This window comes from Vulpes lagopus, chromosome 10, assembly GCF_018345385.1.
Source record: "Vulpes lagopus strain Blue_001 chromosome 10, ASM1834538v1, whole genome shotgun sequence".
NCBI lineage: Eukaryota > Metazoa > Chordata > Mammalia > Carnivora > Canidae > Vulpes > Vulpes lagopus.
Genome location: NC_054833.1, coordinates 79362040 through 79506218, shown reverse-complemented (window position 1 = coordinate 79506218; position 144179 = coordinate 79362040). Strand labels below are relative to the sequence as shown.

General features: G+C 45.3%; 1 protein-coding gene across 2 annotated transcripts; it reads right to left on the bottom strand.

Annotated features, from left to right (window-relative positions):
• Positions 1-51905: 51905 nt before the first annotated feature.
• PLPP3 (phospholipid phosphatase 3) lies at positions 51906-135095 on the bottom strand. 2 transcript variants are annotated; one of them, XM_041770047.1, is made up of 6 exons: positions 134454-135092; positions 92621-92778; positions 78306-78586; positions 77807-77864; positions 66907-67083; positions 51906-53827 (listed from the first exon to the last, which is right to left on the bottom strand). In XM_041770047.1, the coding sequence occupies exons 1-6, from the start codon at positions 134590-134592 to the stop codon at positions 53702-53704; spliced, it is 939 nt and encodes a 312-aa protein (XP_041625981.1). In that variant the 5' UTR covers positions 134593-135092; the 3' UTR covers positions 51906-53701. The 2 variants fall into 2 exon arrangements, with proteins under 2 accessions (XP_041625981.1, XP_041625982.1); XM_041770048.1 differs by lacking the exon at positions 66907-67083 and having other exon boundaries at positions 134454-135095.
• Positions 135096-144179: the final 9084 nt, after the last annotated feature.

The window sequence follows — 144179 nt, the reverse complement described above, 5'->3', positions numbered from 1 at the left end:
AGGAAAGCACAGGGCAAGACAGTAAAAAAGCCTATGAATTTCTGCATCAATATCTGTTGAGAGTCCACTGTTATGCCATTCAGAGTTCTAGGCTCTGAGAGGGATAGATCAGGGAACTATGTCTGTTATGGAGCTAACTTAGCTTAACAGAGGATACTGGTCCAGGCTGGAAGGGCTTCCCTGAGGAAGTGACAGCTGAGTCAAGATCTAAGGGATAAGCATTAAGAAGGCAAAAGGCAGGTAGAAAGACTAATAGTTTGCTATCATTGGCATTGGGATTAGGTTGCCTGTAGAAAAATATAAATGCCTACACACCAAAAGGCCCATAAAAAACCTGGTGGCAGAAGTTGGCAGGTCAGTCAGAATGTGTGAAGGTCAGGCTCTAGTGCCCAGAGAGACTTTGTTTTTGCCCAACATTGTCCCCATGCTAATGGAAATGGAGAAAAGTCTGCTGCCTCACAATGGCCTGCAATGAATGGTCAGAAGGACTGGAGAAACCCTTTTCTGACCCAAAGATAGGGTCCAGGAGCTAAAGTGCAAAGCATCCCCAAGAGGGGCCCCTTTGGAGGACCAGGCTCAACCTAGAATTCCCAATCAAGGGACAGCCATTTAACATAGCAAAAGTAAGAAGTGATGCCTTAAGATGCTGTGTTCACTCGACAACTACATGTAGTTTGTAGTGCCCGTTCACATAGGAGGTCCCATCTCTTCTGAGGGCAGTGGCCACACCCTAGGTTTCAGCAGGACTGGGTTCTACTCAGGTCTTCTTACTCACCTTGGGTGAGTTATTTCACCACTCTGAGTCTGAATTTCCTCATGTGTCTCTTGGGACCAATCCCTCTCCCTAGCAGGGCTATGGTTGGGATAGGGTATTACTAGTCAGCTAGGACTGACTAGTAATAACAAAAGTACCACAAGCTGGGGGGCTTAAGCAACAGAGAGCTCCACGGCTCTGGGGGCTGAAAGTCAGATATTAAGGGGTCAGCAGAGTTGTTCTTCTGAGGCCTCTTTCCTTGACTCATAGATGATTGCCTTCTCCCTGTGTCTTCACATGGTCTTCCGTTTGTGTCCTACTTTCTTCCTCTTATAAGGACACCAGTCATACTGGATTAGGGTTCACCCTAAAGACCTAATTTTAATTTAATTACTTCTCTGAAGGTCCTATCACCAAATACAATCACATCCTGATGTTCTGGGAGTTAGGATTTTGACATATACATTTCAAGAGAATACAATTCAGCCTGTAACCGTTGTAATAATGCTTGTAAATTCCTGCATGATGCCTGGCACACAGCAGGCACTGGCTAGACAGTAAGTATCATTGGCACTGGTATCCCAGGGAGCCACAGTAGGGACGATGAGCACCAGTTCTCCCTTACACACTCTAGTGGACAAATGGAGACTGGGAGATACCAAACAAGGTGCTGAGTTGTCTTGTGACCTAAATGACCTTGGCAATACATTGTGGCCTTCTCTTTGGTAACAACAAATAGGATGCACTCTGCACCCCATAATATCTATGTTCCTTTTCTTCTCACGTAGTTCCATTGTGTAAATAGTAAAAGATCAAGTTCCCAGCTCTGGCCACTCCAACAGTAAGACAGGAAGGAAGCTAAGGTTCTACCATTTTCAGAACCAGTCACACGAAGACTCACCAAGGGCTCAGCGTCCAGCTGTTGCTCTGAACATGTAGTTGACGCAACTCCAGAAAACATTCTCTTGCTTACCTTTACCCTACTGCCCTATCCAGCAATGGGAGCAGCATTTTTCTTAGAGGCAAATCAGTTATAATATTATCAAGCAAAGAAGACATAACTTAAGAAGCTGTCCTAATAAGACTCAACTGTCCCCAGGCAAGACTAATCCATCTGGCAACCTGCCCTGCCCTGCCCTGCCTTGGCATGCTCAGAACAGCTGACCCTCCAGGAGTGGGTGACAAGGCCAGAGTACCAGCTTTGAGGTAACTTCTCATATTGCCGCTTGTTTGGCGAGATGCTAAAGAGATTGTTGGGGCTTGTGGGTTTTTCTAAAGACTGTATCAGCATAGCATTTTTGCAATGTGAGACTAGGCAGTTCCTAAAGATTGGCCTTAGTCTATTGTATTTGCTTCCTCTTTGAATCCAGTCAAATCAAAATAGTGATGTCAAAAGAGATGAGTGAGCACAGGAGAGACGCTGAAATGGCACTTTGGCACAGCAGGAAAAACAAAATGGGTTTTGAAAAGGTGCTAATTGGTCTCTGGGCCAGTGAGGCCCTATTTGGGAGTTCACTGTGCTCCATTCTGAACCCCACATTTTGTGTTGACTTTCAAAATGACCAAGCTCATTGCAGAAAATTTTGAAAATAGAAAAAAAAATGTAAAGGATGTACACACTCATTTATACACACATGCACGTACACACACACACAACTCATAAGCCTATCATCTCCAGATAATTATTGAAATAATAATGCTGGGATGCATTTTATATCAGTCTTACTTTATGTTAAGTTGAAATCATACTACAGATAGTGCTTTAGATCTTGTCTGTGTGGGGTTTTTTTTAGCTTAAGTGAGGTATAACTGACATATCTTGCTGGCTTTAATTAGTATTTTATCATAAGCTTTTTTTGAAAAAAAAAAAAATTAATGTCTGCATCCCACCCCACTGAAGTGATGGTGTTCCATTGTTGTTTAGCCACTCTCCTGCTATGAATGTTTTGGTAGTTCTGTTTTCTGCTTTATAGTGGATGGCTTTTGTCATATTGGCTGGTCTGTTATAAATAATGCTATCTTGGGGCAGTGCGGGTGGCTCAGCAGTTTAGCGCTGCCTTCGGCCCAGGGCGTGATCCTGGAGACCAAGATAGAGTCCCACGTTGGGCTCCCTGCATGGAGCCTGCTTCTCCCTCTGCCTGTGTCTCTGCCTCTCTCTCTCTCTCTGTGTCTCTCATGAGTAAATAAATAAAATCTTAAAAAAAAATGCTATCTTGAATATCTACGTACTTAATCCATCTTCTTGTAAGGGGCTGTCACTTCCTTAATTTCTACACCGTATTCTCAAAACAACTTTGAGAATTAGGTAGGACTCCCATGGAGTTGATGAGGGTCCCAGAAGCTGACAAAACGCAGCCTGTAAACTGAAGCAGAACCCACTTTTCTAGACCTGGAGCCCTACGTTCGTTCTACAACTCTATGTTTTGTGTTACAAGGTGAATGTGGGGAGTATGAGCCATCTGACAGCCACATCTCACCAGGAAGAATGGGAGGGACCAAGAATTCTGCATCTGTTGGGGAGAAGACGTTGAAAGCAAAAAGTTCTTTCAGCACCTGCCAGGACAACAGATTGATACAAAAGCAAGCAAGGACATCTTTATGGAAATTAGAGATAATTTCCATTCAACATAAGGAGAAAATGTGGTGCCATGGGTTTGACAGAAGACGGACCTGAGTTTGAATTCCTGTTCCAACACTTACTGATTGTGTGACCTTGAGCAAGTCACTTGTGTTTTATGAAACTTAATCCCCACAAATTTTAACCACATATAGCTCTCCTGAGGGCTACTGTGCATTTAGCACACATTTTGGCTTATAGCACGGGCTTAAAATATAGTTGCTATTATTCCTAACACTCTGTTATAGCTGTCCAACTCTAGAATGGACCACACTGGATGTTCAAGCAGAGTTGGGATATCATATATGGTAGAAGCAGCCAGGGGCTGAGCCAGGTCATAATCTAAGTCATATTGTAGGAAAAATGTGAGCCAGAGATAGGAGCCCTGGATGCAAGACCTTGCTCCATTATTTAGCAGCCAAGCCTAAGAACAAATGATTTACCCTTTGGGGCCTCAGTTGCCTCATTTTTAAAAATGGGTATAATCACAATGGGCTACTAGGGGAGAGAGAGGAAACTGTTGATATGCAAGCATCCATTATAGCTCCAAAAATTTCCACCAAAGTCTATTAATTTCATGATTATCATTCCAACTCAGTGATGCGATGACTCTCCCGGGGCTTCACGGGGAAGATATGACTGCTGTCTTCCGGCCTCTGCTGCCCCTCACACAGTCACTATATCTTACATGGTTGTTTGAAGAGAGAGCCAGGAAGGATGAGCAGTGCATGCCTGGAGTTTGGAAGGGCTCACAGTGCTGCCTGTAGAACCGCCTTTCATCTCCCAGGAATGTGTGTGCTATTTACAGAACAGATAGATAGTGCCTCATCTCCAGGGCTGTGGCAGAGACCGTGAAGACCCTTCCCCAGACCCCTCACCTCAGGCTGTGGGACACTCACACGTTTTGGACAGCTGACCCCTTGGGCTGGAATGCGGTGAGCTAGGCCTGACACATCTTCCATCAATTTCCTTGGGAAGGAAAGATCCCAGAGAGGCAGCCTGCATTCATCCATCTGACCTCGGCCATCCCGATGTCTCTGGGGTTTTATCTGTTCACTGATCACAGCAACTAACTGGTACCCTTCACTCAAATGTCCATTACATAAGGTCAGACATTCCTGATCCTCGCTCTCTGACTTCCATCCATCACTTAGAAACAGGCAGGAACTGCATTCAGAGGAAGAAGTGGCTCATCACTTCACCCCATAAATTCTGATTGAGCGTCTTCTTAGCCAACATTAGCACTCCTTTATTGAAAATTTGGAATTTATATCAATCCCCCATCAGTCTCCTTAAAGCAGAATTGGGCAGTTGAAAGCTCTGAACACAAGTAGACCTGATCATAAATACCAGTTCTGACATTTATATGTGATGTAAGGCAAGCTGGTAGGTAAAGGAGAGAATATACGTGAGACCTTAAACCCGCTGCCTGGGCCATAGAGGACACTGCAAAAATTACCTGTTGCTTAGCTATTGTACTAGCTGCATGATCTTGGGCAATTTCTGTAGCTTCTCTGAGCTTCAGTTTCCTCATCTGGAAAAATGGATCATCTGTAAAAGGTGGTTGGGGAGAAAGCAATAGGTTTCATGCTCAGAGCAGGCAAGGTTCATTTTCTCCTTTCATTTAGCAAACTGTTTCCTTGCATGTGGTTTAAAGGCACCTCAGGCCATCAGGTTCCTTTTCTATAAAGTTGCTGGGAGACTGAGAGAGAATATCTGGAAAGTTCCTAGTGGGAGGAACAACTATGACATTATTTCTGATGTCATGGTGCCTTGGGAGAATGATTACTACTTTAATTTTGAATGGCAGCGACTTAAACTTGGCATCTGAAGCCATGGCCTTCTTCAAAGGGCAGGAGAGAATAATGGCCAGCCCATATCGTAGCACGGACACTAGAGGTGGACGCTGTGGGCACAGCTGATGGGCCACATCAATTAAATCAGAACCGGGCTCAAATGACACAGGCAGCCACTAAGTGCTTTGGTGGGGGAGATGACTACTCTCCCATCCGACCTTCCCAGTCTCATCCTGCCCCAGTTCAGGAGTGAATATTCCTCTAGTCTTGAACACATGGAACAGTCAAAATAAAACAGACTCTTGCTCCCTAGTTTTCATTCCCTCCTCAACCCCCATGTTTACCCTGGTCATTCCTCATCTAAAAGAGACTTTTGTCAGAAGACTTGCAGTTTAAAGAGCTTCAGTGAATTCCTAATATCTCCTAAATGAAGTTCGAATTCCAAGCATAAAGTTAAGGTGTGCTAGAATTTTCCACCACATATCCTGAGGTGAGCTCATGGGCTCTGGATGAGGAATCGCACACATGTAGCAAGGCTGGTCCATGCCACAGAGCGCCTCAGTCGTGTGGACAAGTTTCCCGGAAGAAACTAGAGAAACTCAGATACTACAAGAAAGGAGCTGGTGCTAGGCACTTCTGCTTTTGATTTCAGGTATCCTCACAACAGTGGCTGGGAGACAGATTATTATTGTCTCTGTTTTGCAAATGTGAGACAGAACTCAAGACCAGGCAATGCTGATAGAGGCTCTGTGCTCACTTCCTGGTGTAAAACATAGAGGCCCTAGGAGGCCTCTCCACGGGAAATATGAGGACTTTTCCCAAACATCGTGAGGGTTAGGGCTTTTGCCAGCATCACTTCGGCTTGAGTGTTGGTACCCTTTCTGGCCTCATCATTCTTTTTTCTTGATCTGTGGCTCACAAAGAAAGAAGCAGACAACTCCCACCAGGCCTCAACTAATGCAGGCCTCCCTGTTACACATTCTCAAAGTCCCACTACATTCACCTATAGCTTTAGAATTACACACAGTGGGGATATGGAAGCTGTGCAGTTCACAAGGGTAAGAATTATGTCTAATGTGCTTATCGTCATATCCTCGGTGTTGAAGGAACAGATGATCAATAGGACTGTCCTACCCAGCAGTGCTGTGTGTCCAGCATGAATTGCAACAGGAAAGAGCAGTTGAGACAAGTCACATGAGTTCACATTAATGCAACTGCTGGCCAGCGTATGTTAGGTCATAACAGTAACAAGGAGACGAAGGTGAAATGTGCTTACAAACTCCTAGGAGAGCAAAAGTTTAGCCCTCAAGGACCTAAGTTCACGTCCCACTGCTGCTCCACCTCCACTGCATGAGGGGAGGTGCCATCTCCTTCCTGAGATGAGAGGAGGTGGAGCCAGGAGATTTCACAACTTGCTTCCAAGCCTAATATTCACATTTCCCACTGGCTAATTCCTTTATCTCCAACGTCTAAGGACATTTCAAAGAGGGCTGAAATCGTGCACTTAATATTAGAATAGGAGAGGCACCACTGAGGGTACAACACATGTTGACCAACCCCCAACCTCAGAAGGCTGCAAAGATTGAGGATATAGATAACTAGATAACTCAAGAGGAAAGAGAGGCCTCAAACATTAGGGTTAGAGTTTTTTATGTGGCCAGAAGAAATTCTCAGGTTTCCCTCTCCCATGCTCTCCCACTCTTTCACACACACATACACACACACACACACACACACACACACACACACCAAGTTAATCCTACTACCCACGTGGACTAAAAAAAAGAAGATAAGGGGTAAGGGAAGGAACTGGCATATAGCATCCTATCTATTCCCTCTACTCTACATTATTTTTGTTCAAAGACTAGTATTTCAATTGAGCATAAAGCATCACCTCACCAAAATCACCTGCAGTGAGCCTCACATCTGTTCAAATGCATTACTTCTAGGCCCCAGGCAGCTATTCATTGGCCCCCTCCCCACTGCTTATGCTTACTATTAACTTCTGAGATCCACTATATAAATGCTTAGCCCTTTTCTGGGACCCTTCAAATGTGCCACTATATATATGTATACACACACACACACACACACACACACACACACACACACACACACACCGAGCTTGAACTGTATGAAAACACCAACATTCAAACATTTTCGGCCTTCAAAAGTGGCCATTTCACATGAATCAACCCAAATCACTGGCATGTGTGATTTGGACCTCAGCGCAACCCTCCAGGTAGGCATGTTATTCCTATTTCACAGCAAAGAATGGAGGCTTTGCGGGCCCCCACGTCTTGCTGAGGGATATGCCATCACTGGGAGGTGGAGGAGGATTTGAACACAGGTTTATCCGTGTTCACCACATACAACCCCGTGTCCCTGAGCTTGGCGCCACCACTCCCCAGGACTCCCGAAACATGAGACTGATGTGCACGGCTCTGGCCACAGTGTCCGAGGCTGGCGCCACCTCTGGCTCAAAACAGGCTGGGAGTGTGTCCCTCAAGGCCTGGCCTATGTGCGCAAGTTTTCAGAAAGCTTTGTTTCTTGTCAAGAACTAAACTGATGTTTTTCCTGGAATGGCTTTTGGAAGGGAGCATGATTGTCGATTAAATATGAAGTGGTCTGAAACCTCAGTGTCTCTCTGAATAACGTAATGCGTACTTCTGACGACCAGGAGGGGGGCCAAGGGGCTGTCTCCTCAGGGTTATTTACGTGTCCAGGTCTCCAGCACCCTCTCTGGAAGCTGCTACAGTGACCCTCTTTGGGTTTGACACCCCCAAGGGATCCATGTCCTCAAGTGGCCTGAGGGCTGAGAGGGGAGACTACTGTCCCCAGAGCCATCAGCTCTACTGGCTGAACCCTGTGCCTGCCGAGAGTTGGCTGCAGAGCTCTACGCCCGAAGAAGGAGGCAGAGACACACAGACACACAGTCTCCCACCATCTCAGCTTGGGGTCCGGAGTCCCTGTCCTGTGATGTGCTTGAAGGAATCCTGGAGGCGGGTGGAAGGATAAAGAGAAGCTTTGTCTAGACAGGCCTCCTATATTACATCTATCATCTCTCTGAATTCTTCAAAGAACCCTCAATATGGTGGTTCCTGTGACCATTTCATAAATAAGAAAAACTAAAACCCAGGAAAATTAATACTTTTCCCAAGTTCACAGAGGGTTTGAACCGAGGACTTATTCCAAAGCCCCTGTTCACTTCAGGAAGGAAGGGGCAGATGGGGGGAAAGGGGATTAGTTTCCTGCCACGTGCTGTGCTGGATGACTTCCTCTCCATTCTCTTCTTTATTCCTCCTACCATTCTTGTGAGGAAGATAGAATTATTCCCATTTCACCAGGTAAGAAGAATGAGAATTTCAGAGTGCTGGAGTGTTCACCCAAGGTCATACATGCAGCAAAAAGTTAGAACTGGGCTAGTCAAGGCTGGTCCTCATCTCCCTCACACTACCTCACTGACAATGAGTCCAAAGTCTGGATCTCTTCCTAACCCTACCCCGCTAACCGACATGTGATTTGGGGCAAATCGCTCACCTCTCTCAACCTCAGTTTCCCCTTCTGAATCATGAAAAGGCAGCAAGCATCTCCCAGCTTTATAAATATGAAACAATGGAGATCCATCAGAACAGTCTCTACATGTCAGAGGGACAATCTGGCTCTCAGTTGGGTTATAAATAAATATTGTTTAAGTAGCTGGCCCTTGAGCTATCTTTGTATAGAGAAAATATCTCACAAGAAACCAAAAGCATTTATGTCGGTCACTAGGGAGAGGTTGGAAGGGGCACTACTATGCAGGAGTATTTGGGACAAGCAAGAAGCTTCAAGAAATCCTTGGAAAGTCCCTGAAACAGGTCACGAAGCCACCACCTCACTCAGCCACAGCAGGAGAAGTGTAGGTGATCTGGGGCTGGTGCGATGAGATTCAAGGGTTACTGAGAAACAGGGTGATGCTTTCTGCACACCTACCTGCAGTAAATGTGCTACCAAGTCATCACCCCAATTCCCATGCCCCTGACATCTGCAGGATTCAGGGCTTGCAAACAGCCTGTTATGGGCCAGTTATAGAGTCAACCATACACAAACCCTGAGAAAGGAAAAAAAAAAACAAAAACAATTTGTTGCAAACCAAAAAATGCCGGCCTATAGTCAATAATAAAAGTAGCAAACATTGCATTTCTTTTTTTACCTAAGAAATAATAAAATAAAAAGGAAACTAAGGACAAAAGATCACAGTGGTAACAGTGACCCACATTTCCAGAGCTCATTCTCTAGGCCTATGTGCCAGTCCCTTTGCGTGTATTACGTTTGTTAAGCCTTACACAATCTGATAAAACACGTACTACGACTATGCCTGGTTCACCATTTTGGCCCCCCAAGGCTCAGAGAGGTTGAGTAATTTATACAAAATGAAACAGCAGGTAGCAGGCAGATTGGGACTCTGAACCTCTCTCTGTCTGTGACCCAAATGCTCTTGCTGCACTCCCCTGAACCATGAAGCCTCTTGGAAGAGTTTCATAAAGTTATTAACAAGTTACTTTCCCTTGTTAGCTGTGCCACCTTGGTCAAGGCACTGAACCTCTGCAAACATCACGTTCCTTATCTATAAAATAGAGCTGTGCGGAGATCGAGAACATTCAGTCCCTTCACGTATGTAACCGGCCAACTCCACGCCACCTGGGGGCTCCCCTGGTATCCTGGGCACTGAGCAGGGTTCTGGGGCTCAGGGGCTGAACGAGAGTCTCTGCCGACAAGGACAAAGGACCCGGATGCGATGAACCCAAGGCAGCATGCTAAGTGTTGTTAGGGAACTGACTGCACACCCAGCAGCACCGGAGTAGTGTTCAGGGTTCTTAGGAACCTGACATCAATTATTATGATTGCTGTTCATTGGAACATGAAAGGCTCATTTCCCTTCTGAGTCTCCCTTCCCAGGCTCTCTCTTCAGGCCCCGCATTTGTCACATGGCACTTGGGCCAACAGAACTTGTACATGCAGCTGGTTTCAGAACTTGCAACACAATGGACTCTTTTTTTTTTTTTTTTAACCCTCCAGGAGCTGATAATTTGGAAAATCCCAAAAATGACTCAGAGACTTTCAGAGAAAGTGACCACGTCTGAGGCCACTAGAGCCCCTGGACTCTATGAACCCTGCAGCTGCCCCCCCCCCCCACCTCCCAGGGCTGACCCAGCCAGAGCTAAAGCCCACAGACCTTCTCAGGCACTGCGGCAGCTATGGGAGAAGGTATGGAGCAGGGGGTTCCGCACCCAGGTTCCACTGGGCCCTCAGCTCTATCAGTTATGGGCAAGTCGCTCCCAGGTCAGTGCCCTCTTCTGTGAAGTAAATACAGAATTGCTACCCTCTCTTCCTCCTAAGGCTGCTGTAAAATCTCAAGGGGAAAGTACAGTATTATGCAATGATTCACCTATAAGAAAGAACCCATTTATCCTCCAGTTGCTGAGCATACACTCTGTGTCACAAGCTGACCCTAATACTTAAGATTTATTGGGTATTAATTCCATATATCAAATAAGTTAATAATTTGACACTAAATTTCATATCTTAAATTTGTTAGTATTTGTTATTAAAAACCTTTATTTTACATACATTGATTAATTTACTTCTCATAAGAAGCCCATAGGTAGATAGTTCCTGTATCCCCCCCTGTTACAGAGGGGGGAGCTGTTCAGAGAGAGATTGTATGACCTGCCTAAGGCTCCGGAGACACAGCTGAGGAGTGAAGTGCTGGGTTATAAACCCAGGCAGGCCAGTTCCAGAGTCTGTACCCCTAACCTTTATCCTATCTCCCTCTCCCTCCCTCTCTGGGGGCAAGATAGGGCTTCTGCCTTCAGGGGGTTCACAGTCTGGTAGGAAAAAGAGACAAGGAGGCAGTGAATGACAGTATGATTCAGCTGTGATGGGGGACATACGAGGGGCAGCCGGTGGGAGCCAGAGGAGGGGTTCTGACCAAGCCTGGGTTTATCAAGGAAAGCTTCTTGGAGGAAGTGGATATGGAGATTAACAAAGTAGGAAAGCCCTGGGATGAGAAGGAGACTGATGCATGTGAACATTGGAGGGAGCCAGGGGAGAGATCGCCTGGGGCAAATCACACAGGGAATTGGAGGCCCACGTGTCAGGCAGGGTCCCAGCGGAAGAGAGGTGGCACTCTCATCTTTCTTCAATCGTGAAGAAAGGAACTTTACACAAAGTGTGATCATGGATGCTGTGGTGCTCACAGGCTAGCAACCATCACCACCTGCAGCCCAAAGGGACAAGAGGAAGGGGGGTATAGGAAGGTGACAGGAGCTGTGGCCTTTGGTAGAGGAACCTGGCAGGAGGGATGTGAGAGGTAGTGCTCTGACCACTCTCCTCCTCACCTCCCACCTCTTGGAGCTCCATTAATTGAACCCTGCTGGAAACACTCATCCAAGTGGGCCTGTTGGTACCCTCAGTATGGGTCAGGGTCTTGAGGCACAAAGCAGGCGGAAGAAGGGAGGATGGTGGACCCACAGAGGCAGAGCCAGAAACATCCTTGTCCAGGGCTGTGTTATCATCCTGAGGGGCATGGGGAGCCACTGTAGTGACACATCACTACACTAAGTGGAGTGTCATTCTAGAAGAATGGATCACAGTGTGAAGGAGAAGGAGGGCGAGCATGTGGGACTAGAGGCAGGAAGGCCAGGTAAGAGGCCATGGCAGATGTCCCCATGGGAGGGGCATAGTCCTGGACCCCAGCAATGGTGTTTAAGGTAACGGGATTCCCATAGGTCATTAAGCAAGGTCTTCCCAAACCTCAGGAAATTGCCCCCCTTTCCTCTTCCTTCACCCCTTACAAACACACCCCCACCAGCACCAATCCACATGCCCTGGTGCTGTCACCAGCTGTATCCTCTGTTCCTCTGACTCAGATTCAACTCACACTTGTCAGGCATCCCCAGGACAGCTGACACCGTGCCGTGTGGTTTCATTCATACCCTCCACAGATCTGTGGTCTAGGCACTCTGCTTTCATTTTACAGATGAGCAACATGAAGGTCAGAAGAATCCAGAGGCTTGGTCAAGGCTCCCAAAGCAAGAAAGCATCATAGCCAGGACTGAAAGCCCCATTGGACCAGTGCCCCTCCTGCCCTGACAATACAGAGTAGACCCACCTCCTCTTCCCCTCCTTCTTTCTCTTGCCCTCTCCTTTTCCCTGCCATGACACCTCTGATTTTTTTTTTCTAAGATTTTGTGACAGAGAGAGAGCACTAGTGGAGGGAGCAGCAGAGAGACGGGGAGAAGCAGGCTCTCAGCTGAGCAGGGAGCTCGACACAGGGCTCGATCCCAGGACCCCGGGATCATGACCTGAGCAGAAGGCAGACGCTTTAACCCACTGAGCCACAGGCACCCTGTCGCATCTGATTCTTACACTTTGACCCCCAGGGGTTTCCTTGGTGAGAAGCCTCCTCTCCCACGGAGTCCTGAAGAGACAGATCTGGGCATAAAGTCATCTTCCCACTGGCACAGGAAGCCTAGTGCACTGTCGGGGGCCCCGCAGGCCTGCGATCCCAGCAGCGACACGTCTGCTCCACCCATCCTCCGAAACGGAGGGCACTGCCTGCTGTGGGATGGGTGATAATCACAGTAGCTGTTTATACTTGTAGGGCATTTACTTTGCTTTAGGCCAGGCACTGTTTGAAAGACTTTCCATATATCATCACAAAACCCCATGTGGTGTCCTCTGTGAATATTCCCATTTAACAGATGAGAAAACAGAGGCGCAGACGGTTTAAATAAACTACCTAAGAATACTAGGACAGTGAGCAGCAAGGCTGGGTCAGAACTCAGGTGGCAGGTGGCTCCTGAAACCACTCACTTAATCTCCTCATTTCATTTCTGCCTGAGCTGGAAAGCCCCAAACTACATCCCCTACTACCCCTCATTTTGAAAACGAAGACACCGAGGCCCAGGGAGTGGGAGTAGCTGGCCCCTCGAACTCTGACTCCCAGCCCAGTGCCTCTCCCACCTCTGTCACTACACCCCCTCTACTCTTCCACAGAACTCCCTCCCTGGCTGGAGAGAGGCTGGGTTTCTTGCTACCAGCTCGATTATGCTAGGGTGAGCACTCCACTCCAGGAAGCCAGTTTACGGGACATTAAAGTCTCTTGCTAATGACCTATGTTCCTCACATTCAAACTGGAGCTTGGCCAGGTGCTCCAGGCAACCCCTTGTAGGAGTCGTGAAGCTTTTGGCTGGGGAATAACCAAAGTCAAATATTTCCAGAGACAGGAAAACCCCTAGGGCCCCATTCCTCAGCTCCTCCACAGCCCACAAGGAGGTTGCTCCGAAACCAATGGAAGATACTTTCTGACATTCTCATGGATGACACCTGGTTAGCCCAGGCTCCATGACCTCCTAGTCGCTCTCACCCTGTACTTACTCTGTAGGTGAAAACCATTACGAGCTTTTGGAGAGGAGATGTTTTTATCCAAACTCCACACTGAACCCATGGGGAAACAGGCCAGCAAGGACACAGGGCCAGCTCCCACCCAACAACAACCAGAGGCAGACTGGAAAACCAACCAGTTCGCTCTGAATCCTACTTCACATCACACTGTGTAGGGTCCTCCCAGCCCTGTGCCCAGGAGTAAACACTCGCTAAAGGCATCTTATATTATCCTTAAAATCCTAAACAGCTGTAGATATCTTTTCAAAAAAATGTATTTGTAGGGACACCTGGGTGGCTCAGTGGTTGAGCGTCTGCCTTTGGCTCAGGTCATGATCCTGGGGTCCTGGGATCAAGTCCTGCATCGGGCTCCCTGCATGGAGCCTGCTTCTCCCTCTACCTGTGTCTCTGCCTCTCTCTGGGTCTCTCATGAATAAATAAATAAAACCTTTTTTAAAGATTTGTAGAAATAAAGGAAAAAGTCATTCAGGGAATAACTTGTCTCCCTCCTCCCTCACCTAATTTGTTTACTCAGGATGACTGGGCCAGTCACCAACCTGTCCCCTTCCCTCTCCTGGGGGCTTGCAGGAGGTCATGTAGGATCTACCAGTGAGTTCAATGAACTTTTGTTTGTGAGTCTTCAGCTTACACAATGTTTCACATTACATTTTCCAACAACCTTGTGAGGTAAACACAAGCCTCTTGCAAGGGACAGTAGGGCCTGTAGTGTCTCCACGGGACACCGGAGTGAGATAAGCCAAGAGCTGGAGCCCAGACCCAACACACACAAGCTGTGGGAGCTCAGCTCACTTTTTCAGCTTCTCTAAGCCTCTATTTTCCTCATTTATTAAACAGACATTATACCCACCTCACAAATGTGTGGGGGGACTGAATGAAATAAAGCACCCAAAACACAACAGCACTCACGAGATGTTAATGATGAATACCCTCACATCCTCTGTGGCCAAGGACCACATTACCAAAAAGGTAGTTAACCCCGGGGTTTGATAACCCTGGGGTTTAAGATGAGCGTCAGATGGGTCTGATGGATTCCAGTCTTAGTGGGAGCTGGATATGCTCAGGCTTGGCACATCACTCTGATTAATCTGAGTGAAGCCAGGTCTTGTGAGGGGGCTACTGGGAAGATGCACGATTTTTTTCTGTCGGATGTGAATGCAGAGAATGCAGATGTGGAGGTGCCAGCTGCCATGTTGGCACTGTATGGAAACTGAGAATGAAGCCAGCAGGGAGAAAAGAAGGCCTGGGAAGGGAATACAGGCGGGGTCCTGATGACATCCCCTGAGTCCTCCCTATACAGCAAGTTCTCCCCCAGGGCATTGAAACTGTATGAGCCCATGTATTATTTTTGGGTGGGAGAGAAGGTCTACAGATTCATCAGATCCATTCAGAGAACCCTACAGATTCACCCACTGGCCCCCAGGGTTGGTGAAAGATCAAGAGAGGCTTCAGCCTGCTGAAAGAGAAGGGCTGGATGATGCCACTGGAATGAGATACACAGGGCACTTTAGGGAACTGTGGAAAAGCTGGACTTCTTAAATTGGATAGTGAGGAGGTAGGTGTTTTTGGTGCTATTCTTTGTGCCTTCCATGTATGAAAAATCTCACCAAAAAAAATTTTTTTTGACTCTATCTAAAGAAGTATATCGTTCAGAACAACTTTTCTGGAGAGAATGTGGCAACACATACCAATTACAATGCACCAATTTACTTATCAGTTTCATTAATTACATTACCAACTCAAGATGCACAAACATTTTAGCCCCAAAATCCCTCTTCTTATCCTAAGAAGATATTAAAATGTGCACAAAGATTTATATTTATCATTTGAATAAACAAGAAATTGAAAAGAACTTCTGAGATTATTAATAAGAAACTAAGTAAATTATGGTAAATCCTTACGACAGAATATTTATGTAGTCATGAAAAAAGAGTAGAGTAGATTTTCAATGTACTGACAGAGAAAAATATCTATACTATAAAGTTAAGTGGGAGGGGTAGGAGAGAACGGTGTGTCATTGAGAAATTGCAGAAGACCTCATCATAGTAGCTTAAAATCACAGGGAATTATGCTTCTATATGAAAGAAGCCTGAAGGACAGTCCAAAGTGTATGGCTTTTCCTTTAAGTTGTCAATAACTCAGACACTTTCTTTGCTCTCCAATGTGTGGCTCCCAGCAGCAGAGTCCCCTTGAGGTCTCAGATGACTGCTGGAACTTTACCTTCACATCTGTTTTGTAGGCCAGAAGGAAGCAGGAAAAGAGCAAAGAGCCATGCCTCCCACCTGAATTAGCCTCTTTTAAGCAACCTTCTTGGTGTTACACAATCTGCCTGCTTCTCTGCTATTGGACGGAATTGGGCACATGCACACACCCTGGCTGGAACGGAGACTGGAAAATGTAGTTATTCCAGGTGACAATTTGCTCAGCTAAAATTCATAAATAAATAAACAAACAAATAAATAAATAAATCTTTTTAAAAAATTAAAATTCAAGGTTCTGTAGTAGGGGTGTGTGTGTGTGTGTCTACATGTGCATGTAGAATGCAACATACATGTTTATATGAATAGAGAATAAAGTCTGGAAACATATACATATAACAAAACATGACTATGTCTGGGAAGTCAGAGAGTATTCTTTCCCTTGCTACTTCATATCACCCTGAATTAATAAATTATTTTCAACCAACTTAAGTTTAGAATCAGAAAAAAAAAGGAAAAAAAAAAACAACGAAGATATCTCAATACCAGGAAAAAAAGAAGAAATGGTGTTAAAGTCCTATAATGTGAACTTGAGAGTGCACTATGTAATTAGCAACAATATTTTATGCCAGGATTTGAGTATATACATTTATAGTCATGCACTTATTAACCATTCTTAGATAGACCCCTTAGCTCATTGTACACCTGCTTAAGGGAAAGACCAAACAGTGTAGACATCTTAGAAAATCTCTTTTCTGAGCTAAAGAAATTAGACTCTACTGGTGATATTCTCATCATGACTGAATGAAGATTTCCTTTTATCAACATTTCATCTCCCCAGGAGATTCATTCAATGAACATTAGTTGAGTGCCTACCGGGGGTCAGGCAATTTAGCGGGCTCTTTCAACTTGTCTTACTTCATCCTTCACAAAAACTGCCGGGTAGAAACTCTTATTCCACTTTATAGATGAGAAAACCAAGCCTGAGAGAGAAGACTTGATCTTATGTGGCTCAACAATAGGTCTAGATGACCTCGAAGCTGGTCTTTTTTCTGCTCACTGGGGAGTTCCTCGGAGCTAAATCAGCCCCAGTTGCTCCCCCTAGAGACCCATGGATGACCAAGGGCAAGTAATCCTCACTGAGCTCCTCGTGTCCTACCTTAGGAGCCTCAGAGTGGGAGGCTTTCTAAAATTAGGCTGATCGCTTCCTTCCCTACCGCCAGCCAGTTTTAAATATAGGCTCTCCTATCCATCTTCCTTACTCACCAATGTTTCCTCCAAACTTCATGGACCATCAGGCCAGCAGTATTTTTCCAACTGCCCTTTTAACTTCCTCTGGCACTCTGGCTTGTTACTCATTTTGGACCCAAGTCTTGTGAACGCGTCAGTGGTCTCCCTTACCTAACTGTCAGCCCTGACACAAGTCAGAAAGAGTCTCCCTATATTAGTCACCCCTTAGGGACGGGGCTGTTCATGTCATGTAGCCCATTCCATGTCAATGTGAGTGAATTTCCTGGAGGCAGCGGGTGTGGTAGACAGAGCTTAGGCTTTGGGTCCAGAGACACCTGGGTTTGAATCTACTCTGTTCGATATTTCAGTCCTGGTTTATTTATGTATAAAAGGCAACTAGGCAATATATCATTTCCAGGCTGCATGTGAGGCCTATTTGAGCTAAGTATTTTATCACCTGGACCCTGGAAACTGCTTGATGACTTTTGTTGTTTCTCTTCCTTCCAGTTTTCTTGATTGAAAATGCCCCCAAATTCTCACTTTATAGCTAAAGAATATCAACACCAATTATAATTATGTCAATAATTATATAGCATAAAAAAATAATAATTATATAGCATAACAGTCAAAAGCACAGGCTCCAGGACAGACTGCCTGAATCTGAATCTCAGCTTCATCACCAGGTAGCGAGGTGAGTGTGGACATTTACTTAAACCATTTGTTTTAAAAATTTTTTTTAATTTTATTTATTTATGATAGGCACACAGTGAGAGAGAGAGAAGCAGAGACATAGGCAGAGGGAGAAGCAGGCTCCATGCACCGGGAGCCCGACGTGGGATTCGATCCCGGGTCTCCAGGATCGCGCCCCGGGCCAAAGGCAGGCGCCAAACCACTGCGCCACCCAGGGATCCCATACTTAAACCATTTGAACCTCAACTGCAAAATGAGTTTTATGACCAAACCTACATTAGGAGGTTAAATCGCTTAGAATAATGCCTCACCCATGTGTAAGCACTCAGTTTCCGTAAGCTATTATTGTAGTTGTCCTGCACTGAGCTCTTGCTAAATGCCAGCCTCTGTGTTCAAGCCCTATGTATTTGCTCTCATTTCGACAACACCATACATCATATCATCCCCAGCTTTGGGCTGGGAAACGAGACTCACAGGAGGAGGATGACTTCCCCTGGATCCCACGACTGGTAGGTGGCAGAGGCTGCATTCGTGTCGGGGCCCTTTTCACTGCACTATGACTTTATCTCTCTCTGACTTCCAGCTCATTCTCCAAGGAGCCCCCGTGGCTCCTTTGCAGTTTCCTCTCCTGATATCTCAGGGATTTTTCCACATTAATCTTGGTTTCCTACGTTATTTATGTTCTGTTACCTTGCCATGCTGTATCAGAAGAGTTGATTAATCAGAAATTGTGTCTCAGTGGTTATGACCCTGAAGGAAATGTTCCAGAACACCCGCCAACCCGTCACTGATCTAAGTTCATGAAGGACAGGCTGTTTATCAGAGGGCAGAAGGCAGCCTATTGTTGAGATGTAAAGGAAAGATGACCCAGTTAGAGCGTCTCATCCAAGACTTGGCCTCCAAGACCTGCTGAGTAAGCAGCTGCCCATGTGGCCCTCTGTACCCTCTGTAAACAGGATGGTGCCAGACCAAACTGCTGACATGCAGCTTGTAAATATATCACCCTGCCCCCTGCTCTATGAAGGGGATCTTCCAGGGGCACAATGCATCGACCTAACAACCTGTAGAAATTAAGACGACAGAAGCTACTTCTGATTGAGTGTTTCCCACATGCCAAAGAGGAGGTACGCATACCTCCTGGGTGTTAGCTCTCACCAGGTCCTTCCTCGCTCTTGAAGCTCCAAGAAGCCCAAGCAAGCCAGAGCTCCCTACCCACTGTCTCCCACTGCCCTCCAGGTCCCCAGCAAGCTAATTCTTGCCTCTGTGCCTTTATCCAACCATTCCTTCGTTTGACAAATACATTTTGACTCTCTACTACGTGTCTTTTGTGGGTTGAATTGTACTCACCTAAAATTGATATCTTGAAGTCCTAATCTCCAGTATCTCAGAATATGATCTTATTTGGAAATAGGGTCATTGCAACTATAACTCGTTAAGACAAGGTCACCTTGAAATAGCATGGACTCCTAATCCTATATGAACTGTACCCTTATAAAAAGGGAAAACTTGGACATAGATGCACATGGGGGTAATGTCGAACAAAGATGAAGGCAGGGGGCAGGGTGATATATTTACAAGACAAGAAACACCAAAGACTGCCCACAAACCACCAGAAACTACGGAAAAGACATGCAACTAATTCCTCCTCACAGGCCTCGAAAGAACCAGCGCTGCCTATGTCTGAATCTAAGACCACTAGCCTTCAGAAACATGAGAAAAATAAGTTTCTGCCGTTTGAGCCATCAAGTCTGTAGTATCTTGTTACAGCAGCCCAAGCAGACTAGTCTAGCATCAAGCTCAAGGCAATGGGAAACCAGGCTGAACAACACAGAGGAGGTCCCTGCCCACATCGGGCTTACATTCCAATGCAGAGTTTAGACCGTAAATCCACAAAAATACATTTCAGGTCATGACAAGTGATGTTAAGGAAACTAAAGTAGGGTAAAGGGATAGAGTGACCAAGGTGCTCAGCATTAAATGCCCGTGAGGAGGCAACATTTTGAGCATAAGCCTGGAAGAAGTGTGGGAGCAAGCCATGAGAAGTTATGAGGAAAGAACATTCCATGCAGCCCCTCTGTAGGGTGGTCCACCTCTCCTGTGCACCTCTAACATTCACAGCCAACTGACTTATCCTCCAAGGCTCCGTTCTGGTGCCATCTCCTCCAAAGTGACTCGGCTGACCTGCAGGCTAAACAGGATGTGTTCCCATTGGGGCTCCCAGGTACCTCAAGTACAGGGCTTTCCCTGAATTCCCACATGGTTTTATAATTAGAGGGTATAGTTTGTGTGTCCCTAGAAAGTTGGTGTTGTCCCTGTGCCTGCATTGAGCTTTGAGGGAGAACAGAGCCATCCATTACTCATTGCTGCCTCTCTACACTCAGCACAGAAATGGTGAAGACATTTGCTTCGACGTGGATGGAACTGGAAGGTATTATGTCGAGTGAAATAAGTCAATCGGAGAAGGACAAACATTATATGGTCTCATTCATTTGGGGAATATAAAAAATAGTGAAAGGGAATAAAGGGGAAAGGAGAAAAAATGAGTGGGAAATATCAGGGAGGGAGACAGAACGTGAGAGACTCCTAACTCTAGGAAACGAACAGGGGGTGGTGGAAGGGGAGGTGGGCGGGGGAGGGGAGTGACTGGGTGATGGGCACTGAGGGGGGCACTTGATGGGATGAGCACTGGGTGTTACTTTATATGTTGGCAAATTGAACATCAATAAAAAATAAATTTATTTTTAAAAATTAAAAAAAATAAAAAATAAAAAGAAACGGTGAAGAACAGGTGTGCAGTACAAGTTTGCTGGATGGATGAATGGATGGAAGAACAGGTGTGTGGAATCCTGTCCTTATGTCACTAGGGCCTTACAAGATAGTTACTACTATACTCGTGGAGCAGATGAGCAAATCTGGGTGTCCCTGAGGAGGGACCCTGCCTATTATTCATACCAACGGCATAGCAGGCTGCCATTCAACTGACCTGAATTGGTGAAACAGCAGCCTGGGCAAAGCCACCAGTAAGGCCCATGCTCCTTAAAAGTGCTCAGCCTTGTATAGTTTACACTTTGATAGTTGCACTTAATCCTCACAACTGCCTGAAAAGTATGCAAACCGACGGTCTTTATCTGACAGGCAGGATGGGAGATGTACAGGGTTACCCAGGGTCTCACAGCCAGTGAGTAAGGACTCCTGACCCCCTGCTCTTTCCATTCCTGGTGCAGTTTCCACAACTGACTGACCATGGAACGGTACCTTATGTGCTCAGACACAAGAGGACCTGCATCCAGTCCAGCCTCTTTGTGGATGGGGAAGATGGGGCTCCAGGCTCACCATCCTCACCCTCAGGGCCAACCTCATTCCCTTTATTCCCAATAAATACCAGGGGAACACTCTGTTCCAAGACAGCAGGAAACACCCACTCTTTAAAACAAAACATACAAAAAGCAAAACAAAGAAAGAAAAAGGAAAATCATTATCTAGGCATAACCCTAAAATCCATTTTTCCCTGAGAACCACACTTTATTCGTCAAGGCCCCTTTCCCTGGAAGACCTTAGCTCTCCTGAAGGATGGCATTGGAGGAGAGCAGACTGAGGATGGACCCACCAACTACAGCAGCCCCTTCCACCACCCCTCTCATGACAAACATGTAGAGGTGGACAGAAGTAACTGCAGGAATGGACAGAGTTTGAGAAACTCCTGGCTCTCTGACATGGATAGGGGGTTTGCCTCATGTCCCAAATGGCCCAGCATTCCCTGCAGGAGATGGCAGAGAGTGAATCGGCGAAGGTCACTAAGGTGTCTCCTCAGTCTGAAGATCACCATGACTTCAATCCTTGCTGCCCGTGTGGCTAAACAGCCCTCTGTTCTATCCTGGGCCTCTGGGCCCACATCAAGGGTGTGGTTTCCACCTGGAGAGGTCAAGGCGAGGTCCCAGAGCTTCAGTCACCTCCAGTCCCCATGTAAAAAAAAAAAATCTTGTAATCTTAAAAAGCATTTGGAGGTATAATATCTCAAAACTGGTCTAAAATTGACTGTTCTTATCACCTGCAAACTTACTTCCACTCCTGTGTGCTGAGTAAACATCAATATTTACCAATCACTAACCTAGGAAAACAACTCAGCATCTTCAATTCATCTCTGCATCATTATCATGTTCAAGTGATGAACAAAGGCAGCTGACTCTACTGGAGCATGTCTCCCCAGTGTCCCTTCCTGTCCGTTCCACATCAGGTAGAGACTTCGCTAGGCAGTTGGGTCTACGTACCCTTCTGGAGTTCAGGAAAGCACTTGTCTGGATAAGAAATATCATTTGGCAAATCACTGCAATGGGAAAGTTCCCCAGAGTGTGGTGTAGGGTGAGATAAGTAGTGGAGGAAACCTTGAGCAACACTGGCATTAAAAGGTGGGCAGAGAAAGACAACCCCATGCAAGTGACAGAGGCGGAGTTGCCAGAGAGGTAGGAGCTGCTTCTTCAGAGAGTGATATCAACCAAATCAAGGGAAGACTGCATTTCCAGAAGAGTGACATGGTTTCCCAATTCAGCAGTCATGATCACATTTCTTCAGGGATGGGCAAGGCCCTTTATAATCTTGCCTCTGCCTACATTTCCCACCTCATCCCCTCACACTGTAGATCCCAGTTTGCCTGCATGTTCTAGAATTCCCTGACCAGGGGTGCCTGGGTAGCCCAGTCAGTTAGGCATCGGCCTTTGGCCCAGGCCATGGGATGGAATCCTGCATCAGGCTTCCTGCTCAGCAACAAGTCTGCTTCTCCCTCTGCCCCTCGCCCCACTCGTGCTCTCTCCTTCTCTCTCTCAAATAAATAAAAACTTTAAATCAATCAATAAATCCACCAATCAATCCCTGACTATGTCTTGCTATTTCACCCTCCCTTACCACCACTCCCCCGTTATCTTTGCTCAATCATCCCCTCTACCTATGAGGTCCACATCTACTCACTGAAATGGTCATCAATCAAGTGCTATCTTGAGCTTTTCCTCCTGTAAAGCCTTCCCCGTGCCTGTACCAGCAGAATGAGGTCACACTCCCTTCTGTAGGCCTCCACTCTTCTGTGAACCTGGCTTTTATATATTACCTTTAATGCTATATTTTTATTCCCATGCTTGAGTTGTCTAGGGGCATGGGCTCTCTTATTGATTTCGTTAATGCCAAGACCAGGTCACGTAGTCTGGCATAAAGTGAGAAGCCCATACATTGTAGTGAATGAGAAAGAATGAAGGACTTTGCAAATCAACATCACTCAGGGAATAAATCAAGAGGAGTGCAAAAATCAAAGTATGCTTAATTAAAGGTTCTGCTTGGTTGGGATCTGGTTAACTGAGGTTTTTCTTAAGAAATACCTTAGTTAAATAGTGCACAGGATGCACTAAGTGAGTTTTGCCCTGGCCCTATATAAACTCCTGAACATTGTTGCAAATGAACCAATCTGGGTGGGAGGGAGCACCTTTGTGGGGTTATAGAGAAACATCCGTTTGTGTTGAGGCTGCCAAACTGCATTTCCCTTGCCCCAGTGCACCGAGGGTGTCTCATAAATGTTAAGTAATCATAATGACCATGCTCAAGGGGTGTCAGTGGTCATAAAATCTAACTTTTATGGATGATTCCCTGAGTCTCCTAGTGGGTGGTTAGAAATCGAGCAGGCCTGATGGCCAGAGGTCTCCATACAGGCTGCATCTGAGAGACCTATAAGCTTGGGTGGCAGGAAGGGGATCCAATCACAAGCTGGGACGCCCAACCATTGATTGATTGAGGAAGGCCACCCACATTGAGCCTTCTGGAATCCATTGGTGAGTCATGGGCCAAAGGATTATGTCTTCAATATGGGCCATTGGGCCTGATATCGAGGCATTTCCTGCTTACAGCTTAGGGGAGCTATCCTTAATGAGGGTGATGACCTGTGGGTCCAAGAAATAGCTAGATGAGAGGAAAACCCTAGTCTCACTTACCCCTCATGGGGCATAGCTTCCTAAGCTTTTTCTGATTGTATACTCTCCAGTGGACCTTAGTTTACTTTCTTTCATTCATGACACCATTATTTATCTGTTGTATTCATTCTTTCCATGGACATGAACTAAGTACCTGGGCTCGATGTTAGAAGTATAGAGATAAATAAGACATGGTTCCTGCCCTTATTGGATCAACTATAGGAGATAAGAAAGATACCAATTTTCCTGTAACGTATTCACTATATATAGCCATAGAGGTATATTCAGAGGGAACAATGGTGACCAGAGAGGGGATATTTGTAAAGGATGAACAGTGTTCCACCAGACAGGTAAAGGGGAGGAAGAAGGGGTACCAGGTATCCAGGAGGGTGGGGAGGCATTTGAAACAGAGTGAAAATAGGAAAATAGGTGTCAAAATAGGGGTCATGAGCAGGACCTCCACGTGCATAATTCCAGGTGCTACCATTCATATCAGCTCCTACAGTCATGTGGTATATGATCAGCTCCCCACACCCCAAAGCAGGAAACCTGAGTTCAATTCCTGGCTCTGCTTCTAACTAGCTATATGATACTATGAGACAGTGTTCTTCCTGCTTCTCAGTCTCTTCGAGTTCAGAATAAAGAAGCTGGACTGGATAGCTTCCAAGTATCCTCCTCCTTCTAGAGTCCTCTATGAATCTATGAGTCCAAGCAGAGCTGAAATGACTTGGGGGTTAAAGCTTGTCCTTTGGGACTGAATGAGGTATTGTCCTTGGAAATGAGACTTTAATCTTCCCCCAAGTCTTGATTTGTATATAGGTTGATTAAACACTGTTGCATAGACTATTCACACTAAATGGGAAAGTAAGGATCCCTTAACTCAAGTGGTCCCTTTTTGAAAAGGTGAGACAAAGGACCAGAGATAGCAAATGATTCACCCAGAGGTAAACAGCACATTGGATCAGGACCAAGACTCAGGTCCAGACAGAGTGTTCTCTGCACCAAGCTTGACCCTGACTCCCTCTGTAATGGAAGAGCACAGTTGATCAAACCTATAGATCTAGGGCCATAGCACACCTCCACCTGACATTTCTTTGAAATATGAGACTTCCAAATCCTTTTCCTCAGAAGTAAATTCAAATCTATGTATATATCCGAGTTACTTTAGACATGGCCAAAATCTTTCAAACACCATCCATCCCAACACTCAAACAAGAACTCAAGTGTGATCCTAGCTCCTCCCTCTCTCTCCTATAGTCTCTTGCCAGATCCAAAACATGTCCCATAACTGACCTGTTCCAGAGCCACACCCTCTCTTCCCTGAGCTACTACATTAGCTGGCTAATTAGTCTCCCACCCTCCCATGCAACTTCCTCCATGCAGCCACCATGACAGTGGTGACTCTTCTCTGCGCTGGGAAAGCCAGGGACACTCCCATACCTGCCAGATATAATCCAAACTCTGTAGCGTGGCATACCACACCTTTTGTGATTTCCCACCCCCTCCTGTCTTCATACTCCACAAGGTGCATGAATATTACTTAGGAGTCTGCAGTTATGCCATGCTTTGTCCGGTCTTTGTACTTTTCCTCAGACTGTTGCCCAGAAAGCTTCCCCCTCCTCAAATGCCCAGAAAGCTTCCCCCTCCTCAAATCCAACTGCCTGGTATATCCCTCCTATACTAGTCTGCTCCAGGTGCAAAATACCACAGACTGAGTGGTACAAAAAAACAAACTTTTATCTCCTCTCCGCTTTGAAGACTGAAATCCACGATCAAGATGTAGGCAAATTAAGTTTCTGATGAGAGCTCTCTTCTTGCTTAGGGACAGCCACCTTGTGACCTCACGTGGCCTTTCCTCTGTGTGTGCCTGGGAAGAGAGCTCCGCAGGATCTCTGCCTCTTCTTACAAGAACACCAATCCTATTGGAGTAGGGTCCTACCCTTATGAACCTCATTTAACCTAATTACCTCCCTAAAGGTCAGACCTCCAAACACAGTTGCATTTAGGGTTAGGAATTCAATATATGAGCTTAGGGGAGGAGGATCAAATTCAGTCCATAGCACCTCCTTATAGCTCTTATCTCTATGAATTAGCATGATTTATTTTAACATCTCTCTCCTCCACTGGCTTCTGAGTTCTCATGGAAACTTAGAACGGTCTCTGAATCCTTATGTCAGAGAGGACTGATCCAGGTTTTGTGAGACCTGAGGCTTATAAGATGTGATGGGCCCTCACTAAGAAAAGGAGGAAAAATTAGGTACAAAGCGAATTTAGAAAGAGCCCGTGCAAGTGAGGGACCCCAGAATTAAGCTTTATGGCTTCACAGTGTATCTGCCTCTGGGCTTATGATACAAAGCTTCACTGGGTGCTAGAAAGACCACAGGTTGGGCTGCGTTCCAACTTCTCCTTTCTTTTTGGGAAGATAGGTTCATTATCTGCACCTCGGTATTTCTGCACATCTAAAATGGGTCTGTAATACCCACTGTGTGAGGTCTTTTGAAAATGTAATTAGATAATCTGAAAGGATCTTAAATATTTATGTGCTTACTGCCTGTGTTCCCAACTGCAACATGTGCTCTGTGAAGAAGGGGACTTGCCCTGGTCACTGCTGAATCCCAGCATTCCATGATGGTGCCCTGAAACGGCTAGATGCATGACAACATTGTTGACAGCAAGAATGTGGTACTTGGTAGTCCCTAAAAGACTGGTGCCTGGTACCCACAGGTAAGTTTTCCCCATTGAGGCTATTGCTATTATTTGTGAATCTTAGTTAAATGAATAACGAAGACACAGAACATACCAGTGCTCAGAAGACAAAAATCACTCTATGCCAGACTCTGGGGAGCATTATGATTCAAAATTTTTTACTGCCTTATATGTTTTTAAAGCTAGAATAATAAAATATCCGGAAGGAAGGGAGGGGAAAAAGGAAGGGAGAGAGAAAGTGAGGGTGGGAGAGAAAGGAGAGAGACAGGCAAAACAACACAGAAAACCCTCTAGGCAGTGGGCAGAATCAAAATAGGAAAGCCCCAGAAATTTGGCATGGTTTCTCTGGAGACTAAGGGCATATTTATTCCTTGTGCAGCAGCTACCTCCGTACCCTCCAGGGAGTAGAAGGTGCTGATGGGTGCTCTCCAGTGGGTTGATGAAGTGGGGGCAGGAGCAGCCTCATCAGACAACCTCGAATCCTGCCAAGCTCCAGTCTCTTGCAGCTTGGAGCTGAAAAGCCAATCCTCCAGCTTAGCTCTGAACTCTTCACCCCAATCAATTAGGAGAAATCCCATCAAAAACCCCAAGGAAGTCTGCTTGGCCTGACCTTCAGGATTCAAGCTAAAGAGACATCCCTGCCCCTGAAGAATCTGTTGTTTTTAAATGGCTCACTCTTCCAGTTGAGGAATTCAGAGAGAGGTAGACTGAATCCCAGCACTCAAGAGCTGAGAGGGACTTAGCACTCACGGAGCACACAGCCTGTCAAGGTCACAGAGCCTCACTAGCGTTGTAGGGAGAAATCTAAAGCAATCTGGCTTCCTACACAGACCATTTAATTCTCACACTTGACCGTGTCAGTAACTCTGACTCACAGTTCAAGAACAAGAATGTGGCCTTGGCCTCACAGACCTTGTTTCATTTCTCACTCCACTTCCCAGGCACCGTGTGAATCTGAACAAGTGGCTTCACCTTTCTCGGGCTCCATTTCCATTTCACCCTCTGCAGGACGGACAACAGTATTTATCACACACTCCAGTTGTTTAGATGAAGCAGGATGGCATGTACTTAAAAGTAGGTACTTTTAGTGCTGAATCAGTGGTGATTTCTCACCTCCTATCTTCCTCCCCCTTCCCTCTACTCCTTTCCCACTTTGTTCCCAGCAGGAACCATGCTGGACATAGAGTTGGGTGCTGGGTCCTTGCTCAAAGGAGTTTCCATGTCTACAAAATGTGAAGGTGGATCACAGGGCCTCCCCAGACCCTTGCTCCCTGACCTACTTCTCAGCCAGCACATGACTGTCTGTGTAGCCAGGCCGTGGGCCACCCTGCAGGGACACCCAGATGTCCCTTCCCTGTCCTCTAGGAACTCACAGAAGACTCTAGCTGAAGACAAGGAAGAGAAAAAACCCACAGTAAGCATGAAAACACTGTAAAGAGTTCAGAAGTCATGCAGAGGCAGGGGAAACAGCCACCTCAGGGTCCCACGATGAGATGGTCCAGTGGGGGGGGAAACCCAAGAACTGCAGTTCTCCTTGTCTGACCAAAAAATACAAAAAAAAAAAAAAAATGGTAAAAGGAAGTAGAAGTTCACCAGTCAGGGTGAACTATTTCTAGGCACCACATATTCTTAAGAGAACCTGGTACATACCAACCCCAATGTGTATTTAGTCCTCTGGATCCTGGGATTATTAGGGCTGGTGGGAAGGAGAATAAAATCAAAGGAGATCAAAAAAAAAAAAAAGAAAAGAAAAAAGAAAGAAAGAGGAGAAGGAAAGAGAAAGGAAGAAAAGAAGCAAAGCTACCTTTGGTTTCACTTCTATGTACTCAGTCCCAGACCAGGTCCCTTCACTTATTCACACCATGAATGCAAGTAGAGAGGGGGATGGAGGAGGAAGAGGGAAGGGCAGACGGAAGGAAGAAACCTGTAAGGTAGATAATGTCTTCTTTGTAAACACGAGGGTAGCAAAGCCGGGAGATAAAATGTCTTGCTTAATATCACACAGCAATAAGCAGCGGAAGCAGGACTGAAAGCCAATGAAGCCTGACTCCAATGCTCCTGTTCCTGTCAGGGTGTGCTGATGCCTGGGGCAGAGTCTATCATCTCCCCACACTGAGGGCATAAATGGAAAGGGACAGTCTAAAAAGCCAGGACATCATGAGTATAGGAATATAAGGAACAGAGACAAGAGCCCTTCTATGTGCCCAAGGAATCCCACCACTACTATGACTGACTTCTCCCCTTGCTACAGAGTTAATCCTGGGCAAACTGTCTAACCTCTCTGGCCCTGTGGTTGTCTGTAAAGTCATCCGATGAAGGAGATTGGATTAGCTACACTCTTGAGTTCCCTTACAGCTTGGAGTCCTTAGAGTCTACTCACAGAATTTCATACCTAGAAAGCACTGTAGAAATTAGTTTTTCTCAAGCTTGAGAAATGGCTAGATCTGTGGCAGCAATCTCCATTTGGCCCCTTTATCTGTTTTTTGTTTTGTTTTGTTTTGTTTTTGCATAGTGAAAAAAATTTTAGGTGGCCACAAGGGATGCCCAGCTAAAGAGATTTCTTGGCCTCCCCTGAAGGTAGGGATGGACACATGACCAAATTATGGGCAGGGGATATGAAGAGAAGTGATGTGTGCAACTTCTGCCCTTAAAAGGAAATGGTAGGCCCTTGCCTTTCCTCCTTTCCTCCTTCCTGCTGTTTGGAATATATATTTGATGGCAGGAATTAGGGCTTCCATCTTGGATCAAAAAATGGAAGGCATGTGTCAAGGAATACAGAGCAACATATGGAAAAAGCGGAGGTCCTGATGCTTAAAAGCCATCATTCTAGCCCTGGGGCATCTATCTGAACTTTATAGATAAGAGAAATAAATCTCTACTTGTGCATGCTACTGTCTTCTAACAAATACATCCCTTTTTAAAGAAAAAAAATCATAGATTACCCAATTTGGGAAACACATTGCGTAGAAAGAGAAACAGGGAACATTTTAGATGTTTTTAGAGTGCCATATATGCCATATATGCCATATCATACATATAAACACCCAGGGGGCCACTGAAATCTCATGTGAATAGACAAAAAGGGGTGAGGGAGGGTTATCTAGATCATCCAGATTATGTTTATATTGAATGGAGAGAGGGTCGGCTCTTCATTTCATGTATATGTGCAATTATAAAAATGACACAAGACTTTTTAATTGCCCTCATCCCTACCTTAAGCCCAGGGACCAGAGGAGCCAATTTAGAGGGAAAATGTTCAATCCAACTGTTTCAAATGGAATTCCGCTATGACTCTGAGGCAATATCTGGTAGTGCCAGAAATCCTGAGAGAATGAGAAAGAACAAGGAACGGTTGAACCAGCAGAACTTCAGGCCCCCAAACCTGCCTCAACCATAGCACCACTGCTTTTATCTGGTTTATATATATTGGGGTTCCACAGAAGAGTTCAAAGGGCTCTGTTGTTCACATTTCAATAAGTGAAACCTTCTGGTTGATAGAGAAAGGAACTAGTATCCAGAAAGAGGAAGTGACTTGCCCACAACCACACAGTGAGGAAGAAGCCAAGTTCCCAAGCCTCGCAATCAATCTCTCTCACCTGAATCAGACCCACTGAGCAGACCACACAGCTTCTAACCTGGGGACAACCTGACAAGACCTCCTCAAGTTCCTCAGCCCACTCTTACCCCAGAGATAGAGCTTCCCATTTGTTCATAATTTTCAAGTGACTCTCTCATCTCCACTGGTATTTCAGCCAGAAGAGAGGGAGTCTTTGATCGCAGCAGGTGGTCACAGTCTGAGGATGAGTTGGTGAATTCCCATACAGACCCCAGCAAGTCACAAGTCACCCAGCCTGCTCGGTTGACCCAGAGAGAGATTTCTTTCCTGGTCAGGATGGGTGGTGACAGCAGATGGAGGAAGGTGTCACAGTTCCTGCACCATTGGTATCGTGACCAAAGGTCACTTCTGTCCCAAAAGTAGGATTAGGTAGGTGCCTGGCTGGTGTCAGGAACAGGCCTCCAAATGCTTGGGCCTGGTGTTGACCACACAGATTAAGATTAAAAGTGTTTATTCATTGAACGATCCATGAGTTCCCAGTTCTTAAATGGCTCTTACACACACTATCTCATCATATGCGATGCTAGAGGGAAGGTCCCATATGATATTGTCATAGATAACCAGAGGCCCATCAGGATCTCACTAGAATGTAAATTCCTCCAGGGCAGGGGGACTGGGTAGACCTTGTTCACTATTACTTCCCTCATGTTTAAACATTAAATTTAGAGTGACTACTCACTGATTGTTTGCTTTATGAGTGAATAAGTGGCTCTGCCAATCCTTCCAACCTAGTCTCTTCAATTTCCCTGGGGCTCCACTCACTCTCCCTTCTAGTCACACAGAACACATGCAGGTCCACAAAGTGAAGGAAGCCTTTTCCCAAGCCTGCAGCTTTTACACCTGCTCATTCCTCAGCCTGAAATGGACTCTTCCACCTTTACCTTCTACTGGACCTTTACACGTCAGTCTCAACATTCAGGGCTGCAGTGGTCAGATCTGCAACCTGTGGACAAGGCAGGAGTGACCAGCCCAGGGGGCGGCTGGAAGCACAAATATCTGCTTGGGCTGTTTACCAGGCTGTGCACTCTGGCATGGGGCTGCCATTTGCCCAGAAAAAAAAGGTGAGAGGCACTTTTTTCAAATGTTCATGAAGGTTTCATAAAGGTTGTCGTGGCCCTGTTGACACGAGTTCCTCCAGGGGGCCTTTGCCCACACCCCAGAGTAGTTTAGGGCCCACTCACAATGTCTGGTCTTGTCTGTTTTCCCCTTGAGGCTGTGAGTTCTTCCACTGTAGGGCTGTCTTGTTAGTTGTCTCATCCATTAGGACCGTGCCAGGCCCACCGTCGGGGTTCAAGAAATGTTTATTGAATGACTGAATGAATAATGACTGAGCTCTAGAGAAGGAAGCCTTTTGCAAGGTCACACAGCCAGGAATTGGCAGAGCTGGCTCAAGGCCCCCAGACCTCCTGGAATCTAGTCGAGAGCTGCCTTCCACAGTAGAAGCCCTCCTTCTAAATATCCCTTCTAGAAGCCAAGCCTTCAGAGACACCTAAGTTAGCAGTGAAGACAAGCCAGAGGAGCTAAATTAATTTTGAAAGGTCTCATGCATCTTATTCACTAGGTCAGTGAGGGTTACTCGTGAAGAGAAATACTTGGCGGGGGAGGGGGCTCATTTTTCCACCCCCAATTCATAACTCTATTCGTCACTCTTCACCCAGATTTAAGAGGTGCTAACTGAGTTCCAGCAGGCCCCATGCCTCCAGTGCAGACTGTCCTGACCGGGCTTTGCCCCTTTGATTCTTAACCTGTAAACCTAAACCAAAGTTGCTTTACCAACTTGCTTCTCTAAAGGGCCCCAGAGCTAAAAGCATCTCACACTTAGGTTTTCAGGGATAATGTGATCCAGATCCCCTGAGTACTTGCAGCAAGGAGAAAGTAAGGAGGAATGCAGAAAATTACCACATTGGCAGCCAGGACACCCAGGTCCCTGTCCTGTTTGGGCAGGAAATTCCTCATGGGAAAAGCGATATTTGACCACATAACTGGGCCAGGAATAGAGCTATTTTGCCTCCAGAGGCCCATATCCCCAAGGCAGAGAGTCAGAAAGATGTGAGTCAAGGGAAGGAGGGCTGTGATTGCCTCTCTAGCTCAGGTGGGACTGTGCTAGTTGGAGCAGAGAGACCTCAGGCCTGGTCTCCTGTGCAGGCTCCATCACCTTCTCACTCTGACCTTGGGCAAGTCACGGAACATCTCTGAGCCTCAGGCCCGCGGAACATCTCTGAGCCTCAGGCCCTCCTCTGAATAAGGGGGTGATACATATTTCTACCTTGAAAGGTTTTTGCTTGTTTTGTCATGCCTGTCTTTTCTTATCTACTTCACTTATCTCTACAGACAAGAGTAGTAAAGAACCTGGGCTCTGGGCTAAGATTTGCAGTGATTTTGGGTAAGTCACTTCTGTCTCAATTTTCTCCATTGCAAAGCAGTTGTAAAAATATTGCATTTTGCCCAAATACCTCGTGGAGTTGTTCCCAGAAATAAAAGAAACTCAGATATATAAAGTACTTATCTAGTGTGTGAGCTACTTTTTTAGGGTAAGTCTGACCATTAAGTTATTAAGAAACCTAGAGCACAGTGTAAAGGGCAGAGAACCTGCATTCTAGGCCTACTTTTGTCGCTTTTGTTCTGTGAACTTAAATAATTCCTTACCCTCTCTGGGCCTCCAGGTATTTCCTCAGTGAAATGAAAGGGTGGAGGCTCCCTAAGGATCTTCTAATCATTCCATTCTGTGGGGCCCGATATCAGGCCTTTGGAACCTGCTGCTCCCTGGGCCTAAAGCATCCTCTCTGCTGTGTAATTCCCTACTCATCCTCAATGACCAGGTTCCACTTCACTCCTCTGAGGATACTTCGCTGAGGCACAAAGAAACAATCAAGTACACAAAAATGACCCCTGGCATCTTCCCTCGCCTCTAGCATGCACCAGATAGAGTGCTTACTACTTTGCTAATCATCAGTGTCTCTCCCCTCCCCACCCAGTAGAGTTGGTACCCCCTGGAGGGCACTGGCACAGGTGCCCAGGCCATGACGGCAGACCTGCATCAACCCGAAATCTGTCCCTACCACCTAGATGATGGTGCATCACTTCAACCCTTATCTTAGAAAAAGCAGACTAATATCTAATCATAGGGTTGTGAGGACTCTCTGCAGGAACTGCTACGAGCCGGGGCACCACAGAGTCACTTCAAAGGGCTGGAAAGTTGCCTTTCCCTCCAGAAAAGTCCCCCGGGTGCAGCCTGGAAATCCAAAGTCTCCCGCCGCCACGCCTCCCCCACGGATAATCCACCGCCGCAAAGTCTTCGTGTTCAACCTCCCTCCCGAGCCCGTTCCTCTCAAAACCGAGGCCTGGCTGGAAGCGCCGGGCTGCTCCCGTGGGGCCCGTGCCTGCCCCGCCCTCCTCTGCCCCCCGGAGGTTCTGCGGAGACCGGGTCCCCCCGGCTGCACGCGGCGGTCCGCACTCGGGTCCCCGAATCCGCAAACAGCGTCCCGCGCTCGGGTCCCCGAATCCGCACACAGCGTCCCGCACTCGGGTCCCCGAATCCGCACACAGCGTCCCGCACTCAGGTCCCCGAATCCGCACACAGCGTCCCGCACTCAGGTCCCCGAATCCGCAAACAGCGTCCCGCGCTCGGGTCCCCGAATCCGCACACAGCGTCCCGCACTCAGGTCCCCGAATCCGCAAACAGCGTCCCACACTGGGGTCCCCGAATCCGCAAACAGCGTCCCGCACTCAGGTCCCCGAATCCGCAAACAGCGTCCCGCACTCAGGTCCCCGAATCCGCAAACAGCGTCCCGCGCTCGGGTCCCCGAATCCGCAAACAGCGTCCCGCACTCGGGTCCCGGAATCCGTAAACAGCGTCCCGCACTCGGGTCCCCGAATCCGCAAACAGCGTCCCACACTGGGGTCCCCGAATCCGCAAACAGCGTCCCACACTGGGGTCCCCGAATCCGCAAACAGAGTCCCGCGCTCGGGTCCCCGAATCCGCAAACAGCGTCCCGCACTCGGGTCCCCGAATCCGCAAACAGCGTCCCACACTGGGGTCCCCGAATCCGCAAACAGCGTCCCACACTGGGGTCCCCGAATCCGCAAACAGCGTCCCGCGCTCGGGTCCCCGAATCCGCAAACAGCGTCCCGCACTCGGGTCCCCGAATCCGCACACAGCGTCCCGCACTCGGGTCCCGGAATCCGTAAACAGCGTCCCGCGCTCGGGTCCCCGAATCCGCAAACAGCGTCCCACACTGGGGTCCCCGAATCCGCAAACAGCGTCCCACACTGGGGTCCCCGAATCCGCAAACAGCGTCCCACACTGGGGTCCCCGAATCCGCAAACAGCGTCCCACACTGGGGTCCCCGAATCCGCAAACAGCGTCCCGCGCTCGGGTCCCCGAATCCGCAAACAGCGTCCCGCACTCGGGTCCCCGAATCCGCAAACAGCGTCCCACACTGGGGTCCCCGAATCCGCAAACAGCGTCCCACACTGGGGTCCCCGAATCCGCAAACAGCGTCCCACACTGGGGTCCCCGAATCCGCAAACAGCGTCCCGCGCTCGGGTCCCCGAATCCGCAAACAGCGTCCCGCACTGGGGTCCCCGAATCCGCAAACAGCGTCCCGCACTGGGGTCCCCGAATCCGCAAACAGCGTCCCACACTGGGGTCCCCGAATCCGCAAACAGCGTCCCGCGCTCGGGTCCCCGAATCCGCAAACAGCGTCCCGCACTGGGGTCCCCGAATCCGCAAACAGCGTCCCGCACTGGGGTCCCCGAATCCGCAAACAGCGTCCCACACTGGGGTCCCCGAATCCGCAAACAGCGTCCCACACTGGGGTCCCCGAATCCGCAAACAGCGTCCCACACTGGGGTCCCCGAATCCGCAAACAGCGTCCCACACTGGGGTCCCCGAATCCGCAAACAGCGTCCCGCGCTCGGGTCCCCGAATCCGCAAACAGCGTCCCGCACTCGGGTCCCCGAATCCGCAAACAGCGTCCCGCACTGGGGTCCCCGAATCCGCAAACAGCGTCCCACACTGGGGTCCCCGAATCCGCAAACAGCGTCCCACACTGGGGTCCCCGAATCCGCAAACAGCGTCCCGCGCTCGGGTCCCCGAATCCGCAAACAGCGTCCCGCACTGGGGTCCCCGAATCCGTAAACAGCGTCCCGCACTGGGGTCCCCGAATCCGCAAACAGCGTCCCACACTGGGGTCCCCGAATCCGCAAACAGCGTCCCGCGCTTGGGTCCCCGAATCCGCAAACAGCGTCCCACACTGGGGTCCCCGAATCCGCAAACAGCGTCCCACACTGGGGTCCCCGAATCCGCAAACAGCGTCCCGCGCTCGGGTCCCCGAATCCGCAAACAGCGTCCCGCGCTCGGGTCCCAGAATCCGCAAACAGCGTCCCACACTCGGGTCCCCGAATCCGCAAACAGCGTCCCACACTGGGGTCCCCGAATCCGCAAACAGCGTCCCGCGCTCGGGTCCCCGAATCCGCAAACAGCGTCCCGCACTCGGGTCCCCGAATCCGCAAACAGCGTCCCACACTGGGGTCCCCGAATCCGCAAACAGCGTCCCACACTGGGGTCCCCGAATCCGCAAACAGCGTCCCACACTGGGGTCCCCGAATCCGCAAACAGCGTCCCGCGCTCGGGTCCCCGAATCCGCAAACAGCGTCCCGCACTGGGGTCCCCGAATCCGCAAACAGCGTCCCGCACTGGGGTCCCCGAATCCGCAAACAGCGTCCCACACTGGGGTCCCCGAATCCGCAAACAGCGTCCCGCGCTTGGGTCCCCGAATCCGCAAACAGCGTCCCACACTGGGGTCCCCGAATCCGCAAACAGCGTCCCACACTGGGGTCCCCGAATCCGCAAACAGCGTCCCGCGCTCGGGTCCCCGAATCCGCAAACAGCGTCCCGCGCTCGGGTCCCAGAATCCGCAAACAGCGTCCCACACTCGGGTCCCCGAATCCGCAAACAGCGTCCCACACTGGGGTCCCGAATCCGCAAACAGCGTCCCGCACTCGGGTCCCCGAATCCGCGCGCGGCGCTCCGCATCGGGTCTACACCGTGTGCGGGGCATAAAAAGCAGGGAATTGGGACCCAGCAGGCTCCGCGCCGGGTCCGGACCCCAGGGGCGGCAGGGAGCGCTGCGGAGCCCAGGCCCGGGAGGGGGGCGCGCTAGGAGCTCCCCGCGGTCCCCGCCCCCACCCCCGGGCTCCCAGTCACCGCCTCCTTCGACCTCCCACCCGCTGAGCGCGCGGTGCCCGGGGGCGCCCGGGAAAGGGGGCAGAGGAGGTCGCCCCTCTAGTGCCACTGTAATCTCTGTATGATACGTGATGTATGGTGCCACTCTCGTCCCCCCAAGTCAGAGATCCTCCACACGGGAAAACGACGGCAGGGCCTGTTCCACGAAGGAAAAGGAGAATTGGATCATCACAAAGTGCTCTTGGGTGGGAAAAAATGTATTTATATGTATATTATATAAAAGCGCATACTCCACCCTGAGAGGCCCAGTGGTGCGCTGTGGTCCTCACTCAGCCTGAGCCGCCTTGGCTCCTTCCGCAGCTCCGAGGCCGGGCTCCATCACCTTCAGGGGGCCGCCCCCCGCCCCCCCCCCCCCCCCCCCCCCCCCCCCCGCCGCAAGCCCCCGGCCACTGCCACCGCCCAGGCTGGTTAGAGCCCCCCTCCCTCCCGCCCTGACCCGCGCCGGCCCCAGGAACGCGGCTCCCGCTCGGAGCACGCGGCCTTGCTGACCCATAAGTTCCTGCCCCGAGCTGCCAGGTCCTACCACCTTTCCCGAGTGGCTGCTTCCCTCTCGCTCAGCAGCCCCGGCACGGCCTCCCGCACTCTCACAGCGGCTCTTCCAGCCCGGGCTTGACCGCGGAGGTAGACGCAGGGGGAGCCCCCCGGGGTCTGCAGGCGGCCCTGGCCCTTGCCTAGGCCTCGCCTGCTCTGGGACTCCCCGGCTCTGGTACTGTCACCCGCCCCCGCAGCTGGCCCTCACTGTCTGAATCCTTCCCGTGGGCACACACGCTTTCTCGTCTTTAGAAACAAAAGCAAACTAAAGCCAAACCAGAAATCAAAATCTTTTCAGGTTCCCTATCTTCTTCCAGCTTCCTACCCATTTCTCCACACCCTTCCCCTTTATTTAAAAAAGATGTTATTTATCCATTTGAGAGAGAGAGAGAGAGACAGAGAGAGGTAGAAGCAGAGTCCTTGCTGAGCTGGGAGCTTAATCCAAGAAACTAGAGAAAATGACCCCAGCCCAAGGCAGGTGCTTAACCATCTGAGCCCCCCAGGTGCCCCATCTGCACCCTTTACAGAGTAACTTATCAAGCACGGTCTCTGCCAGTAGTATTCAAGTTTGTTTGCTTCACCTACCCCCGAAAGAATATGAAAAAAAATTATGGAATCTAAAGCACATTTTTAAGTTAGAATCTAAAATTGTTCATTGTAGGACAGCCCGGGTGGCTCAGCGGTTTAGCGCCGCCTTCAGCCCAGGGCAGGATCCTGGAGACCTGGGATGAGTTCCACGTCGGGCTCCCTGCGTAGGGCCTGCTTCTCCCTCTGCCTGTGTGTGTGTGTGTGTGTGTGTGTGTGTGTGTGTGTGTGTGTGTGTGATGAATAAATAAAATCTTTTAAAAAATTGTCCATTGTATGTTTATGATCTCATCCACCCCTGAATCCCAGTCAGGTAGATATATGCAGGTCACTATAGTGTGTGTGTGTGTGTGTATAGATATATACATATATACACACACATATACATATATATACATATATACATATATATGTATATATACACATGTATATATATATATATAGGTATATGCCATGCATGGCGTTTAGTTTACATGAATGGCCACCAGGAATTTCCCAGCACTCTCTCAATGTCATTCGCTTTTAATTATTTTAATTAAGAGAATTCTGTAAATGCACGATAGAATCTGATGTTTATGCAGTCATATGAACTTCCTCATAAATAAATTCACAAATCTGGAAAAAATATTCATTTTAAGTTTAAATAGTTGCAGACATGGTAATTAATGGCGATTTGTAAATATTGAAATTATAAAAGTATTTTTTAGGTGTATCCAGCTGAATTTAAATATAGCATTCTGATGCTACATTTATTTGAAAAAATAGATGAAAAAGCAGAAGAATCAGAAATTTTATATACTTCCTTTCATTCCTTGAACTCACGTTTTTATTCCATTTACCTCCACTCCAGAATCTTAGCCTAGTGCAGATTATTTGATTGAAAGTCTTTTATTTATCACTATACCATGTATCTAACAAAAATGTGGATATTAATAGAAATGTAAAATGTTCTTTTTCCTGTATCCACGTAATTCTAAATATTAAAAAATTCCATCTGAATTATAATAATTATGAATAGTGCACAATTGACCAGACAACAAATACATAATGGATTTTTAAAAATCTAAAAAAAAATAAAAATAAAAATAAAAATAAAAATCTTAAACATATAAAGTAAAATTTTATTAGAAATGAATCTCAGAATGAGATATATGAGGATTTTCTTTACTCAGTTCATGTACCCATTGATGTATATTTATTGCTAGAATGGAACAAGGCTAAGCATCAATTCTGTCCCTATTTTTCATGTTTGCAGATGTTAGCACTGAGAAAGCTTACTCTCAAAAATAAGTACGTGGGGAAAGAGTTTGTTATAGGAATGTGACTCAATTCTTTGAATTCCTTCTAAGGCATATTCCAAAAACCACATAGTGAACTATCATCAAAAATTATTTTCAGAAGTATATCATTGGATAACAAATCACAGGCTCAGTTTAAGGCAATGTGAGGCTCCTATTAGACACTTAGCCAGAGATGTCAAGGGAATGCACTTTCTGTCTGCTGTGGTGAAAACAGGGGAACTCTAGGCAGCCTCAGGATGTGAGAGGTGGCTGCAGAGGCTCACCCTGACCCTGACCCTGACCCTGACCCTGGCCCTGATCTTGATTGCCAGTGGAATGGGAAGAGCACTGAACTGGAGTTAAAAGACTTGGATTCTACTCACAGAACTTTGTCTCTGCAGGCAGTGTGAGCTTGCACAAGTTATACAACCTCTCTGAGCCTCAGCTTCCCTTTTCCCTTCATGGGAGTCCACAAAATCTGGAAGCAGGAGGAACTCTCACTGGGAATAGACTTTTTTGAGATCTTTAACTTCTCGGGAGAACAAAATAACACAGATCCAGGTACGGCTGAATCACCAGCCACACACTCTGAATTTTATTATTAATATTTTTTTTAACTTTTAAATGTAGTAAGATATACATAATATAAAGTATATCATCTTAACCATTAAAAATTTTTTTAAAGATTTTATCTATTTATTTGAGAGAGAGAGAGAGCATATGCAGGAGGAGCAGGCTCCCCTCTGAGCTAGAAGCCCTATGAGGGATTCAATCCCAGGACCCTGGGATCATGACCTGAGCCAAAGGTAGATGCTTAACCAACTGAGCCACCCTGATGCCCCTCATCTTAACTGTTTTTAAGTGTACAATTCAGTAGTGTTGAGTATATTCACAGTCTTGTACAACCAGTTGCCCGAACTTTTTCATCTTGCAAAACTGAAATTCTATACCCATTAAACAATTTTCCGTTCTTTCCTCTCTCAGACCGTGACAACCACCATTCTACTTCTTTCTGTTACTTTGACTATTTTATATAACTTATATAAGTGAAATCATACTTTATTTGTCCTTTTCTGATTGTTTTATTTCATGTAGAATGATGTCCTCAAGGTTCATTCATTTGTAGCACGTGTCAGAATTTACTTCCTTGTTAAGGCTGAATAATATGTATCAACTCTGACCAACTCTCCAACTCTGACTGAGATAGGATTTTTTCTTTTCATTTTTTTAAAGATTTATTAATTTATTTGAGAGAGAGAGAGAGCAGGAGGAGGGGCAGAGGGAGAGAGAGAGAGAAAATGTCCAGCAGACTCTCCAATGAGCATGGAGCCCACACAGGGCTCAATCTCATGACCCTGAGATTGTGACTCAAGCTGAAATCAAGAGTCAGATGCTTAACTGACTGAGCCACCCAGGCGCCCCAGAGATAGGATTTTTTCAATTCAAAGAATACTTACTGATCACCTATTACGTTTCTGTATACACATCTGTATATGATATACTAGACAGATATAAAGTTCACAGTCTACTATAGACTATAAAGTTGACCTATTCTCCTATCTTATCTTCCATCAGTGAAGCCTATGAGCCAGAATATCAAGTTGATACCACAGTCTTAGTATTCTAATTTGGGACCTTGAGACTACCTAGTTCCATCCTCAGCATACAATACATCTCCAGATCCTTCCTCACATTAACTCAAACCTCTGCCAATCTTTATTCACTATCTTATATTAGCTGCGTAAGTGTCTGTATCTCCCATGAGATTGTAAACATGTTTGCAAATAAGGAGTAAATAAGAGGGGATCCCTGGGTGGCTCAGTGGTTTAGCATCTGCCTTCGGCCCAGGGCGTGATCCTGGAGACCAAGATCGGGTCCCATGTTGTGCTCCCTGCATGGAGCCTGCTTCTCCCCCTGCCTGTGACTCTGCCTCTCTCTCTGTCTCTCATGAATAAATAAATAAAATCTTAAAAAAAAAAAAAAGAAGAAGAAGAAGAAGTAAATACTATTTTAGTTTGCATCTCCAGCACTTTAACAAGGTACGTGGCACATAGAAATATTTAATAATTGTTTTTTGTTTACTCCTATAATTGGAAAATCCCTTACTTATTTGTTCTAAATTATTCAACTAATTCAAGATAATTCAAAAACTACTGCTTGCCTTTTTGAGCCAGGATCTGTTCTAAATGAACTGTCATCAAGAACAAGACAAGCTTGATCCACACTTTTTCTTTTTTTAAGGTTTTATTTATTTTTTCATGAGAGACACAGAGAGAGGCAGAGACATAGGCAGAGAGAGAAGCAAGCTCTACACAGGGAGCCTGATGCAGGACTCAATCCCAGGATCATGACCTGAGCCAAAGGCAGACGCTCAACCACTGAGCCACCAAGGTGCCCCTCGATCTGTACTTTCATGGCACATTCTGGTTGGGGTGTGGGAGAACAAACAATCAGTACAATACCAGGCCCTGATTAGAAAAGAGTGCTAGAATAGCAATGGCCTGGCTTTATACTGACTTATACAGTGGGGGTCAGGAAAGTTGTCTCTGCAGAAATGTTAGTTAGGCAGAGACCTGAATGACAAGAAAGAGCCAAGCAAGCAGGGGAAGAACATAAGGAAGGCCATTCCGGCAGAAGGAACAGAGAGTGCAGAGGTCCTGAAGCAGGCAAGTTATATTGATGCAGGTTAAAGTCATATCACTACTATTTTAGAGACAAGACAACCAAATCTATAAGAGAGACAGTAATTTGTCCCCCTCTCACAGAAGTGGCGGCTAGGTTGGAAGTTGAGTACAGACAGAAAAATCATATTTAAGGGGGGGGGTTTGCAGACATTTATCAAAGCAGTTCAATTCCTAAACTATGAAAAAGGAGCAGCCTGACTGACCTTGATCCCCCGTAAGCCTACTTCTCATTCCACACTCCCCCACGGGGCCATGTATCCCATTCACTACTTGTGGCTTTCTCCACCTCCACTATGCCCAGATGGTTGTCCATCATCTGCACCAGTTGTTGACTTCAAAAAGTCTATATCCAGCTCAGATGTCTGCTCTGAGATAGAGATTCTAGCCCCCAACAGGAATGCAAGCTCTATTTTGTTTTGTACATTGCTACATGCCAAAAACCAAAACATTGTCTGGCACTATTGTAGATACTCACTGAATGTTTGTTGAAGGGATGAATGAATGAACAACCACACTGCAGAACCTATTTTTCTGTTATTCATTGCATGTGATCACTCACCCTCCCATAAACACCTGAAGTTCAACATATCCAAAGCAGACTTTTTGATCTCTGCTACTCTGTCCTCCAAACTGCCCTCTCCCTGTCTTGTCTCTCTTGGAGATCAGTACACATTCCACCTGATTGCCCAAGTCAGAAACCTGATTTCTTCTCTGTGATTTCACCCATATCTAATAGGCAGTGAGATCCTCTCAGTTCTAGCTCTTGATATTTCTAGAATCTTTCCCTGCTTGTACATATCCCTTCTGGGTATGTCTTGGCAAACAAAATCCTATCCTTCTCTCTTGGATTAATATAAGAACCAACCAATTGTCTCATTTTTTTCTTTCTCTCCTACATAAATCTCTATTCTGTACAATGTCTATAAGAGTAATAATTTTAAAAATATTTTTAAATATAAAAAATATTTTTAAATATAAAAAATATTTTTAAAATGTAAAAGCTACATAGTCACTCTAAAGATATGGAAGGTATGGAAAAACAAAAAACAGAATGGAAATTACCAGTAACTCCACTACACAGAGATAAATCAATTTATTTATTTATTTATTTAGTTAGTTAGTTAGTTAGTTATTTAGGTATAGCTTCTTCCTTCCTCCTTTCTTTCTTTTTTTCCTCTCTCTTTCTTTTAAACCAAAACCAGAACCATTGAATTTAAGCTCTGAATTCTTCTTTTTGTGTTGCCATTTTATTATGAATGTTTCCTATACCTTTCACTGTTGTCAAATACATTTGAATGCTTTAAAATATTATATCGGTTGGATGTATCATGTTGTATTTTTTAAAGATTTTATTTATTTATTCATGAGAGACACAGAGAAAGGCAGAGACATAGGCAGAGATAGAAGCAGACTCCCTGCAGGGACCCTGATGTAGAACTCAATCCCAGGACTCCAAGATCATGACCTGAGCCAAAGGCAGATATTCAAACTCTGAGCCACCCAGGTGCCCTATCATAATATATTTAATCATTTTTCAATTATTTAACATTTAGGTTAACGTTTCTAATTTTGTTATTATAAACAGTCTTCAATATGCATCTCACATATAAATTTTTGCCTTTATCTCAGATTACTTCCTTAATGATAAATTCCTAGAAGTAAAATAATTCGATCAAATTATATGAATGTACTTAAGGTTCTTGACACTTTTATCAAGTTGCCTCAGAGTAACTTTAAAAAAATACAAATCTAATCATATTATTCTATTTATTTCTTAAGGTTTTATTTTGTTTTTTTAAAAGATTTTATTTATTTGAGAGAGGCAGAGACACAGGCAGAGGGAGAAGCAGGCTCGATGCAGGAAGCCCGACATGGGACTTGATCCCGGGTCTCCAGGATCACACCCTGGGCCAAAGGCAGGCTCTAAACTGCTGAGCCACCCAGGGATCCCCCATTCCTTAAGGTTTTAAAAAACGATTTGTTTATTTGGGGCAAGGGGAGAGGGGCAAGGGGAGAAGGAGAGAGAATCTCCAGCAGATTCCCTGCTGAGTGTAGAGCCTGACGCAGGGCTTGATCTCACAACCTTAGGATCATGACTTGAGCCAAGACCAAGAGTCTGACACTTAACCAACTGAGCTACTCAGGTGCCCCTTAAGATTTTATTTTTAAGTAATCTCTATACCCAATGTGGGGCTCCAACCTACAACCCTGAGATCAAGATTCATATACTTTATCAACTGAACCAGCCAGGTGCCCCATGTTACTCTTTTTCTTAAATCTCTAAAGATGGAGTTCAGAAAATGGTTCAGACTTCTTAGGTAGGTATACAGTACTGCATGATTTGGCCTCTACTTACCTCCCTTACTTCAGCTTCCACTACTTTCATGAATGAATCCTTCATTTCAACCATATCAAATGGTGTAACAGCTCATTACATGTGTCAGACCTCTGGACAAGGTTGTCTGTGTTCTCTGCCTAGAACACCACTAAAACGCTTTTCTTCTAGCTACCTCCTACATGTTGTTTCAAATATTAGCATTAAGCACCACCTCTATAAGATATAACAAAATAGCTTCCACTTGGGGTGCCACTTGGGGCTCTACTGGAAGAGTGTGTGGCTCCCGATCTCAGGGTCATGAGTTCTAGCCCCACATTGGGTGTAGAGATTGCTAAAAAAAATAAAATAAAATAGAATCTTCACTTAAATGCTTGCACCAAATCAGACCTTATGCTAAAAACTCATGTCATTTAATCAGCCCATTCCACATAGCTATATTGTCAGCAGCATCCAACTGAAGAAATGGAGGGTCCGTTAGTTGGTGGCTTCTACTGTTGAGTGGCAGAATGGAGACTCAATCCCAAGTCTCCCTGCTTCTAAGTCTATGTTCTTGATCACTGTGTGTGATTTGCTTCCTCTCTGAACTTTTTGCCTTTTAGATTCCTCTCCTCTGGGTTTCCATAGTATCCTGGGCTTATGTCTCTTTCTGTTTGTCCATATATCTATCTCTCTCACTAGACTGTGAATTCCTTGAGGGCAGGAACTATGTCTAAGTCACAGGGTAGGAGCTCAATGAATAGTCCTTGAATGAATGAGGAATGAATCAACAAACACTGGTTGTACTCTTATAACTCTGACCTTGGTTTTCCTTAATTTCCTTTGCTGTCACTGATGATGACTTTATGAGCTTGTCTCCTTGGGGGATCACCACTCATTTCCTCTGATGTCTTGATTCATGCTGGGGTCCCCCAACCGAGCAGAGGTGACATCATGGTCATGGAACTCCTGTGCCAATAACGGTGGACCCCCAGACAGCATCCCATGAATCAAGCCAAAGGAGAAAGATGTCGAGTGGCAGCGCTGGTAGAAAGTTTCTGTTTGCCCACACATGCCAGAGTAATGAGAGGAAAAGAAGCACAGAAATAGAAGGCAGAGGCTTAATGGGATGGAAAGGGGCCCCTGCATGTGGCAGGAACTGGCCTCAGAGGATTACAAAGAAAATGAAAAGTGAAAATTTGGCACATCAGCTTCAGCTGGCAGGAAAGAGATCAAGTCCACAGGGACCACTGTCCATTGAGGCTGTCCCATTGATGTCAAAATTCATTCCACTCCTCCTCCCAACACCCTAGATGCAAAAGCAATACAATGTTTCCTTAGGTAGAATGGATTCCACAACATCCCCTGCCCCCAAACAGGCACCTTCCATAGGGAGAGTTTCTGACTGAGAGCTATTTGGACCACATTTTCCACAGTTTGGTCACCAGAGTGGCAATTATCCTTTATTTCCCCTCTCCACTGTCACCGCAAACATCACAGCATCTCCACAAATGCCACCTAACAGTTTGTATCTCCCACTCAGCAGGAACAGAGTGAACATGGACGTACGTATATTTGGATGCGCTCACACATACTTGTATGCATATCCAGAGAAACACAATCATGCATTTGCAAATACATATAAGTACTTGCACATATTATCACACACACACACACAAGTTCCATATAAATAAGCTGCAAGAGGGACTCTCTAGTCATCTATTGGATTAAAAAAATATTTAGGGAATTTCTACTCTGAAAATATTCTCTCTCTCTCTCCATTGAATAAAGTATAATAGTTCCATGCCCCCATTAATCCATGGACCAGATCAATAGAAGTTCCCTAAATCTGAAATGAAAGAAAAGTATAAAACCAAGGTAATAATTTGAGGCTGGGGTTTTCCTACAGAAAATACAAGCCCCACTATATAGATAATCTCTGGGTAAAAAATTATAAACAACAAACATTCCTTCACGTAGATACTGCAAAATCACAATGTTGAGTATAGATTATAAAAATACATACTATTTGATAATTTTAACATATATACATATTTAAAACTCATAAAACAGTTCTATACACTACTCAGGAATGCATCCATATAATGGGCCAACTAAGATCTGACTTGAAAGGACTAGCATTCAGGATAATGGTTAACCTTTGGGACAGACTGTGGAATAGAGAGACTGAACTTAAATTGTATCTTAATTTTTTATTTTTAAATTATAATAGTATTTAATCTGGAATAGGGAAAAATGCAAATTTGTTATATCTGAGGAGTAGGCCCATGATTTCTATATTTTGTGCTTTGGGAAGCTCCCCCTGGCTCTGTGCGGAGGAATTTTTATGAGAATGTAGGTGGAGGAAGGACTATTGCAGGAGACTAAGAAAGAGTTAATGAGGGCACTTGATGGGATGAGCACTGGGTGTTATGCTATATGTTGGCAAATTGAACTCCAATAATAAAAAAAAGAAGAAAGAAAGAACGAAAGAAAGAAAGAAAGAAAGAAGAAGAAAGAAAAAGAAGAAAGAAAGAAAGAAAGAAAGAAAGAAAGAAGAAAGAAAGAAAGAAAGAAAGAAAGAAAGAAAGAAAGAAAGAAAGAAAGAAAGAAAGAGTTAATGAGGCCTGGCCTACAGCCTATGTTCATGGGAGTGAAAGGAGGGATGAATTTGAAAGCTATTTAGGAAATAAAATTGCCAATATACCACCAGACTTTCTCTTTTTCCTTTGGTCTTTACTTTTTTTTTTTTTTTTTTTTTTTACAAACTTTCCTTTTTCCCTTTTCAGAAGTATGACATAGCAAGAGAGAAATGCATAAATCATAAGTATACTGCTTAATAAATTTTCACAAAGTGACCACCACCCAGGTCAAGTCCTTTCCAAGCAACATATTCACAAAGGTAATCACAAATCTGACTTCTGTCACCAGATGAGTTTCATTTGTTTTGTTTTGTTTTTTAAACACTGAGTTAAATTTATTAAAACAACAGAGACATTTAGTTACCACACATCATAAGAGTCTAGATCCAGGTGGTTTCAGAACTGATCCATCCAGGGCATTGGGTCAATGGCTCTGTGAGGTTCTGGCTTTTTCCTTAGGGCTGGCAAAGTGGCGGCCATAACCCCAACCATTGTACCCTCACTAGACAATGCTGGAAGGAAGCAGCAATAACCAGGCTAACGAATGTCTCCTTAAATGCCTTCCTGTTTTCTCAAATACGTAGAACAGCAGCAGCTGCAAGTTGGCTCGGAAAGCCAGTGACCCTCTTTTTTAGACTCTATGATGGAAGATAGGTTAAGAACAACCTTCTTAGGTTGGGTGCCACTATGACAGTCAAATACTTTCCTTGGTTCCCAACTAGGCCAAATCAATGATATTTCACTAGCCCAAAGCCCTCAAGGTACATCCATGTTGTTACAAATAATAGAATTTCCTCCTTTTCCGTGGCTGGATAATATTCCATAATATATATATTCCATATATATAATATTCCATATGTATTCCACAACTTCTTCATCCACTGACAGACACTTAGGTTGTTTCCATGTCTTGGTTATTGTAAATATTGCTGCAGTGACCTGAGGGTGCAGATATCTCCTTGACATAGTGTTTTTGCTTCCTTCAGATATCTTCCCAGAAGTGGAATTGCTGGATCATATGGTATTTATTTTTATTTTTGTGAAGAACCTCCATGCTGTCTTCCACAGTGGCTGCACCATGTTGCATTCCCACCAACAGTGCACAGGGGTTCCTTTACTCCACATCCTCGACATAAGAAATAAGTGTTTCTTATCTCTTGTTTTTTGGAAGCCATTCTAATAGGTGTGAGGTAGTATACCACTGTTTGCATTTCCCTGATGATGAGTGATGCTGAGCATCTTTTCATGGACCTGTTGGCCATTCATATATCTTCTTTGGGTAAATGTCTAGTCAGGTCCTTTGGCCATTTTTTAATTGGGTTATTTGGTTTTTTACTATTGAGTTGTGTGACTTCTTTATCTATTTTGAATATTTATCCCTTAACAAATAGAGGATTTGTAAATATGTTTTCCTATTCCATTGGTTGCTTTTTCATTTTATTGATAATTTCCTTTGCTGTTTTGAACTTCGTAAAAATGAACTCACAGTGTGTTTTCTGCTGGGCCTGGTTTCATTGACTCTTTAGTCTTTCTGTGAAATTTACTCATAATGCTGTGCATAATAGGGGTTTGTTTCCATTGTTAAATAGGATTCCTCATGTGATAATTTAATTATCCCCAACTGTTGAAGAGAATTTGAGTTGTCTACAGTCCTAGACAGTGCATTTGTGAGCATTCTTGTACATGTCTTTTGGTGAGCCTACATACATCCTTCTGCTGGGTGTATATTTAGGAGAGGAATTTCTGGGGGACAGGATATGTGTATCACTGGCTTTCATAGATGCTGCCAACATTTTCCAAAATGGTTGTACCAATTTACCTCCCCACTTGCTGTGCATGAGAATTCCAGTTTTCTCGTGTCTTTACCACTTTGTACTATTAGGTTGCCTTTTTTAAAAAAAAATATAAGTTAAAAAAGGATGTCACAAGTATGTAGTGATATCTAATTGTGATTTTAATGTGCATTTCCCCATGACTAATGGAGTTCAGTATGCTTTTATGTTTATCTCTCATTTGCGTATCTTCTGTTATGAAGTTGTAAAAAATATGTTGTCCTTTTTTTTAAGATTTTATTAATTAAAAAAAAGATTTTATTTATTTGAGAGAAATAATGAGACAGGGAGCAGCAGGCAGAGGGAGAGGGAGAAGCAGGCTCCCCACTGAGCAGGGAACCTGGTGCAGGGCTCTATCCCAGGACTCCGGGATCATGACCTGAGCTGAAGGCAGACACTTAACTGACTACCCAGGTGACCCTTCTTTTTCTCTTTTTATTTTTTTTTATTTTTTTATTTTTTTAAATTTTCCTGCACCTTTTTTTTTTAATTAATTAATTTATTTATTTATGATAGTCACAGAGAGAGCGAGAGAGGCAGAGACATAGGCAGAGGGAGAAGCAGGCTCCATGCACTGGGAGCCCGACGTGGGATTCGATTCCGGGTCTCCAGGATCGCGCCCTGGGCCAAAGGCAGGCGCTAAACCGCTGCGCCACCCAGGGATCCCATCTTTTTCTCTTTTTAAAGATTCATTTTTAAAAAAATTATTTTGAAAGAGAGAGTGTGTATGCTTTTGTACACATGTGCATGAATGCAAGCACAGGGAAGGGGAATAGGAGCAGAGTGAGAGGGAGAGAATCTTAAGCAGTCTCCTCACTGAGCATGGAGCCTGACAGAGAGCTTGATCCCAGGACCCTGAGATCATGATCTGAGCCGAAACCAAGCATCAGGCACCCAACTGACTGAACCACCCAGGCACCCCTCTTTTTTTTATTATTATCTACAAATTGTAATGGTGTCAAAACTACCAAGGCCCCCCTGTTACTAAGATTCATCTGTCATCTCTGGGGTTATTCCTTCCACATCTTCATTTAGAAAGATGTGGGGAATCCAAATGTGATTGTGTGCACTCAAGTGCTTTTGAACACTTGCAAAGTGCTGTTAAAGGCATGATTACCATCACTGGAAAGATTCTCAGAAGTTGGCATTTTTTCTTTCAGGACTGGATATTCTAGAAGGGATATTTATATGAGGTGGGGAGAAGGTCCATATGGAGGGCCTCAAAATCTTTCTGATTCATTCATGTTCCCAGAACACTTTATAGAAGTCCTTCCTCCCCCTATCACACTGCCATTATTTGCCACTCATTTGTCTCTTCTTCTAGACCTGCATTTGGCAGGGCTCTTCGTTGATTTTTTTGGAGTAGGGGAGTGATGCAAATAGGCTTCGGCCCAAGGTAGCTCCTTAGGGAGACCACTCTCTGATAGGACAGGTTCTCCTGCTGACACCTCTCATAGCTTCCTCTAACTTTCTTCATAACACTCATCTTGGGGTGCATAGGGGCTTAGTCAGTTGAGCATCCAACTCTTGATTTCAGCTCAGGTCATGGCCTTAGGGGCGGGAGAGCGAGCCCCATGTCAGGCTTCATTCTGGGTGTGGAGCCTGCCTAAGAGTCTCTCTCTTCTCCTCTCTCTGTTCCCCACCCCACTCTGTCTCTAAAAAACAAAACCAGAAACACTTATCTTAGTTTTTAATTACAAATGTGTGTGATTATTTGATTTTATACTTTCTCCCCTACCCTATAAGCCCCTTAAAACTGAGACCCTGTTCCTTGTGTCCACTACCCTACCTCATGTGTTTACTTGTGCTCAGTACAGTAGGTAATCAACTCCAGTCGAAAAGGAATTGAAATGGTTTGGATCTGAATCCGAGTTGCCCCATACTGTGGCCTGGCTCCAACTTCCTTAGGTCTCTAGGAAATGGGGTTATTTCTTCTTGAGACCAGTTGAGTCTGTCAAGTGCTACTGGAAAGTCATGATGGAAAGACTGAGGAATTAACAGTATGGGGACACTTGGGTTTTGTTCTTGGGTCCCTCCCCTAAACCTGCTATGTGTTCTCCTTCACCCCCAGCAAGTTATTTTGTCTATCTGGACCTCTGTTCCCCTCGATTTGAAGGGAAAATCTAGACTCTGACCTCGAGGATCTCCCTCGCTGCATCCTGGGACCCAAAGGCACATTTCTGGTTACAGGAATATGCTGGCAAAGTACTGAGTTAGTATCAGGGCCTGAGTGGGCTTGCCTAAAAGTAAAGAGCAGACTGACCGGGGTCTGGGTGGCAGGAGCTATGACGCACACCAGCTTATTCCCAGGCCCTGAAACCAAATGAAGTTTGCTTAGTTGGACTTTGAAATCGTGTGTTATCCACGGCTCCTTTTGTCCTTTCATTTTCTCTTTCGAACAAGAATGTCTGTGTTATTCTATGCCTGTCCCACACTGAAGTTTGGGAGCAGCTGACTTATTTCACAGGCTTACGGATGGAGAGCAATTACGCCTCAGGATGGATTAAACCCAGAATCTCATTCTTACCTGGCTTAGGTGATTTAGTTTAGATGATGAGATTGGAGTCTCTGAAATTAGAATTTAGATAAGATTTGGGGTTGGAGTTGATGCTGTACTGTGTTGAAACGTTGTGGGATGTTGGGATCTGGTGAATGTATTTTGTGTGTGTGCTGGATGTGAATCTTTGGAGCCTGGAGGGGGAGCTGTGGTAGGCAGCATGATCCCCACCCGCCAAGAAGTCCATGATCTAATCCATGGGGCCTGTGCATCTGTTACACGACATGCCAAGGGGGAATTAAGGAGCAGATGGAATGAAGGTTGCTAACCAGCTGAACTTAACACAGGTAGAGAGAAGCCCCGATTATCCAGGTGGGCCAAACATAATCACCAGGGCCCTAAATGAGGAAGCAGTGGCAGAAGCAAAGGACCAGAGACAGTGGAGTGAGAAGGACCTGGCCCAACACTGCTGGCTTTGAAGATGGAGAAAGAAGGCCACAAACCAAGGGAGGCAGATGACCTCTCGAGGCTGGAAAAAACCAGGAAACAGCTTCGGCCCATAGAGCCTCCAAAACTGTCAGATAATATAAATCTGTGCTGTTTGAAGCCACTACATTGGTGGTAACTTGCTACAGCAGCAATGGGAAATGAATACAAGTCCTGGCCAGCAATTTACTCCTCTAGGATCTTAGGTCGTTTCATCTTTGCATTCTTTTGTCTTCCTCATTTCTCAAAACAAGAACTGCCATCAGGATCGAAAGTGACAGGCAGAAGGGCCTGGCACACAGGTGCATGATGAATTTGACACTTCCAGCTTCCCCTCTTCCCCCAAGCTGGGCAGACACAGGGAGAGAAAGCAAGGGCCAACTGGCCTTCCCCGGGAGCACCCTCCACCCTCCTTCTTTTGATGTGTAAAGGGCTCCCTTGGGAGGTCCCCAAGCACACCTTATCTGGAACAGTGCTCCTTATCTGCCTTTGGGGTACCCACAGCTCCTCCCTCATTGACAAAACCCCTTTAGAATACAAAAGCTCTTTAGAAAGGCCTGAGACAGAGCAGAGCCAGAGCCTCTCTGGGCAAACAGGCTTTCATAGATGAAAGAGCAGCTCAGACAGCTTGGCTATCCTATGGCCACCATATTTCCCACTGGAAGGATAGCTGGAAGTATCGGGAAGGGTGCCCTGAGGTGAGGCTGGCCCATTCAAAGAACTCCGATCACCCGTGATCCACTTCCTCCTACCACACATCTGAGACGGCACATCCCTCGAACATCCCAGGATTCGGACTCCTTTAAATAGTTGTGTTATGAGCTTTTATTTAAAAAGCACATTTAATACAAGTATAGTTTCGCAGATACAAGTTTTCACTTTGTATTCTACAAAAGTCTTTGAATATTATTCTCTTTACAAAATGGAACCTTACAAAAATACTGACAATTTAATGTTTTTATACAGTCTTCTCTAGTTGTAGTTATTTCTCTCATTGTAAAACAATGTCTACCACAGAACTACGATATTTTAGTTGATATTAAAAAAAAATTAACTCAATGCTTTTTTAAGCAGCTAATGTAAATAACACAGGTCGAGACACAGTTTATAATCATAGTGGATATAGCTAAAATTGTTTCAGAAATAATATCTTACATAGTTAACTTTTAATGTTTTATACATTATTTATATAATATTTATATATAAAAAATCATAGCTTGCTAGGAGTTGAAATGAAAGGACGGCTTCTGTGGTAAGGATGTGCATGTGGTTGATCCTTGTGGTTACATTTAGCCCTTTGAAAGGTCTGCATCCGCGATCGGAAAGCCTTTCTTCCTTCCTCCTTTCCTCAAAGGTTCAGTAGAAAGGATCCCTGTCTACTGCCTAGAGTGGGGCCTGGCTCGGAAGGACACTTACAGATAGAGGATGAGAAAAACTCTACGGAGATTTCGCCCCCGTGTTCTGCCCAGCAGAACCTACCAAGAACTGCCCTAGAGATCAACCCCAAGACAATAGTGTTTTACACAGTTGAGCAAGAGCAGCCCCCACAGAGACCCCAGTGAGCTCCGTGAACTGGAGGGGCAGCCTCTCAGGCAGGAGACCGTCCCCTACTCTGGCTCATCCTGACTTCGAGTAGCCAAAAGCTTGGGGAGTTTTTCACTCTTGCCCCTTTGCTCCCACGTCTCTTGTGCGTAAGGCTGCTTTCCATCAGCTTTGCTCCCATTGGGGAGCCTCCCGGGAAACCCTGGTGGGCACACAGCAAGGGCTTCGGGGGAGGAGCAGTGAGCGAAGCTATCGTTGCCCAGAACATGCAGGTGCCGGGGGCTGGAGACCACAGCGGCGGCCTCCTGCAGCTGACGTTCCCACACCATGGCACGATGTGGCAGAAGACACATGAGGGCCGGCACCCTCATCTCCTCCGAAATTGTGCTATTTGTGAAATTCCCTCATCCACAAAGAGTCTCCTAATCACTAAAGTTGAGGGGCTGTGGTTGCTGGCCTGCGGGCCGCGGGGAAGGAGGGCTACAGAAGGCCTCAGGACTGGAACTTGGACTCAGGATCTAATCACCTGGCTTAGAAAACTTGCTCTTTCTTCCTTATGTTGAACTTCCTGAACCAAAGTCACAGTATGGAGTAGAGTGGTGTGGACAGAGAGACACAAGAGAGGAGCCCCGCGATGGCTATTTTCTTGATTCAGTGCTATTTCTGGCATCATGTGCTACAATGGGAATTTGAGCTTTTCTCACAGGCCTGGGGTTCCTCGGGTCACAAGGGTGACTGGCAGACTCTATGCAAATCATTTTAGTGTTTGTTCCAGAACAAGCCCGTGTTCACTAGAACATGAACACTTAAACCAATTGCACATCCAGGATTTCGGCACTTGGTGTTAGTTTGCTGTTGTTTCCACATAGGTGAACACTACCTATTTTGGAAGGCCACAAAGTAAGACTTGTTTTTGTGTTGTTTTTTTTTTTTTTTTCCTTTTTAAAATCAGTTGGGCAAAAAGTTTTTCCCTACATTCTACTGTCTGATGAGATTGAAGACCAGCAAGAACTTGCTGTCAGCAGTCATTTCCATAAAACAGCTTAGGACCTGGGCGGCACCTACACCATGTTGTGGTGATTGTTCCTGTCAATAATGTCCACAGGTGAAAGGATTTCCTTCCGGATAGCAGGGGGAGGCAGGGAGAGTGTCGTCTTGGTCTTGAAGAGGTCGGACACAAAGAAAACCTAGAAGCACAAAATCAGACATCCAAATCAATAACTGACATCCAGGATCTGGGGAAGAGGCAAAAGGAAGGTTAGAGGAGCATAGACTGGGGAAAGGGGACCCCAAACCGTAGATCTTTGAATGGGGAAGGATCATATAAAGATTATATACATATATATATATATATATATATTCCAACTTGTGTTATACAGATAGGGAAACTGAAGCCCAGAGAGGGACAGTGACATGCGCCAGGGTTGCACAGCCATGGCAGGAGTAGAACTCAGTTCTCTGGACTCTCAGCCCAGTGTTCCCTATCCCAAAGCCTACTTCCTGATTTTTCAAGGCAAATGTGTAGCGATGAAAAACAAGTTCCTAAACAAGGAAGCAAGTCATAATTATGTCACACTCATTAATCCACGACACTTTCCCTTTCCTCAGAAAGAAATCAAGGGTGTGACCACAAGAGATCAGCCAACATGAATTCCTATCAGCGGGACTGGAGAAGGAAGCAGTTGTGGCCACGTTTTCCTAAAAGCCCGGTGATCTCAACAATTTGATGGGGGTGAAGAAGCCGGGGGATTTTATTGCTGAGGGAGTCAGCAACTGACCCGGAGGAGAGGTCAATGAAAACTCCTATCGCTCCTTCCCAAAACCCTTCCTCCTATTGAGCACGAGACCTCACCCAGTCTTAGAGTCACCGAGGAACACTTACTGAACACCCAACTTGCAAGGCTACGGGGATGGCTCCAGTGTAGTTCCTGTCTCCATTAGCTTACGATGACAGATTCAAGAACTTGATGAGTTAGCGGAGCAAGAAAACTTTGTGCTTTGTATCAGTTGGCAAAATAAACATACAGACATCCATTTGAGCCACTCAGCAATAGGAGTTTGTATTGAGTAAACCCTAAGAGGCAGCTATCAGGCATGCCACGTAATAGGAAACACATGGCTGGGTTTCAGAATGGAGACTAGAACACGCTTTCAAATTTCCTTATGTTTAGCAGCTTTCTGGATTGAAAAGTCCTTGGCCTGCAGCGGGTCATGTGCTCACTAACAAGGATGGTACTATGATTTCATTCTGGACACGGTACAGGCTAGCAAGTGAAGTTCTTAATTTAATAAGACTTCAGCAACACCAAGGCTCATGCAGCCAAGGCCTGGCCATCATAGGGACTTGGATCACCTGTTGAACCAATTTCCAAAATGTCCTTTCTGTAGTAAGACAGCAGTCAACAAATGTGCAACAAAAATCACAGCAAGAAACTGGTGATGCAGGCAGCACAGGTGGCTCAGCGGTTTAGCGCCGCCGTGATTCCGGAGACCCAGGATCAAGTCCCACATCGGGCTCCCTGCATGGAGCCTGCTTCTCCCTTTGCCTGTGTCTCTGCCTCTGTGCATGTGTGTGTGTGTGTGTGTGTGTGTGTGTGTGTGTCTGTGTCTCATGAATAAATAAATAAAATCTTAAAAAAAAAAAAAAGAAACTGGTGATGCTGGTTAGTCAGGAGATCAAGTGACTAGAAGACAAACGGGAAACAGAATTAGCCAACTATTACAAAACACTGACACCTTCTGAATTTTGTGCCCATTCCATAGATCACCTACTCAAACATTTAAATTTTTTTTAAAAGATTTTTATTTATTTATTCATGAGAGACACACACAGAGAGAGGGGGTCAGAGACACAGGCAGAAGGAGAAGCAGGCTCCACGCGGGGAGCCTGATGCAGGACTCTATCTGGTGACTCCTGGATCACGCCCCGGGCCAAAGGGAGGTGCTAAACCACTGAGCCACCTGGGTATCCCCCAAACATTTAATTATTATCTTTTTGTAAAAAAGTAATAAGAAAAGATGGCTGGGATATTTTTATGCTACCATAATAAAGTCAAATATTTCAAGAAAGGTAACATTTTAATGTTTGCAGCCCCAGGGCTACTGAATATGCTATTTTGCAAAGGAAAAAAATTAAGCCTTCTGTCCCTTTCTTTTCCAAGGAGGTATAAATGGTGAGAGACTTGAGAACCAAGTCAAGAAAAGATTTGTACCCAACCCTGCTGGGAGGTTCTAGGCCCCCTAGCCAGGAATCCTTTATACACGCCGTCATTGAAGGGGCTTTCAAGTGCTCCTGGTATAAGGAAATATTAAATGAACCTGATTAAAGTTAAATGTGGAGATAATTGAACTTTTCAACTCTTCTCTGACAGGTGCAGAGCCATTGTCCCCATCTCTACCCTGGAAACTATCTACCCCTTCCTCCATTACTTCGCCTCCGAGGAAGCCTTTGAACAACTCTTCGGTGGCTGGCTCTCAACTGTACTTACTCCTGCCCAGCAGCTGGCTACACCCAATAAGGGTTTTTACTGCTCTCGTTTCTTGGAAATCTTTCTCCTAGCTTCATCCCACCTGCCGAAGACAGTCCCCCAAGCCCCAGTAAACATCATCCCTTCAAGATTCTGACACCACCTTAATCTACTGGCTTATTTCCCAGTTTACTTTTCTTTTCTTTTTTTTTTTTTTAAATTTTTTATTTATTTATTTATTTATTTATTTATGTATTTATTTATTTATTTTTAATTTTTATTTATTTATGATAGTCACAGAGAGAGAGAGAGAGAGAGAGAGAGAGGCAGAGACATAGGCAGAGGGAGAAGCAGGCTCCATACACCGGGAGCCCAACGTGGGATTCGATCCCAGGTCTCCAGGATCGCGCCCTGGGCCAAAGGCAGGCGCCAAACCGCTGCGCCACCCAGGGATCCCCCAGTTTACTTTTCTGAGCTCATAATTAGGGTTTCCATTTCCCAGCTGCAAGATAGGGATAATGTGGAGCTTCAAAGCAATAATGTACTGAGGAGACCTAAACCTGTGTCTGGAACACAGCTAGATAAAAAAAAAACGTTCCTTTCTGTAATGCTCTGGACCCCAAAGTAATGACCTACGAAGCCTAGAGTAAGCCGTGCCTCTCATATGTCCCAAACCTTGTCAGCCTTTCTTCCTGGGTGGGAGGCCTCTTGGAGGTGGAATCTGGGCCCTGCTGATCCTACATCACTTGAAACACTTAGGGTTGAGTCTTGCCCACCTGAGGGGCTCAGTACATGTTTGTTGTTGAATTTCTAAATTCCTCTCTGGAAGTGAGCACTCTGGCCTTTGACCTTATCAGCACAGGCAAATCCCCTGGACTTTAGGGGAACCACACGCTCATACGCTGCACATACGTGGCCAGGTGGCAGGATGAGAAGTTGAGTCAGGTCCAGCAGCATCCCCCTTTACACTGCGTTTCACTTTCAGCGTGGCTTGAGCTTACACAAACACTTTTTTTTGGGGGGGGGGGGGGGTTGCGATCATGAAACGTGATGCTGTCAAGACTCAAAGAGGGCTCAGTCTTTCTAACGCTTGAACAGCAGAACACAAAAAGGACCAGCCAAAGTGAACATTTCGCTCGGAGCAGTTCCATTTCCTGCAGAAGGTGATCTCCACCCAAAAAGAAAACCCAGAGGCCCAGGCAGGGAAGGGTCTATACAAATTAGGTAGCTATCTGATGTCCAGGGAAATGCTCCCAGCCCGCAGCCCCACTTCCACGGATCTTCGCGTCTGAAAGAGCACAGTAAAGAATCAACAACGGTGTCAGCAAGCCAGAAATCTATACCCTCAGCAGCAAGGAAAGTTCTTGTTTACACTGCCTGAAGCATTTGTTTTCAATTCCATTTCTCTGATTCTTTGCATTTTATAAATAGCTTTTTTTCACACTGAACATCTGCTCTGTGCCAAGCCCTCAGATTACAAAGATAAGGACATATGAGAGTGCTTTGCCCTCCCAAAGCTCAATGAGGGAGAGATCCAGGTAAAAAGACGACCACATTAACAGTGTCTTAAAGATCACGATAGTGGGAAGCCAGGGTATTGAAGGTGCACAGAGAACACGGCCTCTAACCCACACGGAAGGGGAGCGAGGGCACCTTAGAAGGCTTTCCCCAAAGGAGGTATATCTGAGCTTGGCTCAGTGAGCATAGGTAGGAGTTAGCCGGGTGGTGAATGCCAGGAATGTGGTTCTAGGCAGAGGGGCAGGGAGTAGGAAGACACAGGAGCAGGACAGGACAGCACATTTAGGAGCTGCAGGAAGGAAGCTCAGAGCGGAGCTGTGGTTAGGAAGCCAAGCAGTCAGTAAGGCTGGAGATGGGAGAGCCAGATCTCGAGAAGCCTCCTAGGACATGGCAAGGAGTTCAGATCTTGTCCTCTTGGGCCTCAGGAGCCACTGTCAAGGCCGTAGCAGGGAAGCAGCATGCTGAGAAGGCTATATCTGAGAGGCACGAGTGGAAAAGGGAGCAGGGAACCTGACAGCAAAGGCACCAGGCAGGACCTGCAGAATCTAGGGGAGGATGAGTCCATGGCAGGAGCCTAGGCAAAGACACGGATTTCTGAAACTCTCCAAACAGACTGCAGTTATACAGGTGGTGTGCATGTGTGCAGGGGAGGCAGAGCTTTCCTCTCTGGTTCTGCATTCAGCTCTAGAAATCTCTGTACTTGTTCCCACCGAAACTCTTCAGCTTTGGGTAACCACACCAGAGGAAAAAAAAATTCCAGCTCTGCTTTCCTCTGCCTTCTAATATTTGGCGTCCCTCGGGTAGTATCCTGGGGAAGTGGTTCTGACCTTCTGAGTCAGAAAGGCAGGCTATTCTGAAGGTGCAAGATGACTTCAGGACAGTGGAGTCCTCTGAGAGCAACACGACATACAAACAAGGCAATTCCAGGACGAGGAACCCATTCACGGTTAGGAGGAGGTAAGAAGCATACGGGGAGTCTCCTTGCAAACACTGACTATCTTTACTGGACCGCTGCATCTGGCAACAAGCAGCACCGGCAACCAGCTTTGCCCATTAGAGCAAGATAAGACTTGTCTTCAAATCCAGGCTTTGCCATTTTCAGTAAGATATCTAAATGAGGGACACGGTACCCACGTCTGAGGGTAACTCTAAGGATGTGATGTAACTAAAGGCACAAGGGTGACAATGCACCTGGTGTCCTTTAAGAGGTTAATAAATGGGAGCCACCATCAATGGCTCATGGCTTCAGTGCCTACCTATACAAAGTCACATCTCCCCTGCCCCTTGTGGAGGAAAGCAAGAAACAAGAGAACGAACTAGAAAAAATGAGAAGGAGAAAGGAGGGGCAAAGAAGAATGATTCAGAATATAAGCCGAGAGGTAAACGTCAAGCCGGACAGGAAGACCATATGCAGGTGGGAGTTTTCTGCAAGACAGATACAATCTGATCTCCAAGTCCTATAATTTGTGAGGCTATTTTGGGGGATGAGTCAACACAATCAAACAGGAAGATGCCTCTGATGTCTTGTTAGAGGCACTCACCGGCTCTAGAGATGCCAGGCCCCTGGAGTGCAGACAGTCCAGCACTGCTGGGTGCTGCCTGGCTGGGGATCCCTGAGAACCACACCAGCCAGAAACGAGAAGCCTGGTCTATAGTCTAGCCAGGTTTCCACTCCCATTGCTGTGAATGGCCAAGTCAGCAAATCCTGAGAGTCATTTTGTGAAGGGTATAACATGACGACAAAATTGTTCTCTAAATGTTTCTGGAGTCCTTGAGTGTGTCAACTTCTGAGAATGTGTAAGTTAACTCCTTGAAAAGAGGAACCACATCCTCATACATTGAGATTTTTATAATCCCCCCTACCCCTCCCACCACGAGCTTAGATGACAGCACAGAGGCGGATAAATATAAAAGGAAAAGAATGCTGGAATCTTACAAGAAGAAAATGGCAAGGTGTCTACTCTGGTATCTCTCAGAGTGTAGTCCTCAGATCATCTATTTCAGAATCAGCTGAGTGCCTCTTGAAAAAGCAGATTCCTGGGCCTGCCCAAGACCTACCAGAAGTGTGGCCTGGAATCTGCATTCAACAGCCCTACAGGTGTCTTCAAGTGAGAAGCATTAGAGGACACTGCGTGAAGATGAACAGGTGGGCTCAAATCCCACATCTGCCATTTAATGGCTGAATGCCTTACACATTGCATAACTACTTTGAGAGCAGCTCCTTTCATGGTACTGGATACTGGATTTCATGGTACCCTCCCTAGTATCTTCTCTTTGCTATCCACACAACTTTTAACAGCCTTCCTCTTAGCACTAGGCATAGACTTTTAGGTACAATGCTGTACCATATTCCCACTTTAGCCTATGACCTACTCAGAGCCCAACAACTGTAGCCCTCAATAAATTCTAATCCATCCCCATGTGAGGATAGAGACCATGTGCTGCTCCTTTTTTGTTTAAGATTTTTTTTTAAAGTAATCCCTATACCCAATGTGGGGCTTGAACCTATAAACCCGAGATCAAGAGTCACATGCTCCACCAACTAAGCCACCCAGGTGCCCCTGTGCTGCTCCTTTCACAGACATCCCCATGCCTTGGCCCCTGGATTTCCTTCTGGCATCCTGCTCTACCATAATAAACAATCTCATAGATTAAAGGAATCATTTTCTTTGCAGGAGAAAGCCTTGGGACCTGGCTCACCCTCATGCCCTAAGTGTAAGTGCTATCTAAAGAAAAGCCATCCTTGGCAGCCCTGTCTTTTGACTAAATGAGAGTTACTCAATTGCAATCATCACTTTTTGACCTCAAAAAAAGGGCTTCCCAGTGGCTTTTGGCACTAGGAACTGGCCAGCGTCTCTGTTGAATGATTTCCTGGTATATCTGAGAGGGAACTTGATGGGGTGGAAAGCGTGTCACACTAGGAGTCAGACAGCAAGATCTAGTCTCAAAATTGCTCCTGCTCTGTCAACCCAGGCTAAATCACATTCCTGTCAGGGCTTGAATTTACACGAAACGAAGAGGTCTGTGATTTCAGGTGACGGACCTGCCCTTTACTTGTGTGCAAATGTTATTTAAAAATTCATCTTTCCATAATGATTGTCAGGCTTTAACAGAACCATTTATATGAAAACACATCCTACCAATAAAGGGCCATTCGAATGCGACCTCTGTTACCATCGTGCGTGGCCATCAATGCTACTGAGGAATGTAGAGGACATTAGTCCCATAAAAACAAGGAGGGCTCGGAGTAGCAGAGGAGAGACAGCTGGGGGCCATTCTAGAGGAGAATATGGATCTGGGCCTGCCCAGGGGCCTTCCAGCTCTGCTAGTGGGGTGCTAGGTCCAGCAGGAGCCGGGGGTCAGGAACACAGGGCTAAAGGATGACAGAGGTGGAAGAAGCAGCACCTGCCCCCCACCTTCCAGAAGTCCTACATTCTGACGCTTTCTAGGATCAGAAGACACACTGTGTTCTCACTGTTCTCATCCATCCCCATGTCTCCTCTGTGTGAAATGTCTTTCCTTCCCTTTTGTAGCTCATAGAAAATGTCCACTCATCAAGATTCCATCTCCTGGAGGGATTCTTTCTAGCCTTCCAACACCCTCAGGAAGAACTAACTACTCCGTCTCTCATGCCCCTGCTTCCCCACTAGATCAGTGTTTTTCAAACTGCATGTCACAAATCACTAGTAAGTTACAAAATCCACTTACTGCGTGGTCACTACCAGCCTTTGTAAGGGTTGAATAGAAAATGTTGGGATGTATCACACACAGTAAGGGTAAATCTTATTTTATGAAATTTTTCAGTTACATATGGGTGCCTCTGTTGGGTAATGATGGGAAATGTTCTAATCACAGATCATGGCCAAGTCTGGGGAAGCTCCTGCACAAAAGCTCTTTAAGGACCAACTCTTTTTAGGTCCAAATCTTTCAAATAAAGCATAGTACTTCCCCATGACACACATTCAACCTGTATTGCGCATGTGCCAAGCTTGACTCCTCAATTCACTGACTCCTCAATCCAAAGATTGTGGGAGGTACTACGATCCCCACATCACACGATGCGGAGAGGTAGCTGAGAGGAAGTGACGTGCTTAACATGCCTAGTCAGCAGGTGGTTAGTGAGACTCCTCTTTTGGAGTCTCTGCCTCACCATTCATCCCATTCATCTCAGCAGTGGAATGACAAAGGAGATTTGAGAAGGACACTGCAGATGGTGGAGCAGAGAGTCAACATATGTTGGGGACAAAGTCTGTCTCCACCTTTGCTTCTTTCTCTCATCCATCTCTGTGGTCCTGGCACCCCTATCCACTGGAGAGTTGTGGCCCAGAGGAGGCAAGGTCAGACCCAGGGCCTACTGGGCAAAGAGCTAGACTTCTGCTGGGCTAGAAGAGACTGCAGGGTCATATCATCCATGTCCCTGTGTTTGGGCAGCAGTAGGACAAATCCAATGAGGATAGATGGGGATCTTCCATTAGAGAAGGAGATCTCAGATTCCTGGCACAGACCAAGCATGTTTGGAGTTCACTGTCTTAGTCCTGTGAGATAGAATTAAGAGAGCCAGGATCTGGTCCGAACTCTGCCACTATGTGTCCTTGGGAGTGTCACACCCTCTCTGCACCCATTTCCTCTTGAGGGGTGTCACCACTGAGCTCTTCTTCACACTCATGTTCTTGCTTGTCTCTTCTCCCAAGGTCACCTCACTGGGGCAGAGACAAAGAACACCCTCGCCCTTCCCTACATCCTGGAGGAAGACAGCAGCACACAAAAGAGCGACTGCTAGCTGAGCTACACCCCCAGGGAAGAGGAAAACCAGGAAAGAGTCTGCTGTGTGTTTATGACATTCGAGAGCAGCTGCTTCCTCTGCCGAACCCATAGCAATGGCGGCCTGGCCCTGCCCTGACCCCTCCCAGGGCCCCATAATTTGCCATCTGCGAGAGGGTCAGGGAGGAAGGTGACCAGATAGGCAAGTTGTCACCAGACAGGAAATGAACTGATGTTTGTTGCTTCGTCTGAGTCCCTGGGTTACTCCAGGGGTGGGTCTGGTAAGCCCAGCTGTAGAGCTCCTATGTTGGTAGGGATGACTCTGTGTGTGTGTGTGTGTGTGTGTGTGTGTACGTGCGCGTGCGTGTGCGTGTGGGTGTTTGTGTAGATAGGCAGGATGGGCACTGTGAAGGTCACTATGTGCCTGTGTTTGCATTGGCTTGTCTGTGCATTTCTGTGGTTCTCTGTGCTGGTGAGAAAGAGAGAGAGGATGGATGTCTATGTGTCTGGGTACTACTGGGTCTGTCTGTGTGCCTCTGAGTCTCTCTACGTCCATCCATAAGTATGAAGATGTCCATCAGTAAGCAGGCCTATCTGACCCTCCATGCCCATGTCTCCGTGTTCAGTCTATGATGCCACGTGGGCTTTCTGTTCGTGATGAGAACCATCATCTTCCTTATCTAGAAAGGGTTCAACGAGTGAGAGGTAGGAGGAGGAAACTGAATCTGCTCCTGCTTGGTATGTGGTTCTCGTCCAGACACATCTGGTGTGATAGGTCTTACTCTCAACAGACGGGGGTCAAAATGCTAAGCTGTCGTGGACTGTTGCCCAAGGCTCTGCAGTGACTCAGCCAACAGTCTAGGGTGATGCACTGCACCCACTGGGGACCTAAAGACAAGTCCCCTCCCCAAATAGAAGCCACCTTCATGGACCCTGCAGGGAGACGGCTCCCTCTGAGAAGGCAGTTCCAGCTTAGTCACTACGAAGTTGGCTATGCCTTTGAACTTCTGTGGGAGAAGGTCACAGAGCCACGGGGCCTGCAACATCCATTCACCGGATGAGGAAACTAGGCGCAGAGGGGAAGTGTCTGGCCCGGGGTCATAAGCTCACTCAGCACTCGTTCTTTTTCCAACCCTAATCAAGCACCTATTGTGCCAGCCACTGCACTCAGCCTGGGAATGAAAAACCAGAAGGTAAAGCCATGGATTTTCTCATTAAGACACTGGCAGTCTAGTTGGGGAGACAGGCGTCTGAGCAACAAAACCAGGCTGAAGGCCACGGCAGGAAAAAAAACACACAGGGCCCCGGCAGTAAGAAGGGAAGACGGAGGGAAAGGTGTGGTAGGTTAACAATACCACCTCCCCACCCCGCAAAGGTGTGTGTATCCTAATCCCCAGGACCTGCTAATAGGTCACCTCCCATGGCCAAACAGACTTTGCAAATGTGATGAAGTTAAAGATCTCAAGATGAGGAGATTCTCCTGGATTAACTGGGCGGACCCAATGAATCATCAGAGCCCTCGTGAGAGGGAGGCAGAGGGTCAGAATCACAGAAGATGTGGTGGTGACAGAAGCAGGGGCCAGAGAAAACAAGAGAAATATCTGAAGAAGGAGGAAGGGGCCATTGGCTAAAGAATGCAGGCAGCCTGCAGGAGCTGGAACACTCAAGGAAACAATTTCTTCCTCAAGCCTCCAGAAGGAATGCAGCCCAACAACACCATGACCTTAGCCTGGTGACACTATATTCATTAGACTCATTGACTGATATATTGATTGATAAGACTATATTGATTCCCAACTCAAGAAATGCCAAGAAAGCCACTAGGTTTGAGGTAATTTGTTGCAGCAACAACTTGGGAAACTAACACAGAAGGTCCTACCAGCAATGGGGTGAAAGCAGAGCCATGCTCCATCAAAGGGGGGACAGCCATCTAGGACAGGAGCTCAGGGTGTAGGAAATGTTACAAAATCTGGTGTGCTTGGAGGTGAGGGGTGTGGACAGGAGACCTGGCCCTTGGTTGTCACAGTCCTGGCTCCAAAGACCACCTGCAGATCACCCTGGCTTCTCTACCTTCTCTCTGTGGTACTCAATCTTTCGCGTCCCTTGGGTCATCTCTCTGGAGTCTCAGTGATCTCATCAGTAAAATGACCCCATGTGCCTAAAAAGAGCCAATGGGTCAAAGATCTAGAATGGTGCCAGCACAGAGCAGGGGCTTTACAAACATTAGCACCGAACTCCTATCCTGCACTACAGTCAGCCAGAGCCGAACAGGATAAAGTTAGACCCCTCACTTCCCTTCTTGAAAATAATCCCTGGTCCCCCAGGATACCATCTCATTGCACATGGAGAGCACTCTAGGATGTGCATGAGGGAGGCAAGGATCCCCGTGCCTTTTTAAACTGAGGGTGCAGGAGACTCAACTAAGGCAGCGGCACAGAGAAAGAAGCAGAGCAGCAGGCCAGAGGGCTCAGAAGGGCACAGTCAGCACAGGATCACCCCTCCCTGTTACCCCTCCCTGCAAATACCCGGCCAGGTTGTCATTTCACATTAAAGAGCCAGGCATTAGAGAATGAGGTGGCCAGTTTATTAATGGTTTGTTAGGGCTGCTCATTAATGGTTTGTTCCTGCAATTTCTCTGGCCTTGACTGGAAAAAAAAAAAAAAAAAAGAATGAAAGTAATGAATAAAGCCATCAAAACAGGCTGTCCCTTGGCCAGCAGCTCAGATGTGACTTTCTCCATGGCACCCACTCTGATTGCCCCAGTCCCCTGTCCCCTTCCCTCCTGTACACGGTGTCCGGCCCTGCCCGCGGTGGGGGGCACCCTGTGTGATGCCCCATCACAGCACTGTGCCGTATTCTAACTCCTATGCTGGCCCAGTGGGGGTGAGAGCAACTAGAGTGGCATTTCCTTGGAAGCAAGGGTCCTGCCGCCTTCATCCCTCTGCCTTTAAAAGAATGTCCCTTGTAGTGTTCTCAGGGAAGAGAGCCACCCACTGATTCTAGCTTTTTGGGTTTTTGTTGTTGTTGTTTAATATTTTATTTATTTATTCATGAGAGACAGAGAGAGAGAGAGGTAGAGACACAGGCAGAGGGAGAAGCAGGTTTCCTGCGGGGAGCCTGATGAGGGACTCGATCCCATGACTCTGGGATCACGGCCTGAGCAGAAGACAGATGCTCAACCACTGAGCCACCCAGGTGCCTCTGGCTCCTTGTTGATTAAAAAACACACGGGGATCCCTGGGTGGCGCGGCGGTTTGGCGCCTGCCTTTGGCCCTAGGACACTATCCCGGAGACCCGGTATCGAATCCCACGTCGGGCTCCCGGTGTATGGAGCCTGCTTCTCCCTCTGCCTGTGTCTCTGCCTCTCTCTCTCTCTCTCTGTGACTATCATAAATAAATAAAAATTAAAAAAAAAAAAACACACGTATACGTTTACTAACTCTGAGCTAGATTCCATGAGAGGCGTTGTGAGCCAGGGAGCACAACACATGTCACCTATGGTCCCTGCCCCCAGGAAACTCTAAAGGTCAGCAACTTCAGTACAGAGCAACGATGCCATCAGAGGAGAGCAGGAGAGGCTGTGGTCGGGAGACCCGGGGCAGCAGCCAGGCTTAGAAAGGGGGAAAGGCAAGGGCTCATCTAGATCTCTGTACTGTTGGTGGGTCTTACCATGAGTGGGGCAAGGATTATACCAACAACACCATGCACGTGTGTGGTGCCTAAACATCCAGCCACGACTATGCTCTGGATCGCCGCTGGCCTGCAGTAAACTCCCCTGAGTGTGACCCAGGAAGGCACGGTATCAGAGCAGGTGCTCCATCACTTTTGCCTTATGCCACACTTGCTGAGAGCCAGGGAAGAAGTGTGGGAAAAGGGTAACCGGGTCACCTGGGGCAAATGAAAACCTGGCCTATCCCAAGGCCATTCTCTAAGTCTTTCTCCCAATGGACAAGGCCCTTCGGGCTGGTGAGGAGACTGCTTAGCCTTGACTAGACCCTCTCTTCTTTAGCCAACATCAAATTTATAGTCTGACCAAGTCGCCCCAAAGGTCACAATGGGAAGGGTAGATGTTTTCCAAGAAGCTGACTTCTACGGAATTATAAGTTTCCACCAAAGCAGCACATGAGCATGAAATGAGTCAGGGACCCAGACTCCACTAGTAACTGGCATGTGACCCAGGAAAAATCTCTTCCTCTCTCAAACCCTAAATGTCCTCATCAACAGAGTGAGCAAGGTGGACAATATCTAAGATCTCTTCCAGCTGCAACGTTCTATGAGCCCAAAACTTCCATGGTTACAGAGAAGAGGGCTTATGGATTCTGCTGAATTTAAACTCACAGGCTGGAAATAAAGAGAAATGTTTTCCTTTTATTGCAGGGGTCCTGGGGTGGGATGACTCTTTATACACCAAGCAGAGAAAAGGATCAAGAGCTCCCTAGCTTTGGTCACTGGGCCGGAAACATTTAACAAGCAAGCAGCCTGGGGCTTTGCTAGTGCACTGAGAACAAGATGCTACTCACTATGCAGCAGGCCACCAGGGCTCCTTGAGCAAATCCTGCCAGCACATCACTGGGATGGTGCTTGTGGTCGGACACACGCGACAGTCCTGTGTAAAAGGCCATCATGATCAAGGTGAACTGCAGGAGCGGCCGGAGCAGACGGGCCCCTCGCCAAGTGAAGCGGGCCTGCAGGTACAGCTGGAGAGAGGAGAGAAAACGAACAGACGCTCAGTGCGTTAGAACACCAGGCCGACACACACCGCGTTCCCGCGAGATGGAACCATCTGGACCTTAAGCGGCAGGTTGCACCCAAAGAGCATTCAACTGGGATGTGACCTCAAGCCTGTTACTGACACCTGGAGCCTTAGTTTCCATACAAAAAAAAAAAAAAAGTAAAAGAGGAGAAATGGAAAAGCTGAGGAATACCTTCAAGTCCACTGCCTGGCACATACTAGACACTTCCTAAACGTTTGTCCCCTTTTATCTTCTTCATGATTGAAGCCAATGAAAGAATGGTAAGCAGGGGAGGAAAGGTGTCTTTTCTGCAATCCGTGATGACTCACAAATGGCATCTGTGTGTCTCCCTGGAGACCTGGGCCGTCCAGTCCCTACACTACTTGCCGCTCAGGACTGTCTTGGAAATAAAAACGCATGATTGATAAGAGAGGTATCATGACAGTCACAAGGGAAGGTTCCTGCCTCAACAGGAAGCACCTCCACCCAAGAACATTTTTTTTTTTTAAGATTTTATCTTATTTATTCATGAGAGACACAGACAGAGGGGCAGAGACACAGGCAGAGGGAGAAGCAGGCTCCCTGCAGGGAGCCCAATGTGGGACTCGATCCCAGGACCTCAGGATCATACCTGGGCCAAAGGCAGACGCTCAACCACTGAGCCACTGGGGTGCCCCCAAAAAACAAATTTGTAAGTCACAACTCCAAACTCTGGATTTTGAGTTGGAATATAAGGAAACATAAAACCACCCGGACAATGCCAGAGAGCTTTCACACAGAGACTGACAGACACTGGACTGGGTGGAGTTCGAGAGTAACCTGAAGAAAAATGGAAGGAAAAAAAAAAAAACCACCTCTGGCCGAAGCAAAGAAGTTGAAATGACGTCAACTGAGCATTGTCCCTCAGAGTTATCTTACTGCAGTTTCCGTTCTAACCTCTGGGCACAACCTACTTCCCAGGTTCCTGTGGGAACTTGGGAAATGAGGGGGAAAAGGCAACGGGACAGGGGGAGCTTCCGACGACAAATCAAAGGCAGGCCCTGGGGAAGAAGGGGAGCAAGGGGCAGAGAGAGAGTGGAGGGAGGAGTTGAGGGCGAGGGCCCCAACTGGGACAGGGGCAGAGGTGGGACTCAGCCCTTCCTGAAACTGTCCTTTGACAGCTTCCTTCAGGCTCCCAGGAAGGAGCAAGCCAGTGGCTGGTCCTGAGGAGAAAAATGAGTGGAAGTTTCCGGAGCCACCCTTGTCAGGGTGGGCAGGTAGGAAGATTGCCTAGCCCTAAGTCCTCAACTACCTGGAAGACAATTTCGAAACCCAGGCCTGGACCACAGCAGACAACTTTATAATCGTTATGAAATTCTCTGAACTTTAGAATCATTATGAATTCTCTGAATGCATTCCTGGGCAATCTAAGAACAACAAATGAAGAATAATAACGAATGTGCTGATGTTGGCTGCTGAGTGATAAAGTTCAACAGTTTCTCATATGTAAAAAATAACCAGTTAAAAAATCCAAAAGAAGTAGAATCATCACAGCAACAAAGGTGATTACGTAAACCATAATTAGCTGTCAGAGAACCACGTAGGCCTCTAGGAAGGAAGGGATAGAAAGGACAATTTGAATAGACAGCGTTTTTATTTATAAACACTCTACTAAGGAGCTCACAAGTTGGTATGTACGTTCCATCAGATTCCTATGGACATCCTAAGAAGATTTAGAGAAAAACACCCAAAAGCAGTGATTCCAAAAAGCACCTAAAAGTCCTCAACTGTACAACTAGCCAGAAAACAAATAAGCCAGGCACTCCAATAGGTGCTAAGGACACAGCAATGGGAAGTTGTAACTGCTGCCCTACAGAGCATTCCCTAGTTGGGGGAATCCATGAACACATGCAGGTGCACTTACAGGTTTCCTAGGAATTATGGGAAACATTGGGGACCCAAGGCAAGGGCACTTGACTTGAATCCTAAAGATGAATATGCATTTGCTAAGAGTTGAGGGGATAGTGGTGAGGGGTGTGAGTTCCAGGCAGAGTGATTGAACCCTTAGAAGCCAGGGTTCTGGAGAACCTCAGAGCTTTTTGTACAGCCAAAGAGGGTGTAAAGGTGGGGGGGGGGGGGCGCTGATGAGCAACAGGGCTACAGAGGCAAAGAGGGGCCATTCATGTAGGGTGTAGCTGTCAAACTAAGGAACCTGGCTTCTACTTAGTAGGTCGGTCTTTCTCAAACCATACTCCGTAAGATTCTAAGGATCTTTTAACCAAAGATGGTAAATTAGGCTCTATAGGAAATCCTTACTTTCATTACTGACCATACTTAATTACATTTACAGAGTATCTACTGAGTCACAACTGGGAAACGTTACTGTAAGCAAAGGGTAAAAAATTAAAGGATTTTGGGGATCCCTGGGTGTCTCAGTGGTTTAGCACCTGCCTTTAGCCCTGGGCGTGATCCTGGAGACCTGGGATCGAGTCCCACGTCAGGCTCCCTGCATGGAGCCTGCTTCTCCCTCTGCCTGTGTCTCTGCCTCTCTCTCTCTCTCTTTCTCTCTCTCTCTCTCTCATGAATAAATAAAATCTTAAAAAAAAAAAATTAAAGGATTTTAAGCAAGGCCCTCAGTACTAGAAAAAATAACCTGCAGGTCAAAGGCTACCCCCTAGTTTCTGCAGAAATGAGCCAGTCATTGCAGAAGTGATTCTGTAATCATGAATCAAAAGATCCTTTCCTTCCAGGAGCGGGGATAGGATGATGCTGGTGTAGCTCCCACTTAACACAAGTCTCAGGGTAAAAGCAACAGTCCGTTGCATCATGCCTGCCATGATCTGGCCTTCCTCCAGCATTCTGGCGGTGGAAGGGGGGACAGAAAGAACACCAGGTATTCATCGGAAAAATCTCACCGAGCCTTAGGTTTTCTCACACAAAATAATCCACAGATCCTCAGAAAATGCTGGTTCAAAATCCTCCAACTTTCCCCCACCCCTCTACACAGAGGGGTCAAGGGCCTTGGAAATCAGGGTGGGGCAGAGGAAGGGTGGGTTTCCCAACCGGACATGGCACACATCTCCCCTTCCATTGACTCAGATGCTTAAGGCTGGAGCTCGAGAAAAGAAAAAAATAAATACACAAGAGGAACTTGAAGAGGGAGGAAGAGACCAGTCATCAGACGAGCTTCAGGAAGGGAGTGCTTATGAATGGGAAAGGAGCAGGGGCCATGGGAAGAGAATCCCTTGGGGACTGGCTCCAGAGCACTGAAGCTTGCTCCTCTGATTCCATCAGCAACTGACACATTTAATCAAGCTCAAGGTCTCAGGATTGATCCTGGCATCTGCCCAACTGGGGCTTCAGGGAAAGCACAGCAGCAAGGGTAGCATGAATTTTGGGGTGAAGCAGCCCTGACTCCATTACTTCATAAGTGGGTGGTCCCTCAACTTCCCATCTGTGAAACAAGTACAAGAGGATCTCCCTCTCAAGGTTGCCAGGGTCAAATGAAACACTCAGGACCCAGCCTGGTGTAAGATGGGCACTCAAGGAGCTCTTCAGAAATCTGTGTCACCACCCTCTGCCTTGGTGAATGAGGTTTACTCAATGACTATGGTTGATTTCACCACCACAAGTTGATCACTAAAGCAAAAGATTGCAAAAGATCTTCCTCCTCGTGATTTGAGAAGCTGGTCCCAACATGTTTTGAGGTTGACCAAAGGATTTGATAGGTCCATCCGTGCCCCACCAATCCTACAGCTAATTTGCTGGTTCATAGCCCAGTTCCCATGAGGTACTCCATACCAGAGGCTTGGGCCTCACCATACCAGAGGAACTTTCTGGAGCACCCTACTCCCTTGGAAACCTGAGCTGGGGACAGGACAAGGGGCAGGAGGCTGCATTCATCCCCATTCCACAGGAGGAAGCCACACTACTGACCACAGTGATACTGTGGCCCTTGTGCCGGACCAAGCAGTAAAGGAGACTCGCCCAGAAGCAGAGCCAGACTGACATCAGAAGGGCTGAATCACCTTGACCTCTCACAGAGGCCAACTGCCCTGAGGTCCCGTCTTTACTTCCTCATCTGTGTGAAGGTCTCCAGGCGGGCCAAACCCACTTCTAAGCATCAGCATGACATTGCAGAAAAGTGTCTGATTTGCAATCAGAGCAAAACTAAATTTGAATCTTTTCTCTGCTCCATGCCACCTGGAGGAGCCTGAACAAGTCACTCTGCTTCTCTCAATTTCTGCTGTCTCTTACATACTGAGATCTGTTCACTTAAGAAACAAACACCTGCCACGAGCATCTATTCTGCTCGAAATTGTGAAAGGCACAAACACGAATAAAGCAAGTTTTCCTCCCTGAAAAAAAAAAAAAAAAAAAAAAAGAATACGCTAAAATGAAAGATTAAGTCATGTTCTCGTGCTAAGATGTTTTTTCTTCCAGTTGCTAAAAAACAAAACTGCTGATCATAGATAAAAGGGTTATGACAGAGAGCTATAGGCCTGCTTGCGAACCCCCACCCCAAAATGATGTATGTGAAAGTCCTGAGCACACAGAACTCACTCCATAAATGGAGTTTTCTTCTCCTTCCTGGTCAGTCCCAGCTTCAAAACTGGGGTCCCGTGGAATTCCAACAAAACCTCTTTAGAGACGTCTGGCTGAACTCAAGCTGGCTCCTCTGGTCTGAACCAGCAGTCAAAAGCAGGGTTGAGTCACACTGGGTTCTCCCTAAGTCATTTGTGTTTCATTACATGATTTGCATACTGGTGGAACAGGTCTGTACTGTCCTCTCACTTCATTTCCATTGCTCTTGGGACTCTCTGCTCCAAGTGAGAAGGAGGCTTTTGTCCTTCCTGAGGTCCCTGCCTGCTTTCTTCCTGGAAGTCTGTCCAGATCACTGACACCCACAGGGAGAAACTTTCTCCCTCCTCTCATCTCTGCCATGGCTCACGCTTGGCTCTGCTTCATGTGCCTGGTGACTCGTCCACGTGGTGCAAGAACTGAAATTTCTCTCTAGGAAGTTATTCAACTGCTTTCAGGACAAAAAAAAAAAAAAGAATGTTTAGTTGACTATGTTCGAATCTCCCTCAGAAGGGAGTCACCTCTTGTTCTCTGAGTCTTTCAGGGGGAGAAAAAGAAACTACCAGTTTGTCGAGCACCATTTCAGACACGGTGCCAGGCGCTTTACATGACCTTACCTGCAATTATCACAATCGTCCTGTTGGGGAGACACCACTGTGCCTAACATACAGATGAAGAGATCGAGGCTGAGAGGCCCAGTCACTTACTCAGGGTAATAGCCGTGATTTCCACTGAGTGAGGTGTGTGTGTCTTTTTCTAAGTGCAAGCTCTAATCACAGAACCCGGCTTCCTCGTAGGGAATCCGTGCTCTGCACACAGTGCTCTCTTGTACTGGACTTCTGTCTGAGGAGAAAAGCAACGTGGCTGTCGTGGGCTAAAGGACAGCCTATGGGGGACATCTGGAAACATGTGCTCCCACCATTCACCTGTCACATACTTTTATAAGGCCCATGTCTAAAATCAAGTGTGTAGTTTTCCAAAGAGTGAGAGTATTATAATCCCTGACCCAACTGTAAGCTAAGGAGAGCCTCGGAACCATGCAGTCAGTGCACCTCGGGGTGGAGTTAATAGCCCTCCCCTCTGGGCCCTGAGCCTCAGTCTACTTGAATCAGACACCTCATCCACCTATTCTGAAACTATTTACTTTTCAGGCTTTCCACACCAAAAAGGACATCGTCCGAGTCCCCAGATGCTCACACATGGTCTTACTGCTAGATGGGGCACCTGGGTGGCTCAGTGGTTGAGCGTCTGTCTTCGGCTCAGTTTGTGATCCCAGGGTCCTGGGGCCTACTTCTCCCTCTGCCTATGTCTCTGCCTCTCTCTGTGTCTCTCACGAATAACTAAATAAAATCTTAAAAAAAAAAAAAAAAGAAAAGAAAAGAAAGAAAAAAGAAACTGCCAGATGGATGGATGGACAAATGTACGAATGGGTGGATGGTGGATACAGGTGGGGGAAAACATCTGATATGGTGGTTTATTCCCCATAGAAACAACAATCTTGTCCCTGCAAGGGGTTTCACCAGACGCTCCCTAGATCTGTGGGCATGTCTCATGGGTGTACCAGACCCCACTGCTCCAGGATTCTAAACATATTGAACAAAACCTCAATGACTAACAACCACAGGCCAGAGAACATGACTGTCAGAGGACAAACCGCTTCCCTGTTTCCTTGGGATTCAACCCTTTGACACACAGACACTTCTCACAGGCACCCCAGGAAAGAGTCAATATGTCAACAGTGCAGCAAAGAGGCATCAAAGGCCATCCCTACGCCATCCAGGTCCTTTCCGATCTACCAGTGTAGGAGGAGGGGATGAATAAAATTCTGACTGGAGTGGAGAGGAGCATGGCTTGGGAATGTAGAAGACCTGGGATTGAGTCATCCATTCATTTGTTCATTCATTCACTCATCAAATATTCATTTCAACCTTAACTAAGCTTCAGACACTGTTTGGGACAGTGGAATACGGTAGTGAAACAAGAGACAAAAACGTCTCCCTGGTGAAGCTTACAATTTATCTAGTTGAGATAGAAACAAAGAAGTGAATATAGATGTCAGATGGTGAGAAATTGGGCGGGGGCGAAGGGGGTGGTGGTTAACGCTGCAAAGGGAGTCAAGGAGTACCACGGGAGAGGCCAGGGAAGGATTCTCTGACAAAGCACCCTGAAGGAGGCACTGAGGCAAGGTGCTCGGTACTTGTTCCCAGAGGGAGGCACAGCAGCAAGGCAAAGGCCTTGCCACCAACTTGCTGCTGCTTGATATGAGCTGCAGGAGGAGGGGCTGGGGCGGCTGGTCCTGAAGGTCCTCCCAGCTCTCACTGCACCCTCCACCCCCTGCTTCATCCCAGCCATCACAATTGGACTGAACTGAACACCTGCAGCTCACAAATCACTGTCCCCCTTTTCACCTGAACACAGGCAGTTCTTCCAATCAGCCCATCTGTACCCTACGGGCAGCCTTCCCCAGCTTCTGCCGCCCTCCACTCCAGGCCGGCTTGTGTGCCACAACTCTAAGCTTCTGTAGAACCTATACCCACCCACCCACCCCCGCTCCCCAGCCCCAGCACAGTGTACCAAACTGCTGTCCTTGTCTACTTGCTTCCCTACACTGAACTCCCCAAGGGCTGTGCCCGTGACTTACCAATGTCTAGAACCCTACGCCTAGCATGCTGTCCCGTCTATCACAGTCACCCATTATATATTTGCTGATCTGTCGAATGTTGAACCCACGTTGAGCTCCTCTGAGGGCAGGGCCCAGGTCTGATTCATGTTGGCAGCCCTGGGAGGTAGCAGAGTGCCTGGCACAACAGAAGAAACACCAGGTATGCCACACAGATTGGTGCCTATGCTGGTGTTGGCATTTTATTCCAAAAAGCCAAGTCATCCTCGATCCCTGACTGTGGAGGTACAGGGCCTGTCCAGATGTGGTTCTCTAGGGTTTAGAGCAGGACTCAGGGTTAGAAAAGTATCACGTATGCTTATATACGCTGTGGGTTTTTCTTATTAGAATCTGCATTAATCACTAACATGCCTTACCCTCATCTGTTAGCTTCTATACCCAGAGATAATGTGGTGTTTGCGGCATGGTTTTTTTCCAAGCCAACCATTTTACAAATCAAAACCTAATATGGAGTGTCCTTCAAAGACATGGGAGGCTTCAGATGGCAGCTGCTGCCCACGGGCCTGGAGTAGGGGTGGCTGCTGCTTCCCATCCTCACTCCCTCTTTGAATGCCAAGGTAATGAGGGCATAAGTCTGTCCCTGAGGATTCCCAGCTTTTCTATAGTGCTTTGGGTAGTTCAAACTTCTTCCAAATAGAACCACAGAGATTGAGAAATAAGTAGACACCATCTAATTCTACTCTTTTCATTTGACAGATGGAGAAAGTAGGGTCTAGGGATGAAAAGCATCAGCAATCCTGCAAAAGAGACATTATCTACACTTTACAGAGGAGTATACCGAGGACAAAGCTTAAGTAAGCAACTCCTGGTTCCAGAGCTAATCATGACAGGGTACAATCATCCAGGCCTGCCAGACCCTGAGGGCAAACTGGCTACATCCAACTGGTTCAAAGGTGATTGTCTCCAAGGCCCCAGTCGGGGAGGCCAGGGTCTCCATCTGCCCACTTCTACTTCCTGAAGCTCAACAGAAAAGCACTGGGGGATGGGCAGAGGGCTGTCAGATTGCAGCATTTCCCTCTGACCCTAAGAGGCAGCCACAGTGCTCTACCTTGCTCTAGAAAGCTTTGCAAATTGGACATTCGGAAGGTTGGGATTTCTGTGTAGCATCACGGAGAAATGAGCCTTGGCAAAGAGCACTATCCATATACCCTTGGAATTTAGCCTCAGGGGTTGTTGTTGTTGTTTTTAGGGCAAGATAACCTTAGAGCTAAAAATAGAGCCTTTCATTTATATGTCGTCTACATGGGTATTGGTGAGTTGTGAATGTTAAAATATGTGTACGTTTGCAAGCCTTCTTTAGTGTGTGGTGTGTACAGTAAGATGTTATGGAATCAGAGGTCAAGGAGACTCTTCTTTTTCTCCCTCTCTCTTCCCTGCCTCTTTTTCTTCCTTCTTTCCAGAAACACAAAGGCACTGTAATTTTTTCCTCCCTCAAAGATGCAAACAAACATTAGGTTGGAATCTACCCCCTCACTCCTCACCCCTGCAGAGAAGGCCTCTCTGGCTGTAATCACAGCTGGTGGGTGGTGGAGGGGGGGGGCAAAGAGGGCATCTCATCCACTAAAGCAGACCTGAAGAAAGGCAAGTTGCCTTCAGGTGAAATGGAAATTAGAGTTGGGAACTTATATTCCTTAATTTATCCTGGCGAGGTTGTTTCTGTGTTTTGAAGAGCAGTACCATGAAAAGAACAGACAGTGATCCTGGTGTCATCAGGGCAAAGACCAGCCTTCAAATCCATTTTCTCCCTTTTACTGGAGATGGAACTTCTACTACTAAAATTCTTAAGATTTGGGTTGGTTGGTTGGTTTTCAACCGAAAACGAGGTAATGGAAATGCATCTCATGGAGTTACTGAGAGATCGGAATGCTGTGGTGTGAGCTTGCCCCAGTGCCTGGCGCACAGAAGGCACCAGAAACATGTCAGCACCTTTATCTTCTGGGCGGCTGTAGAGCACACAGGGCGCAGAGTTGGTTTCAAAATTACCCCATATTTTTCTCTTGGAAGAAAATGAAGGAATAGGAGAAAAATGAATACAGACCCACTCCTCCAAGCACCTTTGCAAAGCACTGAAATTACATTTGTAAAATTGCTTCCAGACTTGCGTAAAATATGAAAAAATGAAATAGGAAACTAAGTATTTTCGCTAAATGAGCTTTCTAAAAGCAAAGCAAAAGCATAACAACAACAAATGAAGAAAGGAGGGGAGCACGATGCATGATGACGTAAAATCCACCTTTGAGGTTTTCATAGGTTGGGGCCCACGTTTCAGCCCTGTATCCCAGGTAATGGGAAGCCCGGAAGCCTCCGGGCTTGGAAAGGATTGCGAGGGAAAACAAAACAATACAAAACAGAAAAAACCTTCTGCTAGTTTTTCCAAATCCTAATTATGTTTTTTAAATAAGTCAAAATCAAAACGTTCTTTCTGCAAACAGCTTATGCTCCCCTGAGCTACGTCTGACCTCTCAGCGCCTTCTTGCTCTTCATCAAAGGGGCCGAAAGCAGGAAGTGCCTTGGCACAGGGACCTCATTCAAGAGGAGAGGAGAGGCAGGGGACCGTATTTAACTCACAAAGAGAAACAGACCGGCTGCTGTCTGTGCAGCAGCTGGAGAGGAGCGGGGCGTGCTGCCTACACTGCCCCAGAGCCTCTAGAAGTCAGAGCAGACATGGCCATGGGAAGGGCAACATGGGGGTTCACATCGTGACCCCACCACTAGCTGAGGGATCCCCCCTCAACATGCTGCTAGGCCTCCCTGGGCCTTGGTCTCTGGATCCAAGCAGCAGGGATACACATCTCGTACTTCACCATGTTATTATGAGATCACGTGTGCTCATGGAGATAGAATTATTCTATAAAACTTGAAATTACTCTATGTAGTCAGATAATAATAATTTTTAAAGCCTTTCCCTCAGTAGGGGATGGAAAAGGACTGGGACTGACATGGTGACACCACAAGAAATCTGATGACAGGCCTTGGATTTGAGCCATCGTGCCAGTATCTGTATAAATTTTGATAGTTCGCTTAAATCCTCTAAGCCTTACTTAGTAATCCTTTCCCACAGAAGAGATAATATTACTTATAACCTAGGGTGCCTGTAAGGGTCAACGGAGTTAAATGGATGTTCAGGTAACAGTACTTGTTACCCTAAAATGTGACAAGTGTATTCATCAGTTTATAATTTCAAAAATGGGTACATGACCCTTATCAAATAGCCATGATAAATATTAGTTTTATTTGAAAAATGGGGAAAAAAACCTAGAAAGTAAAATAACTTCTACTGACGCCATGGCAGCGCTCAAAACAGAACCTAATTTTTCTAGCTAACTTCTCTTTCAAGGATTTCACAATGAAGTCTATCCCTAACCATACTGAGTGCTCTCTGCACAGAAGAGATGTAAGGTGGGGCTGGACGCTGTACTCCATTGGAATCAGAAGGAAGGTACTTACCACCAAATACAGCATAGTGTACATGGAGAAGGAGGCGTGGCCAGAGAAGAAGGATTTCCTGCAAGAGCAAGAGAGGGCCATGAAAGGGCCATATTCACATCCCTGATACATGTCTGCCTGTCTGTCTTTCCTCCCTAGACTGTGACCTTGAGAGCAGCACTATCTTGTTTGGTTTTGCATCTTTGGACACGTTGTCTAGAACATAGCAGCCACCGATGGATGCATGAGTAAGCAGATGGATGGATGGATGGATGGATGGATGGACGGACGGACGGATGGACTTACTGGTGTTCAACCATGATTGTTTATTTATCTATGTATCTAAATCATTTGATCCCAAGTTCCTTAAGAATAGGGGCTATGTCTTATTCACCCCTTGAAACCAAAGCCTATTATTGAGCCTGTTACCTCATATAGTAGGTGCCTCATAAAGTAAATGCTCTCTGAACTGCCTGCGTCAAAGCTGTGCACACTGTGGCCACGGCAGGTGGTGACTCACCTGGCCTCCTGGACTTTGCTGTCATCACCTCTGCATTTGTAGTTTTGGATGTAGCCCTCGGAGCAGTTGATCTGGCTGAAATCAGGGTTGCAGACGTTCAAGAAGTGAGGACGCAGGCGCCCTATGGAAACTTTGGCAATGTCTGTGAAGGACTGGCTGATGGCACAGCCAAAGAGGAAGCAGCCCACCTGCTTATAGAGGGCCGCCACATAGGGATTCTGAATCGTTGACCGGGACTTCTCCTTCAGGTAGTATATACGATAGAACTCCCCAGTGATGATCTGAAAGGAAATCCACATGGGAATTAGGCAGTATCCATCAGAACTGATGTTGTAAAGGATATTTAGCAACGACATAAGGGAATGTTCTTATATGTAAATGCACGCTGTAATCTAGAAAATCTCAATTTTCTATTTGAAAAATATACGGACAGAAATATTCATGGGAGGAAACATCAGAGGGCTAACATGGTCATTTTCTCCTTTTTAAAAAAGTCCCACATGGCCAAATAGTACCTTTGTAACAACAAAAATATACAATCGAATATATTTGTTTGTAAATATATATAATGTTAAAAATATATATAAATATTCTATATAATAGTTCAACGTATTTTTTTAAACCAAGAAAGAGACAAATAAAGATCCAGATATAGAGGGACACCTGGGTGGCTCAGTGGTTGGGCATCTGCCTTCAGCCCAGGGTGTGATCCTGGAGTCCCAGGATCGAGTCCCACATCGGGCTCCCTGCAAGGAGCCTGCTTCTCCCTCTGCCTATGTCTCTGCCTCTCTCTCGGTCTCTCATGAAAAAATAAATAAAATCTTAAAAAAAATCCAGATACAGAAAAATATTAGATGAACTTCAATCAAGGACATGGTTAAGCGTGGCCAGGACGTCAGAGGATCTGAGCCAATCTCAGGGTTCTGGGCTTCAGAGTCAGGAATCACCAGCCTTGTGTTAATACTGAGCCATGGTGGGGGTTTCTGTAGGAGGGTGAATGCCTAAGACTATGTTTTGGGTTTTAGTCCCAGCTCTGCCACCTGTGCGGTGTCCCTCAGCCATGATGAGCTCTCCAAGCTTATTTCCTTCTCCACAAAAGGAGGCTGCACCCCCTGTGGAGTCGTTGGCTTAAATCTGGTAACATGGATGGGAAATGGCCTGGGTCATAGAAAGTGATTCTTTCATTTTCTTTCTTAGAAAAATGCTGTGATGAGGACACTAGCCTACAAACCACAGAACTTTTAGCACAATGCCCTCCAGTGTGCAACTTTCCAAATCTGCGGGCATCATCTCCCATCTCCTCTAGCCTAAAGGACAGCCAGTGAGTCTCGGGCTTTCCTACCCTTCCTCCAGCCCAAGGTGTTCACTCCTAACACTTAAGGGAGGTTTCTCACTCCTGGGAAAAGAAAAGCCACCAGTTACTGATTACCCACTGCATCCCAGGTGGTGTCCCGTGGGCTTTATTTCATGAAATCCTGACAACGACCATGAGAGAAGTATGGCTAAAGCTCAGCCAGGGGAAGCAGCTCAACACAAACTGCCCTTGTTTTACATTAAGAACGGGAGCCCCACTTGTCCTCCGTAAGGCAAATGCCTGTGATACCTACACAGCAGAGGACCGATTCCGCTTTGGTCATGCCCAACTACACAGCCGGCTGCTCTGGTCTTAACTCCACAGCACAGCCCCGGCCACTTCCTGACTGTAACCACAGTCCAGGGATAGCCACGTTCAACTTATCACGCAACACAAACCTCCTTTAACAGCTCCTCACAGGGCAGAACGATGAGCCACACTTGCTTTCAGGGAGTACAGAGCGTGTTCACAACCACAAGGGAAGCAATAGACTGACATATCTGGCACTCCTTTTCAAAGTCTCCCATTACTTTTTTTTTCAGCTGGGGAAGGGGTCAAGGCATGGGGTCTGATCCAAGTTCTCAAGGGCTCCTAACTCTGAGGGGTCGCTGGGATGGCCAGGGGGAAGGGAGATGCCAACTGGGCCCAGGGGCCAACAGGTGTGGCAGTGAGAAGAGCCACTGGCCCTGCTACTGTTTGTGCAGCGATTCTGTGTTTATAAAGATTGATTATTTCTAAGTTGCTACACTTTGGTTCCCAGATCACGCTGATTGTGATTCTCCACTAGAGAGAGATGGTCAGAGGTCAGTTCAGTGCAAAATCCTGGCTTAGCTCTCCTCTGGAAGAGCAGGATTAATACCTTACCTGGCAGACGTGCTCAGAGACTACTGGCTGAATGAGGGAATGAAAGGGAGCAGGACCATAGTCTTCACGTTGTTTTATTACAAAACTGGAAATATCCCCTAAATATTACCAAAAGTCCTCCAATAACATGTTGCAGAGATTAAAACTTGAGAAGCATAGCAAGTCAGAAATGAAAGGGTCCAATTATACATGGAAGAAACTGAGGTCCAAATTAACTCGCAACGAAAGACTGCACCCAGGTGTTCTAGCTCCCCACCCAGCATTCTTTCCTACCATTCCTGGTCTAATTCCCCTTTGAACCTGTTTATACTCTTACCCTGTGTAACCTTACAGGCTAACAGCTTCCAGATGTTCACTACCACCATCATGCCCTTTCTTCTTTATTTATAAATCATACTCGCATGGCTTTGGATGCAAGGCAAGGAACACTCATTGAGGTGTCAGTGGCCAGGGTTCAAGTCCCTACTCATTGAGTGAATTTGAGATAAGCCAGTGTCTCCATCTACAAAATGAGGGTGCTAGACTCCTTCATTTATCACTACATAATTACAATGACATTTATTTTCAACTCTCCTGCGCTACTTCCACCACTAGCCTTCCAACCAAGCAAAGGTAATGAGCAATAGCAGAGGAAAGTACTTCCTCTGAGATGATGCCAAGGGCATGGGGCAGAACCAAGGTCCTTGGATGGTTCCTGAGATCCTCGAACCACACCACTGCCACAAATTAAGAAACTCTACACTGGCTTGGTTTAAGCCTGACTTCCTATTTGATGCTGAAAAAGAACACGTGGCTTTTCACTGCAAATCAGCATCTCATACATGAATTTACTGATTAATCTCAGGCAAGTCACCTCTGGGCTCCAGCCACCTTAGGGAGAAAGGATTTGGTTACAACCCAAGGGCTCCTTTACAGCCCTAACATCCCTTCATCCTAAAACTTCGGTTTCAGTCCCACAGGCATGCACACAGCAAACTGCCAGTTAAAATGCCTCCTCCTCTCACAAAAGGCGAAAGCGGTAAAGGAGGCATTTCATGGCACCTCAAATTCCTAATAACAAAGCTATTAAGAGCAGCAACCTTGTACATTTCTTTCATACTTTACGGTTCCATTTGACCTGTGACTCTATGAAGAACCGATACCCACTGTACAGCTGAGGATGGTAAGGCACTGAGGGATAGGTACTTGCCTGAGGAGCTGAGGCTTCTAAGTGACAGAGCTAAAAGTAGAGCCCAGATATGCGGACTTCTAAGCCTCACAACAGACTACATGGACAGAATTTTTTTGTTAAAGATCTTCCCTGGCTTACGATGGTGTTACCTCCTGATAACGCATCCTAAGTGGAAAATATCGTTAATTCAAAAATGCATCGAATACACCTGACCTACTACTGAACATCATAGCTTCGCCTAGCCTACCTTATACATGCTCAACACACTTATGTTAGCCTACAGTTGGGCACCATCAATGGCCACAAAGCCTATTTTATAAGTAATTGTAGAAGAGCTCATGTAATTTATTGACTACCACACCGAAGGTGAGAATGGTTGCATGGGTACAGAATGGTGTAAGCATATGGGCTGTCTACCCTCGTCATCACAGGGCTTGACTGGCAGCCGTGGCTCACTGCTGCTGTCGCCCAGCATCACGAGAAAGCACTATACTGCACATCGTTAGCCCAGGGGAAAAAAAAATCAAAATTCAAAATCAAACTATGACTTCTACTGAATGTGTATTGCTTGTGCACCACCCTAAAGTCGAAAAATCTGTCAAAGCACCAGAAGTTGGGGATCAGCCGTACTTCTATCATTATTAAAAACGATTTCCACCCCAGAATAGCAAATGCATATTTTCAAGGACAGGGCCAGGCTGAAGCCATTTAGCAGACACATGACTCCAGGACCACATGGCTTCTGGGGCAGCCCTGACAGATCTTGCAGTTAATGAGCAACAAATTATGTATTTTCTCTATCCCCTCGTACAGAAGGGTCGGGGAGTCGACAACACAGCCATAAATCATCATTATGAACCAGCCGGACTTGGCTTCTTGTAATCCTAACCCTTAAAAGACCATTGAATGAAATTCGGGCTGGGACAGGCAGTCCGAATACCTCACCTCTGCCGAAGAGGCGAAGGCTTAAATTGTTCTCTGACACGCTACACACCTAACTCTGGAGTTCCAGATTTACTGCTTTCGGACCTTATTCATTACTCACAATGTTTTTATTCCTAGGTAATAAAATAAGCTCTTCCCTCCCCCTACAAAGGCTCGGTCCCCACCCCCGACTCCAGCCCCTGGAGCCCTCATTTCTGCTTCAGTCAGCAAGGTTGTGATATGCCCAGAAGAATGCCTTCAATGTTGATCCCTTTCTGAAGCAGCAAGCAGCAGATTCAGAGGGGAATGGCAAGCTGCCAGGCAGCAGAGGAGACTTCTCCCCTACCTGCCTTTTAAAGCACTTGGCACAGAACCTGGAAACTAATAAAGCAGGAAAGCATTGCAATTAAGCTACAAGGGGACAGAAAGAGATCATTCCCTGCCTGAGAACGGTAACAGTTTGTCCCCAGCTCCAGGACAGCTCCTCTCTGTCTATCCTTTCTGGCGTAAAAGAGCTCCACTGCACACACGTTCACAAATACCAATGTGTTCCGCAGAGGAACTTTGGAGAACATTGACTTTTTGGAAAGGAGGGAGGACAGGGTGGTCAAAGAGGCACTGACTTTGGAGCCAGATAAAGCTCGGTCTGAACCCCATCTCTTACCTTAGTCAAGGGACTTCACCTCTCTGGCCTTAGGTCTCCTCATCTATAAAAGCAAGATTAATGACATCTCCCTGGTAGGATCGCCAAGGGATACCACAGGTGATATGTCCCATGCCTGGCACCTAGAAGCAGAGCCCTCCAAAAGTTAGTTTCTTCCCCCCCCTCTTTCCCTTAGAGAAGAGGAAAGAAAAAATTAACACCTGTTTGTAGAAAATATATTTTCTAAGATCCTCCCAAAAGCTCCTTGGAAAAGAACATTACAAATTGAAGAGTTTGGAAGCACCACCCCTCCAGAGTTGAATGAGAAAATATGTGTATGGATAGAGTAGTTCTGACCATTTCATCTATAGGATCCTTTTATCAGGGGAACAAACAGGAAAGAAGTCTAAATCCCAGGCAGCCAAGGAAAGGCTCCTGTACTGTGTGTCATTTGTCATGTTCCGCTCTTTATATAAATTATCCCAAGAAAAGTTAAGACTTTTGCGCAGTGTCCCAACAATCCCTTTTAGAGACTGCTGAGTTTGAAGAGTTGGAAGGACAAACTTCCCTATTTTCTGATCTGCTTGAATAATATTTGTGTAGTACTTTACACCTTACAACTCATTTTTCACATCTACTACATTATCTGCTTCTTAAAATGCCCTATGAATTACGAAATTATTATCACCACTTTCTAGGTTAAGTATGAGGAAGGCCAGAGAACCATCCTTGGTCAGAAATTCGGTGAAGGCAGGGCTGTTCTGGCAGCCTGGACTTTGTTCTGCTTCTTGTACCCTGTCCCACAGCATCAAGCCGGCTCTCTCTTAGAAGTCCTAACAGGCAGCAGGATCTGTGAGGCCAGTGAGACGGATGCTCCTAGAGCACCTGGTAAGGTGGCATATTCTTGGCAGGCATTTGCACACCTCAGATCCTGGTGCCAAGCTGTTCTTCTGCATCTCCATTTATCCATTTATGCGGACTAATGAACTTCTTGCTGTCCAGAATAGATTCAGCCAACACACACTGGATGATGGACAATAAAGGAGGGAGAATCATTTTTCTCGGTCCCAAGCGAAAGGAAAAATGTAATGTATCTGGGTCCTGCTTCTAAGGATGGAGACAGAGTATATTTTCTTTGAAGCTGGATGGTCCATCTAGGACAAGAGAATGCAGTATCTTTAGTGACTAGAAATAATTGATGAGAAATTTAATCTTTGCTGCTTGTCCCGCTTGGTTGTCTTCAGCCTCTTGGCAGGAGATCAGTGCCTTGCAGACTGGGAGAGGCCATGAGGACAGAGCTCTATCCAAGGCCACCAGTGGAGTTCCTGGCTCTGTGGATAAGTCAAAACTCCAATATCGAGAATATAGGCAGCAAAGAGGCTAGAGAGAACCTGGTCATGGCTGAAATGAGTGGTGGTAACTGCCTAAAGCCCATAAGCTTTATGAAGAAGGCAGTCTGAAGCATGAAACATCATTATTTCCCCAAACATCGGGGACTCGCAGCCACAGGACTCCTAGAGGACTAGCTCTGTCTGTCTGTGCAAGGGTCTCCTCAATGTATTTTCTGCAGTACTGCCTGCTGCCCATCTCTTACTCTTGACACTGAGTTCCCTAAACTGCCTGAATATCACATCACTGTGCTTTTCTTCCTATTTCTCAAACACCTTTCTCCTTCCAGTGGACCCCCTTCAGAGTTCTACCAAGATAAATGTGAGTCTTCCTGGGGATGAAGTCTTGCCTTTCTGGTGTGATCTCTGCTGCTTCAACAGTCTGAATTATTACCTCTGTGAAGATGACCACCCATCTTCTCAGAATGGGGCATCTCTCTCTCTCTTTCTCGCGCTCTCTCTCTCTCTCATTTCAACTTACCCCTTATTCCAATCAGTCATCTTCCCATCTTCTGTCAAGTTTCCTAACTAGCTATCAACCAGTGACACTAGCATGTCAACCTAACCCAGTCTCAGACCATACTCATCCCAACTTCTGTCTCAAACCTCACCACTCTTCCCTTCATCTCTGTTCGAGTCACCACCATAGAGCTGCAAGGACATGACCCTATGGATTCCTCGCCTCCTTATCCCACCGTCATCTAATTCTGGTCATCCTACTTCCACAAGCTGTCTGTCATCCATCTCTCCCCATCGTATCCCCTTGAATTATCCCTACCAAGATTCAGGCCTCATCCTCACCCTGGCTGCAAAATTGATGAAGCTGGCTTCACATACTTTCACCAATCTCTAGCCAATTAATCTGGGTAAAAATTCCTCACCAGTCAAGGAATTTCAGGATCTCACTGTGATCTTTTTCTCCCTTATCTCTATCTACTTCCTGATACTCTCTTTCTCTAGCCAAACAGGTTTGCTTTACATTTCCTGAAAACACTCCATTGTTTCAGCCTCTCATCCCTGAAGCAACCCCTTCTGCCTGGAAAGCCAGGCTATCCGATGATAAAAGTCCTATGCGCCCTTCAAAATAGACTCCTAGTGTCAACTCATGGACGGGGTTAAAGTTCTGGCTCTTTTAACTTATGGGTCCTAGATGACTGAGTGCTGTAACTCTCAGTTCCCTTATGTGTAAAGAGAGGATGATGCCAGTACCAAGAGCTCCAGGGCCATTGTGATAATTAACTGGACTAGTACTTGATGAATGGTGACAATGGCAATAATGATGAAATCTTCACCAATGAAAATAAAACTTCAGTGGTCTTCTGAATTCCCACAGCAGCACTTTATTTATATCTCATCCCGTCCACTGCCTTTGGTCTATTTTGTCCTTGAAGCTCTCAGCTCTGGCTCCCCTCATGTTCTCTGACCAACTTCTCAGTCTGCCTGAGAATAATCAGTCATTCTTGTGTTTAGACCATCAGCTCCCAGGGTAGTACTTGTGTCTTCTATACCAGCTGTAGGCTGAGGAATCTACCACAATGTCTGCTTGTTCTAAAGGAGGCCTCACCAAGCAGCCACCTACAGCAAGCTACTGCCTTCTGCAAAACCCACTTCATACAAAACACTACTGCACACTGCCGATCTTAGGATCCTTGCCCGTCATCTGCCCAGTGGCCTAAATGTTTTGCGCTCCTCCATACGCTGAGCTCTCCAAAGAAGCCCAGAAACTACAAGTCTTTATAGCTCATGAAATAAAGAGCACTCTGCATAGCACCTAGCACAGAACAGGCCTTCAACACATGTCAGTTCAAGCACTGGGCTTTGAAGCCCGAGAGCCCTGGGTTTTAACTCCTGCTCCCTCACCTTCACTACACAGAGAGTAACCTTGCACTAGCCACTTCTCCCTCATAAGCCTCCTCACCCTCTCTCATTTGTAAAACAAGGTAAATAATACCTACCTCATCCAATTGTTAAAGAGGATTTAAGATAAGGCATTAGTCTCCTCCCACCGCATTAGATAGCTTGTAAATGTTATCAGATTCTCTACTCCATTCCCTAATATACACTGACTCACAGAATGGATTTCTCAGCCTCCAGAGCATTATCACTTAAAATGGATAAAGTAAGAACCATTTTCATACTGGATACATTTTCCAAGTAGTCATTAAGCCCTTAGAGCTACATAGAACTGAGAGGAACTGCTGCAGCTCTTTCTTCTCCCAGGGGCTGGATGTCTTTGGGTGTGTGTGTGTGTGTGTGTGTGTGTGTGTGACCTAGATCCTAATCCCAAAGCCTGTGTTTTAAAATGGCAAATAGATGCCCCCTCCCTCCATCCCCTCGGGGATAAGAAGGTCTCAGAAGAACTCTGTGGCCATTTGATCAGGGAACGGCACAGTTGAAGGATTCATGTGGCCCCTCTCCGTGGGTGGTCCTGGTAATTGCACAGATGTAGTGGATTGTAAACTGGGGGACGGGGTCTCCTACCAAGGCACCACTGGGCCAGCCCCACTTCACTTTTTTTCAGAGTTGAAAACTGGCCTAACCTTTAATGAGGAGGTAATCTTGGGGAACCTTGTTTTCTTGGCAGTGCTCTCTCAGATAAAGGGGGCTGGGGCCGGGGGGGTTGAGGAGGAAGTAATGAAGTCCAGATGTGGGCACACTGAAGCCCGATCCTGAATAAACAAGCCTTGGAGGTATTAAGCTCTTCTTGTCTCTCCAGCAAGAAATCTGCGTGTGCTACACAGCATGGTCCCATGTGCACCATGGACCCTATTTAAGATCTTAGGGAAGCAAATGGGATACGTTTCCCTGCCGCGTAGGTCCTCTGACATCTCCTGGCCTAACGCTTTTGATTTTCTGCCCAAACTGTATGGCTTGTGATTCTTACAAATACATATTGAGCACCCCAGTCTGTGCCTTGCACTCGCAATTCAAAATCAGACCAGACAGGTCCCCGGCCCTGCTGCAGCTCACGGAGTAACTGAAAAACACATAAGCAAAAAGACAGGGCAGTTCCACACAGTAACTGCAAAGTCAGAGGTGGGCCCAGGGAAGGTAGAGCCCTTCGGAAGGTAGGGGAGGAGGCAACCAAGGAATGTTTCCTGGAGAGAGAAAGGTCTGCTGGGGTTTATTCAGTACCTACCACGGGCAAGAGGAAAAGCCTGGTCTCAGCCTTCTAGGAACCTGTTATCTGACTGGGGAGACAAGAGCCGGACACAGATCATGTTGCCAGGACAGAAGTATGGAAGGTACTATTTGTCTGCTTGAGATGAAACTAGGACAGAGGTGTACCACCGGGTCCCCAGCACCTGCTACCTCCGAGGTGCTTGATAAGTCATTGTGAAAGGCAGGCAGAAAGGCTTTACAAGGCAGCAGTGGTGCCATTATTGAGGGGGGAAAAAAAAAAAGAAAGAAAGAAAAAAGAAAAGCCTTGCCTTTGAATCAGAGGACCCCTTGTCTGGCCCTGCCACTAATTAGTTATGGGAAAGTCACTTAATATCCTTGATCCTATTGCCTTAGCTATAACAATCCACCTCCCAGAATCACCACCAGGTGCAAGTCAGGGAATGTGCACGTGACGCAGACTTTGTTGACTGTAGGACACGAGGGAAATGAAAAGGATGATTCTTGCCGATGACACACATAATGTCACTTGACATGACCTCTAGAAAAAAGGCCTACAGGGTTTGTGAGCTCCTGTCACCAATGAACAGAAAAGGTACGGTTCTTTTCCAAGGGGTGGGGCAATGAATGAGCACAAAAGTTAGGGACATGAACCTGAACCAGATGATGCTGAAGCCTGAGCTTCTTCTCTAGTTAGGAATATTTATTATGAAGTTACATTCAACAGATCTTTGAGAAGTAGAACTTATATGGCCAGAGGGAGAAGGGGATGCACCCATAACTCATCCACACTTCAACTCCTAGATATTAAGAATCTATATAAACCACTTTCAGGGGCTGACCAAGGCAAGCACTGAGCCCGTGTTTATTTGAAATGAATACTACACATTTTTTCCATATTAAAATCTTCACCCATAATACTCTTCACAGTCCAGTATAAGGCAAAGTGAGTGGAGGCTAGGTAGGGGGTGATACTTTACTGGTTCTGCTCCTAATCTCACTGCTGCTAGAGTCATTAAACCTTTACAAGGCAGGATAGGAACCACTGCTTTGTGGATTTGGAAAGAATTCCTATTATGCTATAATTCCAGAATCTGAGATACAGCTGAAAAAGAAGTCAAAACGACTAGATTTTTCCATATCTCCTGCCATAGAAAGGTGTCTGCTTTCTCCATAACTTCTGATGATCTGCATATCCACATCACATTCTAAACGGCCCCAGCACCCCACTCCTTTGTTGTGGGGACGCTCAAACCAGAGCAAGGGTATCCACATCGGGCAAGGCTTCGCTTGCTGTTTTAAACAAACTTGAGGTCGGCAGGAGAAGGCCTGAGCAGCAAGTAGCAGGATGATTAGATTTCCAGCCCGGGAGCCCCCTCCACCCTCCCTGTCATTCACGCCCTCTGATCAGAAGCAGATCCTGGATGGAGCCAGCCAGGCTCTATGACCAGTCATAATGGGAAAGTGGGAAATGTGTTGTTGTTGTTTAATTTAGGCCGTATATAGCTTTTCCAGAATCGAGTACACTACAGTGAATTACTCATTTTTCCTCTGAGGCCTCTGCTTCTGCTTATTTCCATGAGTACTCTAATATTTGACGGCAGGTAAGTGGGTAAGCAGAACTCATTATGAGCCCACATCTCACACGTGCCTCCAGTCAAAATGCAGGGGTTGCTGGATCTGGGGATGAAGTCCTCTTGCAAAGAGCACTGGAGTGAGAGTCAAGAGATCTGGGTTTTACTTAACTAACTAGAAGAAAAGAGTGGGAGATAGGATGGGTCCCAAAGCTAGAGCTCCTTTCCTGATTCAATTTTAATTAGACGTGAGGTCTTGGCAAAGTCATTTCACCACTTTTTGATTGTTTACTTATCATTTATGATGAAAACAGTGAACATTCATTGAGTATACTGTAAGTGCCAAGGGCTGGGTTACTTTACATACATCATCTCCACTTAACACATGAGCCTGCTGAAGCTCAATGGGGTTCATTAACTTGCTACACATTCCACAGCAGGAGTTCAGATATGCTCCAGGGTTTCTACCTTCAACCTCCATGCTACACTGAGACGTTTAAGATTACCTAGCTGTTGGGGTTTCTGCAAGGGTGAAATGCTTGAATGTGGTTCATAGGCTTCTATGGCACATAGGGGCACCTAACAAAGGACACCGATTATTTTGGTATTTTCTTGCCTGCTTTTCTTTCTTTTTTTCTTTTCTTTTCTTCTTTTCCTTCTTTCTTTCTTTCTTTCTTTCTTTCTTTCTTTCTTTCTTTCTCTTTCTTTTTCTTTCTTTCTCTCTCTCTCTCTCTCTCTCTTTTTTTTTTTGGGAACTATAGGAAAGCACTATCCAAACCTATTTTGCTGACATTGTATGGGATAAGGAAGCAATGCTGTGGCTCATCCTATAACCAAGGCCACGGCACATGACTATTTCAAGGAAACCTGAGAGGTCAAGGAGCATTTTAATTAAAACACCAACATGACATGAGGAGAAAAGCCAGCCAAACTAAACCCCTCAAAGCAGATTTTTCTCAGAAATGCTAGCATTTCAAGAGGAAGAAGGGGCTGGTCTTGGCCAACAGCAAGGAATGAGATGCTGATCAGGAGTTTTGCTTGAGGAAGGAAGAGCAGGCCAGAAGCACAGCTCTCAGAAGTTTCTTTAGCACCCTATGTCCACTTAGCCCAGTGCTACAAAGCTTGTTCCCACAAGTAATGGCATCTAATTCTCAGAGCAATCCCCATGAGTGAATTCAAACACAGACGAGGAAACTAAGGGCTGGAAAGAGCTGTGATTCACTCGGTTCACGTGGCTAAGGGTGCCACTGCCTCTGAATGGTCCCTCTCCACTGCGCTGTACCAGGCAAGCCCATATTAATTGCAAGTAGAGAGAGCAAAGGGCACGTGACATCCCTGTCCCTATGCTATTTTTATAACCACTCCTGAGTTATAGTCAGCTTCCTAGAAGCACTCAATGAACTGATCCTCCAAGTGTCAAAAACACCTGTTCAAACTTTAGTACAAGATACTGTAGAACTATTTGCCTTCCATTACAAACTTCTTTTCCATGGAAAGCCATTCTTCCTGGAGCACTCAGCCCCACACTGTCAATTTGGAGCAAATAGTAAAATTAGATTTTATATCTTTCAGTTTCTGAACACAAAGATCCTCAGTCCACCTTTAAGAAACTCCTAGAGTTGCCAAATGGACTGTTTTCATTTTAAAGGTTGGAAAGAATTCTACTAGGCCCCATCCCCCTTCCCAATTTCAAACTGTTGATTGTGTGCCTGGTTTACGATGTTATTAAAAAACAAAGAGGGGTCTCAGAGTTTACAACCCACCCCCAGAGTGGGGAAGTCAAAAGAAAAATTTCATGAAATGTGGTTCAGTACCATCAGCAGCTTGCATCTGATCCAGAATAGGCAAGAGTAGCCAACTGCCAAAACCTTGAGCAGTTAATTTGGATAGGACAGCCACTCTCAATTTGAAATCAAGTCTGCAAAATGGAAAAGAGGGCTTTGAAATAAGCTAGGAATAAGCTAGGCTCGAGCCCCTGTTTTTACTTGCTATAGACTTTGAGCATATCATTTAACCCCCCTTGAGCTTCTGGTTTTCCATTTGTATAATGAGGGTACTAGCACTTAACTTGCATGTAGTATTCTTAACTTCAGCTTCCTTCCTTCTTGGCTTCTAATATAGGCCAAAGATAAGCTCCTAGGTTCTGGCTAATACAAACATGACTCAAGGATCTAAGAGAAAGAATTTATGATCTTGGTGGACATGACGCCTATCCCTTATGCCCACGTGGCTGGAGTTCAAGGGCAGAGAACAAACAGAAAATTCTGGAGGTGTAGAATGGACCGCTGTGAAAATGCAGAACTCACAAATTACAAGACTGGATTCCCATCAGCTACTCTCTCCCCCAATCCCGCTGCCCCACGTGGACACATCTAAAACAGAGTGCTGACATTCCAAGTAAAGCCCAAGTGGGCCATACCCCATTTTCCATGAGGCGACCATTGCTCAAAATAACTCTGAACTTTGTCTCAAAGTCTGTGGCACATTTTTGCATCCTCAGTGAGGACTTTTCCTTTAAAGGAAGATCTGTATGTTTATACTTGCACCTGAGTAACCTGTTCAGCAACTGGGAGTTTGCAAAGAATTTCAATATTCATGACCTCTTTTACTCTTCATTGCAATACTGTGAAACAAGATGGTCATCCCTGGTTTGAAGGAGTACAGCTTGTCAGTGGAGTGCCAGGTCTAGAACTTCGGTCTCTTGATTCCAAGTGCCATTTTATTTTCACTTTGCCACCACAGCCCCTGGATGTGAGAAGTGAACGATATGCCAGAGAATACTAGTGGCATGTGCTGTTATAGCAGCACACCATGGTGTGAAGACAGCCCAGAAAATGCCTGTGATACCTGATGGCAACTCTCTCTCCTCTGGGGCTCAGCCTCATGGCTCAGAGCTGAGACTCTGGGGAAAGGGGCATCTGGGTTCAAATACTAATTCTGCTGCTCCGCAGAACTCAGTTTCTTAATTTGTGGAAGAAAGATAAGAAGAGTATCTAGAATTCACCAGATGGTTGTGAGGATCATGTATACAAAGTATGTTAGAGAGGTGCTTCACGTACTTTCATAATACTCTTAGTATAGACGTGCATATATAGATTATACTTACAGTATATACATGTATATTATTTGAAAATGCTTTTAGTAATAATACTAACCACATGAAATAAACAGTATTAATCAAATTCTACTTGATCTGCCAACCTGTGCTGGCTTGGATATTCTGAAATACGATCCAGGGGCGGTGAGCCAGGTTGAGCAAGGCAGCCCGGATGCTTACCGCGAGGATGGCGATGACAATCCCCACAGCACAGAGCACGGCATCGTTTATCGTCTCACCGATTTTCAGGGGATACTTGATGCTCTCGTCATTGCAATAAAACCCTCGGTGGTAAGGCTTGATGGTGCTTGTCTCAATGATGAGGAAGGGCAAGCCAGCTGCTCAGGATGGAACCGCCACATGGACCATGAAAAAAAAAAAAGGGAGACAAAGGGAAAAGATCAATAAAAGGAAGCAGTACTGACGGACAGCAAAGACCACTCCCAAATAACAGCATTGACAGTGACAGTAATTCTGTGCATTTGTAGCGACTTTTGGGCCACAGAGAGCACTCAGTACATGCATGCCCGATGCCTGGTTCTTCCTGGTCATCCCCAATAGGAGCACAGCATGATCCTCTAGTCTTGTCCAGGAATGCCGAGGGGGACGATGGAAGAGGCAGGCCAGGAGCCTTCCCACTATGCCACACCCCTTGCTGAAACATAAGCTTAATTTGTAATAATTATCCACAGAGCCTCAGGTCTAATGATGTCTGGTTCTCCAAGTGCGTTAGTTATAACCACTCCCTCCTTGGAGAATCTCATCCTAAGGCTCGGTTGCTTGGAGCAGGGAAGGGCCCGGGAGTCAGATAACCTGAATTTGAATCTCAGATCCACCACTTCCTAGCAATGTTCTAATTCCAGCTTCCAGAGCCTCAGTTTCCTCACAAATGAGTCATGGGGACACGGGGAGGAGAACCATACAACTTATAGCATGATGCAGCCTGGCACATCATAGCTGCTCAGTGGTGCCCTTTTCAACCTTTTTCTTCCACAAAGGGTCACTAACAAGGCTAGGCAGCTGAGTGGGGCCCTGCTGCCTGTAGCCCTGGAGCAGAGCCCAAGGGCATCTGGGAGCATCAGGCAGCTGCTGCTGGTTTATCAGGGCTAGCTCAGATGCCATTCTCTTAAAGGTCATGGCAAATGGATTCCATCACCTGCCAGGAAAAGCTCCTCCTAAGGCTGAGGCAAAAAGCGAAGGCCTACAATATCTCTTGCCTGGTCACTGCCAACAGCCTCCACATCAGTCTCCTGGCCTTCATTGCCTCACACACGTATCAACCAGTTCACTTCCTGACTGAGAGCACGTCCCTGCCTTGCTTAGGCCTCGTCAACGACTCCCCACTGTGCAAGACGAGATAAAGTCCCTAAGTATGACCTCTGGAGTTCCCCGGGGCCTGGACCTCCCCCCTCTCCTGACTCACAGTCTGCTGCCCTCCTGCACACCGCTTCCAAGGAAACAGTGCACAGGGACTCTGTCTTGGTTCACAGTCTCCTCTCAGACTGGAAGACCTCTTCTTCTTCCCCTTGCCACCCAAGGTCAACACTGAGCTGCAATGCCACTGCACAAAGTAAAAGGTGGGCCACCAAATGTTAGGACCAGGGAAGATCACGGAAACTATCTTATTAACAGCCAGCATTAACGTAACAGCCACCAGCAATGTGGAAGATGCTTTATATCCATTTTTGAGTTGAGTCTTCCAACAACCTGAAGAAGTCCTGTTAAATCATCATTTAAGCAGGCCTCATTCATCTTCAAGTGAAGAGAACAGAGACTAAAGAGAATATTTAGCTCATTCAGAGTCTCTTAGGTTATGCTCAAATGCTCGAATCCCCTAATTGAACTTTGCAAATTGGTTTCATCCAACTGTGAATTGCATTTGCTGAAAAATCCCAAGATAAGTGGTTGTTTAAAAGATAAAATTCCATTTTCATGTTTTTCAAAAAAGAATTAAATTCCCGTCATGTTGCTCGATGGCCCAGCCTACCTCCAAAAAAAAAAAAAAAATGTACCATGAACGCCACAATTTTTCAATTACTTTGGTCCAGACCAGCAGCGATAAAAAATGCTCACTTTCTAAAAAAGTGTATTTATGTATCACTGTGCATACACACATGGATTTATTTGGTTTTATTCTTTGGATTTATTTGAATTCTACGGCTATTTATTTTGTGACCCCTAACTGCTTCCTGCTAGAACAACAATTTACTTTATCAAATTCATACTGGTGCTTTGAAAAGAAAGAAACAGCAACACACCACAGCATTGTGCCTGACCTTCTCAAAGTAAACACAGAGGGGCCCTGGAAGGCAGGAACCATTAGCTCTTGAGACTGTCTCTGCAAAGGAGTGGAGTGGGCAAGGGGAGGCAGTGTGTAAACGTGGTGGGGTAGAAAGGACAAGAGTAGTCAGCTGATCTTTGGGCGAGGGGACTGGGAGAGAGAAAATATCCTATGAGCCCGAACCATCTTCGTTCTCCCACTCAACATTTTGAAATGTGGCCAAGTTGGCTATGGAAAGTAGCCGAGAAGCCAGGAGTATGATATTAATAGTCCGCTTTTAAAGTTCCACACGTCGTGATAAAACGTGGAGCTCCATGCCTGAGCCTGGCCACAGCCTCCGTGGTGCCTGGGAGCCAAAGCGTTGCTAATAAACTCAGGAAGGGAACAGACCCCAAGTGCCTTACATTTGTGCTACACTCTTAGGCCCCAGCTTCTATTTTTAATAGTGTTCACATGATAGGCCTGTAAAACATATGTTTCTAAGGACAATAAAACACATATAAAAGAGCTGTGGAGTTAGACAGAACTGGGTTAATGATCTCGATTCTGTTCCCTGCTACTTGAGCAAGTTATTTCCCATCTCCAAAACGCCCTTCTCACCTGTGCAATGGGAAGAAGGAGACCTAGCTTGGGGACTGGCTGGGACGATATGATATGCTGCTACATTAATCTATTCATTTATTCAACAAACATTTATTCAGTCTTCACTACATACACAAAGTACAAGGAATACAAAGATGGCATAAACCATGCCCTCAAGGAGCTTATAGTCTAGTATGGGAAGGTGTAATGGGAGAAAATGAGTGCAGGAAGTTGCTTAGTTAAAAGAAATCAAGCAATAGCACTGGGTCACATCAACACGGAGTCTGGCACACACTATGGACACTCAATAAATGTTAAAAGGATGAAGGGGGTGGGGACAATCCCACAGAGAAGGCTAGTAAAGAAAATCTGTTTATTCTGTTTCTTTGCCCTCTCTTAATCTGGGAGCAATCCAAATCCTTTCTTTTCCTCCTTTGCCTAAGGCTTGGGGAGTTTCCGGTTCTGATTATATGGATGATGACCACAAACAGACAAGAGGTTGGATCTGAATTATGTTCTGTTTATTTGCTTGAAAGGCATGGAGATAGCATTTGGAAAACCCAATGGCTTTTTCTGTCTCCCCTACAAACTTGTGGTATGATTGGGGGGGATGCCAGTCTAGGCTTGACTTTGCTCCAGAAGAGAGTAACCTCAGATTCCCTTCAGTTGGTTGGAAAAGCGTAAGCATTTTCTCAACAGGACAGCTAGTCCTCAAGAGACAGAGCACCATGCCTTGCCTCTCCAGGGCACAGGAAAGAAGCTGTTTTTTTTCCAGAGTGCAGTCTCCAACCTGGCACCATCTTTATTACCAACCACCATGGTCCCTGATCACTTCATTTCAAGAAAATTTTCAGTGCGAGTGCCTGGGAATCTACAGGTGACAACATCATAGTAACTGTCCTCAACAGGCTCATGGTATTTTAAGAAAATTACAAAAACAAGTGCACTAAAATATTTCTAAACATGAGGACTGACATATGTATAGAGCATAGGGAACACTAAAGATGGCCCACAGAGGGTGGGATGGGAGGCTGGAGGGAACCTTTACATGAGTAAGAGGTTTCCGGGGTCCAGGGACCAAGTACACTCAGTGTAGTTTCAGGATTTCAATAAAGCAGTCAACAAAACCAATGGCCACTACCAGAATATGATTTTTTAATTTGGCTTACAAAGCTAGAAGAGACATGTAAGTAGACGATGAAAGGAAGAAAGGGAAAGCTAACACAGACAACAACAGTAGCTAACATTTTTTAGAAGATTTGTATTTATTTATTCATGAGAGACACAGAGAGAGAGAGAGGCAGAGACACAGGCAGAGGGAGAAGCAGGCTCCCTGCTGAGCAAGGGACCTGACGCAGGATTCAATCCCAGGACCCCAGGACCATGACCTGAGCCGAAGGCAGGCGCTCAATCACTGAGCCACCCAGGAGTCCCAATAGCAGCTAACATTTACCAAACGACCATTACGTGCCCAAACTGTGCTAAGGAATCCCCCACAGAAATGTCTGCCGTCTGACAAACCCACATGTCTATTATGTTCTCAGGACTGACTGGGCCACTGTGCCGAGGGAAGTCCCAACCTCCAAGTGGTCCAAGGGCTGCTAGGAGAACAGTCATAACAACGAGCACATTCAGGCACCCTAAGATTCTGAGGGACTAAAAGTGACTTACTGGAGCCACTTGGACTTTCGGGTGCTTTCTAAAGTTGAGCAAGTCACTTAAAACAGAGCAGGAAGCCTGTATGAGTATTGATAAATTAGTTACAGCTCAGCAAATGTCATGGCCTTTGAAGAAGATGCTTTATACGGAACAGTCCAGGCAATAGCACAGGTGATTATTCACTGAATATTCACCACATTGCACACATGCGCTCAGTATCTAATTTAACCAACACTCTGAAGCCAATATCCTAGACTTTAGATTTATCTCTAATGAAAGGTGCATTACCAGCTTCTTGCAAAGCAGAACCAAAAAATATGTGTGTGTGTGTGTGTGTGTGTGTGTGTGTGTGTGTGTGTGTACATATCATCTGGTGATTCTAGACCCCAACTCAAAGAATTTCTCCTTCTTTTAATCAAGGATCAATTAACTTCCTATACCTGCAGGGACCTCTTGGGATGTGTAAGCTGCAGAGGAGGCGAAATACGAACTCAATGACAAACACTTAATGGGCAGAAAATCAAAGCATGAAGAAAGGCCCCTGTGTTGGGTTCGGGCCTTTGAAACTCCTTGGGCTTTGAAAAACTAACACTCGAGCAGGTTGGGTGGTTTGGGGGGTGGGGTGTAAAAAAACACAGGGTAAGTTTTTGTGGCCCACCCATTGATAAAGTCATGTGGGAAGTGTTACCAAAGTGACCCAGCCCCAGAGCCTTGCTCCTTTCAGCCACAGCTTCACATTTGCACAAAATTAAATACAGCCTCCTGCTCTCAAAGTGCTTTTTAGAGAGCCCGTGGTGTGCGTCAGGGAAAGAGTTGGGGTGGGAGACCGAATAAGAAATTTTCGTGCTTTGGCAGGACCCAACTCAGAGCATCAGGGAGGGGCTGCTCATGGCTCCTCTACACCAAGTCCTTCGAGAGTCTTTCCCAGAGTTGTCCAGCTTTCTACTTCATCCAAACTGTAGTTACCTTAACATAAGCAGATTCCAGAATCTGTGAGAGTAATAAATAAACGAATATCTGCGGAAAGCCTACACACCTACCCACAGAAGAACAGTGGGTGCAGAAAACGTGTGTGGGTCTCAAGCACAGACTCACTGCTCCAATCAGGCGGCGAGCAGAACCCCACAACAGGACTTTAGACATCTTACCTACAGGACAGACTCTACTGTTCTGCTCATTTTACAAATGACAGACTGAGGCTCAGAAAGTTTTGAAGCAGCTCATCCAAAGCACAAAGCTAGCAAATGATGTCAATACGGACCAGATGTTAGAAATATGGATGGAAGGCATGGGGCTTCTGATTTCAAACTTAGAGTCCAACTAGGAATTAATGTATCTGAACTTCCACGTTCTTATTTTCATTTGTATCCGACGGATAGCTGAGGCCAGAAGTTTTGTAATGTGTCCAGGGTTCTCACATGAGTCAGTTGGTCACTGGGACTTGAACCCAGGTCTGTCTGTCTTTTGGTTCATGTTTTCTTACTCCATGACCTGACCCTCCCTTTCTTTATAAATGTATTCCCTGTTAAAATATGACCAATTGCTTTTTTTTTTTTTTAAATCACTTAAGGCCAGAATGGTCAACCCAACTACTACTTAGAGGTTCAAAATACAAATATTTATGTTGCTTGTAAGTGACAGGGTTTCTATTTAAAGTAATTAATTGCTACTGGTCTTAGAAGTGTGCAAACTTTCTTTGGTTTACGATATTTGTCCAGATTTTTATACTGGATACAATCCAGAAGAGACAAAACTAAGTTTACTATGAAGGCGTTTCCCACCTTTGAAACAGGCTGCCATGAAAAACACTTGCTGTTGGCTGCTGTGAACAGGCAATATTCGGGGTCTAGGGGTTTTTCTTTGACAAACGCTCATTCTTCAAAACTAGAAAGTCTAGGTCCCTTCTTTACAAAAAGAAGGTTGTCAGCATCGAAAGCAACTCCGTGGCGGAAGAAATCGGTGGCAGATCTAGTCCTGGTGCCTGGGTCTCCTGGGCCTTGAGTGCAATTCCACAAACATGTAGGGACAGTTCGTGAGTACAGGGCACTATTGGGTGCTGGGGACACACAATATCAAGATACTGCACTGTTTCTGAGTTTCTCAACTTTGGAAAGTCTCAGGTTCCATGACAAAGGGACACCTGTCTTTAGTCTAATCGTGGGTGTAGGAAAGAACTTTGGATGGCCTTTCTTATTTGAAAGTGCTTAAAGAGAAAACATTTTACTCTCCAAAATAGCATGGGCCACCTTAAAACTCTAGGTCCTGCCCGTTTTTGGCCTTTCCAGTTGGATTTTGAAAGGGCTGTCAGATCCACCAGGGACTAAAGAACAAACCAGCCAACCGCACATGATTCAGACCTTCCACGAAGAGAGCCCCAGCCCTCTTCTGTAGCCATGATATGTCTAGTAATACACAACTACCAGAGCTAATAGGACTTACAATCCCTCTACCTCAAGTCAAACTGGGTCACCTACCTTCCTCTTTTGACCCTTATTTTTTTTTAATTTTTTTAAAAAGATTTTATTCATTTACTCATGAGACACGCAGAGAGGCAGAGACCCAGGCAGAGGGAGAAGCAGGCTCCCTGCAGGGAGCCTGATGCAAGACTTGATCCCAGGACCCCAGGATCACAACCTGAGCCAAAGATGCTCAACCACTGAGCCACCCAGGCGTCCCCTTGACCTCTCTTTTAAATAAGGATGAGAAAATTTGCATTGGGTACCTACTATGTAGGTGCCAGGAGCTCTGGATACATCAAATGATGTAACTCTCAAAACAATCCTCTAAAATAATTAATATACGACCCAAGAAGAGAGAGTCAGAGAGATGATCTATCACTGCTGCTGCTAAGAGCAGTGTAACCAGGATAGATAATAGAATACTGAGAACCTTGAAGTTCATTCAGAGATGGTGCCAGTTAGGCTTTCTTGCTAAGTACACGCAGCAACCAGGTCTATGCAGATATTAGCAAAGCTACAAAGCTCTGGGAAAAGTGTACGCGGACCTTGAACAAGGATAAAAAGCAAGGCTCCTCCTTAGATGATGAGATGGATTTATATAGATCCAGCTACTCTCCTGCCTCAGTCTCCCTGATGACCCAAATGTTGTTTATTTCCAATACGGCAGCCCAAAGCTAGGATGCAAGAAACCCAATGTGTGCATTGGGTTTTATAGCCCTTACATAAATAATCACATTCAATTTTCCTAACAACTCCATGGAATGTCTTAATATCTAGATTGAAGTGCCACTGGCAAACTCCTCTATCTGTCTTTCAAGACATAAATATCTCATACAAAGGACTCACTGAGCCATGTTAGCCACTCTGGCAGAGCTACTTTTTTTGACTTATCCATGAACTTCAGCATCAGGGAGATAGGATTATATGTCCTACTTCTATCACCTGCCACGCTTACTGTATGACCTTAGGCAAGTCACCTTACCTCTCTGAGTTTCATCAACGTACAACAGGACTTTGTACAGTAATTCCCAAGGTACAGAGTTGATTGTGAGTGAGACACAGTTTATAAAATACCCAATTGCCTGGCTCCGTAAATATTAGCTCCTGCTCCTGTATGTGACAGGAAGCCACTGAAAGCTTTTAAGCAGGTATAAGATGTGATGAGAGTTCGGTCAAAAGCTCACTCAAGCAGCTGAGGCCTGCCAACTCCTTCCCAAATGCAATCTGATCCCACGGGGGAAGCACGCTCATAAAATCCTATAATTCGAGGGACTTCTTGGGATTGTATAAATAGAAGGGGCTTCAACAGTGGTTAGCAGGACCTGGCACCCTGCGTAGAGAAGAAATATCATGGCAGGAATCCTGCCATGCATTGTCAAAAGATCATATAAGGCTGATGGGAGGTAAGTCTGTAAGGGGGAACAATTTTTTCTTTTCATTTTCCCAAAGAGTTAAACATACATCCGTCAGCGTGCATGGTCCACTCAAGCTATGCCGCCCAGGTGTACACAAACACCACATTCACATGGCGGTAAAATAAACAACACGTGGACGGGCAGGACATCAGATACCAGGGAAGGCCAAAGTTCAAGATAGTGAAAAGGCAAGACTGGAGCCAGACACGGTGCCAAAAATGAAGAGCTGGAACGTTATTGGAGATGCTGTGAGAACAAAATCATGCTGGTACGCAGTCCAAGGCCACCAGGGCACCCCAAGATAACCTACTGAGCTGCATGGGCCAATCTAGGTCAAAGGCCAAACACTCACACACAACCTGGCCCACAAAGATGTTCTATTTGGCCATCCACTGCTTATAGTTCTTAACATTGGTTGTTACCATTTAATGACAGGGGATCTCACATAGCATCCAGATTTCCGGTTCTTGAACCGGTTCTAACGCTATTTGGCAATGCAGGCAGTACAAACTGTGGCTATATGTGTTCTGCACCATTCCCTGTCATCACCCTGACCTCCAGGCTGCAGGTCAGTTATCACTGTCACTGAGCATGTACTGTTGATTTTCCTATGCCTGGTGTGCTTCCATCATTTATGTTACCTACCTGGCCCCCGTAGACATTTCACTTTTGTCACCACTGCTCTAGAAAATAGGGAAATCCTTGGATGAACCCATCAAAATTGAAATAACCAACTCTTGCTTCAACAATGTCCTCTGTGGTAGGTAATGGCCTCTTGGGACATGTGTATATGTGTATGAGTATATGCATGAGTATATCTATTTGTTTTAACCTTAAGCCTACCTGTGTTCAACTATAAATCCAAGGACTTATCCATCATACCCTAGCACTCTATATACCTTTTTCTGTAAGTCCTCTACACTAACTGATAGTCTCTTCAGAAAAGGGTGTCCATATTTTATACATATTTTATACATATCTGGGTGTCCAGCACAAAGAGTAATTCCTAGGACTAAGTGGGTGCCCCACAAATGGATATTGGATAAATGTATACAGGAAACAAACTAAAATCCAGACAATGTGGCTCTGCCCCAAATACAGCCAGTGTATGGCTTATTAGGATCTTCCCCCATCCCCTACCTTCCTGAGTTTTAATCTGAACTCTCTCTTGTCTCAACTCCTGTTTTTTTTTCTTTTTCTTTTTTTCTTTTTTTTTCTTTTAAGATTTTATTTGTTCATTTATGAGAGACACAGAGAGAGAGAGAGAGGCAGAGGGTGAAGCAGGCTCCATGCAGGGAGCCCTATGTGGGACTCGATGCTGGGACTCCAGGATCAGGCCTTGGGCCAAAGGCAGGCGCTAAACTGCTCAGCCACCCAGGGATCCCCTCAACTCCTGTTTTCCTAACACAATACCCCAAAGCAACGCACCAGCACACATCTCACAAAGAGCAGACAAATCCATGAGGAACTATTACAGGGCACCTAGCCAGTTTCAAGTCTCAGACGGGCGCTGTTGGGCTGGATGACTGCTGAGACTCTGAATTCTCAGTTTCCCAATCTTTTTCATGCAGTGAAACCATCGGCAAGTCCTTTGTAGGGCCCCCCCAGGTACGCTGAGCAGGCTGCTGCTCAGTGCTTCAGCTGTCCCAAGGGCTAAGAAATCCATTTCGGCACAGCCCTGACCCACTTCCTGCGATCCTCTGGGGAACCGCTGCCCAGGGGAAAGCTCCCAGGCAGAGGAAGAGCACAAATCTCAAGAAGGCAACTTTGACCTGGGTTTGAAAACCAGTTTTGCCACTTAACATCTATGCAACCATCAGCTTAACTTCTCAGAGCGCCTCCCCTTGATAAAGAGGACACCAAATATCCACTTTGAGGAGCTGCGGGGATGTCCTATCACAGGGCAGGGATTTAACCAAGGTTAGTTCTCTGCCCTCCCACTCTGAAAATCTACTCTCCAGCTATTCACATGATGCCAATCAGCCGGCTTGACTGGTTTCCTCTAGAAAGTGGCCAAACTCACCTGGACACGGCTGTGACGGCTCAGACGAGGGCTGTCACTCGAGCTAAGTAAAGCTGGGGCAGTTCCAGCGGGCCGGGGACAAGACAACCCCCATGCCAGGAGCACACTCCCCATCCCCAGCCTGTCGAGGTTCTTTTTGTAAAACCCAGAAACCTTCTTCAAATCTGACGGCTGCCACCTGCACAAATAATTCGGGGATGCAATTTTGTAACTGAATACAAGCCTGAAAGCTGGCAAGTTTGAAGTCCAAAATAATCCCTTTGACCTTCTGCCTAAATGCTCACTAATCACTTTTTAATTTGTAGTATATTTCCTCTCTAGGTGCTGTACTTGCAGGCTACATTTTCGTTTTAGGAGTATCCAGGGAGTGAATGGCATTACAAAATACCTGATTAAAGTACAAGTCAAACTTCTCTCCCCAACATCTGAGGCTTGGTGTATGCCCCACCGAGTTTTCCAAGTTGCATTGCGTGGCAAGAAAGTGAAGGAGTAAAAGACCGCTTTGAAGGAGAGTCCTCACTGGGAGAATTAGGGGCTACAGGAATTTATAGATGTGGTCCCTGCCCTCTAAGAACACAGACTCTGGGGACAGCTACCCATGATGCAGCGCGACAGGACCATCCAGGGAGGCATTTCAAAAATGCTCAGGGAGCACCGAGGACGCATGTTAGCGCATGACTGGGCCACCAGCAGGGATGTAGTGGCAGTTTATGGACTAACCCAGCAAATGCATTTCAAAGATTCCTTGCAATCATTTGAATGCCAACAACGCAGTTAAGGCTATACAAAAAATTTTTACAAATAAAAGCAGTAAAATAAAAACCCAGACCTGGAAAGATTTCCCCTAAAAAGCAGTTCACAAAAGTGCTCCTGTAGCCCACCCTCATCCCCTACCCAAATTTTAGCCCTAAGGAAAAGGAGAAAAGGAGTTTGAAGGAGCCCATCCACCTCCTAATGCTGAAAAGATGCTAAAATGGGCAAACTGGCAGCTAAAACTGTTGTTCACTCCATAAGAAACGCCTTCCCTGGTGACAAAGGTTTCCAGTTTAATCATCACTAGGATTACTACCAACTGAAATAAGCTGAATCCAAATAGATGGGTTAGGATCGTTCCAAAGTGTGTGTGTTTATCCCAGTGAATCAGGCAACCTTTCACCTACTGAATAAGGTAGCCCGAGCTGGGCCAGTTCAGCCAATGTCCTGGAGAAGAAAATGATTTCCACACTAGTTTCTGATTCAGTGAAGAGATGCCTGCTATCACGAAGAACACAATACAAGCAAGTGTGGGAGTGTTAGTGGAGTTTCTTTTGGCAAGGCAACCTAAAAAACAAATACCAACCAACACTAACTGACAATACTAATGACTCGTATTCATCAGTGTTAGTTCCGTGGCAAACTAACCATATAGTCACACTTCTGTTCTCTCCGGCTCCGTTTCTTCGTGTGCAAAATGAAAGGGGCGGTTTTATCAGGTGTCTTGTGAATGTCTCTAATTTAGGAGTTTTCACCTTTAGCCTCAGCATTTTATAAACAAACTGCAGGGGCAGCCCGGGTGGCTCAGTGGTTTAGGGCTGCCTTCAGCCCAGGGCGTGATCCTGGAGACCGGAGACAGAGGATCGAATCCCACGTCAGGCTCCCTGCATGGAGCCTGCTTCTCCCTCAACCTGTGTCTCTGCCTCTCTCTCTCTCTCTGTGTGTGTCTCTCAGGAATAAATAAAATCTTTAAACAAAAAAACTGCAGGCTCATTCCCAGGGCGTCCTTATAGAGCAGACAGATGGGCATCACCACCTGCCTGCTCTCCCTACTGGGGGAACTGAGCAGCACACTAGGTTCTTTTAAGCCTGGGAAGAGATGGCCAAGCAGAGCCCGCCAGAAGTCAAAGGTGCTCATTTATAAAGAACAGCTTTGGAAACATCCCTGAATCTGCAGACCTGCAGATACAAACTAAATTAGTGATCAGCAGCTCTTGGCTCTGTCAAAGAAGTCGGTTAACAGCAAAAACGTGGTGTGGGTTGGAGGCAGGTGGGAATTAGCATCAGCTCATGCAGCAAACCAGACACTATTCTAGGCGCTTTACAGCGGGGCCTCTTTTATTCCTCTTGCTAATCCTTTCCAGGTAAGCAGTACAGCTAGATTTTGCAAAGGCCTAGGCTGAAGATCAGAGGTAAGGCCGCAGAACAGAGCTGCCACTGGGTCGGGCTGACTCTCCACAGGTCTGGGCAGCACGGTGTTGCCTCTATCTGTAGATGTTTGCCTAGACGGAGAAAGGGTGACTCTGGTAAACTGGCTGGCTTTCTGTAGTTAGAAATCCCGATGCTCTGGGGCCACTCTCAGTTGCTCTGGGAGCCCTCCCCTTCCCCCCACCAGGATGGGGATAACAAAATCTGGGCATTCAGATACAGGAGAACGAGCTGCAGGGAAAAAAGAAAAAAAAAAAAAGAAAAAAAACCTAGGTGGTTTGCTATAGGAACCCTATTGTTCCAGAGGGTAACTCTTTTGCCAAAACTCTCCAGGAAGCCACTGCTCTGTGATGCATTTTTCAGCTGTTGAGAGAAAAGGGTAGTTCCTGGGATGTTTTCTTCAATGGTACTGGAAGCCAGGCCCTTAATCCTTGCAAAGCAGCAAGGAGCCAGCTTCCCTCAGAGGGACAAAATGTCTAGAGGCCTTCTTCCAAATAAAAACATAAAAAACTCCTCAACTTTCCCCTCACGACCTCTCTGAATGTGTGAATCAGGCATTGGAGGAGAAGGTAGCAGGGGCCCAAGGGGGGGTTCAGGCCTTCTCTGCACCCCGCCTCCCCTGCTGGCCCAGCCCACCTGACCTCTCCAGAGCGGTAAATTACAAAGCCCCCACTGTTCTCTTTGCCCATCCTCCCCACATCCTCCCTACCCACCCCACCCCCCACACACATACATTTTTTTTAAGGGCGAAATGCCAAATAACATTATTCCCCTTCACCATGGTATTGCCATGAGAGCTGCCTGGTATGTTTGCCTGAAAACTGGAAGGTTTTCATGGAAATCTCGGCCTCCAACTACAGCTCTCCCTTTGTGGAAATGGACTTGGAAAGAAGTAGAAGGCCCCTCACTGGAACCTAACTGGGCAGACAAGAGCAGAGAGGGAGGCCCCAGGGATGGCTCAGAGGCCTGGGGATACCGGACTGTGCCTTTGGCAGCCTGGAACAGACCCCCGGGCACCCTTGCACAGCTACCTTCTCCAGCAGCTCACCCCCCTGCACGAGGTGGTTGTCTGTAATGGGCAGCCTCACCCCAGAGTAGAGATCCTGTTCTAGAATTTCAGGGGGCAGGGGAGCGCTCGCAATGTTTATGTTACCCACGGGTGCAAACACGTTTGTTTCCCTGGCACATGATGTCAATAGCAGAAAACCGTTTCCCAACTCATCTTAATCATCTGAGCTCCAAGGAAAATCAAAACTTTGATTTTTGAGGTTTGGTCGTGTTTTGTGACCGTTTGGAATTAGCTGACCTAGCATGAGTTCCTCCCTTCTCTGGTTGTGGCAGTGGGACCCCAAGACTCATGAATCCTAAGGACCTCGGTGTCCTCCTAGGCCAAACGAGGCCCAGTGTGGAAGAAGGGCTGTGATGATTTCCTGAGACAGGGTGTATGGGGGTGTCAAAGAGCTGGGCCCTGCCTGGCACACATGCACTCTCAGGTCTTTCCACACCCCCCCGCTCCCCAGCCGAAAGGGAGGGTACAGACTGCCAGAGTGCAGGAAAATAATCTCTCCTATCCTGCTCCCTGTACCGCTGAGAGCAAAACTGTGGATGGGCTCCTGCTTGTCCATCAAGATGACAGAATGGGTCTCAGGGAATTAATTATTCAACAAACTGGCCCTTCACAAATCCCATCCAAAGGAATGGTTTGATGCCTTTCAGTACACTGACTATACAAAATCCTGAAAGACCAGTGCACTTCAAAAGCCTCACAAAAACCCAGGCCTGGGTTTGGCAGGAGTTCCTCAGCCACTGGGTTTTTCTGTGTGTGGTTTATAATAACATGCAAGCCTGATGCCAACTCCTAATCTATTAAGGGACTGCCAATTAGCAGGGGGCTTAGAGCTGCAGGTTTGAGAACTGGGGAGCAGGTCTAATTAAGGTTCCAAATCATTTCTATCTTCCCCTCTCAATCTGACACCAGGTATACTGGCCCATTGTTCTGTATATAACCTGTCCCTATTTCTCAGCACTTTGTTTCAAGGTTCGAGGCCTGAAGGCTAGTGCTTATTTTCATGTCTGTCTTTAAGGGTAAAATTGGGCATTGATCGAGGATTATTCTCTGGATAGTGACTTTTGGATTTGGCCAATCATGAAAATCATCAGGGGCACTCATTTTAAAAAAACACATTCCAGGCACTACCCAGACCTGCTTTAATAACTCAATCAGAATTCCCAGGACAAGGGCCTGAGAATTCTCCATCTCAACAAGCCTTTTAAAATGATTCTATTCCCTGGAGATTTGGGAGTCACTGCTCTAAAAAGTAAACATAATTTCAGTTTTGAATTCAAGGGCTTTAAAAAAAATGAATGCATAATATACATAACATGAAACTTATATATACATCCACCAAATTAACCTGATTTTACACCACACTGAATATCAAATGTTTACTGTCGCACCTATTGTGTTGTGCTAGAGACAGGAAATGCTGAGACATTAGAGGAAAACAGGGTTCCTTCCCTCAGAAGAGCTCCCTGTCTAGGGATGCAGCAACATCCCAGCAGAAAAGCTGGTCTTTCTTACCTATGGATCCCATGAGATTGCAAACCTGCAGCTCTTCCTTCCTCATTTCTCTTCTGCCTTATGGTGGACTTCACTTTACAGTATCTTTGCCAAGATGGGCATCCAATAGGAAACAGAAGGATTTCAGACACCCAACGTCAGAGGCCTATCTTAAAAGGGGAAAAAAAAGCCGGAGAAACATATGGTTTCAAGATACAGGAGAAAATATGGGCCTTAGGACGGCCAAGACTGAAGCCAGAAACAGGGTGGGTCCCTGTGCAGCAGACAAAGCCCTAGGCTGGGTTTCGGAGCCCAAGCCTGGATAATGTTCTCCACTTAAAGTCCCTGTTCTTCACTGAGCCTCCTTATCTATAAAAGAGAGGAAATTGGACTGTGTGGTCATATCCCAAAGCATGCATAGCATGAACCCTTTCCCTGGAGACTCCATCAAAGTTCACTGCTGAGTTTCAAAGGGAGATGTACAAGCTGAAGAACCACAGTTCTCCAGAACACTCTCTGCAGAAAAGTCAGCCTAAGTGATCTCTAACGGGCTCTAACATTATGTTTCATGTATATGGCTTTCAAACAAGACTTGCTTCTTAGCCAGCAGAAAACAGCATTTTCTATTTACCCTCGGCAGTGCTGGCTATACAGCAGAGACTCAAAATAAAGGACTATGTCTAGGGCAGACGGTGGCAAAGGACCCACAGAAATAAAGCTCCCTGCTAACTGAGGTGTGACCAACCACCTTCCCGAGGAAAAGCCCTTCTGCATTTTTTAGACACATCCCCATCAACCCTGAATAAGATGTATTAAGGCCTCCCACAGCCTTGACGCCACGCTAGGCCCTGGCCCGCACAACTCAAATAAACACTACCCGCACTCCAGGAGAGTCTGGGGCTACTTCCCTCCTTGCTTGAACCACCTCTCTGAAACCGATCACTGCAGCCTGCCTGTTCAGACTCTTGGCTGTCCTAATACACAGCACTCTCAGGGGGCACACCTCCAGGTGGATGAGAAGCACTCCATCCATGGGCAGATGAAGTACCAATGGCTTGGTATAGCTCTAGCCACGTGGATTTTAGAGTCAGCCCCACCTGGGTCTCGTCTCCACCTTAACCAAGTCAGTTCACCTCTCGGGTGATGTGAGAAGAACGAGATCCCAGGAGCAAAGATTCTAATACAATACCCAGGACACAGACATGCTCGGTAACTGTTACTATTATGACGATGGGATGGGGTGTCTTCTGTAGGAAGGAGAGAGACAGGTGTTCTCTTGGCCCACAAAGAAATGCATCGTTTACCTCATGTCTGGTTACTGAAATGGACCATGAAAGTTACCGAGGCTTTGGCTTTTTTATGAGACACCAGTGCGTGACAGTATGGACTGTCAGAAAAAGCACAGGCCTGGGGGTTGATTCAGTTTGCATTTGAAGCTTGCATCTGGCTCTTTTTGGTCCTGTGACACTGGGCAAGCTGCTAACGTCTCTAAGGCCATCTGTAAAATGGAGGTAGCTAAGCCAATCTAGAGGGCTTAACTGTGACATTGAGAGAGAGATAAAGTGTGCTCAATTCATGCAAGCAGTTGTTGGTCATGGTCCTCCCTCCAAAATACATCGGAATGAAGAAAGATGATTAGGGTAGCTCTTTGCCCCTGTGTGGGAGCTCTTCATTTCCTTTAAAGCAGCCAAGGGCAACAATATATGTAGAGTTTTCTAAAACAGCAGTGTCTTTTCAATGTTTGATTATTTCCAGCTAAAGGAAAGTTAAGCCGGGATTTTCTTAGCATTTCATGGTGGGCTAAACGGGGTGTCCCTCGGGATTTCCTTGGACCTTCACTTCATATTGACAGCTTCCATCTCCATGGAGACTATTTGTCCACTTTCTCATCATTCACTTTTTCCCCAATAAATATTTATTGTGTGCCCACCATGGACAAAGTACAGACGTGACAGCAATAGGAGATACACAGTGATTGCAGGTCAAACCCTTTTTAAAATTTCAAGCAAGGAAGTTAAGAAAAAGAGTAGTAGTCTGCCAGAGTGCACTCAGTAAGACAGGGACACAAGTATCTACGTACTGCACAACCCCAGAGATCACTACGTACAGGCCTCAGTTTCAGGCAGGCCTGAAACTAAGTGCCATTTCCACTCCTGCTTCATGGAGAAGGCCAAGCGGGTACCATACAACTCCCTCTGCTCAAGAGCTCCAACAGGGCCTTGTATTTCTTGTCCACATCATACCCTAGGGACCATGGCCCAGCTGACTATGTTAGCTGGGTATCATTATACCAGCTCTGGCCTTCCCTGGGGCCTACTGGTGTGTATGTGATATTCATGCCAAACTTGTCTAACTAAATTAGTAATAAGGAAACAGAAAAACCCAAAGTATGGGATATTCTGTAAAACAATTGGCCAGAACCCTTCAATAAACTCAACGTTTTATATATTTACACATGAAAATCTGTTGCAGATAAAGGAGACTAAAAACACAATATTAAATACAATGAGTGGAACTTGATTAGATCCTGGATCAAAAAAAATCTATAAAAGAGATATTGGGACAACTATGCAATTTTGAGTATGAGCCACATATTAGATATCACTGAATAAATGTTATTTTTCTTGTAAAAAAATGTGTGGGGGGTGTGTAGTATGCACTCACGTGTACACGTAGCTTGCCATTGTACCACAGGAGGAGAACAAAAAACTAAAGGGAATTTACATAAAAGATAAAGAAACAAGATAAAAACCGATGACTAATATGTAATATTGATTGGTTTTACTCTGAAACATGACCCAACCAGTAGAGAATCACTGGGACACCCCAGAGCCTAGAGGGTTCCATATTCCCAGGTACTTCAAATAAGAATGCAACGGGCTTAACAAACACTGTAGAACAATACAAAGTTTTAACAAAGCAGAGTGTACTGTACTTCATTTTTAAGTGATTACACAGGTTTCAACTGGTCAGTTAAATTTAGCAATTAATAACCATCATCAAATATTGTCTCACACTAATCATATTCAAATCAAGGAAGTAATTTTTTTTTTCTTTGTTCATGGTATTTTTAATTCATGGGTAGAAAACAGGATGTGATGATAAGGCACATTTCAGAGTCACAGAAGCCTAAGTTCAAATCTCAAGCTACTTGACTTGGGCCTCCCTCATTTTCTCTGCATTTAAGTGGAGGGATCCTATGGCTTGGAGTGTCCCTTTCCCTCCCCCAAATTCATAGTTGAAGTTCTGGCCCTAGCACCTCAGGGTGTGACCTTACTTGGAGATGGGATCTTTACAGAGGTAATTAAGTTACAATGATGTCATTAGGATGGATTCTAATCCAATGTGACAAGTGACCCTCTAAAAGGGGATATTTGGACACAGAGACACACATATAGGATGTACAGAATGGACACCATGTTCACAGGAGGACCACCATCTTCAGCCAAGAAGAGAAACATGGAACATCTCCCTTACAACCTTCAGAAGGAACCGTCCTGCATCATTTTAGTCTTGGACTTGTAGGCACCAGAGTTGTAAGATAATATGTTTTTGCTGTTGAAGCCACTGACTTTGCAATATTTTGTTACAGCAGCCTTAGCAAGCAGGGGCAACAGTACCTGCCTTAGAAACTTCAAATCTGGGGGAGTAAGACAAGGAAAGCAAAAAGGAATGAAGAGAAATCAGTGTGATTAAAGGGTAATCCTTAATTCTGAACGACTGTAAAGAGAAATAACTCTAAGGCAATTTTCAACAACAAAGAAAATCATACACACACACACACACACACACACACATCTACCTAAATAATTGAAAGAAAATGAAATAAAGATAATTAAAAGGAAATATGCCCAAATGGTAATAACATTTGGGTAGGTAATGGATTATGGGTGATTTTCTCCCTTTTCCCCAAATTTTGGGTAGTTTCAAACATCAGTAGTAAAAACAAACCCATAGACTTAGAAAAAAGAGCTAAAGGATTTATGCAAATGTTAAAATACTTGAGTTTTTCAATTTTTTCCTTTTTTACTGAACAACTTCTATAGATCAAGCCCAAGCCCCGATTTGGGCATTAGGAATATGAAAATAAACAGAATGCCCCTGCCTCAGTTTCACTGTCAAGGTTCTATATAAGGCTATGCTTATCCTCTACACCTCTCCAAATGCATATAGGAGTGTAGTATTTTCTCCAAATTTTAATCTGTGCAAAATCCTCTAATTCAAAGAGGAAAAGAAAAGTTGCCTCTGGGGTCCAGAAGGCCTATAAGCACATCAGAAACTTTTCTTCTAAATGTCATTGTTCAAAAAACCAATCAGCTGTTATTACTTCTCTGATTAACTCCAGTTGTCAAAAACACCACCTGCAGTGAGAATTGAAAGAGGGAGACAAACTGTCCCCACATCTCATGACCACATCTAGCTAATGTTAGAATCGCCTAACCTGTATGCAGATTCAAGGCCCTGGCACCTCTGAATTCCATCCAGTGTGTTTGCATTTGCTCATTGGGCATGTCTGTAAAACTACTATGTAGGAACAACGGTAGTTAACTGCCCCATAAACAATGCTACAGGCAGAGGATGGACAAGCTTAGATCTTGACTCTCAAAATGGCACTCGGCATGGGCTACATTACTGATGCACATTTGTGGGTACAAAGGAAACATTTAAGATCACCAGTCTATGAAAAACCTGTCCCTTCTTGCTCACAGCTCTGGGCCCCATCTGTTCCAGAAAACTCCGTTTTCCAAATGTGTGACCTAGAGCCACCAAACCTCTTCTAGATGATGGTCCCAGGAGACCTAGGCCCTCCCAGAATCACTTCTGTTGCCAATGGTCCTACTAAACCCACTCATTTCCTTTTGCTGTTCCCACTGTTGTATACCAAACCCCATCCCCCAACCTCCTCCCCCAATCTTACCAAGCAGTTGACAGGAAGGTCTTTACTACTCACGGAAGTTTTTGCTTAGTAGGTACAGTTGAGACACATAAAAATGAAGGATGGGGGGAAAATGGAGCCTAGAATCCACCAGAACCTATTTTCTCTTCCTTGAGTCACCTCCCTGAGTCTTCTCCACGTTTCCAACTCTCCTCTAACTTATCTGTCCCAGCGGGGCTCAATCTGTTGGTCAGTTTGCTGCTGTGAATCTGTGAAGATGAGTACTAGAAGCGTCAGTTCAGGGAAGGGCAAGTGTAAAAAAACCTGTTTGGGTGGAGCGGGAAGGAGGGTCATGGTCGAGTCTGTGTGTGCCTTCATGGATCATTTCCCCTTTTTTGCTAAAAGACATATAATGGTATTAAGTCCACATTTTACAGGCACGTTGATTTAGCTGACAGGAAAGATAACAGCTTCTGAGACCAACTTTCGAGGGTTTTGGAATAAACTCTCACTGTATGGAGAAAGTTTATACTTCCTCCATCGATCTCATAGTCCCTCTTCTCCTCGGCAAGTCCCGGGGCGCTGTTCCAATCCCACACTGCTCTGTGCCCAAGCCAAAGCCCCGTTTCCTGCCTCAAAAGGCCCTTTGTTTGGGCCCTCTTTCCAAATCAGCGTATCCTGAGCTTGAACCCTCTTGCTTTTGAGAGCTCCGATGCCTTGGCAGCAGAAGGCCTTGCCAGCAGGTTTGTAGTCCTAACAGCTTTCAAAAACCTCAATGTGAGGGCACGTCTATAGCTAAGGAACTCTTTTCATGGGAGGGCGGGGGGAGAGGGGGAGTATTATTTTAAGAGTTGCAAAAACAACTTCAAATTGACTCTTTAGTCTTTAATTGCTACCAGAAGACTGAGAACTTCTTGTTCTCTTGTATTTAATTAAGATGATAGTTTTAATCAACTTTAAATGATATTGGTTAATATGCTCAGCTTAATCTCTCAGGCAAGTTTTGCCTCAGAACACTGGAATGCATTAAAGATGAATTCCCAGCGTGCGCTCTCCCAACTGGAAAACACCTTCCTTCAGCTTCGGGGTGAGCATGCCCACGGAAAAGGAGCTACATCTGTGCAGCTGCCAGAGGATTCTCTGGAAGGACTCCAAAGCTCCTTTTCAAAGATCAGATAAACTACATCTAATCCATACTTTGTATACTACACACGCTATAAATCCAGGTAGCACTCTTACACGCTTATTTGTTCTAAAGCTTGCCAATTATCTGGGACAGATAACAGTTTCCACACAAAAAGTTTAAGGGGCCGGACAGAGATGAATGTGGGAGAGTCTACTGTCTGCCAGGCACCTTCCAATCTAAGATACAAATAACTGTCCCCATTTTACAGATGAGGAAACTGAATTTCTGAAAGGTTATGACCCTTGCCTCAAGTTGTGAACTAGCCAATGGTGGGACCAGGATTTGAGCCCAGAGCTGCCCCCCAAGACACACATCCTTTTTCTACTGTGCCACGCTGCTTCTTAAAGTCTAATACTTCAGGCAAGAGTTAAGTGAGAGGAACTTGTTTGATGAATCTCTTCATCTCTCCCCTTATGTTAAATCCTGGGACAGGATTCAGCCATTCAATAGAGTCAAGATTCCCAACTAACTAAGCACTATGCTAGGTGTCAATATGAAATCTATCTTCCTCTAATTTTAACCCAGCATCAGCTATGTTTGGTAGTATCGTTATTAGTACCATTATTAATATTAATGTTTTATCATTAAAAGCTCCAGAATGGTCATGAGGTGTCATTCAACAAATCTTTTTTTTTTTTTCAAGATTTTATTTATTCATGAGAGACACAGAGAGAGAGGCAGAGGAAGAAGCAGCTTCCCCGTGGGGAGCCTGATGCAGAACTCCATCCCAGGACCCCAGGATCACGACCTGAACTGAAGAAAGAGGTTTAACCACTGAGCCACCCAGGCGTCCCCAGGTGCAGTCTTTTATGCTTTATGACCTCAGCAGATCCTAAGTTGACCATCCAATTCAACTGCCCCATTATTTACGTGAGGAATATTAGACCAAAAGAGCGTAAGTATTCTGCCTAAGGTCACTAACTAGTGTCAGAGCTGAGATGACTTGAGATGAGGGTGGGGGGTGAAAGTACCCCAAGGTAGGTGTAGTGAGGGAGTGGGCTGAGCAGACACCAGCCATCAGAATGGATACTTTCCCACAGGCTGAGAGGAAGGGGAGGGTGCTTTAAAGAGGGAAGACATAATAAAAGCCCGGAAGGCAGACATCTGTGGGGTGTATCTAGGAAACAGTGAGAGAATATATGGCTGAAGGTGGATGTCACTAAGAATACCTGCACATTCAAAATAAAGCTGGTGGGAACTAGAAACTTAAACAGTAGATGCCTCTGGGGATTTGAATTTAGAGGGCTGATGGATGAGAGGGTTATTCCCTTATAGCATAATCGTATTTTTGGAATTTTTTTTTTTTTTTACCATAGAACATATTACTATGTTTTGGGATGTTGTGTTAAGGTTTAAAAGGCTTTGCAGATTACTGACACATGGGGCCAATATCTGGTTTGCAGAATAATCAGAAAAAGCATCCAGGGATGCTTTAAAATATGGTTACTAAATAAGTAAGCAAAATATGGTACTTCCTGGATTTAAACTTGAATTTGCACACGGTAAGGGTTTTATTTCTTCTGGATTTTGCCCATTTTCCAAAACAGTTAACTTCTCTTAGCCTAGTTTTCCTATCCATAAGATAAAGGTAGGCAGGGGAAAAACCCTTGATGTTTGGGCCCTCCCACCTCCTGCATTCTAAGATTTTTCTAAAGCGTGGTTATCAGGACTAGTCAGAGCCGAGACAGAACCACTCTGCTGGCATAAGGCCTTATTTGACAACAGTGCCCAACAGCATTCTCCCAATTCACCATCCAAACAACTGTGATATGACTGTGTTCAGCCTCCCAAATCAATCTGCTACCTCTGTGCAATGTCCATGTTGTACTTCTAGAGTTGTATCTACCAGTATCCACTCTAGAAGACTCACAAGCAGGGACCACATGCAATTCATCATTAGATCTTGACACCAAGCACGGTACCTGGCATGTTAAAGATGCTCAAGGAATATTTGTTGAAATGACACATCATGACCATTTATTCTGGAGCTTTTAATGATAAAACTTATTAATATTATTAATAATGCTACTAATTACTAAAGAACACAGTAACAAACATAGCTGATACTGGGTTAAAATTAGAAGAGATTTCATATTGATATAACCTTTAAGGCAACGGTTACAGATAGAGAAAGTTACCTGGCGAAGGTGACCCTAGGACATAAATGCAGATTTCGTATCCCCAGTTTGGGCAACTTTCCTCTGCAGAAGGCTTCTGCTCTCTTCATGCAAAACCCTACCTAAAGCAGGACCAGATGAGAAACATCTCATTCTAAAAACAGCCCTAGCTTTTAAGGTAAGTTAAATTTTTCTTTCTTTTTCTTTCTTTCTTTCTTTCCTTCTTTCTTTCTTTCTTTCTTTCCTTCTTTCTTTCTTTCTTTCTTTCTTTCTCTTTTCTTTCTTCTTTCTTTTTCTTTTTTAAAGGAAGCTATCATCATTAGTACAAATTCATTCTGTCGACCAAGTTCAAAACACTGTACGAATGCAAAATTGAACTCAAAATATCTAGCTGATTTAATTTCATTACTCCATTCTCTCAAGTTAGTTAGTACTTGATGATGGGCTGTTACAGACTCTAGCCACAAAGGCTTTTTTTTTTTTTTTTTTTCCGTTTCATCACACTCCCTTGCAGGAAGTCCATACTAAGTAATCCACTGTTAGGCTTTATAATTATACTTAATAATAACGTAGCTATTTATAGAAAGAAGACGGTACTCTGCCAATGGCTACCTTACCATGTGGTAGTAGGGGCAGCAAAAATGTTGTTTTTCTTCTTGCTTCTTGTCTCTAGTTTCTAAAATAACTTTTTGTTGACATCTTCTTTAATTTTTTTGAAAGCATCTTTCTTTAAAAAAAATTTTTTTTAATTTACATTCAATCTAGTTAACACATAGTGTAGTATTAGTTACTGGGGTAGAGTTTAGTGATTCACCAGTTGCATATAACATCCAGTGCTCATTACATCATGTGCCCTCCCTAATGCCCATCACCTAGTTACCCCTTTCCCCTCCTACATCCCCCATTTTCTTTACTTTTTTTAAATAAGTTTTTTTTTAAAGATTTTATTTATTTATTCATGAGAGACACACACACACACAGAGAGAGAGAGAGGCAGAGACACAGGCAGAGGGAGAAGCAGGCTCCACACAGGGAGCCTGACATGGGACTCGATTCCAGGTCTCTAGGATCACCCCCTGGGCTAAAGACGGCACTAAACTGCTGAGCCACCCGGGCTATACCCCCATTTTCTTTAATAAAAAAATTTTAAACATCTATTATACACCAGGAAGTCATATCCTATTAAGATGGAACTGCACAAAATTGAAAACAAATCAAAATTTTCTACCTAAGAAAGATCAACACAAAGTGCTATGAGGGCCCAAAGAAGGTTTAATTCTGCCCAGAGGAAATCAAGAAAGGCTTCCCAGAAGGGGCTGCATGTGAACTGAGTGTGTATCGTGAGGTAAGTAGCACCTATAGAACAGAGAGGAAGAGTGACAGTGGGAAAGTACCTGGATTGGCCACAGAATGGAGATGTGTGCACAAGGGTATGGAACAGTGGAGAAGGGAATAAAGGAAGAGTAGGAAAGGTTGGCTGGGTTCTGATTTAGAAGGGTCTCAAATATACTTAAAAGTTTATTTGTAGTCAATAAAAGGTTCTAAAAGTCCTGGTCTGCAGAGAAGAACTCATCAGAATTGCAGTTTTAAGAAACGACTCCTGTGGGGCACCTGGGTGGCTCAGTGGTTGAACGTCTGCCTTCGGCTCAGGTTGTGATCCTGGGGTCCTGGGATCATGTCCCATATCAGGCTCCCTGCATGGAGTCTGCTTCTCCCTCTGCCTGTGTCTCTGCCTTTCTCTATGTCTCTCATGAATAAATAAATAAAATCTTAAAAAAAAAAAGAAATGACTCCTGTCTGCTTAATGCATAAAGGAAATATGGGAGAGGAGACACTATCACCCTAGAAACGAAACCTCTAAAGAAGTACGTTCAGCCACAGGTATGTGACAGGATGCACCTAAAATGAGAAACAAGGCAAATGGAGAAGAGAGAACAAATTCAGAAAATACAAAATATACTATCTATTCATTGCACAACACAGATATGGCTTTACAGCCAAAAGCATTTTCCTATATATTGTGACACCATAGCCTGTGGTCTCAATAGCTCTAGGAGGTAGGCAGGGAATGTACAGTTCCCCCACTGTATTATTCCTAAAGTAGCAGTGATTTGCCAGGGTCCCCCAGCCAATACAGCAAAGAGGGGAACAGAACCCAAAATCAGCACAGAGCTGCCCCTAGACTCCATGCTATAAGTTTTTCATTTAATTTTCCATTCAACTTCAAATAATAATATTTAATTATTACAGTATATTATTATGTTATTATATAACATATTATTATTATTATTATTATTATTATTTTCCATTCAAGACACCCAGCTGTTTTCTCCATCAACAGACTGTGTGTGTCTCTCTCATCTTCTCACCTGCCCCTCCAGGGCAGGATCTACTTCTTATAATTCTTTCTACCTCTTTCAGCCTTTGTATTTATCTCAATAAATACTGAAGATAAGACAGAGAGAGTCCCAGGAATGTCTTCATCTGTAGTTTTGGTCAATAGCCAAGAATGCACTTTCCCATTGGTCCTGTGGGTTATTTCCCATCCATCACTGGTCCACAGTAGAGCAACAGCCCTTGCTATGACTCTATGAGCCGAGGTGCCTCCCGGCTGCTTCGCTGCTCTGCATTCTAAGTGCAAAGAATCTGTACAAAATGGGTCTGCGCTAAGTCCTATTTAACTTTTCCATGGGTCTGTGTTTGTCACAGCTTCATGCCAACTCTGTCAGAAAAAGAAATGCCACAAAACTTCTTTTAGGAAAAGGAGAAAAAGACCTACTTTATACACTTGCTCTCATGCTAATCACACCACCATTCAAATCCCAGATGAATAGGAAACCTACAATAGCCTGGGAAATACACAGAGACCGTAACCAAAGCGTAGGCTACTTCACTCAAAATGTTGCATTTCCCTGCCTTTTTAACTCCTTTGGAGAAGACTGATGAGAAGAAGCAACAATAGAATGAGAAGTCGCTATCCCTCCCCATTTCAATATCTGTTTCTATATGAAATCGGTAATCGGCAAAATATCCTTCGGCCATGGCCTGTCCTAGTCTGATGCTCTACAGAACTGGAGCTGAGCTGCTCCCACATATTTCCAGCAAAAGTGGACGCATGGCAGGAGTGACCAGCTCAAAGTAGATTTCAGCAAAGCACCTGCCCTGGAATCTTAGTAAATGATCTCTGCTAGTGATTAACTAGTTGAATTATTAATACAGTGTGTCACCAAAAGGAGTTAAGACAGGCATTGCTGGCTAAGTTCAGAGAAAACTAAAATGAACTCCAATCTCCTCCTTCACAGGGTTGTTGTGAAATTCAAGTCAGTTAATAATGCCCGTAAAGCCCCTTGCATTACTGCCTGCCAGAGAAATACTCAGCAAAATTCATGCCCTTCCCCCTTGCAGCCTGAAGGTTTTGAGTCTAATCTCTGTCCTCCAGGAATTTTACAAAGAAACAGGCAAAACTAAAATGGGCGAAAGGCTTTAAATCACAAATCACACTTGGAACACTTTACAAGGCCTGATAATTTCATTTTAAAACTTTCTGGCTGGCTTAGTTGCTTCATAAGCTTATTATTGAAAATAGAAGTCAGTACAAAGTCCAATGCCAGTCTTCACTGTTGGAAGAAAGAGCCTAGGTGTTGACTGGTTCTTATCCCAGGCACTCGACCACTTTCCAGCAGCAGAATCCTCAGCAAGCCTGTCGACCCCTCTGAAGGGCAACTGCTTCTTCTGTAAAAACCAGTTACAGCAGTATCTCCTCCTCGGCATTATACAATTTGATGAGATACAAGGATATGCCCTATACCACAGGGCTCAAAAATGCTCTTTTCCTAGCCCTTTTCCAGTTGGCATTTGGACAATGATATCCTGGGTGTAGTGGTATTTGTGCTTTATTAGCTTTCAGGGTTTAGGCAGCTAGAGATCAAAATGAGAGAAACTGAGGCAAAAACGGATATCTACATTCTAGTTTTCAGATGTACACGTTATCATTTGACGGAGCCATTCACTGAAATAGATTATTAACTAATAATCACTGGATTTCATAGCTGAGGCCAACAGAATTGCTGCAAACATCCAATTTAAGGCAAAATCTTTTTTTTTTTTTTTTTCAAAATCTTAATTAAAGGTTCATCAACCATCAATGGCCCTAGGAAAATTAAACCAAAAACCAAGATGGCTATTTCTCCATGGGATTGAAAGCACCCAGTATTTTTAATGTTTTGACCCAAGAAGTATATTTTAATTTTCCAGCCAGCTCCTGAGAATCATGCATTCACCCAATGCCTATGATACAGATCTTCCAGAGCAATGGTTTACTTGTTTGAGTAGAGCCCATCATCCCTCCTGCCTAGTTATAGGAGTCACTCTCCAAAGAGATTTAAGCGTGAAGCCCACTAAACAAAAGACTCTGATGTAAGTTGATAACACCCTTGGCAATATTTTTAAAATCTCAGCCTGCTGGAAATAATTCCCTCTAATCACATTATGTGCAGTTGCTTCAAAAGATAACACTATGTATTTAATCAAAACGTCCATCAAGGCCAAGAGCATAGCAAGACAAATGCAATGATGAGAACTAATGTATTAGGTCATTCTTCCCCACAAACCTATGCAGCCCAAACTGACCAAAACAGCTACTTTGGGCAAGTGTCTAATGAAATCTACTGTGTGGCTGACAAGCATTTCTGCCACTTACTGTTAGTGGTTGCCAACTCTACAACAATGTGGGTCATTTGTGGGGAAGAGGCTACTAGTAGAAGTTCTATTTACCACATTTAATGAAGGTGCTGTGCCCACAGCCACTAACCGGAGAAGCTCACAATTTCTCAGTGTGACCCAAGGGCTATGCAAAACCACAAGGACAGCAGATCAAGTCTATGGTACAAAAAAGGTCACTAATGGAGCAACCCATTACTGCTGCCTAATGTGAGTGATACGGTCTAGTTCAAACCCCTCTTCCCATCATGCCATCTTCCTGTGACCCGGTGTCTTCCTCTCTAAATTCACAGAGTGGCTTATCTCTTCTAGGATGGCCAACCTTTTTACTACCGAAGATACCTACCCCTTCCTTCTTGACCATCAGTGATGTCTGAAAGATGTCTTCACTTATCAAGTAAACTATATTTTAAGTCATTTCTCTACTTTTGTTAATCAAAGCATAGAAAGTGCCAATCTCATCTCCTGTTTAGTGGAAACAACCAACAAGACCTGAGTGAGCGAACAGATGTCCTTCCACATTTAAGTCACAGCACAGAATGCCAATGCTTTGACTAGTCGAGGCAGGGCCTGATGCTCTGAGTTAGTCTAGACTAGTTGCACACTGGTAAACCTATAGCACATGTTAGCTATTTTTGAAGTACTGAAAATAGGGTAAGATGCCCCATAATTGTTCTAATAAACCTTAACAGGTTCAGAGAGTTCAGGGTGAGAATCCCAAGTCTAATTCATTTTGGGCAAATCATCATGTGTCACCAATGTGAAAGTTGCATGGAGCAGTGTGGACAAAGGGGCTTCAGAAGCACCAGAAAGCTGTAGAGCCTGGTGGTGAAGGATGGCCCAATGGGTCACACTGCTTAGGTCTGACCCCCACACTGCAAGTCACTTGCCACAGAAACTCTGAGAAGTAATCTTTTAACATCTCTGAACCTCATTTCTATAAAATGAAGGTAACAGGGTGTCTGGGTAGGTCAGTGGTTGAGCAACTGCCTTTGGCTCAGGTAGTGATCCCGAGGTCCTAGGATAGAGTCCCATATGGGGCTCCCTACGGGGCGGCCTGCTTCTCCCTCTGCCTATGTCTCTGCCTCCCTCTCTGTGCCTCTCATGAATAAAAAAAAGAAAAGAAAAGAAAAGAAAAGAAAAAAGAAAAGAAAAGAAAAGAAAAGAAAAGAAAAGAAAAGAAAAGAAAAGAAAAGAAAAGAAAAGAAAACTACGGTTCCATTTCATGGTCTTAAAAAATATTTAAAACAGATCCTAGGAATATGAAGGTCTTAATATTAATATCTGCACTTTTAACTGTTTTCAAGAGACTGAGGATCCAAGGCTTGTTTTCATGTTGCTGAGGCAGGAATCTGCTAGTGACATCCCCATCTGTGGAAGTATGTTACTCAGCGGGTGAGCGGGTTTAGCTGACCACCCAGCATCTTTTTCTCAATCAGCTTTATTGTTCTCTGCTCACTCATCTTAAACCCAGTGACAGTAGTGAACTGATTAAAAACTTTGCTTCTTTGTGAAAAATGGCTCAAAGAACAAAGCAACACCAGAGTGGTTTCATGAATATGTTAATTCCAAGGACTTTGGTAAAACTTTTGTGTTTTCTCCTTACATATTTTAATTAATCTTAAGATATTTCTAAAATGGCACAGCTGCCACTATGGAAAATAGTTTGGCAGTTTCCTTAAGAAGTTAAACACAGAGTCACCATTCCTAGGTATAGATACCCAAGAGAACCGAAAATGTATGTCCATACACAAAAAAAATCTGTAAATGAATGTTCATAGCAGCATTATTCACAGTGGCCAGAAAGTGGAAAAAATCCAGACGTCTATAGACTGATAAATGTATAAACTAAATGTGGTATGCCCATACAAGGGAATATTAGTTGGCAATAAAGCCAAATAAAGTACTGGTACGGGATCCCTGGGTGGCGCAGCGGTTTAGCGCCTGCCTTTGATCCAGGGCGCGATCCTGGAGACCCAGGATCGAATCCCACGTCGGGCTCCCGGTGCATGGGGCCTGCTTCTCCCTCTGCCTATGTCTCTGCCTCTCTCTCTCTCTCTCACTGTGTGCCTATCATAAAAAAAAGAAAAAGAAAAAAAAAAAAAAGTACTGGTACATGCTCAATGAACATGCTGTCCATAGGTGATACATTATGGATGAACCTTGCACACATGATCTCGAGTGAAAGAAGCCATTCACAAAGACCACATATTATATGATTTCACTTACATGAATGTCAAGAACAGGCAAATATGTAGACCCAAAGAGTTGATCAGTGGTTGCTATGGGATGGCAGGACCAGAAGGGAGAATGGAGAGTGATTGCTAACTGGTACGAGTTTCATTTTGCAGTGATGAAAATGTTCTAAAATCAGTAGTGGTGGGCAGCCCGGGTGGCTCAGCGGTTTAGTGCCGCCTTCAGCCCAGGGTGTGATCCTGGAGACCCGGGATCAAGTCCCATGTCAGGCTCTCTGCAGGGAGCCTGCTTTTCCCTCTACCTGTGTCTCTGCCTCTTTCTCTCTCTGTCTCTCATGAATAAATAAATAAAATCTTAAATAAAATATAAAATCAGTAGTGGTGGTGGTTGCCCAACTCTGTAGAATATATCAAAAGCCAGTGAACTGTACTTTTTAAATGGGTGAATTATATGGTACCTGAATTATATCTCAACAACACTGTTTTTAAAATACCATTACAACCCAAGAAAAACTGTTTCTGTAAACCAGGAGGATTTCCAATGGCCCATTTATTCTAAGGGGCATTTGAGAAACTAAGAAATTCCAGAGTGTGTGTGTGGGGGGGGGGGGGGGGTTGGTGGTAGAAGAGAACATATAGCTTCATCTGCCTAGTAAGGCCATGACCACGAAGCATTTCAGTAATCCTACAAGATGGATTTCATTAAGCCTTCTATAAACACTGCATTGGAAGTGTTTGTGGAGGGAATGAATGGCAGCACCACTCTTCCGAGGTTCCCACTCAGGAGATCTGGAGCTACCTGTCATCCTTCTTACCCATCCTTCTCTTCTCTGTCTCCAATGCTTACGGTCCAGCTCTGCCTCCCTGTTACTGGTCCCCTCCTCTCTCTCCCGTTTCCCTCTCCCCAAACGCAGCGATCTCGAACACAACTGAGTAGATGAACCCTCTCTTAAAAACTGTTCATGAATATGTTAATTCCAAATGTTGTCCATAAAGCTTTTTTTTTTCCTTACATATTTCAACTAATGTCACGCTATTTCTAAAATATGGGGCAGCCGCTATGGAAAAACAATTTGGCAGTTCCTCAAAAAAGTGAAACATGGACTTAGCATATGACCTGGCAATTCCACTCCTAGGTATACACGGTGTTTGGTTTCTATATGACATTTTCCATAATAAAAAGGAAAACGAAAACAAAAATAAAATTTCATTTGCTCGGCTGGTCCTCCAAAATAAAGTTCAAGTTCCTCAGCTGCCTGCCTTTTGCAGCCCCCCGCCCCTTCATAATCTGGCTCCAATCTATCTCACCAGCCTTATCTCCAACATCCTCCACACAATGCAAACACACACGGCTGTACTCCAGCGTCTCATACTCACCCTTTCCAGATCTGTTCGTGTTTGCACGGCTCAGCACCTGTTGCTCCCTTTGCTGGATTACCCTCTCCCCTCTCCTGGCATGTGAGCTAAGATTTCTCTGGCAGGACCCAGCTCCATGCCTGCCCTCAGGCAAACTTCCCCACTCTTCACTTTGCTGCTACAGCCCCTTTACCATTCCACATCAGCAACACTTCGTTGATTTAACTATGCAAGTCTGTTTCCCACTGGCCAGCCTGAGAATTCTTAAAGGTCAAGAATCCCTGGGGGCCCAGCACATAGTAGGTGCTCAAGAAACATCCACGGAAGACCAGACTGATACTTGAAAGACAAGTACAAACTTAGACTTAATTAAATAGGCTCTCTAGAAATTACATTGATTGATACCACAAACTAATTTGGGGTCCAGATATAAAGAAACCATCAATGAGAACAGCTTCCTTCGTGTCAATGTAATTATGTATATTATGTGCTTTGGGGATAGGTAAACAGGAACCAAAGCATACTGCTTATTATGACAAGGCGCTTATACTGATTTGCATTTCTCTGCAAAACTCTCTAAGCATATAATTTTGTTAATTTGTGACAAACCTCAAAAACACACTTACCACCAATATTCTGATTGCAACATATACTTTCAAAGCACACAGAAATGAACAAGTTCCTTTCAAAAGCTTCCAACTGAATCTTGTGTATGTTGTTTGGTTTGGTATGAAATTGGGGAATTTTAATGCAGATTCTAACTTATAAACCTCGGTCTAAAGGAAGGATAGTTCCACAAGGATGTTTGAGAACCTGACCTAGCTTTCTTTTGAACGTTGGCACAGCCAATTAATGAATGACCTTGAGAAAATTATTTAATCTGAGACTCTGTTTCCTCCTCGGTCAAATGAGAATATTTTCTACCTCAAGAGGCTTTTAAAAAGCAAAAACTTTGAAACCTTGGGTTTCTCTTTCTTCTCTCCTGCGATATACATCATTGGCAAAAGCGAGTGCCCATTCAAACTCAAATCAGTCAGCAGGGATCTTTGGTAAGAAGCACTTCTAGAACAAGTGCAGGTTTGAAGAACAGTGGTATCAAGAAACTGCCTCGTCCTTCAAATTTGCCTCATGTATCTCTGGTCTCACCGAACTCTTACCCGACAATCTGGATTAAAAGTTAACTTGTTTGTCTTGTTCCTTTTTAAGTAACAAAGCCAAGAGAAAGAAGAGATTATAGCTCTCTGGAGAACTGGACCTCATGGATGGTACCAGTTTCAAACTGCCAAGTAAACAGCACCAGAAAAGCAAAATGGTATAGAGGCAAGACACTGGTAGTAGGCCCTGCTCTTTCAGGATCATGGGACCATCACCACCCAGTTCAGGCTTCGGGCTCCTCATATCAATTCGAGGGCACAGAGTAACATATGGTGACAAGGGTGACAGCAGCTGCCCCTATCTGTTAAGTGGCCAGCACCACGCACCATACCTGGCATAGCCTCACACCTCCACCACACCCATACTCTCCAGTTTACAAATGAGAAAACAGAGGCCTCAGAGACATTCAGTTACTTGCCTAAGTGCACCTCGCCAATAACAGCAGGCAAGCTCCCCCATCTGTCTGAGTCTAAAGCCTGAGCCCCCCATCCACTCCAACCTCTTGACCTGCCCCACCACAAGAGGCCTATGTTCCTGTGTTAAAATATGACCCTGATATTGTTGATAACATCAACTCCAATCTACTTTATTATTCTAAAGATTCCATGAATCCAGGCAGTGAAGAACTATTCCAAAAGCACTTTCTCTATGCTGTTCGCAGAAAGACTCATTAAACATGCCCCAAGCTGTTTTGCAACGATTTATGTATACCTAGCTCCTCACTGCCCAACATGATCCTTAACACTCATATCTGTGTTGGGGCACCTGGGTGGCTCAATTGGTTAAGTGTCCAACTCTTGATTTAAGCTCAGATCATGATCTCGGGGTTGTGAGGTCGAGCCCCATGTCAGGTTCCACACTCAGTGCAGAGTCTGCTTGAGATATCCTTTCCTTCTCCCTCTGCCCGTCCCCCCACTTCCTGTGCTCCTGCATAGGTGGACGCACTCTCAAATAAATAAATAAATCTTAAAAAAAAAAAAAGACTCCTATTTGTGTCCTATGTTGGGCCCTGTAAAATATATTGTACACATTTGGACTCAATAAAATCGAAATGGGAGCACCTGGGTGGCTCAGTAGTTGAGCATCTGTCTTAGCTTAGGCCCGGATCCCGGGGTCCTAGGACTGAAACCTGCATCCAGCTCCCTGCAGGGAGCCTGCTTCTCCCTCTACCTATGTCTCTGCCTCTCTCTCTCTCTGTGTCTCTCATGAATAAATAAAATCTTTTTAAAATAAGTAAATAAATAATTGAAATTAATAAAATGGAAAGAACTAGAAAAGAGAGAGTCTTAGCTGCATTAATTGCATTGAAAAGTGAGCAGCAAGACAGATTAAGGGTGACAAGAGCTCTGGAAAACTGAATGATTACTGAACACTGGGGACCTGTAGGCAAGTTCCTTAACCTCTCTAGGCTGCAGTTTCCTTGTCTTTGAAAGGAGTCTGGTACCAATACCAACCACATGGTTGGCCTGAATAATCAGTATGGTAATGAGCACAGCTACCCCTCCCTAGCTCAAGAAATGCAGACAGGGCCCTGGAGAATGTGTATTTTGGTCATTTTCAATCCAAACTGTTCTTTTCAGCTAGAGTTTTCCGTGGGCTGTCAAAAGACACAGATAAGAGTTGACCCTAAGTCAGACAATTTGTCCCAAATCCCTCCCGCCTTTCCTAAGGTGGATGTGTCCTTCTCTTAAGATGACATGGCCACGTCCCTTTCAAAGGGGAAGAAGAAAGCAACCACCAAAGACTACCAAGGTTCCTGCTTTGTGACTTTCCCAGATGGGGTCAGAAAACCTGCCACTGCTTTTCTTCCGCTAATGGAAAACATTTGCGTTCCCTCTGCCTGGTTTTTCTTAGGATTCTCTTCACAATTTTTTCCCCTAATATATTTCAGGCAACTTTCCTGCCAAAAAAAAAAACGAGAGGATTTCATAGCACCATCAAGAGTAAGAACACTGGGATGGAAAGGAAAATACTACTATTACTCTGAGTAATAATAGCAACATGATACCTGATAATCATGATAGAATACTTTTTAACTTCCCAGAGCATTTTCAGATTCATGATCAAAGCTGAGCATCACCATACTAGGTCTCTTGCTTCTTTTCTGGATGAGGACACTGAATCCTAAAAAGGTGAAATACTTTTTGCCCAAGTCACACCCAGATCCAAGGGAATCCAAAGCTGGTATTGTTTCCACAATACTTTGCCAGGCTAACTTTGATCTTTTAAAGGCTCTATTCAGAATCTCATTTATTCATTTCACTTTTCACTCAGACACAAATTTTAATACCTCAAAAGAAAATATTTACTGAGTTAACACCTCATTTTTCCAAAGTGATCACTGGGTGGTCAACTTCCACTACACAGAACTCGGTTTAAGACCGAGAAACAAATAAAAATCCCAGCCTCTCAGCAATTAGGAGACACCACCAAGTCCCTTCTCTAAAAATCACCAGAGACCTTCAGGCCTGCACCCAGAGGTAATTTCTCCTTTTGAAAGAATTCTAACAAGCTTCATTATCTTTGCTGAAAGACAGGTGTGCTGGCTGCAAACCGGTGGCGGGGGCGGGGCGGGGGGGGGGGGGGGGTGGAGGCAGGAACAAACCCTAACAATGTGAAAAGTGCCAGAACATTCAGTCCAGGGACAAAAAGCCTCAGGACATAGCCAATTGCCCTTAAGACGCCAGCTGTTAAACAACGTAGCAATTCTCTGATTGGCCTGATGAGAATCACCAGAAGCTTATGAAATCCAGAATCCCAGGCCCTGACCCAAAGCCTGCTGAATTTGAATCTCCTGAGAAGGAGCCTGAGAATCTCTATTTCACTCTAGATGGGTTTCCTAAAATGTTGAAATAGTAGAAATCCCCCAAGTAAGTTATGACTCCTCAAATACTATGTACTGGTTGAACTGACACAGTAGGTAGGGTGTCTCCATAAATAAAACTGCCTATACAGAGCAGAAGTCCTTGACTATGGTCTCATTAGCATCATGATGTGACCACCTGGACTTGCGAGCCCAAACCACACAAGACGACAAAAGTTAAGAATCGAAAATTGACAGGAAATCAAAAAGGGCTAAATGTGGAAAAGTCTCCCACCAGAGACAGCTACACCCCCATGGTATACCTCAAGTATGAGAGGAAGCTGGGGAAGAAGGAGCTAAGCTGGTGGGGGGGGGCCCAAACCCAAAACCCAAAACAAAAAGACCTTAGGCCTTTCGGACGATGAGGAAATAGAAGTTTTCAGCCATTCTGGAAAAGTCAGCATGGCTTACTTATCCTTCTGTACGCCAAGCCATGCAAGGTGCTTGGCTGGACAGTTCACCAGTTACTGAATGATAATCTGTTTCTGCATTCTGTGGTTCACATGGTAGATTAAATTATCAAAACGGAGTTATTAAAAACACATATTTAGTGAATATAACAAAAGAGTAATAAAAAGGGGGAAAGTTACCTGTCGGGCTTGTTTGTTTGTGGTTACAGGTGAACTTTGAACAACACAGATTTGAACCACACAGGTCCACTCACACAGATTTTTTTTTGATAAAATACAGCAGTATTATAAATTATAAATAAAGATTCTCTTCCCTAGGATTTGCCTAAGAATGTTTTCTTTTCTCGAGCTCACTTTACTATAAGATCAGTTTCTAATACATACAACATACAAAATACATGGTAAATTGATGTTTACGTTATCAATAAGGCTTCTTGTCAATGGCAGGCTCTTAGGTTTTTGGGAAGTCAGAAGTCATATGCATTGTTCAATGATCAACTGTACTATACATTTCAAGAGGCAGGTTAAAGGACACATCTGGCCAAAGAAAAATCTAGCTAGTTTCTTGGCATATTGGGTTAACTTTAGTAAGAGCATTTACTTTCCCTCCAGAATGAATACCAATATAAGCTAATTGTCAGCATTAATTCTTTGGTCAAAAAAAAAAAAAAATCTAACAATTCATGATGAATAGTCTAACAGAAGGAATGATGGAATGACTGGGTTTCTACATCACAGGATGTCTACCAGCACAGAATCATAAAGCTGTTAGTGCCAGAAGAGGTCTAAGAAGATGATTGTGTACCTTCCCTCTATTACAATAATAATAATAATAACCCAGGCCCAGAAAAGTCAAGCAAATTTCTTCAAAGTTATGCAGCGACAAAGTGGCACTCCAAGGCCAGAACTCCCGTTTGTAAGCTCATCACTTTTGCGGTGACTCACGGAGGTAATGTACAATGAAGAGCTAAGCAAAGTGCATGCATAAGGGAGACACTCAACAAACGTGTCATTCCTCTCTGCCAGAAATCTGTCACAGAATGCTGGGTGGCAGCTTTACACATTAGATGTGATCCTGCCCAACCAGTCATTTTACCAATGGAATAAAAAAAAAAAAAAAAAAAAACGACTGAGATCCACAGAAAACCACCTTGTCCACAAGCACACCACCAGATGGTGGCATTGGTCAACCTGGACCTGAAGCTTCTGGCTGTAAGAGTCCTGTTCTCTTCACTATACCACACTGCCTCTCTTCCACAGTGAAAAGTAATTTAATAATAACACAAGATGATGTTATGTAGCCCATATACGGAACCAGTTCTAGGATTTTATCCATTTAACTGAAAGTCAGAAAAGGCCAAAAAGGGGACCCCTGGGTGGTTCAGCAGTTTAGCGCCTGCCTTCAGCCCAGGGAGTGGTCCTGGAGTCCCGGGATCGAGCCTGCTTCTCCCTCTGCCTATGGCTCTGCCCCACTCTCTCTCTTTCTCTGTGTGTCTCTCATGAATGAATAAATAAAATCTTTAAAAAAAGAAAGGCCAAGAACATTCTAGAACCACTAAATTACACAGCATGGATGCTGAGCATCCAAATTCTAATTTTTTACCTGCCTGAACTTCTTTCCTTGTTTCATCATATTCCACCCATTGACTGTCTTTCCTGGTTGGGAATGGCACATGAGTCCGGCCTTTCAGACTGATGAAGCACCTGCTTCTTCAAATACCTCCCACCCCTCTTGGTATAAGTTCAGCTCACCTACCTTCTGGTATCAAAAACCAAATGAGGAACAGTTTTTTTGAACACAAGAACCTTCCCTAAAGAGGGCTCAGGGTACACTGTGAAGACCAGTTGGCTCAAGACGTCTGCTTAGTTTTAGGGGCTGCCTTCTCAGCTAGAGTCAAAATGAATGGAAGAATGGAAATCATCCGTCTTCAGCTTACTGGGCAAATGTGACATTCTCCTATTTGAAGGGCAGCTCTATGGTCTTCACTGTATTATTACTGAATATTTATTTCATGGTCTCATCTACCTATGATCCTGAGACATGATATACGAAGATAACCACAAAACCTTCTTAAAGGGCTTCAGGTTATAAATCCGTTGCATTTATTTGCCCACGTCTTGAGAGATTAAAAAGAAAAAAAACCTTTCACATCCAAGACTTTTTCTGATCCCTACAGCAACATAGCGAAGTGGTCATTCTGCTAATCGTTTTGCAGATGAGCTAACTGAACCCAAAGGATGAAGGACCTTGAGCAAAGTCCACACAGGAAAAGCTGGACCTGCCTAAAACTGCTTAGCCCTCCAAGTGCAAGGGTTGGAAGGAGGCACTCAGTAAATATCTGGGATGAGCGACAGGAAAGAGGGAAAGCAGGGACGTAGAAGCTCAGCTCGGGTTTACCAAATCCCTGCATTTTGCTACAGCCACGTACTGCCGGTGTTCTTTCTATGGAACCGCTGGCCGATGGGGTAAAACAGTGCCCTCAAAAATCTGTGCGTTACTTAGTCTCAGAACCAGTTCCAAATCCAAACAACACTGTGGAGCAACAAGACCGTATCACTGACCAGGAGAGTTCAACCACCTTTATCCATTTGCTTTGGCGCAAATGGGTAACTTGGAAATGCAGAGAGGCAGGACCTTCTGCAAACAGCCTCGGGATTTTCTGATAAGAATCTTGAGTTTGAAAGGGAGATGGACTCCAGTCCTGCTCACTGAGAATGAGGCATTGACCCAAATCCCAAATCGACTTCAGGGTGCATCTCAGGGCCTCCCCTCTCTGACACATGGTTTTCTCACCTATGAAATGGAGATAATCTCATCATAAAGATTATAGCAAAGAGAACACACATTTATATTAAGAAGGGGCTAAAAGAGCTTAGAAAGACAGAAGATGCTCCTCCCTTCTTGCCTGGGAACATCCTCTGCTGCTCTCATGTCACCTGGTACACCAGAACCAATGCATGAAAACCAGGAGGCGGTACATACTATGTAATTAAAAGGAAAACAAAATCGGTTTCAAAAGGAATGTCACACAAAGATTCTTAACTGTATTTATAAAAGCAATTAGTTGGCAAAGACAGCTGTTCATCAGGAGGTAAACTCCCTTCGGTGTTCTCGGTCACCAGATTCTTTGGGCATTCAAACAAGAGTGGACTTTTATTTTTTGCTAAGAATTTAACATTCCAAGAAGGTACATGAAACAAGTTCAACTGCCTGCATATTTCCACTCACATAACACTTAATGCAGCACATCAGCTTTTATTTTTTCCAGATACAAGGGAGATGAAGCTTGGTATATATTTCTGTGAGAGAATAAACAGAAAACTATGTTTCTCTTTTTTAATATATTAGTGCCCTGTAATCCAGACCATATGATCAATAAACTGTATAAAAATTAAATCATACTGACAGTGTTAGGCAAAAAGTGAACCAAGAAGAAACAGTTTTTTGAGACTGTTGTATAGGAGATATTAAAATCACATGTCGTGTTATTAATTTTCTTTTGGAAACCAAACAGAGTTCTTCTGCATATATTTCTCAAGTATTTACCTTACAGTTTTTCCTATTAAAGGCAAGTTAGGCATTAAATTAGTGATGTTGTTTTTTTTGGTCTATGCATAGAGGAGACACAGATAATAAGTCACTTGGAAAATGCCTTTGTTGATGTTTTGTTTTGTTTTTTTTAATGGCAAGGATATACCCCTAAAAGAGATAGCTATGACGTGCATCATAATAAAATGTAGGGTCCAGTTACCACCTTTTTGAGGTAAACAGAATCATTTATTCAAACAGACCAACAGTGAGTAAATGTAATAAATAGCTAGGGATAGAATGTCGGCTTTCAGGGGAAACACAGGGAGAGTGGGGGCAGATGACCTGAAGTGTGCAAACATAAACGTTACTTGCACCTTCAATGCACAACAGTGTCCCTGGCTAAACTACAGCTGATAGGTGTGTCCTCCTGCAAATTCCTTCACACTTCTTTTCCCATTAATAAGAATGCACCATCTCTCGGGACTGCCTTCTGAAATCAGAAGAGTGGAAGAGGGGAGGAGAACAATGAAACTGTACAAAGGCTGTCAGGCGTGTTCTAGATTTGCTTTCCTAATCACAAAGTAGGAGGTAGGAGGGTACTCAGCACAGGCCTGGCCGGGAAGAGTTTACCTTACCACCAACAAAACACACCAGTAAACACTGGGAAGCTCCAGACAAGTTTACAGCAAACAGCTTCAATGTGTTTAGTGTTCTCCTTGTACTCCCCCAGGACCAGGGAGGGCCTTTTAAAAATTCAATAGCTTGGCAGCGGACTTTAAATACTAATCTTCCCACTGTGCAGGATAATAAGCCAGCGGCCCACAGGAAGGCAGGCCCCCCAGTGACAATTCCTTTACATAGCATCTTAATGTCCCATTTCTATGGAGAGGTGGGAGGGGGATTTGCCACCTGAACTAGTCACCTCTTCCCTTCCACAGACCACAACTTCACCCACAGCTGTCTCTCTGTACCCAAAGGGGACCATTCCTACCTTTTTAATAATAATTCTAAGCGTCCCATCTTCCTTTGACTCCCAAACTTACTATGGACAGTGCAGCCGAGGGCAGAGGGACCTCAGTGAGGACCTTGCTGCAGAAAGACTCACGAGGTACAAGAGGAGGGTACCCTCGGGCCCCCTACGTCTCGGGTTCGCACAATCTGCACGGACGAATCCATTTCAAAGGGGACTTAGGTCTCCGTGCAGGAGTCTATTTTAAGGGAACTGAATTGGGAACACAGATGTTTCTTCAGTTAGCAGAGTTGGCAAAACAGCTCCTGGACCTAATCCGAGTTCTTAATGCAGGAAGGGGCCTTAGGAGAGCATCTAATTCAAGCCACTCTCTCAACTGATGAGGAAACCGAGGCCCAGGAGGCAAGGAGGTGCACACCCTGCAAGCGGCAGAGTAGCAGGGCTCTAGAGGAGAAGTCCTGGGCGCTTTCCATTACACCATGAATCGCTTAAAAATAATAATAATAATAATTCTACTCTGACTTCAACCTTGGAACTCCCGTAGATTCGTGTCAATAGCTTCCTCCCCGCCCCCGGCAAGCTCATAAATGCTCCTCACGTCCCAGCCCCATTTTTTTTTTTTTTTTTTTTAAGAGCCCACCGGTTCTTCGGACCGGGGCATGCAACTAGGTTGGAAAAAGTTTCTGAGACCGCAGTTAATCGTGCGCCCCAGACACGGCCCTGATCTTGGGCTTCCAGTCGCAGCGCCTCAGTTTCCCAGTCGGTGAAATGGGGCTCCTCATCCATCCCGCAGAGTCGGGCCGAGGGCTGCTAGAAACTACGTCCGAGACGCCGCCTACCACCGGCACACAGTAGGCGCCTAGCGCCCGCATCAGGGCGCACCTTCCAGCCCGCCACCTGCGGGGGGAGCCGGGGAAAGCCCAGCTGCAGCCCGGCCGGGCCGAGGCGGCGGGAGCGGAAGGCTGGGGTGTTTACGCACAGCAGGCAGCGGCCCGGCGCCCCGGGAGGTCCTCGGGGGCAGCGAGCTCCGCGCCGCCCCGGGTCACGGTTCCGCCCCCCGCACCTTCCGCGGGACCTTGCAGCGGGGCCGCGCGCCGGTGGCCCGGGGGCGCCCCCCAGGCCCGGGGAAGGGCGGGCGCCGGGGCTGGAGCTGGGGCTGGAGCTGGGGCTGGGGCTGGGACTGGCGCTGGGGCCGGAGCTGGGGCCGGAGCTGGAGCTGGGGCCGGAGCTGGAGCTGCAGCTGGGGCTGGGACTGGCGCTGGGGCCGGAGCTGGGGCCGGAGCTGGAGCTGGGGCCGGAGCTGGAGCTGCAGCTGGAGCTGGAGCTGGAGCTGGGACTGGCGCTGGGGCCGGAGCTGGGGCTGGAGCTGGGGCTGCAGCTGGAGCTGGAGCTGGGGCTGCAGCTGGAGCTGGAGCTGGAGCTGGGGCTGGGGCTGGGGCTCGGGGTGGGGGGTGGGGGTCGGGGGAGAGCTCACCCATAAAGAGGCAGAAGAGGTCGAGGCAGATGAGCAGCATCCGCTTGCTGCCGCCCTTCCTCGGGTTGTTGTTGAGCGCCGGGCTGCCGCCGTTCTTGCTCTCCGGGGCGATCGCCTTGTCGTACTTGTAGTTCTGCATGGCGCTGGCTGCGGCGCGAGCCTCGGGCCCCGCGAGGACGCCCGGCGGCGGCGGCCACACACCCGCGCGCCCGGCCCGCCTCCCGGCCGCGGCTGCTCGGGCTGCTCGGGGACGCTCCCCGCCGCTCCTCCGCGCTGCGCTCGCGGCCCCCGGGGCGTGCGCGGGGCCGGGGAGCGGGGACTCGCGGGGGGCGCGCGGGGGGCGCGGGGCGCGGGGCGGGCGGCGGGCGAGCGCTCGGCCACCTTCCTCGGCGGCCGCGCACTTAATGAATGGGGAGCTGCTGCGAGCCCGGCCGCGGCGGAGCGCCTGCCCCAGCTCCCAGTTTGTTCTCCTCCCTCTTCCTCCTGCTGCTGCTGCCGCCGCGGCTGCTGTCGTTGTGGTCGCCTGGGTTTGTTTCTGCACTTTTATTGCACGAGGTCCTCTTAAAAAGAGAGAGAGAGAGAGACAGAGGGAAAGAGAGGGACCTCCTTACTTGGCTCCGAGGAGATCCCGAAAGCACAGCCCCTTCCTTAAGCAGCCTAAGACGTAGGATAATTAAGGCCACATTTTTCCCCCACCCCCTTCCAAAAAAAAAAAAAAAAAACCTAAAAGGAAAAGTTACTCTCAAACCAGAGAATCCGGGAGCCCCTAGCGTTCAGAAACACCAAGTTGTCCCAGAAGGAAAACTATGTAAATAAAAAGAAACCTTTTCTTGCTGGCCTTGGGGTCGGACCAAAGTGGAGGCTGGAGAGCGAGCATGCATTTCTCCTCCCTTACAGATCTGGGGCTTTCGAGTATTTATTTCGCTTTGAATCGTATTATCCTGAAAATACCTCGGGAAACGCCCAGCACCAGATTCTGAGGATACGAACTTGAGACACACACTCTGGAGGCAGACCCTGTTGATTTGAATCCTGGCTGTGGCTCTGTGCCTCAGTTTCCCTATATGTAAATGGAGTTACCGGGATATACTCTTTCTCCCAAATACAGTAGTTGTGAAAACTAAGTTAGTTAATCCATGTGAGCATCTAGACCTTGAGACACATACTCTGGAGCCAGACCCTGTAGATTTGAATCCTGGCTGTGGCTCTGTGCCTCAGTTTCCCTATATGTAAATGGAGATACCGGGATATACTCTTTCTCCCAAATATAGTAGTTGTGAAAACTGAGTTCGTTAATCCATGTGAGCATCTAGAACGGTGCCAGGCACATAGAAGTGCTATATATAAGGGTGAACCGTGAACTTTATTCCTGTTTCTGAGGTGAAGGCCTCCCAAGCCCTCAAGCCTCTCTGCTGGTTGAGCTGGCCTTAAGTCTGCATGTACCACTATGGGGGGGTGGGGGGTCGGGCGAAGTCCAGCCCAGCAGGAGGGCTCTCTGGAGGTATCATCTTTAGCTTGGCTTCTGGGACAAACTAATGCTTTGCTTTGGAGGCTGTAGTATTATTTCACGTTATTTTATGTGAGTTCATCTTTCTTCCAGATAGAATGACATATAAATATCCCCAGGACATGGGTCTTCCGCTACATCTTCTATAGTGCTTACCAGAGAACTGGGCAGACAGTTGACGATTAATGGGTATTTATTCCAGGTATCTCTTTTTGTGAATCCAGAAATAGAAATAGTTGTAGCTTTTCGATACATTTACACTGACTCGTTATGGGGTTCAGTAGCCCCCATATCCAGCCACCATCAACCACCTGGCCTTTCTGGGACAGTCCTTTGGCACTTCACACCCCTGCCCTCCTACTCCCTCTGGTTATGATGCACCTCTATCCCGTCTCTAGATGGCAAAATGCTTCTCTTGCTCTAGAGTCCCCTGAAATGTCATCTTCCCTCTGAGCCCTTCCTTGACCCTCAGACAGAATTAACTTCACCTTCAATGCTTTGTTTATAACAGGCTTGTGGCACTGATCACAGTCTGATTTGGTGTTATAGTTAGTAAAACTAGTCAGCTCTATGGATTTTCGGCTCCACGGCCTCTCCTCAGTACCCGGCACAGGGTTTGGTGTCTGCTGAACTAAGTTCAAGTCCAGGCTGTGCAACAAATCCGGCTGGCAAAGAGAGGCAAAATTGCTGTCTTCTGGAATCTCCAAGACAGTTTTGGAGCGGGGAGCATCCGGGTGCCTGTCAAACACAGCATTCTCAATTTTAATAGCAGCAGGTAAAAGCCAGGATAACTAAGAATAAATTCCTTAGATAGCTTTTCAGTGAGAAACACCTCTCGAAATGTTAAAATAGCAGAAACAATGCAATGTGATTATTGACATTTTGAAAGGAATTCAGGGATTCTAGTGTCTTTCTCTTGCCCACCCAACCTTCTTTGTAATTAGTATAATCATCCTTGAAGTTCTAAGTCACCAAACTGTATCTCTGGGACTCCAACCTAAAAGTAAATGCAAATCTTCTGGAAACTGCAGATGCCTCTCCTTTCATTGCTCCCTCCTCCTTGGCACCTGTGTCACCCAGGTGGCTGATTTTAGTCCATTCTATACTACTCTGTTGTATTATTTGAATTTTCGAGTTACTTCCCTTTACATTTCCTGTCTGCTTTTCCTTATCTGTGAAATGACTTTTATTAATTTAAGAATAAACATTTTAAAAGCCAGGCTTTTACTGTAGCTAAATGGTATTACAACTCCTCAATCTTGTTGGTCTCTAAAGTCACTGGGTAACATTGTTAACTTTCACTGGCACTAGATTGAATGCTAGGAACCAAATATTCAGGTCCTTCCGATTGAACTCAGCCACTTACTAAGAAGGCTAAAAGTCTGGTGTTCCAGGAGCAGATAAGAGGGAAAATTAATGGATGTTTAAGTAAGTTTTATATTTCCATTTACAGAGCTCTGTGGGCTATTTTTTTTCATAACAAAAAGATTATAGTGTTAATTGATGCATATAGTTGTATGCAAACAAGTATTATATTTGGATTAATCTTCAAGGGAAGGAAATACTATAGATACTCATTAAAAATGACTTGAACAAGTCATAAGCACAGTGTCAATATCATTCTTTAGGTAATAGAAAGTCAAACCACCTAACCAGACCCATAAACCTGAAAGCCTCTTTGCTTTGCTTTAACCCTAAAATGGAACAAGTAAAATGCAGTGAAGCAGAGTCCAGAGTTTAGAATCGTGTCATTTCAAAGTTTAAGTAATTACAATTCCCAGTAAACACAGGTGACCAAAATTCACACCTGAAAATGGCATCTCGTTCACTACACTAGCCGGTAGAAAAACTGGAACATCAGCAGGGATAAATGACTTTTTAAGATTAACTTATTATGTGTGGCAACAACAGCACATCATTCTTAAACAACTGATACCTCCCGAGAGATTTAAATGGCTTTCGTTTCTAAGATCTCTTGTTACCTCATAATTTTATTTCTCTTTCTCTTTAACCCCTAACATTTAATAATTAATCTTTTTTTTTCTTTTTTTTTTTTTTTTGAAAAGACCTGAATTGGCTCTGGAGATATTTAGGGGAAAGGTAACTGAGTGCCTTTCCGAGTGAGTGTATAGTCCAAAGGTCAAAGCAAGCCATTGAAATTCACTTAAGAAGACAGATAAGTTTTGGCTCTGAAGTACCCCCTTTATCCAGTTTCTTTAAAACCTGTACACTCCACCTCCGGTTTATACTAAATGAAAATTGCTAGCTTGCTTTTGTAAGTGCTGGATGCAATATCAGGAGTGCTGCTACAGGAGTGAGTAGAAGCCTCCACAGTAATGCACCTAAGAAAAGGGCAGGAAGGAGCTGGGAGTTGAGGTCTGAATATCTTGGATCTGCTGTTTAACCTGAGGCAAGCTGAGCAACTTCTCTGAATCTGTTTTCTCAACTTTTACTTTCGGTTTTCATTAAATTTTTATTTAATTTCTATTTCTCTCTGATTTTGAGGACTAGAACATTAAAAATGAAAGAATACATTTTGAAAATATTTGTTACAAAATAGGCAGTGGATGAATATTAGTTGAATGTTAAGATTTTAAGCAAAGACTTTATTTCTACGGTACACCTAATTTAAATGCAAATATTCAAGAAGTGTTGATCGACTACTAACTGTGAATATACCATTTAATTTTATTTATCCTTCCCTAAATCCAATGATACCTTGAGATTCTTTATTCCTATTTCTTTTTTTTTAATGTGCAATTTCCTGAAATTCTGAAGTAAATCAAACATGCTTAGTTTTTTAAGACTACTTAGTTACATATTTTTTTCCTTCAGGATTGTTGGTGAAACCCAAGAAAAGCCTTTTGTTTAAACTAATCTTGTACAAGTAAGGGTGCATTCATTTTAAATGCACTTTCACATCTATTATTTTATCCTTACAACTCACAGAAGTAGGTGGAGTTGCTTTCATTAGCCCATTTTATAGATGAGAAAACTGGGGCAAGCCCATTTAACTGGCTAGAACTGGTTTTCCCCGTTGGTAAAATGGAAATGATTCTAACCTTAGCTCATGCAGTATAAAATAGAGAGAGCCCTTTACAGTTTCTAAACGTATTTAGGTTCACTGATCTCATTCAAGAGGTAAGGCAAAGATGGTTATCTTTGTTTTAGAAATAAAGGTACAAAAAGAAAGAAAGAAAGAAAGAAAGAAAGAAAGAAAGAAAGAAAGGAAGGAAGGAAGGTACTGAGTTCTGGAAGGAAAGGAACTTAGTTTAAGGTTGAAGGTAAGGAGATTTTGGAAGAACCACTGGAATCCCAAGTCTCTTCATTTCTTAACCAAGATTCTTTTCTTTATATCACAAGATCTCCCCCTCAAAGGTGCTTAGACATTTCTGTTTCTTAACGGTGGGTTTACAGAGTACTTTAGGACTGCAGAATTAGCCTCCTGTCTTTATTGAGAAAGCAGAGCAGTTTGATTTTGTTTTGTCTTTTCTTACAGACTCCGAAAGGAACAACATTGTTGTACCACGTGTAGCAGAAACAGAAGATGTGGGCTCATTATTTGTTGAGCAGTTATTTGCTACAAAACCAGAGTTTTAAGAACACAAAACGGTAGTGGTACTGACTGACTGACTGTAAAGCAGCCTGGATTGATGTCAGTATTTTTATCTTTTTACCACCAGTAGTCCTTTCTTTAGCTAGAAATTAGGACAGTTAAGAGCTGACCTCATAATAATTTAAACAATGTTGTTATTTAGAATAATAGAATCTAGAATGGATGAGGCATTTGCAAATAGCGATGTTGCAGGGTTGGTCTCTAGAAACCTTAAAACGATTGTGGCTGATACCTCAAAAGGAGACGGATGCTGCCACCTTGTGTCATTGTCGAAAAATGCTATGATTCCCAACGGGTGAAATTGTCCTCCATGGGGGATGGGGAATGACTGGAAAGGGAATCTCAAACTTTTATATCATACAAGAAATAATAATAGTCAACAATTATTGAGATTTTGCTGACCTAGGTGTTTGTAATTCATGCAGCATAGGTGTTTACTGAGTATCTACTATGTACCAAACACTCTTTTAGGAGCTAGGGGTACAGCCAGGAACAAAGCAGACAAAAATTCCTGTCCTCATTGAGCTTTTTAGGCCTCTGATTATTTTATATGTATGCACCTATTTAATATTCTAAACAACTCTATGAGGAAGGTTTTCCCATTTTATGGGTAGGTTACTAGGCCACAAGAAGATGAAGTAACTCATCTAAGATTACACAGCAACTGGGGAATAGAGCTTGGATTTGAACAAGGGCAGTCTGATACAAGAGCCATCAGGACTTTTATCTTGAATCTATGTGGTGTAAACTTTGCCCTCTGACTAATGTACACAGAGATTAGTGGTTGCCCAAGAGGTACTTTAGCTTGTGTGTCTGGGAGCAAGAGGTAGAAGGTTTTATGTTTGTGTTTATATACACATATGCGCATTTATGCATGTTATTCACTAAATTCATATATGTACATATTCTGTATACAGATGTACTATATGAATATATGTATATTCACTGTATATGAATATTTATTCACTCAATCACTCATCAAATTTTCATGAGCACCTATTCTATACTAGAGTTCATGGAAGGTGCTAGAGATAACCAAACTAAAGCCTATGCTCTGGGCAGCCCAGGTGGCTCAGCGGTTTAGTGCCGCCTTTGGCCCAGGCCGTGATCCTGGAGACCTGGGATTGAGTCCCATGTCGGGCTCCCTGCGTGGAGCCTGCTTCTCCCTCTGCCTGCCTGTATCTCTGCCTCTCTCTCTCTCTGTGTGTGTCTCTCATGAATAAATAAATAAGATCTTAAAAAAAAAAAACCCTATGGTCCCTTTCTTCAAATGACTCATTTTTAGTAGGAGAAAAACATAAACAAATGCTTGCAATATTATCATGGCACTTACCACATTTTACTGCAGAGATTTAGTTGGTTTCTCCAAAAGACAATCATCTCCTTCGTGTCTGGCATGGTACATAATAAGCCTTTAATAGTAGTTGTTGAATGAATGAATAGCTGACAGTTGTAAGCTCCACATTCAGCCATCAAGGAAAGTTTCATGCAACAGATAAGTCATGGCTACATTATTAAGTTGGAAAAGGTATATGATAACTCAAGTACATAGAAACAAAAGTGTTAAACTTCTACTTCGCCCCATACATGAAACTTTATCCTAGATGAATCATTGACATAAAAGTGAATGACAAAACACAGCTTTTAGGATAAAGCAAAGGAGAACATATTCAGGAACTTGGAATAAGCAAAGATTTCTCATATAGGAATAAAAAGCATTAATGACAAAAGAAGAGATATAAATTGAAGCTCATGAAAATTCAGAACTTATATGTATAAAGTACATCTGACATTACCACACAATGGTCAGCATACTAAATTTATCCTGCTGCATAGCTTTGTATAGCCGGGGAGCTCAAAATGGTTTCTACATTTTTGCAGGGGTGAAAAAAGTCAAAAGAACAATATGCAATGATATGGGAAATGTACATGAAATTCAACATTTCAGTGTCCATAAATAAAGTTTTATTGGAATACAACCATGCTTATTCATTTAAAGTATGGCTGTCTACAGCTGCTTTTGTGTTACATTAGCAGAGTTGAGTAGTAGCAACAGAGATCACAAAGGCCTGCAAAGTCTAAAATAATTGCCATCTGGCCCTTTATAGAAAAAGTTTGCTGATGGCTAAAATACACAAATGAGAAAATGAAAAGGCAATTAGGGTGGATTGGGAAAAGACATATATTTACAAAGAGGATTTATATCCGGGATATATAAAGGACTACAAATCAACTGGAAAAATACAGAAGCCCCAATTTTTTTTTAAAAGTTGGTTGGAGAGGAGAAGGGGTGCCTGGGTGGTTCAGCCGGTTAAGCATTCGACTTAACCGAGCAATCTTAGCTTGGTTCTTGATCTCAGAGTCATGAGTTCAATCCCCATGTTGGGCTCCATGCTGGACATGGAGCCTACTTAAAAAAAAAAAAAAGTTGAAAGGAGGAAGAAAAAGCCTTCAGTAAGCACTCCATAAGAGGATATACAAGTGCCCAATAAGCAAACACAAAATACTCACTGTCATTAGTCATTAAGGAAATGCAAATTAAGACCCAATTAAATGTCACTATCTATTTATCAGAATACTACAATGAAAAATCCTGACACTGTCAAGTGTTGGTGAGGATGAGAACTAGCTGGAGTGAAAATTGGTATAACTACTTTGGAAAAGCCTTTGGCAGTATGTGCTAACACTAAACATATGCCTATCCTATGGCCCAGTAATGACACACCTAGGGATGTGCCCAACAAAGGCAAGGGCATAGGTCCACCAAACACTTGTGTGAGATGATTCCTAGCAGCTTTATTCATGGTAGCTCACAAATGGAAGTAACACAAGCAACCATCCAAAATAGAATGACTAAATTATGTATTACACAGTGGGATACTATGCAGTGTTGAAAAGGAATGAACCGCCTCTACGCTGAGGAGCATGGAATCTCTCAAACATAATGTTTTAAAAAAAGGAACTGATACGAGAATGCATACCATATTGCTTTATAAGAGTATGAAAACAGGCACCTATTCTATGGTGCTACAACTCAGAATAGTGGTCACCTTTGGGGAGAGGTTATTGACTAGGCAGAGGTATGTGAAAGCTTTCTGGGTACTTGATTTGGGTGGTGCTTACATGAGCATAAACATATATAAAATTTGATAGTACAAAATCAATATATGGACATAAAAGTTTTATACTTCCCTGCTTGTATGTTATGCCACAGTAGAGACTTAAACTATAAAAAGATAGCCAAAGTAGGAGTGAAATGTAACTAAGGAAGGGAACTGCTCTGTATGGTTTGGAGGGAAAGAGGGAGAAATGGAAGAATTTCTTCAATTTTCCTGATTGTTATCATTAATTAAATTTATCTATTTGATGTTTGGCCAACAGGCAGTTTTAATAACTATTCTGAAAATTTAACTTACGTAGGTTTCCCAGCTCCAAAACAGTTGCCAGTGCCACCTTGCCTTTGGACCACATGAATGGCTATGGCCATATGAACATCTCACCCTCAGATCGTTCTTAGTCATCTTCTGCACTTAGGCCTGCATAGGCACTGCCTTCCCAGAACATGCATCTACAAGACAACCTTTTAACCTGGAAAAAAAAAAAAAAAGATGGAGAATGTGAGGGAGCCCATAATGAAGGCAAAGTAGAACTAAGACATCTTTACTGAGTATAGTGGACTGGAATGGTCACCTATAAAAAGATATGTTGATATCCTAATTTTTAAAAAGATTTTATTTATTTATTCATGAGAGACACAGAGAGAAGCAGAGACATAGGCAGAGGGAGAAGCAGGTTCCATGCATGGACCCCAATGTGGGACTGCATCCCAGGACCCCAGGATCACGACCTGAGCCAAAGGGAGACGTTCAACCACTGAGCCTCCCTGTTTATGTCCTAATTGTCAGAACTTGTGAATGTGATCTTATTTGGAAGAAGGGTCTCTGCAGATGTAATTAAGGATCTTGAGATGAAATCATTCTGAATTATGCAGGTGGGACCTGAATCCAATGACAAGTGTCCTTCTCAGACACAGAAGAGAAGACATGGGTGACATGCAAGAAAAGACCCTGTGATGGTGGAGGCAGAGATGACAGTGAGGCAGACAAAAAACACTGGGGCAGCCACCAGAAGCTGGAAGAGTCCAAGAAGGGATTCTCTCCAAAAGCCCTCACAGGGAGTGCAGTCATGCTGGATTTTGGATTTCTGGCCTCCAGAACTGTGAGAGAACACATTTTTGTTGTATTATGCCACCCAGTTTTTAGTAATCTGTTGAAGTAGCCCTTACAAATGCATACACTGTTGTTTATGTACCCATTTGGTGACATTTGGGTTGCTTCTATTTCTTAGTTATTACAAATGAGGCTGCTAAAAACATTTGAAGGGATTTTAGCCTTTACAAGAAGTAAAATGAAAGAAACTCACTTTTAGAGCTGGGACCAGAGGAGTGGCGACCTGACTTAAGTTTTAAAAGAATCATCATGGCTGTTTTGAGACTAGACTGGGTGTGGACAAAGGTAGAAGCAGAGTCTGGTTTGGAGACCATTGCAAGTATTCTGAGAGGGGGACAGTGTGGACTGATTTAAGGTGGTAATGGTGGAGTGGA

What these genes read in the sequence shown, in the direction of transcription:
- PLPP3 (XM_041770047.1), bottom strand. Translation starts at nt 134,592, where the DNA reads ATGCAGAACTACAAGTACGACAAGGCGATCGCCCCGGAGAGCAAGAAC. An exon ending in TTGTCATCGCCATCCTCGCG is followed by an intron (nt 78,587 to 92,620) that starts GTAAGCATCCGG and finishes ATTTCCTTTCAG; the next exon opens with ATCATCACTGGGGAGTTCTA. An exon ending in ACACTATGCTGTATTTGGTG is followed by an intron (nt 67,084 to 77,806) that starts GTAAGTACCTTC and finishes TCCTCTCTCCAG; the next exon opens with CTGTACCTGCAGGCCCGCTT.